At 43.5% G+C, this 142174-nt stretch overlaps 7 protein-coding genes across 18 annotated transcripts; 3 read left to right on the top strand and 4 right to left on the bottom strand.

The window, feature by feature from the left end:
• Nucleotides 1–2051: 2051 nt before the first annotated feature.
• On the bottom strand, nt 2052–22410 carry LOC109875853 (vacuolar protein sorting-associated protein 45-like). The gene is made up of 15 exons (XM_020468278.2): nt 22126–22410; nt 21554–21688; nt 20942–21002; nt 18778–18857; nt 18436–18504; nt 18112–18249; nt 17927–18037; nt 17188–17322; nt 12572–12685; nt 12170–12337; nt 9765–9923; nt 9287–9394; nt 9047–9168; nt 8705–8836; nt 2052–2785 (listed from the first exon to the last, which is right to left on the bottom strand). Exons 1-15 carry the CDS (start codon nt 22216–22218, stop codon nt 2701–2703), a joined length of 1710 nt encoding a protein of 569 aa, XP_020323867.1. The 5' UTR covers nt 22219–22410; the 3' UTR covers nt 2052–2700.
• A 1767-nt stretch (nt 22411–24177) lies between these two features.
• Nucleotides 24178–31802, bottom strand: LOC109875839 (retinol dehydrogenase 11). Of its 2 annotated transcripts, none has more exons than XM_031788636.1 (7): nt 31700–31802; nt 29928–30062; nt 29464–29655; nt 28901–29062; nt 28690–28809; nt 24840–25044; nt 24178–24584 (listed from the first exon to the last, which is right to left on the bottom strand). In XM_031788636.1, the coding sequence occupies exons 2-7, from the start codon at nt 29938–29940 to the stop codon at nt 24479–24481; spliced, it is 798 nt and encodes a 265-aa protein (XP_031644496.1). In that variant the 5' UTR covers nt 29941–30062; nt 31700–31802; the 3' UTR covers nt 24178–24478. The 2 variants fall into 2 exon arrangements, with proteins under 2 accessions (XP_031644496.1, XP_020323845.1); XM_020468256.2 differs by lacking the exon at nt 31700–31802 and adding an exon at nt 31070–31573.
• Nucleotides 31803–58672: 26870 nt separating this feature from the next.
• Nucleotides 58673–65435, bottom strand: LOC109875803 (proteasome subunit beta type-4-like). The gene is made up of 8 exons (XM_020468213.2): nt 65299–65435; nt 62230–62390; nt 61540–61746; nt 60145–60291; nt 59788–59869; nt 59269–59385; nt 59050–59138; nt 58673–58818 (listed from the first exon to the last, which is right to left on the bottom strand). Exons 1-8 carry the CDS (start codon nt 65305–65307, stop codon nt 58806–58808), a joined length of 825 nt encoding a protein of 274 aa, XP_020323802.1. The 5' UTR covers nt 65308–65435; the 3' UTR covers nt 58673–58805.
• LOC109875802 (DNA-binding protein RFX5-like) lies at nt 63414–75714 on the top strand. Of its 7 annotated transcripts, XM_020468209.2 has the most exons (12): nt 63414–63483; nt 65169–65260; nt 66630–66779; nt 66969–67002; nt 67101–67183; nt 67707–67790; nt 69432–69572; nt 69756–69872; nt 70205–70283; nt 70402–70600; nt 70724–70818; nt 70947–75714. In XM_020468209.2, the coding sequence occupies exons 3-12, from the start codon at nt 66670–66672 to the stop codon at nt 71865–71867; spliced, it is 1863 nt and encodes a 620-aa protein (XP_020323798.1). In that variant the 5' UTR covers nt 63414–63483; nt 65169–65260; nt 66630–66669; the 3' UTR covers nt 71868–75714. The 7 variants fall into 7 exon arrangements, with proteins under 7 accessions (XP_020323798.1, XP_020323801.1, XP_020323800.1 ...); XM_020468212.2 differs by lacking the exon at nt 67707–67790; XM_020468211.2 differs by lacking the exon at nt 67707–67790 and having other exon boundaries at nt 69429–69572.
• A 1185-nt stretch (nt 75715–76899) lies between these two features.
• On the top strand, nt 76900–99999 carry LOC109875840 (phosphatidylinositol 4-kinase beta-like). Its single transcript, XM_020468257.2, has 12 exons — nt 76900–77357; nt 84456–85717; nt 94348–94575; nt 94835–95068; nt 95185–95294; nt 95369–95473; nt 95748–95871; nt 95979–96092; nt 96328–96479; nt 96752–96884; nt 97121–97241; nt 97381–99999. The coding sequence occupies exons 2-12, from the start codon at nt 84470–84472 to the stop codon at nt 97560–97562; spliced, it is 2751 nt and encodes a 916-aa protein (XP_020323846.1). The 5' UTR covers nt 76900–77357; nt 84456–84469; the 3' UTR covers nt 97563–99999.
• A 1009-nt stretch (nt 100000–101008) lies between these two features.
• LOC109875835 (ubiquitin carboxyl-terminal hydrolase MINDY-1) lies at nt 101009–109859 on the bottom strand. 2 transcript variants are annotated; one of them, XM_020468254.2, is made up of 10 exons: nt 109640–109859; nt 107726–109343; nt 106640–106697; nt 106213–106277; nt 104885–105043; nt 104677–104779; nt 104250–104392; nt 103831–104028; nt 103359–103514; nt 101009–102667 (listed from the first exon to the last, which is right to left on the bottom strand). In XM_020468254.2, exons 2-10 carry the CDS (start codon nt 108440–108442, stop codon nt 102587–102589), a joined length of 1680 nt encoding a protein of 559 aa, XP_020323843.1. In that variant the 5' UTR covers nt 108443–109343; nt 109640–109859; the 3' UTR covers nt 101009–102586. The 2 variants fall into 2 exon arrangements, with proteins under 2 accessions (XP_020323843.1, XP_031644491.1); XM_031788631.1 differs by lacking the exon at nt 109640–109859 and adding an exon at nt 109506–109617.
• Nucleotides 109860–110561: 702 nt separating this feature from the next.
• On the top strand, nt 110562–141939 carry LOC109875845 (exopolyphosphatase PRUNE1). Of its 4 annotated transcripts, none has more exons than XM_031788630.1 (9): nt 110562–111293; nt 112475–112544; nt 130405–130509; nt 131464–131669; nt 131951–132135; nt 132381–132539; nt 134295–134389; nt 137717–137875; nt 138435–141939. In XM_031788630.1, exons 2-9 carry the CDS (start codon nt 112506–112508, stop codon nt 138918–138920), a joined length of 1434 nt encoding a protein of 477 aa, XP_031644490.1. In that variant the 5' UTR covers nt 110562–111293; nt 112475–112505; the 3' UTR covers nt 138921–141939. The 4 variants fall into 4 exon arrangements, with proteins under 4 accessions (XP_031644490.1, XP_031644489.1, XP_020323856.1 ...); XM_031788629.1 differs by having other exon boundaries at nt 112444–112544; XM_020468267.2 differs by lacking the exon at nt 110562–111293 and having other exon boundaries at nt 112301–112544; nt 131464–131630.
• The last annotated feature ends 235 nt before the right edge of the window (nt 141940–142174 follow it).

Genomic DNA, 142174 nt, shown 5'->3' with positions numbered 1-142174 from the left:
TCATAGAAATATAATCTATTCTTTCTATTCTATTTCTATGGTGAGTATTTGGGGACCAACATAGAAATATAATCTATTCTTTCTATTATATTTCTAGGAGACCACAAAGTTTTATCTCATGTTGGAGATGTTTAAATGACTGTTGGAATCATTGTTCTTCCTCTGTCAATCATGGTTACCTGCAAGGAAACACGTGCCGTCATCATTCCTTTGCACAAAAAGGGCTTCACAGGCAAAGATATCGCTGCCAGTAAGATTGCACCTAAATCAACCAAGGGAGTGGGCTCACTCACAATTTTGCCTAAGAACACAGCAATGAATAAAGAATGGTACCAACACACCCTCAGAGAGCAACTTCTCTCAACCATCCAGGAATAGTTTGGTGACAAACAATGCCATTTCCAGCATGTTGGAACACCATGCCATAAGGCAAAAGTGATAACTAAGTGGCTCGGGGAACAAAATATCGATATTTTGGGTCCATGGCCAGGAAACTCCCCAGACCTTAATCCCATTGAGAACTTGTGTTCAATCCTCAAGAGGCGGGTGGATAAACAAAAACCCACATATTCTGACTAACTCCAAGCATTGACTATGCAAGAATGGGCTGCCATCAGTCAGGACGTGGCCCAGAAGTTAAATGACAGCATGCCAGGGCAGATTGCAGAGGTCTTGAAAAAGAATGATCAACACTGCAAATATTGACTCTTAACATCAACTTCATGTAATTGTCAATAAAAGCCTTTGCCACTTATGAAATGCTTGTAATTATACTTCAGCATTCCATAGTAACATCTGACAAAAATATCTAGACACTGAAGCAGCAAACTTTGTGAAAATTAATAGAAGTGTCATTCTCAAAACTTTTGGCCACGAATGTAGTTGTTGTCTATTTCTTGACTATTTTCAGCTGTGCCTGTTCCCTCTCCCCTCCTCAATATACAGATACACAAATGAGAAGAGACAAATGCTGTACATATCTGAGTCAGACTGACTCCATCACATTCACCTTAGTCATTACAAACACAAATTGGGTAAATTATCCTGTCGTACGACTCATGTCTCTTGGGTTCAGATGGAAGTTGTTGGCAAATTAGAGACATCCTGGGGCGACTTTCCTAGTAGTCATATTCCCATCTACTTAGCCTCTAAATAAACTGAAACTGAACAATTTTTTTTAAACCTCAAATAAGAAAAAGCAGTGTTGTGTAAGTATTCTGAATTAAGCTGCTCAGAGCACACACTCTGAGCCTTTTCCTGATCCCCAGATCTCTCCGAATACACAGTCAGAATCTCCAGGCGATGCACCCGGACTGTGCAGTTGCTACTGTGTTATGGTGAACAGGCTCTGGTTTATTTGGTATTAAAATGAATGAATGGATTCAAACAGGGAGAGTACAATAAGAAATGCACATTTCCGTTCCCCGTTGAAAACGCTTTCTGCTGTATTGCTTATGAACATAACCCAAGTAATGCTGGTTGTTGTTGTGGAGGATTAGAGGATCTGATTTGGGGATGGTGATGGGGGGGGGGGGGGGGGGTTGGAGAGGTTTTATAGTGAGGCAGGCTGAATATCTGTGGCCCATGTGGCTGGCAGTGGAGGTAGGCACTTGGAAAGGAACAACTGCCAAACATTGGCTGCCAAACATGTTTGGGTTGTTTGTTGTGGGGGAGGGGGGGTGTTGAACCAGAGCAATCATACTAACCCACAATCAAAGACCAAACACAGCCAACAGTAGATACAGTTTACAATCTGTACTTTCATGTCATAGCGGAAACACGGTGCAGGAAATACTGTAAAAACGAAAAGTACAACAGAGGGGCATTTCTCATAAGATGTTCAGAGAGCGTGTGGCTTAGCATAATGGAATTGGATGGGGGAACAGGATTATGTTATCATTATTGATCTAAGGGAGAAAGTTGTGCACGATAACACTACATATGAATGAAATCAAAACAGTCAGGGCTATTTCCATCAACTGCCACAAGAAATGGGTGATGGAAAGGAAAATCGATTACACCATAACAGGAAATTTGTACAATCCCAAAGATAAATGAGGGACACAACATTTCACTCTTTATTGGTATTTTCTTTAAAATATTCACACTAATTTCAAAATCAGTATGTTTGAACAACATGTACATAGCATGTGGAAATGTACATAGGCAAAGAAGAAAAACATACACGGTACATATTGTAATCTTAGAGAGAAATGTTTGACATTTTTGGGCCCATATATTCACTTTTAAAATAAACAAGACTCAAAGGTCGTGTCACTTCTGTTTTCAGTAATTAAATAAGGGTCTAATATAAGACTGGAGTTTTCTACTTCAATTTAAGATGGAAATGTGACATTGCAATAGGTTCAAATGTTAGACACTAACATTGAGAGTGTTCCGTTCAGTCACAAGTCAGCCACTCTGTAACCTAGTTAAGTGGGGGAACAGATCGTTTTAGTTCCCAGGGTTAAGTAACCTGACTGTCTAATTGAGTTACATGTTCATTTGGTTGGAGTTAATTGCCCCAGTTACAACACGTTTTTAAGGGGTTGATAAAGAGTCCAGCAGTGTGGTGGTGACAGCTGAACACACTGGAATGTTTTTAGTGGGACACCTTCATGAACTAAAGCATGGGCTAGTGATACCAATAAGGAACGGACACAAGATATCGTGAGAGTGTGTGTGTGGGGGGGAAAACATTCAGCGTCTGTTTGGATGACCACCCGCCCTCTGCAGCCTCTCGGCCTGGCCTGTACCCGCCGTCAATGTCACCTCCTCCAGGAAGCTGTGCGAGAGGGCAGAAAAGGAACATATCATTCTGTTAGTTCCTCACGAGCTGAGAGAAGCATGAGCAGTACATCAACATCTCTGTGACTCTCAAAATACATTTTCATCTAAAAACAGAAGCCAATATGACAGACACGATTACCTCAGTCCCAGCCCTGTGACACTGACAGACACACACACAGTGTCAGTGTGTGTCACTAGGGTTCCGGTCTGTAAAGAAAGGATATGGCTGAGACATGGACCAAAAAACACACAAAAAAGACCCCCTAGAGAAATGTCAAAATACCTATTTCTTTTAGCTGATCAAGCCAAGACATTTTAAGGTGTGATTGCAAACGACACGAGAGACATTTAGGCTTCTTCTCACTCTGAAAGGCAAGGCTCTAAAGAGCAGCCGTCTTGTCTCTCTTTACAGTCCTCTGCCAATGAAAAACCGTCATTTTGACTTTTGACAGAGCAGTAATTTCAAAGTATTGCAGTGATATATCAGGGATACCAGCGTGACATTTGCCAATATTCATCTGTTCTCAGTGGGTTTCCATTAACACAGCCTGCTCTGGGCAACTAGCCTATATCAACGAGTGACTAAACACATGGTCTAGGTCTAGGACCTAGGTCAGATAACCTACTATCCACCCATCTACACATTTAAAAAACATTTTTATCCTGAGGTTAAAGTTCAAACGGCACAAGAGTGCAACGTGGTATCATTCAATCAGCCATATTATAATTCAATACCAGTCCTGGTTTCAAAGGGAGATACTGACCCCTGCAGTGACAATGGTACTGGTCCTTTATTGGTAGGCATATATCTCCAGCTTTTGGCCCAGTGGGGCAGCACACAGCAGTACAGGGTGGCCTGGACAAATCCCCCAAATGTGTTTATTGTGTCTTTGTGTGGCTGGTTGCAGGGAGCATTATCATGAAACAGCTCGAGTACCTATGGGCAGCGAGTGACTCATGCAGTACAAAAGGGGGGGGGAAGAAGCTTAAGACACACATTTAAGAGCCCCATTCATATTGGCTTACAGTGCCTCTGGGTGAAGGGGTAGATCATGGTTCAAATGTACCATACACTGCGGCTATGAGCTAAAAAAAAAGCATGGGAGGTGCCGTCACAGCCAACATTAAAGGGTTATTAAATAACGTGTATGTAGATGTCAGAAGAAGACTACTTGTGGCGCAGCGGTCAAAGGTACAGTATCTCAGTGCTTGAGGTGTCACTACAGACACCCTGGTTCGAATCCAGGCTGTATCACATTGGGATACATTGATTGGGAGTCCCATAGGGCGGTGCACAAATTGGCCAAGCGTCGCCCGGGTTTGGCCGTCATTATACATAAGAATTTGTTCTTAACCGACTTGCCTAGTTAAATAAAAAATGAATAAAAGAAAAATGAATGTGCATTGCTATTTTCCGATCATGGACTTCAGATCATAGACTTTTTTTCCACTTGAACCAAACCTCCCAAGCAACACACAAACACACAGAAGAGTTAGAAGCCAGGGCCAGCCAGGCAGGAGGGCAACAACTTGCCTTGACCCCCTCTGCAACCTATGGATTAAGTGCCTTACTCAATGTCACATCGGCAGGAGACGGTATCTAGATGGCATCTATCTTGCATCTATCTTGCATACCTAGAATCTGCAGTGACTGCTGCAGTACAACACGAAACGCCTCAGGACCAGAGAAAGACAGTTGGAAGTTGAACTCCCAGAAGTGGAAAGTTTAAGATGGTGTTACATAAACCGGTGTGGGAGACACTTCACCTGAGGGGCATCAGCAAGCGCTCCGCGATAAAATGTGAAAAACGGGGCCAAGGAGCATCATCACTCAGCACATACAGTAGGTGCTGCTTAGCAACCCGGGTGATGTAATAGCACTGCAAACAGGGAGCGTTGGTCTCTCTTGGCTAAATCACTTCTCAGGTAACACCTGGTCAATCTCACCCTGCTCGAGTTGGAATTTCATCAACAGTTGACGAGGACCACTAAGTTGTCATATAACCGGGAGAAAAATGTATGGTTTGACATCTGTGTGTGTGTGTCTCCAGACCCCGTGATGAAAGAGAAGAGGGGCAATCCCACACAGGAGTGTCAGAAGGGGCATCACAAAAAGAGCACGGACGCATCTCCTGAGCACAACGGTGTTACGTAATCACACAATGTTCTATTCAGCTCAGCCTGAGAGAGAAAGATATATAGATGTATACAATTATTTATTCAGCCAACACAGCCAGTCAGACAGAGAGATAAAAAGAGAAAGATAGAGGGAGAGAGAGATGTTGCAGGAGAGGTGAAGTGCGAGGGGGAGAGGCTGAGAGAGGCTGTGTGTAGAGAGAACCTTCATTCAGCAAAAACAGTCAGAGAGAAATAGAGAGAGAGAGTCAAGAAAGAACTGCTTTTCAGAGAAAGGGCCTTGATTCTTCGCACAACAACACAAAGAACAACTAAGGTTCAAAAGAGGAATGCAAGTTGAATTACTCTTCAGGCGACTCCATTGCATGTCCACTTGGACATAGTAAACCATACAGAACACAACTAATATCCTTAGTCGTCATCTAAAAAGTTTACCCCCATTTTAATTTTATCTTTATTTAACTAGGCAAGTCAGTTAAGAACAAATTCTTATTTTCAATGACGGCTTAGGAACAGAGGGTTAACTGCCTTGTTCAGGGGCAGAAAGACAGATTTTTACCTTGTCAGCTCGGGGATTTGATCTTGCAACCTTTCGGTTACTAGTCCAATGCTCTAACCACTATGCTACCTGCCGCCCCCATGAGTAGAAAAGTTACAGAAAGGGACATTTTACTCAAAAAACAACATTTTAATGAGTGAAATGGTTATCGAGTAAAATTCCCCTTTAACATTGAAGTTATTTCAGTAAATTTAGCAAAAACCGAAATGCCGAAACTTTAACATTAGTGAAGTCATTACAAAAAATTACATTCAAATGTGGCCTACACTGTATGTACAGAACAGAACACTGACTACCAGAACACTGACTCCCAGGTGACCCCGAGTCGATATTCACGTCATAAGAAGGAATTCCCCTCAATCACAAATTGGGGAAAGCAAACATTATTTTCCAACTTCTTGTTGATTTTTTGTTATACAGAAATAAAAAAATATGTAAAGGAAAAAGATGCTGTGTTGTTCAATGTACATGTAAGTCGGAAAATCCCGACCTACGGTTCGCAATGCTCCCACGTAGGGCTTCAAGATATTCGGTGTGGGAGAGTGGGAAATGTGGGGACCTGGTGTCCAAGTAGGTTACATGTACAGTACCAGTCAAAACTTTGGACAAACCAACTCATTCAAGGTATTTTTTTATTTTTACTATTTTCAACAATGTAGAATAATAGTGAAGACATCAAAACTCAAAACCAAAAAAGTGTTTGAAGAATCTCAAATATAAAATATATTTTGAGTTGTTAAAGTAGCCACCCTTTGCCTTGATGACAGCTTTGCACACTCTTGGTATTCTCTCAACCAGCTTCAAGGAGGTAGTCACCTGGAATGCATTTCAATTAACAGGTGTGGCTTGTTAAAAGTTCATCTGTGGAATTTCCTTCCTTCTAAATGCGTTTGAGCCAATCAGTTGTGTTGTGACAAGGTCGGGGTGGTATACAGATGACAACTCTATTTGGTAAAAGACCAAGTCCATATTATGGCAAGAACAGCTCAAATAAGCAAAGAGAAACGACAGTCCATCACTCCTTTAAGACATGAAGGTCTGTCTATCCGAGAAATTTCAAGAACTTTGAAAGTTTCTTCAAGTGCAGTCGCAAAAACCATCAAGTGCTAGGATGGCTCTCATGAGGACCGCCACAGAAAAGGAAGACCCAGAGTTACCTCTACTGCAGAGGATAAGTTCATTAGAGTTAGCAGCTTCAGAAATTTCAGCCCAAGTAAATGCCTCACAGTTCAAGAAACAGATATATCTCAACATCAACTGTTCAGAAGAGACTGAGAATCAAGCCTTCATGGTCGAATTGCTGCAAATAAACCACTACTAAAGGACACCAATAAGAAGAAGAGACTTGCTTGGGCCAAGAAACACAAGCAATGGACATTAGACTGGTGGAAATATGTCCGTTGGTCTGATGAGTCCAAATTTGAGACTATCATTTGTTTTTCAACATGACAATGGCCCAACACAACTCCAGGCTGTGTAAGGGCCATTTGACCAAGACGGAGAGTGATGGAACACTGCATCAGAGTGAAGGAAAAGCAGCCAACAAGTGCTCAGTATATGTGGGAACTCCTTCAAGACTGTTGGAAAAGCATTCCTCATGAAGCTGGTTGAGAGAATGCCAAGAGTGTGCAAAGCTGTCATCAAAGCAAAGGGTGGCTACTTTGAAGAACCTAAATATATATTTTGATTTCTTTAACACTTTTTCGTTTACTACATGATTCTATATGGGTTATTTCATAGTTTTGATGTCTTAACTACTATTCTACAATGTAGAAAATAGTCAAAATAAAAAAAATAAAAAACTGGAATGAGTAGGTGTGTCCAAACCTTTGACTGGTACTGTATCTGTTGAAACACTGAATTTGGCCTTAATGCGATTAGCCCACAGAAATGCATTGAATAACAGATTCATACATGGGAAAAAAATATAGTAAAAAAATGTAATAAAAAGGAAGTTCATTTTAAATTCTCTGTCCTATATCTTAGTAAGATCAGGGAATTATTATATATATTTTTACCCGTATTTAACAAAAATATTGGCACTAAACTACTTCCATATACACTGAGTGTACAAAACATTATGCACATACTTATTTAACCTGTTTCCTCCCCTTCATCTACACTGATTGAAGTGGATTTAAGTGACATCAATAAGGGATCGTCCATGACAGACTGACCAGGTGAAAGCTATGATCCCTTATTGATGTCACTTATTAAATCCACTTCAATCAGTGTAGATGAAGGGGAGGAAACAGGTTAAAATAACTATTTTGAAGTCCTGAGACAATTGAGAAATGTATTCTGTGTGTGTGCCATTCAGAGGGTGAATGGGCAAGACGAAATTTCGAAGTGCCTTTGAATAGGGTATGGCAGTAGGTGCCAGGCGCACCGGTTTGGGTCAAGAATTGCAATGCTGCTGGGTTTTTCACGCTGAACAGATTCCCGTGTGTATCAAGAATGGTCCACCACCCAAAAGACATCCAGCAAACTTGACATTGTAGGAAGCACTGGAGTCAACACAGGCCAGCATCCCAGCGGAACACTTGACACCATGTAGAGTCCATGCTCTGACGAATTGAGGCTGTTCTGAGGGCAAAGAGGCGGTGCAACTCAATATTTTCTGTACACTCAGTTTATACTTCCATTAATATTTATCTGGTACCGGGCTACCTTCAGATTAGTCTTGTCGACGTCCTAGAACAAAGCAAAACCAAATGGACATTTATGAGAGTCTCCCCGTTCCATAGAGGGGTCATATTTGTGTGTAGCCCAAACTGTTCGGATGCTACAGACGTTAGCAGATTGGAGGTACCGACTTCAGACGAGTCCCGTGACACTTGTGGGGTCGTAGAGCAAAACTGAGAACACCATCGTATTCGGGAGAGTCTCATCTGTCCATAGAGTGGTCATATTAGTTAGGCCAAACCGTTCAGACTCTACAGAAGTATTCGTGAGAAGACCAATTTTCAGGATGTCTCATGGTCTGACAAACACCTCTGTAGCTCAGCCACCTTCCACCGCAGTTACAAAGACGTATTTTAACAGGGATGTTTTTATTATGCTAATTAGATTTCCGCAAGGCGGGAACATTGACTAAGGGGTTAAGCCATTTTTATCATATGTGTTGACCTGGTATCAAATAATGGATGTCTAATGGCTATGTCTGGATGTAATTTGACTGAGGCGAAACGGTCACGAGGTGTGGTTGATGATTCTGACCTCTTGGTGTTGTGGATGGTGGTGCCGCCCAGTACGATCCGAACCCCAGGCACGGTGCGGTTCAGGTTATAGATCGCCAGTGCCTCCTCATAGGTGGCCCCTCCGATGACAAAGACTATGATATCCTGTGGCCTGAAGAGGAAATACATGGTTACCCCTGGTAGGCTATCATCTGGTTGGAGTAATCCAATAATGGTGATGAACCGTAAGCCTATCCGTGCTCATACACACAGAATATGTGTTTTTACATATCAGTAACACACGCATCAGTAACAGTGTGTGTGTTTGGCTATACAGGTGTAGGGTCTGAGGTTGTGTCTAAGTGTGTGTGTGTCACTCTACCGGTCTCTAAGGGAGCTGGGTCCTAAGTAGGGGAAATGACTGTCCTTCAGCCGCCCCTTAATCAGCTGGTCCAAGGTCTCCTGCAGTAACGGTGCATGCTGCGTGTACACATTCTCAACTCCCTGGAGACACGCACACACACAAAACAAAGGTGTTTTATTAGAAACTGGTTGAGGATGGATAGATGGACACACACAACTCCAGCTAGTATCTGTCTAAATTGTGGAGAGAACGGTGTACCTTCAGCCCCTTGAAGAACTGTTTGGTGATGGCGACTGCATCTTGGGGGTTGACGAGGTCACTTCCTCTCACCCTCTTCCCTCCATACTCCACCATGGACGTTACCATCTGAGGTAAAAGATTAAACAGGATAAACAGGATAAACAGGCATACGTTGATTCTTCTAACCTGGTTTTCACCTAGATTGGTGAAACAGATACATTAAACATACTGTATTGTACATTGTTGAGTTGAACGTATATTTATTTATCCTCAGAGGCATTGACAAATCCCAAAATAATAACATCCTCCACATAATATATAGACAGGTACAACAACAGTATACAGTCCTCATATTGCCAAGGGCCAGGTAGTATACAGTCCTCATATTGCCAAGGGCCAGGTAGTATACAGTCCTCATATTGCCAAGGGCCAGGTAGTATACAGTCCTCATATTGCCAAGGGCCAGGTAGTGGTACAGTATAGAATGTTCCCTTACCCTGCAATGCTTCTCTGACACGCCCTTCCTGTTGAGCTCCTCCATGAGGCCCGGCAGGATGCTGCTACTGTGTCTCTCGTAGCGCAGTGCGTACAGCATCACCAGGCGAACCGCGTCCATCTCGCTCACCCGCGGGTTCTGCAGCAGCCGACGCACGTTCTGCAGAACAACAGGGACTATAATTTCCATAGCCTTTAATACAGACTTAAATTATTTATTTTCAATGACACTTCACTCTGATTTCTATGTGCAGTGTTTTATTGTTTTCTGAAAGTCACATATTATTACAAGTGGCCAAGTCAATATACAATACAGCAGTAGGCTGTATTCTTCTTCAACAAACAGGGAAAATTGTGTATTTTTTAATGCTTTTATGTGAACTGTGTGTGTTATGGTATACTAAAGCATTGAGCTGTAAGCCCCCTCCAGAAAAAAACATGTGATGTCACATGTTCATTGTTGACAGTGATAGGACCCCTACATTTACATACTGGGCAGTTCGGTCTGGTGCCTGCTCTTTGTCTACCGGTCTACCACATGTCATGTCTATTTCAGGCCTGTGTCTGGTCAGTGTCTAGTCTCTGCCTGGTTCATATTTGACATGCGTTTCATCTACATACAGAATCTAGTAGTGTGATTCTAGTCAGTCTCTGGCACCAAGTCAGTGCAGAGCAGGGTTGTAGTGTTGATTCATTTCAACAGCCAATTCAGGAAACTCAATTGGTAATAACAGAAATGTTTCCTACAGGTAAATTGAAAAATAAAATACAGTGCATTCGGAAAGTATTCAGACCCCTTGACTTTTTCCACATTTTGTTACGTTATAGCCTTATTCTAAAATGATTGTTTTTCCTCATCTATACCCCATAATGACAAAGCAAAAACAGGTTTTTAGAAATGTTAGCAAATTTATTAAAAATGAAAAACAGAAATACCTTATTTACATAGGTATTCAGACCCATTTCTACGAGTCTCGAAATTGAGCTCAGGTGCATCCTGTTTCCATTTATCATCCTTGAGATATTTCTACAACTTGATTGGAGTCCACCTGTGGTAAATTCAATTGATTGGACATGATTTGGAAAGGAACACACCTGTCTATATTAGGTCCCACAGTTGACAGTGCATGTCAGAGCAAAAACCCAGCCATGAGGTCGAAGGAATTGTCAATAATGCTCCGAGACAGGATTGTGTCGATGCATAGATCTAGGGAAGGGTACCAAAACATTTCTGCAACATTGAAGGTCCCCAAGAACACAGTTGCCTCATTCATTTTTAAATTGAATAAGTTTGGAATCACCAAGACTCTTCATTGAGCTGGCCGCCAAACCAAACTGAACAATCGGGTGAGAAGGGCCTTGGTCAGGGAGGTCACTCTGACAGAGCTCACATGATAGCCCGCTTGGAGTTTGCCAAAAGGCACCTAAAGACTCTCAGACCATGAGAAACAAGATTTTCTGGTCTGATGAATCCAAGATTGAACTCTTTGGCCGGAATGCCAAGCATCACGTCTGGAGGAAACTAGGCACAGGTTGGGGTGAAGGTTCACCTTACAAAAGGACATCAGCCGAGACAACGCGGGAGTGGCTTTGGGATAAGTCTCTGAATGTCCTTGAGTGGCCCAGCCAGAGCCCGGACATGAACCCGATCTAACATCTCTGGAGACCTGAAAATAGCTGTGCAGAGACGCTCCCCATCCAACCTGACAGAGCTTGAGAGGATCTGCAGAGAAGAATGGAAAAAAACTCCCCAAATACAGGTGTGCCAAGCTTGTAGTGTCATACCCAAGAAGACTGTAATCGCTGCCAAAGGTGCTTCAACAAAGTCTGAATAAATATGGAAATGTCATATCAATGTTGAATTTTTAAAACATTTCTAAAAACCTGGTGTTGCTTTGTCATTACTGGGTGTTGTGTGTAGATTGATGAGTAAAAAAAACAATTTCATCCATTTTAAAATAAGGCTGTAACGTAACAAAGTCAAGGGATCTGAATACTTTCCGAATGCACTGTCATTTGAAATAAAAGGCAAATCCACAATTCCTAAATGGTGATTAAAGTCAATACCTGAATCAAATGTAATTTTACTGTATGAATTGTAGAAATTGGCCTGAAAGGGATACTTCAGGATTTTGTCAATGAGGCCCTTTATCCACTCAGAGTCAGATGAACTTGTGGATACCATTTTTGTCTCTGTGTCCATTATGAATGAAGTTAGAGGTAGTTTCTCAAGCCAACGCTAACTAGCATTAGTGCAATGACTAGAAGTCTATGGGTATCTGCTAGCATGCAAACCTAACTCTAACTTCCTTCATACTAGACACAGAGAAATAACTGAGGAAGTAAATGAAGGACCTCATTGCCAAAATCCCAAAGTATCCTTTTAACTCCAGAGCAGAGTCTTACCTGTGATGCGCTTGAGTGGTCATTCTGGCAGGCCAGCTCCTGCTCCAGCTCTGACACCTCCATCAGGTGCCTCTCGCTCACCAGGCGAGACAGCTCGCCCACCACAGTCACGTGCTTCGACACTGTACCCGACATCTTTTTGAACTGGGGGTAGTTGTCTACAAACGCCTGCATAGAAAAACAGAGGGAATGATTAAAAAGAAGAAAACAGAAAGATTTCTTAAACTTGCAGCAATTATTATTTGTAGTTTGTATCATTATTGGAATTAAGACATAATTTATCTAATTCCGAGTGGTTATTAACCAATGTGGCTGAGACGTATTAGTGGTTCTAAATGAGCAACTGCTACAGGACATGCTGGGAAATTGAGTTCTTGTGGGACAACAGTGCCCAGGTCTCACCTTCATATCAGAGATGGACTCCAGCTTCTGTTGCTCCTTGGGCTTCTTCTTCTGAAAGTCCTCCATCAGGTTCTTGATGTTTGTGCCAATCTCTCCAAAGTTCAGGTACAGATTCTGAATAAGAGAATGTGAGAGTGAATTGGAAGTTGTTAGCCAACATCCGGCCCTGTCGGAATTCTTTAACCTTCCCCATTGACCGGCCGCTACACATTCCGCCCTTTTTTTCATTCAGTCTTCTTAAAGAGGTTTGCTGGCTAGCGTTCCTAACCTTTAGGCAAGGGATCATCAGCTAGATTAAGCCAGAGCAGACGCTACTAACTTTAAACACCGTGTCGCTTGCGTAGTGGGGCTGCCCTGTTCCATCTACTGCTGCCCCCTGGACACTATGATCACTTGGCTACATAGCTGATGCCTCCTGGACTGTCCATTAATCACGGTACTCCATTCTGTTTATTTATTTTTTATCTGTCGGCCCCAGCCGCGAACTCAGGTTCTGTGTGTAGTTAATCCGACCCTCTCTGCCTAGTCATCGCCATTTTACCTGCGGTTGTTGTGTTAGCTGTTGTTGTCTAACCTGTTGTTTTAGCTAGCTATCTCAATCAACACCTGTGATTACTTTATGCCTCACTGTATGTCTCTCTCAAATGTCAATATGCCTTGTATACTATTGTTCAGGTTAGTTATCATTGTTTTAGTTTACAATGGACCCCCTAGTTCCACTCTTCATACCTCTGATACCTCCTTTGTCCCATCTCCCACACGTGGTGACCTCACCCATTACAACCAGCATGTCCAGAGATACAACCTCTCTTATCATCACCCAGTGCCTGGGCTTACCTCCGCTGTACCCGCACCCCACCATACCCCTGTCTGCGCATTATACCCTGAATATATTCTACCACGCCCAGAAATCTGCTCCTTTTATTCTTTGTCCCCAACGCTCTAGGCAACCAGTTTTGATAGCCTTTAGCCGCACCCCCATTCTACTCCTCCTCTGTTCCGCAGGTGATGTAGAGGTAAACCCAGGCCCTGCATGTCCCCAGGCACCCTCATTTGTTGACTTCTGTGATTGAAAAAGCTTTGGTTTCACGCATGTCAACATCAGAAGCCTCCTCCCTAAGTTTGTTTTACTCACTGCTTTAGCACACTCTGCCAACCCTGATGTCCTTGCTGTGTCTGAATCCTGGCTTAGGAAGGCCACCAAAAATTCTGCGATTTCCATATCCAACTGTAACATTTTCCGTCAAGATAGAACTGCCAAAGGGGGAGTTGCAGTCTACTGCAGAGATAGCCTGCAAAGTAACATCATACTTTCCAGGTCCATACCCAAACAGTTCGAACTTCTAATTTTTAAAATTAATCTCTCCAGAAATAAGTCTCTCACTGTTGCCGCCTGCTACTGACCCCCCTCAGCTCCCAGCTGTGCCCTGGACACCATTTGTGAATTGATCGCCCCCCCATCTAGCTTCAGAGTTTGTTCTGTTAGGTGACTTAAACTGGGATATGCTTAACACGCCAGCAGTCCTACAATCTAAGCTAGATGCCCTCAATCTCACACAAATCATCAAGGAACCCACCAGGTACAACCTTAAATCTGTAACCAAGGGCACCCTCATAGACGTTATCCTGACCAACTGGCCCTCCAAATACACCTCTGCTGTCTTCAATCAGGATCTCAGCGATCACTGCCTCATTGCCTATATCCGCTACGGGGCCGCAGTCAAACGACCACCCCTAATCACTGTCAAACTCTCCCTAAAACACTTCTAAGAGCAGGCCTTTCTAATCGACCTGGCCCGGGTATCCTGGAAGGATATTGACCTCATCCCGTCAGTTGAGGATGCCTGGTGATTCTTTAAAAGTAACTTCCTCACCATCTTAGATAAGCATGCTCCGTTCAAAAAATGCAGAACTAAGAACAGATATAGCCCCTGGTTCACTCCAGACCTGACTGCCCTCGACCAGCACAAAAAACATTCTGTGGCGGACCGCAATAGCATTGAATAGTCCCTGCAATATGCAACTGTTCAGGGAAGTCAGGAACCAATACACGCAGTCAGTCAGGAAAGCAAAGGCCAGCTTTTTCAAGCAGAAATATGCATCATGTAGCTCTAACTCCAAATGGTTATGGGACACTGTAAAGTCCATGGAGAACAAGAGCACCTCCTCCCAGCTGCCCACTGCACTGAGGCTAGGTAACACGGTCACCACCGATAAATCCATGATAATCGAAGACTTCAACAAGCATTTCTCAACGGCTGGCCATGTCTTCCTCCTGGCTACTCCAGCCTCGGCCAACAGCTCCACCCCCCGCAGCTACTCGCCCAAGCCTCCCCAAATCCAGATAGCAGATGTTCTGAAAAAGCTGCAAAACCTGGACCCGTACAAATCAGCTGGGCTTGACAATCTGGACCCTCTATTTCTGAAACTATCCGACGCCATTGTGCAACCCCTATTACCATCCTGTTCAACCTCTCTTTCATATCGTCTGAGATCCCCAAGGACTGAAAAGCTGCCGCGGTCATCCCCCTCTTCAAAGGGGGAGACACCCTGGACCCAAACTGTTACAGGCCTATATCCATCCTGCCCTGCCTATCTAAGGTCTTCGAAAGCCACGTCAACAAACAGATCACTGACCATCTCGAATCCCACCGTACCTTCTCTGCTGTGCAATCTGGTTTCCGAGACGGTCACGGGTGCACCTCAGCCACGCTAAAGGTACTAAACGATATCATAACTGCCATCGATAAAAGACAGTACTGTGCAGCCGTCTTCATCGACCTGGCCAAGGCTTTCGACTCTGTCAATCACCATATTCTTATCGGCAGACTCAGTAGCCTCGGTAGCCTCGGTTTTTCTAATGACTGCCTTGCCTGGTTCTCCAACTACTTTGCAGACAGAGTTCAGTGTGTCAAATCGGAGGGCATGTTGTCCGGTCCTCTGGCAGTCTCTATGGGGGTGCCACAGGGTTCAATTCTCGGGCCGACTCTTTTCTCTGTATATATCAATGATGTTTCTCTTGCTGCGGGCGATTCCCTGATCCACCTCTACGCAGATGACACCATTCTGTATACTTCTGGCCCTTCCTTGGACACTGTGCTATCTAACCTCCAAACGAGCTTCAATGCCATACAACACTCCTTCTGTGGCCTCCAACTGCTCTTAAACGCTAGTAAAACCAAATGTATGCTTTTCAACCGTTCCCTGCCTGCACCCGCACGCCCGACTAGCATCACCACCCTGGATGGTTCCGACCTAGAATATGTGGACATCTATAAGTACCTAGGTGTCTGGCTAGACTGTAAACTCTCCTTCCAGACTCATATCAAACATCTCCAATCCAAAATCAAATCTAGAATCGGCTTTCTAGTTCGCAACAAAGCCTCCTTCACTCATGCCGCCAAACTTACCCTAGTAAAACTGACTATCTTACCGATCCTCGACTTCGGGGATGTCATCTACAAAATGGCTCCCAATACTCTACTCAGCAAATTGGATGCAGTTTATCACAGTGCCATCCGTTTTGTTACTAAAGCACCTTATACCACCCACCACTGCGACCTGTATGCTCTAGTCGGCTGGCCCTCGCTACATATTCATCGCCAGACCCACTGGCTCCAGGTCATCTACAAGTCCATGCTAGGTAAAGCTCCGCCTTATCTCAGTTCACTGGTCATGATGGCAAGACCCACCCGTAGCACGCGCTCCAGCAGGTGTATCTTACTGATCATCCCTGTTTTGGCTGCCTTTCCTTCCAGTTCTCTGCTGCCTATGACTGGAATGAATTGCAAAAATCGTTGAAGTTGGAGACTTTTATCTCCCTCACCAACTTTAAACATCTGCTATCTGAGCAGCTAACCAATCGCTGCAGCTGTACATAGTCCATCGGTAAATAGCCCACCCAATTTACCTACCTCATCCCCATACTGTTTTTATTTATTTACTTTTCTGCTCTTTTGCACGCCAGTATCTCAACCTGCACATGACCATCTGATCATTTATCACTCCAGTGTTAATCTGCTAAATTGTAATTATTTGCCTACCTCCTCATGCCTTTTGCACACAATGTATATAGACTTTTTAAAAATATATATATTAAAAAAAAATCTACTGTGTTATTGACTTGTTTATTGTTTACTCCATTTGTAACTCTGTGTTGCTGTCTGTTCACACTGCTATGCTTTATCTTGGCCAGGTCGCAGTTGTAAATGAGAACTTGTTCTCAACTAGCCTACCTGGTTAAATAAAGGTTAAATAAAAAATAAAAAGCCACAGACGATTTGTTCTTGAGTGGATGGTCAGGGGGCCGGAACATAATTACAAAAAATGTGCATACTGCAAATTGACCTGCAAGAAGCCCAAATAGATATAACATTTGAAGGAAACATAATCATTTCAAATCTTGCTTACATTTGTACATGATCACATATCTATCTGTTATGCATGGGAATAGTTTGGAACAGATTTCAAAAATTAAAATCGCTTGGTGCTATAATACGGGTGTTTTTACAATCATTTATGTCCTGCTCTAGGCTACCAGCCAGCCGGCCCAATGGGACCATTTCAAAGCCAAAGGGCACATTTGTGCAGAATTGGAACCAGGCCTAGAGACTCACATTGGCATAGAACTCATCATTCTCTGCAGACAGCACCACCTCCTTCAGGTCCTTGCTGATCCCTGGGACTCTGGACAGGTCAATGCGGTTGTTGTTGAGGCCAAGCAGCTCGTGCACCATGGCCTGGTACGTCCACTAGATGGAGCAGGGATACAAACAATGAAACCAAAACAATGAAACCTACAATTAAATAAAGTTAATGTCATCTCTAAATTCCTTCAGCGATGAAGAGTATATGTAGTTTCACCAATTGATTAGCTTGTCTAATGAGCTAAAGATTGGTTCATTAGCTGTGACACAAAGGGCCTTGAGTACATGACCTAGTTTACAGTGCAGGTTGCAGGCTTGGTAAATGTAAGTACAAGACTCTGCTGCCCCCAAGTGATCAGAGGCTGCAGTACACGTCAGAATGATGTGAATATACTGTCTGTACATAGTATGAATATAATGACCTGGTCATTGCCTATCTTTTGTAATAATGTAGCCTGGGTTCCCGACTGATAAAACGCTCAGTCTGGTCCCTGGCTAGAAAACATGTATACCAAACATATATTATCTAAGTAGATTATCTTAGAAATGATTTTCTATTAGTTCCCCCAAAAATTCAGATAACACTTAGTTTCACTTAGTTTTGGAGCATTTACTTCTGTTGTGCATATTGAATACAACCATGACTCTTAATTGTGACCTGGTTGAGTCGTGGGGTGATGGAGTCATCACTCTAACTCTTAGTTCTGACCTGGTTGAGTAGTGGGGTGATGGCGTCATCGCTGCGGTCCAAGATGAGCAGGAGAGGAGGCACCTCTGTCTTCCTGAAGTCAAACAGCTCATACTCCTTGGTGATTATTTGCTGGGGGAGGAGATGGGTAGTGAGATTGCGTGTGTGTATATGCGTGTGATAGGTGTGCATGTGATATTAGTCACCTTCACGCTCTCTCCCAGTCGCTTGGCCATGTCTGAGGACAGCTGGTAGCGGATCATGGGACATTTTTTCAGGGCCAGCAGCACCGAGGTCAGACCCTGGGTGGTACGTGGCAGGAGAGTTGGCTCCCAGCTACGACCCTGCAATACACACATCACACACACGAGATATGAATGCACTCTGTAAATAGATCAAAAATACAGAGGAAATATGACATACGCAGAGACAAATAGAAAACGTTAATCTCAAATCAATGCAGATGAATAATGGTTCACTTTATAAACTGTCACATAACTAAAGCGTCATGGCCTATTTGCATGTCTTACCCTTGCCACACCACTGAGGTTGAGGGAGAAAAGGTGTGGGTTCACAGCAATGAAGTCTCCATAGAACTCCTGCAGTCATATGAGAGAACTTATTAATTTCCAGTTTAAAATGTCAAAGGATATCTCATACTCATTTCTACTATTACAAAACTACATGTAGCGTAAAGGGGTTCTAACTAGAAATGATGCAACATTTAGATTTAGGACAAGTAGGATAAACCTATGGAGCATCATTCTACCAAAAAAACTATACAAATAAAAGTCCAGAATAGTAAAAAAAGAAAAGTTGGGTACCTAAAGCATGGTTCCTGTCCTACAGTACTGCCCTTAGTGTTAACTTACCTGCACTTCTGCGACCACCTCCTGTTCATCCGCCTCGGCCAGGGCTTTTATCTCACTCTTACTGATGACGTTGCTGAAGTCTAAAAAGGATTATGAGGAGGATGTCACCCCATACGGAAAAATATATTCAAATATATTTCAATAAAATCTGAATATATTTCAATATATTTGGGAAATGTATTGATCAAATATATAAATAAATAAAATATATGCACATATATTTGAAAAAAATACACATTCACACCTCACAACCTTCTCTACCTCAATGATAATGTTGTGAGTATCTATTGACCTCTGGGAACCTAATGCTAAAGTACCAAAAATGGCGTTTTGCATGCAAAAGTTGGATCATTGAGTTGTAGTTGAAAATAAATTCTGCAGCTTTTGAGGTATAGCCTACCTGCCACTTATGAAACATAGTAAAAAATAATTGAGGTGTTTCGAAATGACACTTGAATGTAGAATGTATGTAAATCTATTTTCCCGAGCTGTCAATCACAATTTGAAACTTTCCATCATTTTTATCAAAATTGCTCAGGCTCAGTAAATTTGGTTAAGGATCATTTATGGACATCTTCTAACGTATTAAATATAAAGAACATAAATACCTTATTTACATAAGTATTCAGACCCTTTGCTATAAGACTCAAAATTGAGCTCAGGTGCATCCTGTTTCCATTGATCATCCTTGAGATGTTTTGGATTTGGAAAGGCACACACCTGTCTATATAAGGTCCCACAGTTGACAGTGCACGTCACAGCAAAAACCAAGCCTTGAGGTAGAAGGAATTGTCCGTAGAGCCTCGAGAGAGGATTGTATCGAGGCACAGATCTGGGGAAGGGTACCAAAAATGTCTGCAGCATTGAAGGTCCCCAAGAACACAGTGGCCCATTCCTAAGTGGAAGTTTGGAACCACCAAGACTTTTCCCAGAGCTGGCCGCCCAGCCAAACTGAGCAGTCGGGGGAGAAGGGCCTTGGTCAGGGAGGTGACCAAGAACCCATAGGTCACTCTGACATAACTCTAGAGTTCCTCAGTGGGGATGGAAGAACCTTACAGAAGGACAACCATCTCTGCAGCACTCCACCAATCAGGCCTTTATGTTAGTGACCAGACAGAAGCCACTCCTCAGTAAAACGCACATGACAGTCCGCTTGGAGTTTGCCAAAAGGCACCTAAAGGACTCTCAGACCATGAGAAACAAGATACTCTGATCTAATGAAACCAAGATTGAACTCTTTGGCCCCAATGCCAAGCGTCACGTCTGGAAGAAACCTAGCACCATACCTACGGTCAAGCATGGTGCTGGCAGCATCATACTGTGGGGATGGTTTTCAGCGGCAGGGATTGGGAAACTAGTCAGGATCAAAGCAAAAATGAACTGAGCAAAGTACAGAGAGATCCTTGATGAAAATCTGCTCCAGAGCTCTCAAGACCTCAGACTGGGGCGAAGGTTCACCTTCCAACAGGACAACGACTCTAAGCACACAGCCAAGACAACGCAGGAGTGGCTTCAGAACAAGTCTCTGAATGTCCTTGAGTGACCCAGCCAGAGCCCGGACTTGAACCCAACCAAACATCTCTGGAGAGACCTGAAAATAGCTTTGCAGCAACGATCCCCATCCAACCTGACAGAGCTTGAGAGGATCTGCAGAGAAGAAATGGGATAAAGTCCCCAAATACAGGTGTGCCGAGCCTGTAGCGTCATACCCAAGAAGACTAAAGGCTGTGTGAATGTAATATATATATATATATATTTTTTTTTACACATTTGCAAAAATGTATAAAGCCTGTATTTGCTTTGTCATTATGGTGTATTGTTTGTAGATTGATGAGGGGGAAAAATAAGGCTGTAACCTAACAAAATGTGGAAAAGGTCAAGGGGTCTGAATACTTTCCAAAAAGGCACTGTACATGTTGTTAAAACACGTGTCAATATATTATTTTTTCTGTATGGGCAATTGCCGTCACCATGAAATTACTGAGTTGTCATAATTCGCTGTTGATGCATGGGCAATCAATTTTGAGTCTATAGTTCTAAACCATATAAATGATCGAGACATAAGATCTTAGATCAAATACAGATAATAAGGACTATCTAAAAACATTCACAAGAATCAGAACATTGAACCATATGATTTGAACAACAGTGCAGAAATCCTTACAGATGAAGTAGACACTGTACTTGGGTCGCCGGAGCTCCTGTATCAGATTTTCCACATTCTCCTGTAAAGAGGGCAGAGAGAAAGTCAGGGGTGTCAATACAAATCCAAAATTGAGCACGACTAAAGTATTTTGCCTGCAAATAGTGCACAGTGTATGGATGCAATGCAATATGGAGTGTACATTCGGTATAGGTACAATGAAGCAGTTGAAATATGCATTCATACAGTTATGGATGGACACAATCCAGTAGATACAGAATGTGTAAGCTAAAGTCTTAAAGGCCTGGTGCAGTCAAAAACATGATTTTTCCCCCTGTGTTTAATATATATTTCCACACTGAGGTTGGAATAATACTGTGAATTTGTGAAAAATATTATCCCTTTTAGTGTAAGAGCTGTTTGAAAAGACCGCCCGAGTCTGTTTTGGCCATTCATGGTGAAATTGCCAAGAAGCTATTTGTTTATTTTTTAATATTTTTTAAATGAAAACAATCATAGAAAGTTACTTAGTTGTTTCTCAGATATGATTTGATATGGAGATAAAAACAGATTAATTGGACCTTTAATGCCGAGCAAAGGCTGGCTACAATGTGTATACAGTGACTGGGGCACCTTGGTTGGCCTGAGGAAGCAGATGGCTTTGAGGTGCTTCATGTTGTCTCGATTCTGTGAGTCGATTCTTTCGAACAGGTAGACCTCCTTCTGTAGTATCTCAGATTGAGTGTAGACCACACTGACGATGCTGGTCTGATGAGACAAACACAAACAAATAGGCATGTGGTGCAGTACATTCCTTTTTACCTGAGCCAGAGATTTTGCTGAGAGATTAATGAGATTCATTATTTTCCTTCCATCACTGGTTGTGACAGCTGAAAGGTTACAGTCCTGAATATGGTCTTGAGTCCAAATGATGCAGGCCTATCCACCTCTCTGATCTTTTTCCTATGCAACTTCCAATGGGAATAGCTGCAGACAGTATGACATTATCAAAAAATCTTGGTTCTCCTATCTATATTATTCCTATTTCCCAGGAATTGTTGAATAATTCAAGGTTCTGTCCCTTCAATGAGTCTGTCTCTGATAGACAATGGATATCAACAAAAGTAACCTGATACATTGTAACCACTGTAACGTTACATCGTTAGAACTACTACATTGTAACCATTCTAGCTACAATTACTTACCGTCTCTTTATCCATGAGCAGAACCTTCATCCCTGGTCCGCTGTTTTCTATCATTTTGGAGATATACTGCTTGACAGCAAGTGTCACATTCATTTTGACAATGTTCTAAAATGCTAATGGTGGCAGCTTGAAAAATACACAAAGGCCGAATTATATTCGGTAATGGTCTCTTATACCAGGTAACGCTTCAATTCGTTTGGTCAAATTAAACTATTGTTGACAAATGTTCAGCTCAGCTGAGGTTGGTTACAGCTGTCTGCTTCGAAATGAACCTCGAGATACATTTCCGGGTGAAGAATTGGTTAACTGATCCAGGACCAGTTTGTAGAGCAAACGCACAGGCAAACGTATTAACTGAGCATGCATTTCACTGATCCGAAGTCAGCATATGTTTGTTATATCCCACAATGCACCGCCAATTGTTTAAGACGAGGACGCCTTTTTGGTAAGGGCAAACCATTCAAATGAAAGAGATTTTGTTATTACTTCTGACAACATTGCTAAATATTGAGATGTACAAATAGCATATAATTTATTACAGTCTTTAAAGTAAGTAACCATTTTTAAAGGTAGTTTAACTAAACAAAATAACTGTGGTGTAAAAATGTTAAACATGAAAAATACTGAATTTTATTACATTCGTCAGTCTATTCAACAGCATGAAGACCATTGTAACAATAATAAACTGCAATGCAATTCAATACAGTAAAAAAAATTGATCAAAACATACAGTATTATAATAAAACATGATACAAGCATTGATGCATTTGTATTTTCCCATAATATAAACTCAGCAAAAAAAGAGAGTCCCTTTTTCAGGACCCAGTCTTTGAAAAATAATTCTGAAAAACCAAATAACTTCACAGATCTTCATTGTAAAGGGTTTAAACACTGTTTCCCATGCTTGTTCAATGAACCATAAACAATTGATGAACATACACCAGTGGAACAGTCGTTAAGACACGAACAGCTTACAGAAGGTAGGAAATTAAGGTCACAGTTATGAAAACTTAGGACACTAAAGAGGCCTTTCTACTGACTCTGAAAAACACCAAAATAAAGATTCACAGGGTCCCTGCTCATCTGCTTGAAAGTGCCTTAGACATGCTGCAAGGAGGCATGAGGACTGCAAATGTGGCCTGGGCAATAAATTGCAATGTCCATACTGTGAGACCCCTAAGACAGCGCTACAGGGAGACAGGATGGACAGCTGATCGTCCTCGCAGTGGCAGACCACGTGTAACAACACCTGCATAGGATCGGTACATCCAAACATCACACCTGCAGGACAGGTAAAGGATGGTAACAACAACTGCCCAAGTTACACCAGGAACGCACAATCCCTCCAACAGTGCTCAGACTGTCCGCAATAGACAGGACAGGACTGGCAAAAAGTGCTCTTCACTGACAAGTCTCGGTTTTGTCTCACCAGGGGTGATGGTCAGATTCACATTTATCGTTGAAGGAATGAGCGTTACACCGAGGTCTGTACTCTGGAGCGGGATCGATTTGGAGGTGGAGGGTCCGTCATGGTCTGGGGCGGTGTGTCACAGCATCATCGGACTGAGCTTGTTGTCATGACAGGCAATCTCAACACTGTGTGTTACAGGGAAGACATCCTCCTCCCTCATCCTGACATGACCCTCCAGCATGACAATGCCACCAGCCATACTGCTCGTTCTGTGCGTGATTTCCTGCAAGACAGGAATGTCAGTGTTCTGCCATGGCCAGCGAAGAGCCTGGATCTCAACCCCATTGAGCACGTCTGGGACCTGTTAGATTGGAGGGTGAGGGCTAGGTCCATTCCCCCCAGAGATGTCCGGGAACTTGCAGGTGCCTTGGTGGAAGAGTGGGGTAACATCTCACAGCAATAACTGGCAAATCTGGTGCAGTCCATGAGGACAAGATGCACTGCAGTACTTAATGCAGCTGGTGGCCACACCAGATACTGACTGTTACTTTTGATTTTGACCCCCCCATTGTTCAGGGACACATTATTCCATTTATGTTAGTCACATGTCTGGGGAACTTGTTCAGTTTATGTCTCAGTTGTTGAATCTTGTTATGTTCATACAAATATTTACATATGTTAAATTTGCTGAAAATAACCGCAGTTGACAGTGATAGGACGTTTCTTTTTTTGCTGAGGTTATAGTACAGAAAATGTGTATTTTCCCACAATGTATAATATAGAAAATTTGTATTTTCCCACAATATATATATAGAATACAGGATATCTTACAATTACCCTTCTGATATGAAAGTTAAGAGCCAACATGGAAAAAATATGTCAGTATCCGGGGGGCCCTGGCAGGTGGGGTTGTGAGTGTCACCTTGTTGCAAGGCGAGTTGTTCAGTTGTTCTTAATGAGTCCTACTAGCCCGGCGCTAACACCCCATAGTCTCAGTGCTGCAAGATCATCTCTTCCCTCAGGAGCTGGCTCCTTTACCTGACAGTCACTGAGAAACAAACACACGTTAACTTAAAGCTCACCTAAACGCCTAGTTATTTATATTGTCTACACTCAGAATAAACACCACATTGTACAACCATACACTTGATGGGATACTTAACCATCACATACACACACAAAATACACTCCTCTTGTAAATGTAAATCATCCAACTCCAATTAACACCCAAACACACAGACACAGAGTGACTGATTCAGGTTAATCCACTATACATACAGGGATGCTAAAGTCAAAGTGGTACCTGAAGTAGCAGCCACTCTTCTCCTCCAGCCCTTCATTGACGGCGCAGTAGATGGTGGTCTGGGCACCCTCCCTGGGGGTCTTCATCAGGAGCCAGGCGGGGGCTGACAGCATGGCACTCAACGTGGGGTACTTTGACTGCGAGTGGCGCCACAGCTCTGTCCGGATAACTCCGGGGTGCAGGGAATACGACGTCACTCCAGTACCTGATGGGGTGAGTGTAGGCATAGGTCCACTAACCTTAGAATGTGGACATTCAGAGACATCATGTGGCAGGGTAGCACTGCACTGTACACCAGTTATAACCTGATTTTGAAGCAACATTATTTGTTTGTATCATTTTTGTTGTGCATACTAAGACGGCTACTGACAGGGGTGGGGGGGGGGGGGGGGGGGGGGGCGTTAATAGAATCCTGAAATACAGTAATTGCAAAGGTCATGATACTTGATGAGTATTCTTTGACAAAGGCCTCAAATGTATGGGCTTTAGCCCACTAGTAAACATTAGTTACCTTATCTTTAGCAATGCATTGCTAAACCATAATAGTATACAGTAAAATCCATCCATAACTATGGTAAAATACATCTAAATGTAGACCTAAATGTACATCTAAATGTTGGAGCATCTATTTTCTGACCCCGCACAAAGTTATGGCCCATTGGTAATGTATTTCCATGTAAAGAGCTGGGGTCCACAACCCCTTTTTTATGCTGCTGCTACTCTCTGTTTATCATACAGTCACTTTAACTATACATGCATGTACAGTTGAAGTCAGACATTTACATACACTTAGGTTGGAGTCATTAAAACTCATTTTTCAACCACTCCACAAATTTCTTGTTAACAAACTATAGTTTTGGCAGGTCGGTTAGGACATCTACTGTGTGCATGACACAAGTAATTTTTCCAACAATTGTTTACAGACAGATTATTTCACTTATAATTCACTGTATCACAATTCCAGTGGGTCAGAAGTTAACATACACTAGGTTGACTGTGTCTTTAAACAGTGTGATGGATGAATCAGAATTAGTTGGGTAACATAAGTAATTAAGATGTCTTATCTGCATAATATGCTTATGTGATATACTTGTCTATTAGAATGTATTTCTTTGGACTCTAGTGTTGGCAGTTGCACTTCTTCCCTCAGCTGGGGCTCAGTCACCTGGGGCCCAGAGAGGGGAGAGGTCAGGCTTGTCTTTCACATATCCCTGGTGCTATGCAGAATATCAGAAAGTAGACAGGATGGAACATTGTCTTCATATGTGAATGTGTCTTTACCTATTCTTAAACCATGTGAAGGGATGGCGTGATTAATGTGGAACCAATTACTTGTCTCCACAATGTCTGTGCACTAGTCACTCCCTCTTTTGGCATTGGGGGGAGGTGTATGGCAGTGTCTGGAACCATTGTATGTCCTCTCTGATGTTGCATTTATCCTGGGATAGTGTATGACCTAGAGGCTCACTCCCCTCAGTGAGCTTGTCCAAGAGTGGGGTCGAGAAGGGGCTTTACTTGAGTTGGGAGTATCAAGAGTTGACAATTGAGTTATGCCATTGGATGAGTTGGTGTTTTTGTGCTATACCGTACCAGGGTGAGACAGTTCCAGTTTGGAGTAGGAGGACCAGACACTGGTCTATACAATGAAAACTGTTGACACAGCAGTAACTGTCTGCTATGTATTATAGATACCTTTCATACTAATCTTAACTTTGTGACCATTCTATGTATCTGTTGTTTGTCATGTAGGTTGAGAGGGGTGTATCATGGCTATAAAAGACATTTGTATTTTTGTGTTGTCACTTTCAATGGTTCATTAGAGATGGTGCATCATTGAAAGTCAGTGCTATTGGAAAGCTCTTATTATTAAAGATGTAGTTTAAGTATAACTCTGACTGGTGTGTGAAGTTTGTCTCTCCTCATTTGGTAATACAGAAATTAAACCACCACAACAGCTTGAAAAATTCCAGAAAATTATGTCATGGCTTTAGAAGCTTCTGATAGGCTAATTGACATCAATTGAGTCCATTGGAGGTGTACCTGTGGATGTATTTCAAGGCCTACCTTCAAACTCAGTGCCCATTTGCTTGAAATCATGAGAAAATCAAAAGAAATCAGCCAAGACCTCAGAGAAAAATGGGAGACTTCCACAAGTCTGGTTCATCCTTGTTAGCAATTTCCCAACACCTGAAGGTACCATGTTCATCTGTACAAACAATAGTACGCAAGTATAAACACCATGGGACAACACAGCCGTCATACCGCTCAGGAAGGAGACGCGTTCTGTCTCCTAGAGATGAACGTACTTTGGTGTGAAAAGTGCAAATCAATCCCAGAAGGACCTTGTGAAGATGCTGGAGGAAACAGGTACAAAAGTATCTTAATTCACTGTAAAATGAGTCCTATATCAACATAACCTGAAAGGCTGCTCAGCAAGGAAGAGGCCACTGCTCCAAAACCGCCATAAAAAAGCCAGACTACGGTTTGCAACTGCACATGGGGACAAAGATCATACTTTTAGGAGAAATATCATCTGGTCTGATAAAACAAAAATATAACTATTTGGCCATAATGACCATCGTTATGTTTGGAGGAAAAAGGGGGAGGCTTGCAAGCCAAAGAACGCCACCCCGCAGCATCATCTTGTGGGGGTGCTTTGCTGCAGGAGGGACTGGTGCTCTTCACAAAATAGATGGCATCATGAGGCTGGAAAATGATGTGGCTATATTGAAGCAACATCTCAAGACATCAGTCAGGAAGTTAAAGCTTGGTCACAAATGGGTCTTCCAAATGGACAATGACCCCAAGCATACTTCCAAAGGTGTGGCAAAATGGCTTAAGGACAACAAAGTGAAGGTATTGGAGTGGCCATCACAAAGCCCTGACCTCAATCCAATAGAAAATTTGTGGGCAGAACTGAAAAATCGGTGTGAGCAAGGAGGCCTACATACCTGCCTCAGTTACACCAGCTCTGTCAGGAGTAATGGGCCAAAATTCACCCAAATTATTGTGGGAAGCTTGTGGAAGGCTACCCGAAACATTTGATCCAAGTTAAACAATCTAAAGGCAATGCTACCAAATACTAATTGAGTGTATGTAAACTTCTGACCCACTGGGAATGTGATGAAAGAAATAAAAGCTGAATTAAATCATTCTCTCTACTATTTTTCTGACATTTCACATTCTTAAAATAATGTGGTTATCCTAACTGATCTAAGACAGGGAATTTTTACTAGGATTAAATGTCAGGAATTGTGAAAAACTGAGTTTAAATGTATTTGGCTAAGGTGTATGTAAACTTCCGACTTCAACTGTACATACTACCTCAATTAGCCTGACTAACCTGTGCCCCCGCACATTGGCTACCCGGACTATCTGCATTGTGTCCCGCCACCCGCCACCCACCACCCGCCAACCCCTCTTTTACTCTACTGCTACTCTGTTTATCATATATGCATCGTCACTTTAACCATACCTACATGTTCATACTACCTCAATTAGCCCGACTAACCGGTGCCTGTATATAGCCTCGCTACTTTTATTTTTCACTGGCTTTTTTAAAACTTTACTTATCTATTGTTCACCTAATACCTATTTTTTACTTAGAAATTGAACTGTTGGTAAGGTCTACACACCTGTTGTATTTGGCGCACGTGACAAATACATTTTGATTTGATTTGATTACTGCACATTTAGCCATTGAACATGATATGCAGTGGAAATGTAAAAATCCCCTAGATACATTAATACATTTCCTACACATAACTAGGTTAATTCATTTTTGAATTTGTCTAATTTCTAACTACATGTATATGAGTAGTAATAGAGCTGTAATAAGGCAACCCCTCACCTTTGGTCCTTCGTGCCAGCTCCCTAGAGAAGAGGAGGTTGGCCAGTTTACTCTGCTTATAGGCGATTACTGAGTTGTAACCTTTCTTATCAAAATTAAGGTCTTCAAAGTGGATTTTCCCTGAAAGAAGATGAGGTAGAGCCAGATAAAAATATAACTCAATTGATTATATTTATTTTATTACAAAAATATCTGAACAGGATGGGCTTACCGCCTTGATGAGCGATGCTAGACACATTGATGACACGGCTGGGGGTGGAGGCTTTCAGCATGTCCAGGAGCAGATTGGTCAATAGGAAGTGACCTAGGTGATTGACGGCAAATTGACTCTCAAAACCTTCCACTGTGAGGCTTTTGGGACACAGCATTATACCTGTGAGGAGTAGAGGGAGAGTATTTATAGGATGGTTCAAAAAGCTCAAGCCCACAACTTTGACAATAAAAAACATGCTCTATGTCAAAGCAAATCCAGAGTAAGAAGGATCTTCAATGACAACACCAACACAATTCAGGCTCTCAAAGCATGTTGGGTAAAATCATTTTTTTTGTATATATATTTTTTTTAACCTTTATTTAACTAGGCAAGTCAGTTAAGAACAAATTCTTATTTTCAATGACGGCCTAGGAACAGTGGGTTAACTGCCTTGTTCAGGAGCAGAACGACAGATTTGTACCTTGTCAGCTCGGGGATTCAGTCTTGCAACCTTTCGGTTACTAGTCCAACGCTCTAACCACTAGGCAACCTGTCACCCCAGTCTGCTGCATCAGTCTCACCTGCGTTGTTGATAAGTATGTCCAGACGGGTCTCTGTGGCAATGAATTCCCGAGCAAACTGACGTACTGAACCGAGGGAGGACAGGTCTAGTTGTTGCACCACCACGTTAGTATTTCCTGTGGAACTGCGGATCTCTGCTGCAGCTGCTTCTCCCCTGGTGAGATCTCGGCAAGCCATGATGACCCGAGCTCCTGAGAACATGCAGTACCGTCAGTCTGAGAACACCCTCATCACTTTCCCCTCCAATAGAATATATAGGATCAGCCCTATCATCAGCTGAACAACATCCACTATCTATCACACCCCATCACTAAGCCTCCTACACTCAGGCCTTCCATTGAAAAGCCCCCACAGTTGCCCTTAAATCCACATTTAAGGGCAACTGGGACCCCATGAAAGGTAATGTAAATCACAACACAGTTAGAGTACAGTCCAATAGAGAAGTGCCATAGGCCTTCTGTACCTCTCATGGCCATATCCCAGGCCGTCTCCTTGCCGATGCCAGTGTTGGCACCAGTGATCACCACAGTCCTTCCATGCAGTTTGGCACGGCTGCGGCATATCCCACCGGCGATCCACTTTCGCAGTAAAACATAGCCTGGTTTGGAGACAAACGGCACTGAGCCAAAATATCACTCTTACTTCTTCTTATGTTGACCTATGAACCTTCCACTAGAGGCACCCTATCTGTTGATTGTGTAAGTACTGACAGGTTGGCCACCTCTCTCATGGGAATAGAAAGCATGTTCATTGGTCACATTGGCCCACAATACTTTTGTTACTCATCGCTTTTAATCCTGGGACTATATGTGTAACATGTGGAAGAGTAAACATCCTTATTTTAGAGCACCAATGTGATCAATCCATGGACAGGGAAAGACAGAGCAACTGAGGGCACAACCTTTATTACTGGCATTGTGTAAACGTCTATGGTCCATACAGGGACAGTGAACAGTTACAGTCCAATAGAGAAGTGCTGTTAAGACAACAGTTCAAAAGGCACTGGACTGGTTCCATATGGGAGGAATTTCACAAGCCCTAATCTACCACAATTAAAATCTCTCAACCAAACAAGATTTAATCCTGGCTTAACATTTTTCAAGTCTGCGAAAAAGATAATTTCTTGTGGAAATAGGAATTGTTAACATAGCATATACTGTATGTGCAATTGCAAAGCCTTTACACACATAACAGTATATGTTGGGATCTTGGAGCTACAGGGAGTGAACACGTTACAAATCACAAACCTTAAATAGACACTACAATCAAGCATTACCACATACCACGGTCAGTCATGCTTCAGTGATTCTGTGGATTGTCATGTAAGTCAAGAAAAATTTACAATCTGAAGACTTTTACATCCTGTATGTTACAACATGGCACAACATACTTCATACAGTCAGTTTTGATATACACTACACTTTGTTGGTGATTTAGTAGTGTTAACTTTTGTTGAAATTAGGCTACTATTCCCCTAGCATATATTTCCATGTAGAAATGTTAGAACAATATTACCATTATAGCAAACTGTAAAAGTAATTGAAAGGAGATCTGAGACCCACAATACATCAAGATAACTTGCATAGCAGTAGAGCTGTGACTTACTGATGGTTGTCACTGTGGTCACAGCGCCGTACTTGACTAGCTGGTTTTTCTTCAACTCTTTCCACATCTTATCAACTCTTGTTGCCAGAACAGTTTGACTACCCCAGACCAGACAACTTAGCCTAGTAAATCCCGAGCTTAGCGAGTCTGGCTATTCTTCTTGAACTGTGTTGCTTTGAATGTTGTTACAGCACGACCAGTGATACAGATCGAGTGGCTATGAATAGGTCTAAGTATCTTACATAGGAGGTTTAGTCTTATAGCCAGATTAAACCAGAACTACTTCCTTAAACAGTCAATGGTGCACCACAAGTATGGCACACTAGTATGGTTCTCCTCCTTGAAAATTCCTTAAAGTAGGATTGTGTGGTGTCTTTAAACACTGACTATACCAAACATTAGGAACACATTCCTAATTTTGAGTTGCACCTTAAAAATCGTTCTTTAACCTGTCTCCTCCCCTTCATCTACACTGATTGAAGTGGATTTAATAAGTGACATCAGTAAGGTATCATAGCTTTCACCTGGATTCACCTAGTCAGTCTATGTCATGAAAAAACAGGTGTTCTTAAGGTTTTGTATACTCAGTGTATTTGTCAAGAGAACACCTTAAAGACAGATCTTGTCTACCTCTGGTCCAGTGAGATTGTCCAAGCCCTGGTCCAGCTGCTCCCCCTCAATTTCGACATTGGTAGCAGTAGTGGCATAGTCCCTGTCTCTCAGGGGAACAGCATGCTCTCTGTGTATTTGAGTGTACTAATACTTCAACTTTTGTTATGATGACACATGAAAGGACCTAGTCTATGGGTAGGACCCACTGAGGTATGGGTAGGACCCAAAGTGCCACCTACTGGCCTATTGTAGGGCTACCATTTTAAAATAGTAATAGTGAAGGAAAATAGGACAAAAAGATATAGCTAGATTTTGCATTGGCTAATTATTCATAATGAATGGAAGTTATTTTACTACAAAAAATATGGTAATCATATTGTTGATGTTGTCAAACACTTTGATTGATTGGTTATATTAGCATGTAAATATAGGTGGGGCAAACTCCAGCAAAGCCAATACACAACCCAACAGAACACTAAACAATGCATTAATTGGACTATAACGGTGACAAACTGTGCCCACAAACTTATGGGCCTACATAAAACTGTCCCAACAGCAGAGTCCCAACACCTTACCACTACTGCACCTGGCTATCAGCGGAGCCTTGTCTGGCAGCGAAACAGTTCATTCAGCCTAATTTACTGCCTTTAAAAAAACATAGCTGATATGGCTAACTTGTGTAAACAAATGTGGTTTATACTGACAATTGAGATGTACAATATGACATCTATGGCATAAGGGAACGACGAGTGGATAAGAGGCAATTCGAAATTGCGATTAAGACATTCATGAGCGAGCTAGGATGGACATAATCAATATAACTATTTGTTCAGCACTTTTGAAATGTACAGGGACAGAATTCAGAGCATAGGCCATTCTTACAGTATTCTCCCTGTACACCAAGTCAGAACCGTAGGATAAATAAAAGGGGGAATATAAACACACAATGAAAGCTCTTACAATATTCGATGATGACATTTCTTAAAAACAGACTTTGGACTACATGAAGGGAAAAGGAACCAAATGTTTAGGTTTAGGCACATGGGCTACTAACAGCTTACTACACAACATACACTTAGTATTGCTTTCTTAACTACAGTATACATATCTCCCTGGCATATTACATAATTTATGCAGCAGCATACAAGACATTTTTGGACTCATCTTGTTGTACTGTGCTCACTTGAACATGAAGGTGGCAAGGAGGTCCTTTGTGGGCAAATTCTTTCATCAAAGTCTGGCATTCTCTGGATTTATGATGCTTTCAAGAGAACTGAGAACTTTAAAAAAAACACGGTTGAATCATCTTCAGGTCAGAGCTCCCGACTTTAAAATCAGAGTTGAATTACCGTTCAAAATGTATTTTCCCAGTCGGAGCTCGTTTCTTTCTGAGTTCCCAGTTGTCTTGAACTCACTTTAGTCTGAGATTTCCCAGTTCCAAGTTGTTTTGAAAGCGGGAGAAGTCATGAAGGATTGACAGCATGGCCAATGTTGAATGTTTATCCTTTTAAGCTTGGAAAAGAGACCCTTAAACCCAGACTTGGACCACACATCCACTCCAATGAATAGCAGGCTAGTGATTGCTTTGCAATTCTTGCAGTTAGCCACTTATTCCTTCCAAACCACTCATTGTTGAATTTGCGATTTCCAACTTGTTCTGTAATGTTTATGTCCAACACTTATACATTTTATCTATAATTTCTCTTCATATGACAAGGATTTGCCTGTAGATTGTCGACTTGATTAATGATGATGACCATTTTGAAAGTATGATGTTGACATGATCAGTCCAATCAAAGCTACTGTAGATATAACGTGATTTGACGTCCTTTTATCTGTGGCCAATGACCTTGAGCCGCCTTGGATGGGCACTTCTAATGTATCTCAAAAGCAGTATTCAAGGTTTTGAATTTTTGAGCTCTCCTCGTAGATTTTGCTAGAGAACATTTTCCGCTGGCTGCCCCACCACTATAGAAAGTACTGAGCTGGGCTGAAACACCTGAATTTTGGAACTGCCTTACTCCAGAAAGCAAAAAAAGAGACCATCTTTGTATGCATCTTTATTAACTCAATGATTTGTTATTATATGTATTTATTTACATTGTTTGCAAACTGATATGTGACAAGTATTAATGCCAAAATAACATGCTAAACACCCCCCTGCCCTCAATGACTGGTCGCCTCTACAGGCTGCACTCGAATCAATATTGAGTTAGTAACTAGTGAATTTGGAAAAAATCAAATAAAAAATATATGCGCATGTGAATTTTGTCATTTAGCTAGCTGAGCTAGACCCATCATCTACCAGTGGGGACGCTCCTGTATGTATAGCGGCGCCGCCGGTTACAGCGAAATACTCTTAATACTCTGCTTACCGGTACCTAGCTACTAGCTAGCTAACGTTAGTTAATAGTTACAGTAACGTTAGGTAGCTAGACGTTTTTTTAACCAGCTTTGTCAGTTTGTTAGCCACTGCTAATACCCCCAGTTGTCACTCGACCCTGGCCTCCTCCGGTAGCTGGACTGGTGCGCAGGGATACATACAGATTAGTAGCTAGTTATATTAGTTAACACCAGCTACGTTAGCTAGCTAGCAAGAGATTCCGATCGGAAACGGGAGGGGCAACGGTCGGATGATAGGATAGGTAGCTAGTAGCTATCTAGCCAACACCTATACTCCCACGCACGCACGAGCTAGCTAATGTTTGTTTAATGGTTTGGCCTAGGTCAAATCAAATGTTATTGGTTGCTTACATTATATACATTTTGCAGATGTTAATCGCAGGCGTAGCGAAATGCTTATGTTTCTAGCTCCAACAGTGAAGTAATACCTAACAATACACACAACCCCCCCCCCCCAAAAAAAATTAAGAAAGAAATGCAGAAATATCAACTTGCTATGTAGTTCGGTTGTGGACCTTACATAGCGGGTTGGCGTTTGAGAGCAACGTCTGTGTTACTTGCACATGATCGTGCAGTTTACAGACACTTCTTCAAAACATGTAGAAATGGCAGATTGACAAAATGAATGTTAGCTATATGGTATATTAGCATACTACTATTGCTTCTGGTAATCGCAGTTAGGTAAATAGAGCTACAGATAAAACGACTCTTTGAAAGCAAAAGTGGTGAGACTTTTACATTGGATTATTATGACATTCACATGCATGGCTGCAACATTATAACAAAATGCCTTGTACCATGGAGAAATGTATCGAATTTGAATATGCATGATGTGGAGATAGTCATACAACATCCACAAATTTATCAAAATATATCTGCGCGTATATTAGGAGTTGAACAAAGTATATTTTTGGAAGATGGAAACATTATGAAACTTGTAATCGTGTGCTTTTCATGATGGAGATGGTCACCCCGCCCTTGTTTTAAGATCGTAGCCAATCAGAGCGTCAACATCAAAACTGGAAGTGACGTGGTGATTTTCTTGCGCCTTCCTACGCGAGCCAAAAAGTGAAAAACGATAGCAGTCACCATTCTACATATCTTTGTTTTCCACTTCACGTCTCCGCGGTTTGTTGTACTTTTTATTAAACTTCGGCAAAAGAGTGAACAAGGTAAGTCATTTGCATGCTTCGTGAATAGATGTAGATGTTGCCAGTTGTTGAACTCAGTTCGCTTGCTAGCTAGTTAGCACTGGTGCTAGCTCAAGTCTTACTGTTTGCATGGAGTCGTTGCAGAGTGGGCTGCAGGAAGCCATGCACACTGCACTATCCGAATGTCACTACTGATCCAGGACAAGTTCGTTTGTATTGCTAGTTGTAGGGAATGTGAAGATTAGAAGACTGGAAACTGATCTTGGACCAATGTTCATGAACAGCATTTTCTCTTCACACCTTTTTGGGCGACCAGACCAAATTGACATAGAAATGTGTTTTATAGATCTGTCATTCGCTTTGAAAGCATGTCTATGTTTCCGTTCTTAAGTTTCGTTTTTGCATCTTTTACTTTCAGTTTTGTACACCGCTGAAAATAAAATATTGTTGGTTATGGAAAATATATTTCATAGCGGTTTAGATGGTACAATGATTCTCTACACTATACTTGTTTTGTCACATAAAACTGAAATTAAGCTAACTATTAGAATTTTAGCATCCAGGAAATGGAAGAGTGATTTCTGTATAGTGCATCTTTAATGGAATTTATACACACAGTTCATGCACAAAACTTGGTAAAGACAATAAAAATAAAATGTTCTCTTCCTCTAACTACAACCACACCAGCTTCCCCCTTAACTGGACAACACATATGCAGCGAATAAAATACACAAGGAGCAAGAGCTGATGCTCCACTTTCTGACTTTGCATGATTGCCACACTGCCTTGTCCATGTCATGTGCCAATATTCTAAAACATGATCATAGATATCATCATAACATCCATATTATATCAACTAATCTACAGTTATGAGCATGGCGGACTCAGACGTCAATATGACAGACTCTGAGGTCAACGCCACAGACTCTGAGCTCCACATGGAGTGTGTGGAGGAGGATCTGACGCCGTGGCAACAGCAACCAGATGAGGAAATGGAAGACACAAGCAAGGGACCCAGTAAAGGTGAGCGTGCTGTGTGCAGACTCGGTGTAACCTGCTTCCCTCGGTCATGTCATTCTGTATGTTTTGGGACTCAATTCTCAATAGCAACAGTTTCAGCATGATACATTTACAGGTGCACCTTGTGCTGGAGACAATAAAAGGCTACTCTAAAATATGCAGTTTTGTCATACAATACCATAGATGTCTCAAGTTTTGAGGGAGCGTGCAATTAGCATGCTGACTGCAGGAATGTTAATTTCTCTACCATAAGCTGCCTCCAATGTTTTTTTTTGAGAATATGGCAGTATGTCCAACCAGTCTCAAAACAGCAGACTGTGTGGAATCACGCCAGCTCAGGACCTCCACATCGAACTTCTTCACCTGTGGGATTGTCTGAGGGGGTGCTGAGGAATATTTCTGTCTGTAATAAAGCCCTTTTGTTGGGAAAAACTCAATCTGAATGGCTGGTTTTTGTCTTCCAGTAGATGGGCCTGGCCCCCCCATGGCTGCGCCCTTGCCTAGTCATGTGAAATCCATAGATTAGGGCCTAATGAATTTATTTCAAACAACTAATTTCCTTATATAAACTAACTCAGTCGAATCTTTGAAATTTTGCATGTTGCGTTTTATATTTTTTTAACAGTATACTCTGTATCCCTCAGTTACTCAAGTGTTTCCATTATTTTGGCAGTTACACATATACGCTTGGCAACTGTTTTGACTTAATTTATTTTTTTGACTTACTGACCTGTAGCATAAAACATGTTTCAATGGACACATGCAACCAACATGTTTAAGCCTCATAGGGAGTATATTGACTTTTGCCCATCTCTGCAGCACCATTACTACCCAAACCAGTGGCCCTGACTCAAGTGCTGCAGCCTCTTCCGACCTCCATGCCTCAGGTGCTGCAGATGCCGGCCACTATGCTGCCTAGCACCAGCAGCACCACTGGGAAGAACATCATATTCACCACACAGGTACACAGACATGATTCTGAATGTCAGGGAAGCATGTTTGTTCTACATCAAAAATGTGTATATATGAACTAGTGATGGAGGGATTGTTCTTAGTAGATTGCTGATGAGCAGCAGCACGTTTCTGGTTGACAACAGTGGACGCTGCAGTGCTTCATGGACTTGTTTTTCTATAGGATGATTGAGCCTCAGTGAGTACAGTTACATCCACACAATAATATGATTATGGATAGTCAACTTAATATAGTTGAATTTAAATGTTTACATGCTTTGTAAGAACAATTTCCCTAATAATCCTGTTTATATGGACACATCTGAAATCAGGGTTCGGGATAGGACTTTGATAAATGCAGAAAATGTCAGATTTTGCCCATTCATCCTCAATGGCACACATACACAATCCATTTCTCAATTGTCTCACAGCTAAAAATTCCTTCTTTAACTGTCTTCGCCCCTTCATCTACACCAGGTATTCCCAAACTGGGGTAAGGGGGTAAGCGCAATGCTGTCGCGGTACGCCAAATTAAAATGTTTCTTCACATTTTCAAACAGTCCATTTATGTTTTCTAACGGGGCTATACATTTGGGTGAGTTTTTTTTTTTTTTTTGTGAGGGGGGGGCTCATTTCACTGCCAAAAATAAAATGAAACCATCTAGTGTTCAGCGAAATAACAACACAATGTCAAATACAGGTAGCCTATTCAAATAATTACCATCCAATCACATTAACCGTTACCCTCTCACAGGAATTCCACTAATGGTCCGTATGTAACCAAACGTAGCTGCTGCTCATGTTGGTATCTGTACTGATGGCGCAAAAGCCATGACAGGGAGACATAGTGGAGTGGTAATGTGCATGAAAGCAGTTGCTCCCGACGCCACTTGGGTACACTGCAGCATCCATGAGAGGCTCTTGCCAAGGGAATGCCTGACAGCTTGAAAGACGTTTTGGACAGTACAGTGAAAATGGTTCACTTTGTTAAAGCAAGGCCCCTGAACTCTTGTGTATTTTCTCCACTATGCAATGATATGGCCATGTAACACTTCTACAACATACAGAAGTGTGCTGGTTATCAAGGGGCAAAGTATTGACACGTTTCTTAAAATTGAGAGATGAGCTTAGTTCTTTACTGACCATCATTTTCACTTGTCAGACTGCGTGCATGATAAGTTTCTCACATGACTGGCCTATCTGGGTGATGTTTTTTCTCGCCTGAATGATCTGAATCTAGGATTTACAGGGACTCTCAGCAACTATATTCAACGTGTGGGGAAAAAACTGAGGCTATGATTAAGAATTTGGAGCTCTTCTCTGTCTGCATTAACAAGGATAACACACAAGGTCTTTCCATCATTGTATGATTGTTTTGTTTGTTGTGCAAATGAACTCAAGCTTACGGACAATGTCAAATGTTAGATAGCGAAGCACCTGAGTCAGTTTGGTGCGTAATTACGCAGGTACATTCCCGAAACGGATGACACAAACAACTGGATTCGTTATCCCTTTTCATGCCTTGCCTCCAGTCCACTTACCAATATCTGAACAAGATAGCCTCATTGAAATTGCAACAAGCGGTTCTGTGAAAATTTAATCAGAAGCCACAGCCAGATTTCTGGATTGGGCTGCGCTCTGAGCATCCTGCTTTGGCAAATCGCTCTGTTAAGACTCTAATGCCCCTTTCAGCCACGTACCTAAGTGAGAGTGGATTCTCAGCCCTCACTAGCATGAAAACTAAATACAGGCACAGACTGTGTGTGGAAAATGATTAAAGACTGAGACTCTCTCCAATACAACCCAACACTGCAGAGTTATGTGTATTCTTTCAAGCACACACTTGTCATTAACATGTGGTGAGTTATCATTTTTTGATGAACAAATAAGGTTTTATATGTAAGATGGCTAAATAAAGAGCAACATTATTATTTGTGCCCTGGTCCTATAAGTGCTCTTTGTCACTTCCCACGAGCCGGGTTGTGACGACAACTCACACTCATTCTTATGTTTAATAAATGTATCATATAGTGTGTGTGGCAGGCTTACAATGATGGCAAAAAACAACATTTGAGAGTGCGCTGACCCTGGTGCTGGAGGGAGTACGCAGCTGGAGGTTGAATGTTTGAAGGGGTACAGGACTATTAAAAAGTTTGGGAACCACTGATTGAAGTGAAGGTGTCATCAATAAAGGATCACAGCTTTCACCTGGATACACCTGGTCAGTCTGTCGTGTTCCTAATGCTTTGTACAGTCAGTGTATTTCAAAGATACACATTTAGTTTTTCTGAACTAACTTCACTCGCGTAAAAGAAGGAAGCTCATTGTCACGATCGTTATAATGAGTGGACCAAAGCACAGCGTGATCTGGGTTCCACATATTACTAGGTGAAACTAACAGCAAAACAATAATTCTCAAAACGAAACGTGAAGCTAACAGGCAACTATACATAGTCAAGAACCCACAAAGGGGAAATGGCTGCCTAAATATGATCCCCCCCAATCAAAGACAACAATAAACAGCTGCCTCTGATTGGGAACCATACCAGACCAACAGAAATATAATCACCTAGATGACCCACCCTAGTCACACCCCGACCTAACCAACATAGAGAATAAAAAGCTCTCTATGGTCAGGGCGTGACACTCATGCAAGCCTATGTGCAGATCAAATACAAATCTAGAATGCTGATTAAGGCGTTTGCTTGTCCTAAAATTTCAAAAGATTGCTCAGTAAACCAGTTGTTTTAATCAGCGTATGCTTACTTTGATTATGACCGTACATCGACTGATTTCAAGTTTTCATAACGATCGGTAATCGGCATTTTTGGACGCCGATTACATTGCACTCCACGAGGAGACTGCGTGGCAGGCTGACTGACCACTTGTTACGCGAGTGCAGCAAGGAGCCAAGTTTGCTAGCATTAAACTTATCTTATAAAAACCAATCAATCTTAATAACATAATCACTAGTTAAACTAGTAATATCATCAACCATGTGTAGTTACCTTGATTGTCCTGCGGTGCATGTTAATTTAACATCGAATCACAGCCTACCTCGTCAAACGGGTGATGATTTAACAAGCGCATTCGCGAAAAAAGCGCTGTCGTTGCACCAGTGTACCTAACCATAAACATGAATGCCTTTCTTAAAATCAATACACAAGTATATATTTTTAAACCTGCCTATTTAGTTAATATTGCCTGCAAACATGAATTTATTTTAACTAGGGAAATTCTGTCACTTCTCTTACGTTCTGTGCAAGCAGAGTCAGGGTATATGCAGCAGTTTGGGCTGCCTGGCTCGTTGCGAACTGTGTGAAGACCATTTCTTCCTAACAAAGACCGTAATTAATTTGCCAGAATTTTTCATAATTATGACATAACATTGAAGGTTGTGCAATGTAACAGCAATATTTAGACTTAGGGATGCCACTCGTTAGATAAAATACGGAGCAGTTCTGTATATCCCTGAAAGAATAAACGTTTTGTTTTCTAAATGATAGTTTCCGGATTTGACCATATTAATGACCTAAGGCTCGTACTTCTGTGTGTTTATTATATTATAATTAAGTATATGATTTGATAGAGCAGTCTGACTGAGCGGTAGTAGGTAGCAGCAGGCCCGTAAGCATTCATTCAAACAGCACTTTCCTGCATTTGCCAGCAGCTCTTCGCTGTGCTTCAAGCATTGTGCTGTTTATGACTTCAAGCCTATAAACTCCCGAGATTAGGCTGGCAATACTATTATGCCTATAAGAACATCCAATAGTCAAATGTATATGAAATACAAATGGTATAGAGAGAAATAGTCCTATAATTCCTACAATCTAAATATTCTTAACTGGGAATATTGAAGTTCATGTTAAAAGGAACCACCAGCTTTCATATGTTCTGAGCAAGGAACTTAAACGTTAGCTTTTTACATGGCACATATTGCACTTTCTTCTCCAACACTTTGTTTTTGCATTATTTAAACCAAATTGAACAAGTTTGATTCTTTTATTTGAGACTAAATATATTTTATTTATGTATTATATTAAGTTAAAAAGTGTTCATTGTCATTATTACAAATATATATATTATTTGTAATAATGACAATTTATATATAAGAAAATATATATATAAAAATCGGCCGATTTAATCGGTATCAGGTTTTTTTTTGGTCCTCCAATAATCGGTACCAGCTTTTTTTTCATCCTCCAATAATCAAATCAAATCAATCAAATTTATTTATATAGCCCTTCGTACATCAGCTGATATCTCAAAGTGCTGTACAGAAACCCAGCCTAAAACCCCAAACAGCAAGCAATGCAGGTGTAGAAGCACGGTGGCTAGGAAAAACTCCCTAGAAAGGCCAATACCTAGGAAGAAACCTAGAGAGGAACCAGGCTATGTGGGGTGGCCAGTCCTCTTCTGGCTGTGCCGGGTGGAGATTATAACAGAACATGGCCAAGATGTTCAAATGTTCATAAATGACCAGCATGGTCGAATAATAATAAGGCAGAACAGTTGAAACTAGAGCAGCAGCACAGTCAGGTGGAAGTTGAAACTGAAGCAGCAGCATGGCCAGGTGGACTGGGGACAGCAAGGAGTCATCATGTCAGGTAGTCCTGGGGCATGGTCCTAGGGCTCAGGTCCTCCGAGAGAGAGAAAGAAAGAGAGAAGGAGAGAATTAGAGAACGCACACTTAGATTCACACAGGACACCGAATAGGACAGGAGAAGTACTCCAGATATAACAAACTGACCCCAGCCCCCCGACACATAAACTACTGCAGCATAAATACTGGAGGCTGAGACAGGAGGGGTCAGGAGACACTGTGGCCCCATCCGAGGACACCCCCGGACAGGGCCAAACAGGAAGGATATAACCCCACCCACTTTGCCAAAGCACAGCCCCCACACCACTAGAGGGATATCTTCAACCACCAACTTACCATCCTGAGACAAGGCTGAGTATAGCCCACAAAGTATAGCGCCAACCCAGACAGGATGACCACAACAGTGAATCAACCCACTCAGGTGACGCACCCCCTCCAGGGACGGCATGAGAGAGCCCCAGCAAGCCAATCGGTATCGGCGTTGCAAAATCATAATCGATCGACCTCTAATGCAGAGTAAGGTGTTTACATGACTAATGTCATATTCGGCCTATTTCCATAATCAGTTTAATATTGAATTATTAGTGTGCATGTAAACGTACTGATTGCGGTGTCATTTCTGTGGCGTAGAACAGTCAAGTGGCCACACGGACCATAAGTGTCAAACCAGCGGGGTATATCCTGAATCGAGCAGACGTGATTGCTTCTTCTGAATTTCAGAGAGAAACGTGTTTGTTCTATATCATATATTTCTAACTGAAGCCTGCCCTGATTGTTCTCAATTAGATTACTGCTGAGCAGCGAACGTTTAGGTTGATGACAGTGGGCCAGGCTGCGCTTCACGGACTTGTTTTTCTATAGGAATAATGAGGTTAAGTCATTGCTAGGATCTTTTGTCTTTCTGTGGTGCAGAACATTCAAGGGGGGACACAGACCATAAGTGCCAAACCGGTAGGATATATCCTGAATGGCCAGCCCATCACCGTGCTGCCTGGTGGTAAGTAGCTAACCATTAGACATGTCTGTTCTTGTTATCTTATCAATGTCCTGATAGATAACCCAAGTATTTCACTGCCCACCGGAAACCTAGAAGTAACCACCTTTTTAGTGGGATCCAGAGAAATGTGACAGGGAGTGTTTTGTGTTCTGTAATTGTGTCATGCAAACTTTGGGTCATAAAAGAAAGGATATATTTCTTCCAGTGGGAAGTGATTTGTAAAGTGCAAATAGACAATAGCTATGTTTCCATTATTATTCCAGTGATTAAATGTTTTTGTCTACATTTAGAAAGTTTGCATAGAAATAGATGCAACAATTGCCTGCTACAGTGCATTTCCATTAAACTGTCTTGTGTCGATTTAAATGTAACAATGTCACAATGTAACAATGTCACACCTCGCAAAAACCTTGTGTCAAATAGAAATGTAAGTGGTTCATAAATTGGCAACCGGCTGCATGCCCTCCCACCTATCCGTTTCATGTCTTAGGTAGGCTGCAAAAGCCAGCATGGGTAGAATGCAAGAATTGACTAATATTGCCATATTCTAATAATTGTTACATGCCAACATATCCTAACGGTCCGCGCCATGGTGAGACTTGCACTCCTGTAGATCTGACATAATTTGATGGTGAAACTTGCATCCAGCCAAGCAGAAAAACAGAGCGTAGCAATTTTAGGCATTCTTGAAAGTCAGGACAATCCTTGTCCTGCAAACAGTCAGCATTTCAAATTAAATGTGGAGTAGAGCTTTATAGATAACATCACATACCCCCGCATGCCATCAAAATTATTTGGCAATAATAATTTATTCAGTTTGACAAAAGTAAAAATCCACCTCTGTCGCACAGATAAAAATGTTGTGGATCATTTAGAACATTTCTCCTGTAGCTTCCGTCGCAATGTTATGTTTTATGTTTATTCGACTTTTGTCGAATAAACCTTCCTATTGTGAGCGACTCACTACTGTTTTTCCTCCAGGCCAGGGAACCCAGCTGCAGCTAGCGCCCCAGCAGGTCCCGTCTCAGCCCAGGGGCAGACCGTCCGCCAGCGGCTTCACCACAGTGCGGATCCCCGTCAACCTCACCATCCGCACCACTAATGGAGTCCAGACCATCAGCACTGTGGCCTCCAGCAAGGTCAACCTCTCATCCTCCCCCACGACCCTCCACACCACCGCTCCATCTGTCACAGGTAAGGAAGGCTCTATTCCTTGTGGGCCATCAGTCTCTCCACAAGTTGAACACAGGGATTGTAAGTTAAATTACAGTCTTAGCAAACCAATTATTGTCCGTATGAATTTAAGTCTAATCTCAAAGGGTTGAATTTAATGTTAAAAAAAAGCCACCTTCTGATTTCTGTTATGGATCATTGTCTTGGACACTAATCCTGGTGTGTGTGTGTGTATTGTTTCAGCCAGTTTTTCAGGTGCAGCAGGAAGCCATGCTGTGAGACCCCTCACAATCTCACCCAGAGCACAACAGCATCCGAACCCGCAACCAGCTCCCAGCACTAACAGGTCCCCTGCTACCAGTGGTCCGAGCACGGCTCCCTCGCCTAGTGCACCCCTCAGAGGTTAGTAGTCTCCAGGAACACACAGCTTTCCTGTAACAGCTAACAGAAATAGGATGGTGTACTGCATACATCGTTCAGATATTACTACTGTGTAGCCTGTTGCTGTTTCACCACTCCAAACAAGAAATTGTCTATACTAATAGAATATCCTATTGAAGTCAAAGGTAATTTACTACTGACCAAGCCCCCCGTTGTGTACTGTGATTTGGCACATGAAATAGTTTTCATACCCAGTGTACTGGTGTTTGTTTTGCAGTGAGTGCACCAGCCCCTGCCAGCCCCAAGATGTGCAAGCGCTGTGGATCAGAGTACAAATTGGTCAACGCCCTCCGGGGCTTCATGTGTGTAAGTGTGCCTTAGGTAGACTTTGTACTCTCTTTGGGAAATGGATATAACTTTTTAGTGGATGTTGACGTTCATATAGATATTATTAGCCCAGGCCCGACCGTGAAGGACTGTTGTGGAAAGCTCGTCCTTATGTGGCAAAATCCTCTGCTATTATGTCATCTTCTCTAGAAGCGTCCTGTGAAGTGTTAAACACTGTTAATGGTAATAGATAGAGATGTATGAATATTGATATTTACCATACTGGTCCCTCTTCTAGCTCTGCAGCAAGCAGATCGCCCTGAGCCTGGATGCTATCAATGCCACACTTTCCTCCAAATCTTCCAAGTCCTCCCAATCCACCGCCTCCTCTCCCTCCTCCTCCTCTTTGTCCTTCTCCAAGACCGCCAAGGAGCCAATCACCACGCCGGTACGACCGGTGTGTGTGCCCGAGGGTGGCAGCTCCGTTGTGGAGACCGACCAGCAGGGCAAGCTCATCATGCTGGTGGAAGACTTCTACTACGGCGTGGACAAGGGCCGCAACCTGAGTGGTGCACCAGTGGAGGAGCCGCCGGGCATCTTCAAGTGCATCCACTGCGAAAAGACCCTGAAGACTAACATCAAGTGAGTGGATGTAGTGTGGGGAAACAGGAATTCATGTTCACGTTTTACTGAATTGACTGAAATCTTACCCTCTCACCCGCTTTGTCCTCCATCTTCCACTCCTCACTCTCTTCCAGGCTGATGAACCACATGCGTCACCACGTGGAGATGACGGCGCAGCAGAAAGGCGAGGTGGACACGCACACCGCCTGCCAGCACTGCTTCCGCAACTTGGCCACGCCCTTCCGCTTGCAGTGCCACGTGGAGAGCGTCCACAGCCAGTTGGAGTCCACCAGTAAGGACTAGCTAGCTCCCCACTCGCCCACCAACCATTCAGTCATACCACATACAGTCACTGTCGCTAAAACAAAGTGAATCTATCGGCACTTGCCGTCCCACCAAAATTCTCCCACGTAGTCAGAGCACATTATCAGCACTAGATGCTGATATTGCCTTTTTGGGAATTGGGTGAATGTAACCCTTTGCCTATGATGGTCACGCCCACTGCGGAAATCAAATGAACATAATCCCCATCAAAATCCGTCTGTTGAAACTCGAAATATCCAGTTTCTGATATATCTGCGGTGAATGTCAGACCATGAGACATCCCGATAATCTGTCTTGTTACGAAATCGTATGTAGCGTCCGAATGATTTTGGCTACACACTAATATGACCCCTCTGTTGAAAGCTGAGACTCTCGTGAACATGCTCCAGGTCGCTCACAAGACTTGTCTGAAGGTTCCCGGTTAAATGAATGGAAGTGTATATGGAGATAGTTTAGTGCCTAAAATACATGTAAAAAAAGAAACAATTGTTTCCTGATCTTTCTTATCTCTCAGATATTAGGACAGTCACTTCAGAACAAACTTCCTTTAGATTTTTTGTTGGACTATCTATTCTTCCATGTAGTGAATCTGTTATTCAATACGTTTCTATTGGTTAATAGCAGTAATGCAAATTCAATGTTTCATGTTCTTTTTTGATACCTTAAGGGGTCTTAAAATTCAAAACCAAATAGTTAAATGATCCTTGGCATGACCATCTTAAAACAAGTTCATGTAATAGTTTAGAATTTCATTGCCACTCTAGTAAGCAGTCACTCTTATTCAGTGACTTTCAATACGTGCATACAACAAGAGGACTGAGCACTTACTCTCGGGCCTTTTTTCTGTTTATCACAGCTAAGTGTAAGATCTGCGAGTGGTCATACGAGAGCGAGGTTGCCTTCCTGCAGCACATGAAGAACACCCACAAACCGGGAGAGATGCCCTACATTTGCCAGGTAAACTGCCCACTTGGGGCCCGATTCAGACTTAGGAAATCTGTTCCTTTTTTGCGCATTTTGATTGAAGCACTTTTCAGTAGTTGGTATTCAGACCATATGCAGGTGTGTAACGGGCTTTGTTGGTTGTGGCTTAAATTTGATTAAACTGCTAAAAACACTCCCATGCTGGCCAATCATTTTTCATTCAATAGGGATTTCAGTACATTTATGGAAAGCCATCCCTTTAAATAAAATTAGAATTCTCTGCAGACTCAATATAATATATATGTCAAGTGAAATGGAGCAAAATGCGTTATACCGGGTTATTTCTGTATTTTGCAAGTTATAGATCTTCAAAATGTGATTGCTGACATGCAAGACATTTTGGGACTATATCAAAAATGGTCTACTGAAACAAATAAAAATGTAAAATTGGTAGAGTTTTGCGTTCCATTTAAGCGCACTTAACTCGGATCGGAATCGGCCCCTTGTTCATTATTTATACTGTCTCTAAGTCCATATACACTCTCCGACCAGTTCATTAGGTACACCCATGTAGTACTAGGTCAGACCCCCATTTGCCTCCAGAACAGCCTGAACTTTTTGGATAATTATGCAAGGTGTCGGAAATGTTCCACAGGGATGTTGGTCCATGCTGACGAGATGGCATCACTGCAGATTGGACAGCGGTATATTCATGCTGCAAGCAGCCCATTCCATCCATCTCACCCCAAAGATGCTCTATTGGGTTGAGGTCCAAGGACTGACCAGGCCACTCAAGTAAACTAAACTTGCTGTCTTAGCATAGTTACAAATAGAAATCAAACTAGATGGACATCAGAAATAGAGGAAGGACTAAGAACAAACAAGAGAGAACTATTGTAAAGTAGACTGTGTCTGTAGAATGTGTATAAGATGTATGGATTGAAGGTAGAAGAAGTGTTTATTAGTTTACTTCAATTGGGGGATTGGCGGTAGAGTTTGCGGGGAATAATAATAAAGGTATATTCTTTAAAAAACGATGTATGTCTATATAGGTACAGTGGGGCAAAAAAGTATTTAGTCAGCCACCAATTGTGCAAGTTCTCCCACTTAAAAAGATGAGAGGCCTGTAATTTTCATCATAGGTACACTTCAACTATGACAGACAAAATGAGTTTTTTTTTTCCTCCAGAAAATCACATTTGTAGGATTTTTAATGAATTTATTTGCAAATTATGGTGGAAAATAAGTATTTGGTCAATAACAAATGTTTATCTCAATACTTTGTTATATACCCTTTGTTGGCAATGTCAAAGGTCAAACGTTTTCTGTAAGTCTTCACAAGGTTCTCACACACTGTTGCTGGTATTTTGGCCCATTCCTCCATGCAGATCTCCTCTAGAGCAGTGATGTTTTGGGGCTGTTGCTGGGCAACATGGACTTTCAACTCCCTCCAAAGATTTTCTATGGGGTTGAGATCTGGAGACTGGCTAGGCCACTCCAGGACCTTGAAATGCTTCTTACGAAGCCACTCCTTCGTTGCACGGGCGGTGTGTTTGGGATCATTGTCATGCTGAAAGACCCAGCCATGTTTCATCTTCAATGCCCTTGCTGATGGAAGGAGGTTTTCACTCAAAATCTCATGATACATGGCCCCATTCATTCTTTCCTTTACACGGATCAGTCGTCCTGGTCCCAAAGCATGATGTTTCCACCCCCATGCTTCACAGTAGGTATGGTGTTCTTTGGATGCAACTCAGCATTCTTTGTCCTCCAAACACGACGAGTTGAGTTTTTACCAAAAAGTTATATTTTGGTTTCATCTGACCATATGACATTCTCCCAATCTTCTTCTGGATCATCCAAATGCTCTCTAGCAAACTTCAGACGGGCCTGGACATGTACTGGCTTAAGCAGGGGGACACGTCTGGCACTGCAAGATTTGAGTCCCTGGCGGCGTAGTGTGTTACTGATGGTAGGCTTTGTTACTTTGGTCCCAGCTCTCTGCAGGTCATTCACTAGGTCCCCCCATGTGGTTCTGGGATTTTTGCTCACCGTTCTTGTGATCATTTTGACCCCGCGGGGTAGGATCTTGCGTGGAGCCCCAGATCGAGGGAGATTATCAGTGGTCTTGTATGTCTTCCATTTCCTAATAATTGCTCCCACAGTTGATTTCTTCAAACCAAGCTGCTTACCTATTGCAGATTCAGTCTTCCCAGCCTGGTGCAGGTCTACAATTTTGTTTCTGGTGTCCTTTGACAGCTCTTTGGTCTTGGCCATAGTGGAGTTTGGAGTGTGACTGTTTGAGGTTGTGGACAGTTCAAACAGGTGCCATTAATACAGGTAACGAGTGGAGTACAGAGAAGCCTCTTAAAGCAGAAGTTACAGGTCTGTGAGAGCCTATATTGCTTGTTTGTAGGTGACCAAATACTCATTTTCCACTGTAATTTGCAAATAAATTCATAAAAAATCCTACAATGTGATTTTCTGGATTTCTTTCTTCTAATTTTGTCTGTCATGGTTGAAGTGTACCTATGATGAAAATTACAGGCCTCATCTTTTTAAGTGGGAGAACTTGCACAATTGGTGGCTGACTAAACACATTATTTGCCGGTTTGTGGTCTGCCTGTTAGCTTACACAAAAGCCCCGGATGGCCGCCATTTCTGAGATATTGGATCCTGTGCACCTGGCACCGATGGTAAAACCACGCTCCGTCGCTTCGGTCACTCGTTTTGCCCATTCCAAAGTAAAACTGAACAATAAAGGAATGCCCTGATATTTGTCTGCTTGCCACGTGACTCACTGTCTCTTTGAGCGATCCATTTTCATGAACGGGGGGGTCGAATAAACTGTCCGGTCAGTGCATTTCTACGCAATGTCCTGTCTAGGGGAAAAGGTCAGTATATCAACATGTAATGTCTCCTAATGCAATTCACCCTCCCTCTTCTCTCTTTGTGAAGGTGTGCGACTACCGCTCGTCCCTGTATGTGGACGTTTTTGCCCACTTCCGTGAGTTCCACAATGGCACGGCCAATCTGCTGTGCCCCTACTGCCTCAGGGTGTTCCGCTCCAGCAGCAACTACCAGAACCACTACAGCCGCCACCAGGTAAACCCAATGAGGCTATATGCCACATCAGATACATGTGGTACATCTATGGCCATTGGCAGCCAGTCTATTCCACTCCACCCATTTTCCTATGTGTTTGTGTGCAGAAAAAAAAAGTGTTTAAATGCGACCGGTGCCGGCTTCAATTCCTCTTTGCCAAGGACCGGGCAGAGCACAAGGTGCAGTACCACAAGACCCACCTCAAGCCACGGCAGCTGGAGGGCCTGAAGCCTGGTACCAAGGTTTGTCTGTGTGTGTGTGCGATATTTTGAAATATATACACATATATACACTGCTCAAAAAAATTAAGGGAACACTTAGACAACACAATGTAACTCCAAGTCAATCACACTTCTATGAAATCAAACTGTCCACTTAGGAAGCAACACTGATTGACAATACATTTCACATGCTGTTGTGCAAATGGAATAGACAACAGGTGGAAATTATAGGCAATTAGCAAGACACCCCCAATAAAGGAGTGGTTCTGCAGGTGGGGACCGCAGACCACTTCTCAGTTCCTATGCTTCCTGGCTGATGTTTTGGTCACTTTTGAATGCAGGCGGTGCTTTCACTCTAGTGGTAGCATGAGATGGAGTCTACAACCCACACAAGTGGCTCAGGTAGTGCAGCTCATCCAGGATGGCAGATCAATGCGAGCTGTGGCATGAAGGTTTGCTGTGTCTGTCAGCGTAGTGTCCAGAGCATGGAGGAGGGCAACAACCCAGCAGCAGGACCGCTACCTCCTTTGTGCAAGGAGGAGCAGGAGGAGCACTGCCAGAGCCCTGCAAAATGACCTCCAGCAGGCCACAAATGTGCATGTGTCTGCTCAAACGATCAGAAACAGACTCCATGAGGGTGGTATGAGGGCCCGATGTCCACAGGTGGGGGTTGTGCTTACAGCCCAACACTGTGCAGGACGTTTGGCATTTGCCAGAGAACACCAAGATTGGCAAATTCGCCACTGGCGCCCTGTGCTCTTCACAGATGAAAGCAGGTTCACACTGAGCACATGTGACAGTCTGGAGACGCTGTGGAGAACATTCTGCTGCCTGCAACATTCTCCAGCATGACCGGTTTGGCAGTGGGTCAGTCATGGTGTGGGGTGGCATTTCTTTGGGGGGCCGCACAGCCCTCCATGTGCTCGCCAGAGGTAGCCTGACTGCCATTAGGTACCGAGATGAGATCCTCAGACCCCTTGTGAGACCATATGCTAGTGCGGTTGGCCCTGGGTTCCTCCTAATGCAAGACAATGCTAGACCTCATGTGGCTGGAGTGTGTCAGCAGTTCCTGCAAGAGGAAGGCATTGATGCTATGGACTGGCCCGCTCGTTCCCCAGACCTGAATCCAATTGAGCACATCTGGGACATCATGTCTCGCTCCATCCACCAACGCCACGTTGCACCACAGACTGTCCAGGAGTTGGCGGATGCTTTAGTCCAGGTCTGGGAGGAGATCCCTGAGGAGACCATCCGCCACCTCATCAGGAGCATGCCCAGGCGTTGTAGGGAGGTCACTTCAGAAGGTGTATTTTCTTCTGTTGAAGACATTCCGTTGTTGATTTGCTTCTGGGTCCTTTGTACTGTTACATCACCCAACTTCTGTTGAGCTTCAATTGGTGGACAGAGCCTAACATTCTCCTGCAGAATGTCTTGATAAACTTGGGAATTCATTTTTCAGTCGATGATAGCAAGCTGTCCAGACCCTTAGGCAGCAAAGCAGCCCCAAACCATGATGCTCCCTCCACCATATTTACAGTTGGGATGAGGTTTTGATGTTGGTGTGCTGTGCCTTTTTGTCTCCACACATAGTGTTGTGTGTTCCTTCCAAACAACTCAACTGTAGTTTCATCTGTCCACAGAATATTTTGCCAGTAGCGCTGTGGAACATCCAGGTGCACTTTTGCAAACTTCAGACATGCAGCAATGTTTTTTTTGGACAGCAGTGGCTTCTTCTGTGGTGTCCTCCCATTAACACCATTCTTGTTTAGTGTTTTACGTATCGTAGACAACCGAGATGTTAGCTGACACTATAGGATTCTTCTTAACCTCAATGAGCATTCTGCACTGTGCTCTTGCAGTCATCTTTGCAGGACGGCTACTCCTAGGGAGAGTAGCAACATTGCTGAACTTTCTTCATTTATAGACAATTTGTCTTTCCGTGGACTGATGCATATCAGTGGAATGATGCATAAGCTGAAAACTGTAGTGTTTATTAAAGAAGCAATACAACTGGCCTTCTTTAGACTAGTTGAGTATCTGGAGCATCAGCATTTATGGGTTCAATTACAGGCTCAAAATGTCCAGAAACAAAGCACTTTCTTCTGAAACTTGTCAGGCTATTCCATGCGAGAAATTGCCAAAAAACTGAAGATCTCGTACAACCCTGTGTATTACTCCCTTCACAGAATAGCGCAAACTGGTTCTAACCACAGTATAAAGAGTGGGAGGCCCTGGTGCACAACTGAGCAAGAGGACATGTACATTAGCATCTAATTTGAGAAACAGACGCCTCACAAGTCCTCAACTGGCAGCTTTATTAAATAGTACCCGCAAAACACCAGTCTCAATGTCAACCTTGAAGTGGCGACTCGGGATGCTGGCCTTCTAGGCAGAGTTCCTCTGTCCGGTGTCTGTTATTTTTCCCATCTTATTCTTTTTTTTTTTATTGGCCAGTCAGATATGGCTTGGATGGGCAAAATAACACACAGATGACTTGTGAGGCGTCTGTTTCTCAAACTAGACACTGTAATGTACTTGTCCTCTTGCTCAGCTGTGCACTGGGACCTCCCACTCCACTTTCTATTCTGGTTAGGGCCTGTTTGCGCTGATCTGTGAAGGGAGTAGTACACAGCGTGGAATAGCCTTCATTTCTCAGAACAAGAATAGACTGATGAGTTTCAGAAGAAAGTGCTTTGTTTCTGGACATTTTGAGCCTGTAATCAAACTCACAAATTCTGATGCTCCAGATACTCAACTAGTCTAAAGAAGGCCAGTTTTATCGCTTCTTTAATCAAGAGAACAGTTTTCAGCTGTGCTAACATAATTGCAAAAGGGTTTTCTAATGATCAATTAGCCTTTTAAAATTATACATTTGGATTAGCTAACACAACATGCCATTGGAACACAGGAGTGATGGTTGCTGATAATGGACCTCTGTACGCCTATGTAGATATTCCATAAAGAATCTGCCGTTTCCAGCTACAATAGTCAATTACAACATTAACACTGTATTTCTGATCAGTTTGATGTTGTTTTAATGGAACAGGGACATTTCTAATTTTTTTATTTTTTATTTATTTCACCTTTGTTTAACCAGGTAGGCTAGTTGAGAACAAGTTCTCATTTGCAACTGCGACCTGGCCAAGATAAAGCATAGCAGTGTGAACAGACAACACAGAGTTACACATGGAGTAAACAATTAACAAGTCAATAACACAGTAGGAAAAAAAGGGGAGTTTATATACATTGTGTGCAAAAGGCATGAGGAGGTAGGCGAATAATTACAATTTTGCAGATTAATAACACGAGTGAGAAATGATCAGATGGTCATGTACAGGTAGAGATATTGGTGTGCAAAAGAGCAGAAAAGTAAATAAATAAAAACAGTATGGGTGACCCCAAACCTTTGAATGGGGGAGTAACACACACACATGCGTGTTAGGGTGTGATATTCAGATTTTTTTGTGTGTGATATTTTTGTCTCTTCTCCGTGATTCGAAAGTATATACCGTAATTTCCGGACTATAAACCGCTACTTTATTCCCACGCTTTGAACCTCGCGGTTTATACAATGACGGGGCTAATTTGTGGATTTTTCCCGCTTTCACAAGATTCATGCCGCCAAAAAACTGAGCACCGTCACATAATGTGACGTAAAATCGAGCGCGCTCAAACTTCCCATCATTCTGATTACGGTAGTAATTTTGTCACCCTCATCATGGCAAAGACACGGAGAAATGCATATGATGCAGCTTTCAAGTTGAAGGCGATCGATCTGGCTGTTGGAAAAGGAAAGAGAGCTGCTGCACGGGAGCTTGGCCTTAATGAGTCGATGATAAGACGTTGGAAGCAGCAGCGTGAGGAACTGACTCAGTGCAAAAAGACAACAAAAGCTTTCAGAGGGAAGAAAAGCAGATGGCCCAAAGTATTTGCAGCCACTCGACATCAGTGTAAATCGTGCATTTAAGGTGGCACTCCGTGTTCAGTGGGAGTCTTGGATGACAAGTGGGGAGAAATCCTTCACTAAAACGGGCTGCATGCGAAGAGCTACTTATGGTCAAGTCTGCCAGTGGGTCCTGACAGCGTGGAGCATTGTCAAAAAATCCACTATCAACGGGTTTCGAAAGGCTGGACTGCTGCGTGTTGAAGGGGCAGCATGAGCTGAGTGGAGTATTTGCCTCCGGGTGAAAGTGACGAGAGCGACAATGAAAACGATCCAACATCGGATGAAGCAATTCTGAGGCTATTCAACACCGAAGGAGATGACTTCAGTGGTTTCAGTGCACAGGAGGAGGAAGATGGTGACCAAGTTCATTTGTTTCAATGTACCGGTAGGCACCTGCAGCTTATAGACATGTGCGGCGTATTTATGTACAAAATACATATTTTTTAATAATTCAGTGGGTGCGGTTTATATTCAGGTGTGCTTAATAGTCCAGCAATTACGGTAGTGGTGTGAATGTTATGCATTTCCCTGTGCATTATGGGAATATTAGTCATGTATATTAAGTGGTCTAAGAATATTTCTGTGTTCCAGGTGACTATCCGGGCCTACGCGCTACAGGGCAAGCAGTACTACTATCAGGAGTCTTCGGGCCGAGGAGACCCCCGACCCTCCAAAGTGATTGATGTTCCGTCTGCTCCCCAAAAACCAGAGCCCAAGAAGAAGCCTGTTGAGAGACTGATGAAGCTGCTCACTAAGTTCCAGATGAGGTAGAGGGTTGATGTTATTCCCCCTGATTGTATTGGCACGAATTCAGATTCGATTGAGTTTAGCGTTTAGCTTTGCCGTATAGCAAAATTGTTGACCATTTTATCATTTGGAGCAGTTGTCTAGGATGATGCGGCTAGAAATTGAATATCAAAAATGGATACGCTTGACATTCCATCGCTGTGCACCATGGATAACCTGTCTCTGCCTTCCTTCCCCACAGTGCATCGCTGGCCCAACAGAACTGCATGGAGTGCACCTTTAAGATTCCCGACTTTGCCAACCACTTCCCCAGCTACGTCCACTGCTCCTTGTGTCGCTACTGCACCTGCTGCTCCCGAGCTTACGCCAACCACATGATCAAGTGAGTGACATTGTTCAACTGAAGATTCCCGAAATGTTGGTTTGGAGAAAGGTGTATGACACATGTTTTCTGTCTCTCTTCGCAGTAACCACGTGACTCACAAGAGCACCACCCAATATCTGGCCATGTACGAGTCATACTCAAGGTAACAATCATTTCCTCAATTTTTGGGGGGCAGTGTTTAATTTAATGTAGTGTTTTTTAAAATCCTGATTGCTCAAAACCCTCTTGGTCCCATTTCAGAATGGATGAGATGAGGTGCACGTCATGTAACTACAGAACCAAGGTGGGTGATATGATGGCCAACCACCTGGTGGATCACCCAGACCATGATGCTGCAAGCTTCAGCAAGCTGGAGGTGGAAGGTTATTAAGTTTTGAGTTCCACCTTCTGATATTTAACTATCTTTGTAAAAGGTCAATCCTTTCTATATGGCAACCTTTTTGTTGATTTGTTTTCTCTCATTCAGATGTGTCCGAGAAGGCTTCTCAAAGGTATTTAATATCCTCTTTATATATTGAGTGAAATAACTTAGTAGGACAGAATTGAGCTGGCTCTCAAGTTGAAGCCTAGTTACACTTTGGTTGCACTGTGACACTCCATTGCTTCTTCATCAAATGTGTGTGTCATTGACTGAGCTTCCTGAAAACGAACATGTTTTTCTTTTCCCCCTGTAGCATTGTTGTTCCAGAAATCAACCCAGGTCAAGGGGGGTATTTTGTGCCTATCCATCTGCTACCAGCTGGCAATAGTTCCACCCTGCTCTCTATCAGACCGCTCCTATCCTCCAAACCCAGCATGACCATCACGGTCCTTGGTCCCAATAAAACCATGCACTCCACTGCCCCTGCTGCATCCAATGGTGTCTGGACAACCCCCAAGGTTGGTGGCTTGGGCCAAGGGATGGAGCCCCAGGCAGTGGGGTCCGAGGGGCTGAGCCACAGAGAGCTTTTCCATGGAGGAGAGGCCAGGATGGACAAATCCAGGAAAGAAGGGTCAACCAAAATAACGGTGCACCAGCTGAAGGTGATGCTCTATGCCCTGTGCAATGGCTTCTCCCAGGCATCCCTGCACTTTGGCACCCAGCCAGAGCTCATCCAGGCCTGGATGCTGCAGCAGGAGATCCGGCTCCTCCAGAAGGACTGGATCTGGAACACGGACCGCATCGCAGAGTGGGTGATGTGCCAGCGGGAGCAGCAGCTGCCAGTCACAGAGGAAAACCTGCTCCAGACAGCCATGCAGGCCTTGGAGGAGTCGCACGAGATCGGTGACTTCTACGAGTGGGCTGTGGACTTCATGCTCCACCACAACCTCAGCCTGCAGGCCACCTGCTCGGCCAAGCGCCCGCTGCCACGCAACGTCTACGAGAGCGTCCGCATCTTCACTCGCTTTGTCTGCAAGCAAGTCAAAGATGTCGGTTTCCGGCTACCCTCCATCGGATGCATTGACGAGCTCTCTGTGTTCGTGGACCTGGATAAGCTCAAGACAGACCCCGAGGCGTTTCAGTTGATCGGCACCGGGGAGCCCCTGATAGAGGTGGTCCTAGCAGGGCTGGCCGACGGCACCATGCTGCCCACCATGGTGTTCCTCAAAGGCAACCCCCCACACCTCCCGAAGGCCATCCCGGACTCTGTCTTCCTGGAGGCGCGCCCGCAAGGCTTTACGGACAACGAGCGGCTCCAGCTGTGGCTCTCTAAGGTGTGGCAGAAGCATGTGAACCCCCAGGCAGGGGGAAAAGGTCTGCTGATCATGGACACCCACCATGGCCACCTGGCTGACGACTTCCTGGCTGCCCTCAACAGCAGCAACACCCTGCCGGCGGTGATCCCCATCGGCTGCTCATGCCGCCTGCAGCCCCTGGAGCTGTGCGTGGCGCCTGTTACGAAGGAGTTTCTACAGGCCCGCTGGTGTGCCATGCACACCCATAATGAAGGAGCTGTGACTCTGGGGCCAGGTGATCTGGCCCTACTGCTGGTGGAATGTCTAGGTGACGTGGTCTCGTGCTTGGCAACGCAGCCCCAGATCTTCCAGCAGTCCTTCATGATGGTTAGCACACCGCATGAGGAAGGAGAGAAAGGTCCGGCAGAACTGGTGCAGAGCCTGACCGAGGCTCTTGTCATGTTTTCTCCAGCAAGGTCGAAGAGCGCTGAAGTGCTAATGAAGGACAATGGGGTGAGCTCGGACATTATGTCGGCGTACACCTTGCCCTCGCCGCCACCCAACCCGCAAGCACGTGTTTGAGAAGGACAGCGATCTGGAGTCTTTTCACGGTTTTGAGGAAACTGATTGTTGATCATTGGCGGACCGACACCTCAGACTTGGATCTTTTGACACTTTCAAACCAAGGGAATTGTGACATTTGAAGCAGAGATGGGATAGCTCTGGAGAATGTACCGGACTCGTTAAACTGTGCACATGCTTGTTCCTTTCACTTGGGAAGGTGATGCAACTTTCAAATGTTTTTGTACATTTTCTATGACAAGCTGCTGTGTCTTACGTGTAACCCTATAAGGTTCAATAATGACTAATACAACCTGTCTGTTATGAATTAAATTCCTCTGTTCATTAACCAATTCACTTGTGACAAGCAAAATACTTTGTCCACTTAAGAATTTGTAAGGTTCTTGTTTTTTATAAAATTAGTTTATATACCACACATGTCATGTCTTACAAAAATGTCCCTCCTCCTCCTGGATCATGACAAAGCTGCTTTTCAATTCAATTCCAACACATACACATTGCGTATCTTCTGCTACCATGTTACAGAATCTACTGCACGCCCAACGGTTTCTCCCCTCCCTGGTTGGAGACCAGACATCTTTACTGTTAGTTTCACTGTGATCACGAGTTGTCTGTTGACCCTTCCTCTTGGCCTATGTACCAACATATTCTTTAACAGACCACTCCGTGAATTATAACTCGACGCCAAATGTATACATTATTTAGTCATTATTGATAAAAATCCTTCAACACTGTCTTATGCAATTAAAGTCTCTTCCTGTCAACACTAGACTACACGCTTTGTAAATAACTTGTACTCTAATTTCTTATCAGTGAGATCAGAATTTCACTTCTAGTAGGGAATGTTTGATATTCTATTAACTCAAATGTATGACTGTGGATGTAGAAATGGTGCCAAAGCTCTTGACACATCTTCCGATCTACTTTAATTATAAAGCTGTGATGGATTTAGCTAAGACAAACAGCCCATCCCTTATCAATTGGCCATTGTTTAAATTGATTGAAAGCAATGTAGCTATGTCTAATGAGAAATTACCTCAGACCAACCACACCGTTCACAGGAAATCTCAGATCATGCCATAGGATGGAATCCAAGAGATGGCAGTCTACCTCAGGTTTGTCTTTTATTTTCTTCACCTGAACGATTAACTATTTTTTAAATATGAAATAAAGTGTTGGGTCTGCTTTAATAGTGGGTTTCCCTTTGTGGTATTAACAGCATATAGTCTGGTGCAGTTCTGTATGGTTGAACCAAAAATGTGTTTAACATGGAACAGACTAGATTTGTTCTTGACACGGTCCTCTTACCGCTGATGTGGATAAATCTGGGTATTACAGAAGTCCCATGAATGTTTGCCCGCAGCTCTGCTTGTGTGGACCTTTCCAATTACAGTATATTAATATAATCTCAATTTCACCAGATTTAATTTAAGCCTGACTGTCATTCAAGTTTAAATAACTCACCCATTCAGAAGTTTACAACATTTATTTTTCATATTACAAAAGGGGGGGGGTAAATTTGTTACATAGCAGTCCTATCAAAGCGGTAACATTGTAGAATGGACAGACCAATAGTGTGGCTTAACGTACAGTCCTTATCGTCATCATTCAAACCCACTGCAAAAGAAAATGTACATTATTACATTGTCATTAAATATAACAGGCACATGCTGTGTGAAATATTCCACAAGTTCTACGTAGTTGTTCAAATAAAATGCTATGATCAATTTAGGACAAAGAAATGACAACTTTAAACAATTTTCCTGAAGTGATAATACAATGCCAACTCTATGGACCTTTGACACTTCTGACTGGACAGTCGAAACAAGTTATGTGGCTATAACTTACCTGACCATGTGGGCAATTTCCCAGTTGGTCTCACAGGACATGGGGCCAACAATCTCCACGCCTTCTTTTGTCACAATGGCAATTTCATGCTATAAATAGACAAACTAACGTCACAAATAGCTACGAGACTGGTAGCTTCTAAAGAGAAACATTGACATTGCCAATGTGCTGTAGAAAATAACATTAAATTCTGGACAGTTCCGGAGACTAATGACTCACCCTGTTGTACGAGCGAGCGTCGCGATAGTATAGCACCTTGAGGCAGCGCTCAATCAGAGCCCGGGCCTCATCCTTCGTGATCTCTACCTTGTTCTCTACCACCTCCCTCATCAGGGGCTGCATGGACACAAAGAATAACTGTACACTAAACAAACCCAGACATACTGCAAGGTTCTGTGTAGAACTTCCAACTGTGGAACATCCATTTTTACATACAGTATCAACATGAGGTAACATCTTAATTTTATGCAGAAGCATCATGCAGTATAGATTACTTCCAATTATATTCATACAATTTCTTGTCCCAGAAAGGGTTGCCACTATTTCATTATGAACTAGTGTAGCTCAGCTCTACAACTTGGAAAAGGAATTACAACTTTAGCCAATCTTTCAAATAGAAACTATGGCATCTTATCTTTCAATTGCTAAAGATAAGTTATAAACTATGAAACGTATAGAAGTTAATACTGCCACACAGTAGCAGTCCCCTCATGTTTATTAGCTCATTTGTCCTCTCACCTGGGCCAGGTAAGCACCAAACCCTGTAGCCACTGTAGGTGCCTCATAGGCCACACCCAGCTTGTCCACGTAGCCCAGGAAGCTAGAGAAAAATACAAGTTATTAATATATTTTGTTGTAGCTAGCTACTATAATTATTTATAGCTGCAGATCCCCAGTCAGTTTGATGTTAACTTCGAGACCAGGGTAGGAGGTTTGTTAAAGGCAAAAACTAACCAGGATCATGGTTAAAATAGTCTAACATGACAACGGGCACTCCCACATTTCTAAGCAATTTTAAGAGCTCCACCTCTTGGCATGAACTCTGATAAGGACAACAAAAAATGACTAGTTGAAGATGCTGAAAACTCAAGCCACCTCTCGTCATTGTAGAATCCACCGATGACCACAGTGTTCCACAGTGGGTTCATCTTGCTGCGGCGGTTGTACATTACCCGCGTCAACCAGGAGTGGATGGCTTTTGGGCTGTAGCTGTGGCCGTCACCTAGGAGCTCCTCATCGATCCTGGGACACAACCAGAGAGATCTGATCACTGGTGGTACTCAGGGAGATAACCAAGCAAAGGAAACAATGCCAGAAATCATTCAAACAAAGCAGCCCCTCCAGAATATTTCTCAGTCTCTTCCCCACCTTTAAGATATCTTTAATGCTTCTAGAAAAATTGCAGGACACAAGATCAATTAGTGGAAGTCTGCATTACTACCACTGAACAATAACCCAGTCGTCTCTTCCTATATATCCCCCAGTAGTCCAATGTTTTATACATTGTCTGAATGTATCCTTCCTTGCTAAATATTGTACTGACATTTTAATAAAAAGTATTTAGAAAATGTAGAAACAGATGGACTACATCTTACAATCACATTTCAGTGGTTGAACATTTAATATATATTTTTCCCCCAGTTTCAACACCACTTGGAGATTGAAATAAAATGTACTCCTTAAACTCCATGTATCTGGAGGAACAAAAAAAAAAATCCATATTACAGAGACAAAAGACCTCCGGTGGAATAAGCCTCCCAAACTTCCAGGGGTACCATTGGTCATTTGCTCTGCATTCACTTGCTACTTGGCTAAATACAGAAGCTTCCTTGTCATGGCATGAAATTGTCAAGTTGACCTGCACAGATTACAAATGTTCCTCTGAAACAATCTAAATCTAAATAAATTCAGATTTGGCCCTATTATTTCTCTCTCCATTTGCAGAATCACACCAAACTCCAACCGGTACCTCCAATTGCACCATCCCTACGGTGAAGTGTGGTGGCAACGTCATGCTGTGGGGATGTTTTTCGGTGGCAGGGACTGGGAGACTAGTCAGGATCAAGGGAAAGATGAACGGAACAAAGTACAGAGAGATCCTTGATAAAAAAATACCTGCTCCGGAGCACTCAGGACCTGACTGGGACAAAGTTTCACCTTCCAATAGGACAACGACCCTACGCACACAGCCAAGACAGGAGTGGCTTCAGGACAAGTCTCTGAATATCCTTGAGTGGCCCAGCCAGAGCCCGGACTTGAACCCGGGGTGGCAGCGTAGCCTAGTGGTTAGAGCGTTGTACTAGTAACCGAAAGGTTGCAAGTTCAAATCCCTGAGCTGACATGGTACAAATAGTTCAGCCCCTGAACAAGGCAGTTAACCCACTGTTCCTAGGCCGTAATTGAAAATAAGAATTTGTTCTTAACTGACTTGCCTAGTTAAATAAAGGAATAAAAAAATATTTAGGTTTCTGAAAGAAACCTTAAACTTACACCATCTGTTCGATGATCTGCTTCATGTACTGGTAGTCTGCGTAGTCGCCGGAGGCACCCAGGATGGTGCTGTCGTTCACTTTCATGAGTCGAGAGATGTTACGGAACCGTGCTAGGGAACCATAGGAGCCCAGCATATCAGCTGCGATTATGACGCCACCTGTAAACTTCACTCCCAGTACTGATGTTCCCGTCACCATGGGGTTTCTTGAGTTCAGGGTGGGAAAAATTTGAAAGTTTGTCATGAGTAAGTCTTATTCGCTAACGTTACACTACAATGCAATACAGAGCGATGCATGCTGAACTGCTGGACGTTTATTTAGACTCATGCATATATAATGAAACCATGCCGGGAGTAGGACTAGTTAAATAATATGCTTCAATAGTGTCCTTTATTGTGGTGAGTTTTGTTAGCTAGCATTAACTACCATAAGTGCACTATGATTAGGTAGCCAACTAGCGAGGCATAGATGGGCAATTTATCATCAGCCAATTTGTTGGAAATAGAATAAGAAATCCCGAGAGCATATCAAGTTTAGTTTGATAACGTTACCTAGCTAGCGTTAGTAGCCCAACATAACTAGCTAGAGTAGCTCCATCGGCTTGCTCCACCATGATGATGCAGCTTACCGAGGAAATCGAAAGCGTGAGGACATTATTAGGGATCTCTACTCAAAATGATTCGCTTACAGCGTGTGTTTGATAGGTCCGCATCCTGGGGTTAGACTACTGCCTGGAAATGAATAAAATTGTCCGGGTTTTGGTCCATTCTCCCAGAAATTGAGTTTCAACCCGCTTGGATCCATGTTGCAAATTTGCGGATGTGACGACAAACCTTGTTTTGTGTTCTGCTGCAAAGAATATGGAATTGTGGGAAACAGGAGGCAGACAATTTTAACTGAAGCACAAAATTACATCTCTTATTTCTAACCACATGTAAACGTTTACCAGTAGCATAATCAATACAACAAGAAACTCAACAATAGCTGTATTGGTTTTATTATAAATGTTCGATGATTTAAGTCCAAATGAAAGGAGTAGAAACAGAGTGGAGTTCAATTGTACTGAATGCTGGTCGAAGGTCAAGTTTACATATGGTGCGTTCGTAAATTCATTCTGGAGTGCAAGATCGCACTGAAAGTGTGGTCTGGGCGTTCGTAAATTCTGAGCATTCAGCTCTCGGAGCATTTAGAGCGCACGTGAAACGTGAAGTAGAGTTGATCCGAGTGTTTTGACCTCACAACAGCTGTCAAGCACCCAAGCTAAAGTTAGCTAGCTTGCTATCTACTTCCAGACATAAATGAGAGAACACCTCACTCTGACCATTTTCCTCGACCTAGCAGAGCTATTTAGACAGTGCTCATGTTATCCAGAGCGTTGGTGACTGTAACTGTGCAACAATTTCATTACGCTTTTTTCCCGACATTTACTGACACCGGCCATTTTCAACGGGTGTTGGGTGTTCGTAAATTCATCAGTGCGCTCTGGCAAAAATAATAATTTGTTCTTAACTGACTTGCCTAGTTAAATAAAGGTTAAATAAAATAAATAAACCCTCAGTCGAGAGTGCTTTTAAAACGGATAACCAGAGCGAATTTACGAACGCACCCGTAGTAAACTGATTCTGAAAATCCGCCCAATAGGAAATAACATATTCACAGACGTGTAAACCAATCAAGTTTCTGTCACTAGGCAGAATATTGCCAGACGATTCATCAGCTCAGTTACTGGGCAGACCAGTCATAACGCCTCCTATCAGAATAATCTTTAGCAAGAAAATAAAGCAATTGAACCAATAGAATTTAAGTTGCACTTGGTATCTGAGTAGAATTAGAACAATCCACCAATTGGAATTGACGTTTGCTTTGTAGTCAGGCAGACATAACATAGTTGTCCAATCACAAAAAATTCAGAAAGGGGATTTTTGCTGTAGCTTTGGCTCAGGTACTTTCTTTTTCTTTTATAAAATAAATACTTAAATAGGTTTTTATCATATATATCACAGAATAGTATGTGCAATTTAAAGATTACTTTGATATATTGTTGAAAAAGTTTGAATTCTGTTACAATTCATGTTTCAAAAGATGTTTCAATGCTTGCTAATGTTAGCATTTAAAGCTAGCTAGCTATTAAGCTTAGCTAACGTTAGTCACTTGCTAAGATTAAATAACAGCATTCAGTGAATCTACAAGTGTTAAATGCCTGTCGAATTTGTTTTATTATCTTTGTTATATGTGCATTTAAATCCCCAGAAAACTGACAACCAGTGTGTTGCAAGCTAGCCACAGTGAATTGAAACATGTTGTGTCGATAAACCCAAAAAGCGGGAAGTATGCAAATTGTGGAATTGCATATGCCGAGACATGAAAAATACATTGTTTACGGTCTCAAATAATTAAAGTTGGTCGCTAGCTAAGAAGGCGAAGCGAATAGCTTCCAACGCTAGTGAGATAAAGACCCGTCATGGCTGGTAGTGTTACTCCAAAACCATGCCTCTTATAGTATTTCGGCACCGTGCTACTGTAGTGACAGCCTGGTGAGCCAGCTTCACAGCGGCTGCACTCTGTCATTGCTCAATGCGCCATTGCATTATGCCTGTCAAGCTTTATAATAATGAACACTTCTGTTTTAATTCTCCTACTTAATCGCCCTATTGTCATGATTTGGAAACGCAGACAGCATCGTGCATGTTTTACTCCCATTTGTTATTATTATTCCAGACACTGATAGTGCCGTAGTGGGAGTGTCCCTGGCTGTTCAATTGACTGATGTGTTTTCTATTTTGGTGAAAGCCTTGTAGCTGTTGCACGCTTCATTGTACTAGATCTTGGCTATACAGTACACACCAGACTTTATCATATATATATTTTTTTTAAATGCAAATATTGATAGTACATTGAAAATATTGACAGGAAAAAAATATTCTATTTCACTTTTGCAGTACAATCCATTATAAATAATCCTGAATTAATAGTGAATAACGATGAGAGAGAAAGTTACAGAGGGTCAAAGATCATACCCCCAGCCAAGACATGCTAACCTTTCCCCATTACCAATAACAGGAGAGGAGTACGATCTTTTGCCCTTTGTAACTTTCTCACTCATCGTTATTCACTATTAATTCGAGATTATCCGTAATCATGGTAGAATCCACATTAGGTTAATGTAGAAGTGTTTAGAAACATATTATATTCCAATTTACAATATAGTGACTCCAAAATGACACTACATTATTTACCATTAATTTATATTGGGCACAAAAGTATCTGAAACAGAACCAAAACGAAGTAGAAATGCATCCAACAAGTTTGTAGTCACAAGCTTGATGTAGTCATTGCGTGCTATGAATATGGGACAAAATTCTAATCTTTTGACTACTTTATTTATAAGAATCTTTAGACGTGTCAGTAATTTTGACCCCTATCTTTTTGAGAAAAAAAGTATTACTTGTTAAACAAAATCAAATCATATCAAATCAAATTTTATTAGTCACATATCTCTCTATTATGCTTGGGAATACTTTGGAACAGATTATTTGATCCATTGGTCAGAATATGCGGTTTTGATTGAACACCCTACTTCATTGCATTCCATTAAATCTTATAATTGAACCTGGCTGACAACTCCAGGGTGAAGAAAGTTTCTGATGAACTCCACCAACGGAGCGGAGCAGAGAACAGGCTTTGTGGAATTCAGCTCCAACTACATCGATTCGCCCAAGGTCAATACTTCAAAACATTTCAATTATGAAATGCTTACCTTGTACATATGTTTGTCCTCTGTAATTGCGTGTCTTTCTTTGTTTACTGAAATCCATACTTTTTCAATATACGTTCATCAAAAACCGCCGACTTGTTCCTTGTTGAGATTCAATTGACACATGCACACTTGCTCTGAGTTGCCATCTTAGTGCAACAGCGATGAGCAAACAGTCTGTGGTTGTATTTGACTAACATTTATTGAAAAAGTATGGATTTAAGCTGTTGGGTTCTAACTTGAAATATCCTTATTCATGTTACCATATTAGAACTGGGTGTATGGAAATCTACTGAGTGAGAAATGGGAGTGCAAAAAGTTTACATTCTATCAGAACATGTTATTGTTAAATCTCATGTATCCTTTGGAGAGGAGAAAGGCAACAGCCTGGTTTCAGTCACTGATAAGGTAGGACAGCCATGAGTTAGGGAGGAGTGAAGAATGTGGGCCGAGATGCATTGGCTATCCAGATGTGCAAGGAGGAGCCTCCACCTAGAAGGAGGGTATAAATATATGGGCCTGTGTAAACATGTCTTTTCAGCTGTTTGACCCAATGGGTGAATAAACTTGGTTTGAGCTTTGTCTGGTTGTCTGTTAGTTTTTCACTCTGTTTGTCAGAACCTAACAAAGCAAACAAAGGCACGCAACTCCAGAGGATAAACATAGGTAAATGGAAGCGTTGCATAATATTTTTACTTTTTCTATTGACTGTGGGCATGTTGTCTGAGCTGAATTCCACAAAGCATTGTCTCTGCTCCACACCGTTGGTGGAATTTATCAGAAACTTCCTTCACCATGGAGTTGAGTTTAGTCAGCTACATTGAACCCTGCCAACTCATATCAGTACTACCATCATAGTCAGGTATGATCCTCAAGTTTTACCTTCCTAAACAGCTGCTATTGTCAGTTTGCATTTAGATTGAAGGCTTCTTCTTTTAAACCTTTATTTAACTAGGCAAGTCAGTTAAGAACACATTCTTATTTTCAATGACAGCCTAGGAACAGTGGGTTAACTGCCTTGTTCAGGGGCAGAAGAACAGATTTTTACATTGTCAGCTCGGGGATTTGATCTTGCAACCTCTTGGTTACTAGTCCAACGCTCTAACCACTAGGCTACCTGCTGCCCTAGGCAGCATGGCTGTTCTTGGGCAGCTTATCAGATGAAAAATCACTAACATTGTGCATGTCCAATAACCAGCATTGTTGGATGTGGAGGGATATATTTTCCATCCTCAACTAAAATGTAATTTTAAAATGTAAAATGACAGCCCCCAGCCAAATGCCATAGTGCTTTGAACAGTTTTATCACATTTACCCTCCTCTCCTGATTTCAGAGGCCTCAGGGTGCGTTTGCCACCGCTGTGTGAGCAAACAATGACGGAGGACAGGTTGAAGGCAGACCCCTCCAAGCGGGAGGGTCTGGACTCAGGAGAGGGAGACACAGAGCCTAGCCTGCTGCTGCAGAAACTAAAGAGCAACATCTCGTAAGTCCCACCCCTCTGTCCACACAGCCACCGCTTAAATGATCAAAATGGACAATAAAGTATTGTGTCATATCAGCACCCTCTCCAACATTACCTGCTATTTATCTCATACTGCTAATCCATCAGTGTCATTAGAAAGTCTTCAGAAATGTGTTTGTGTATAACTGTAATTGTTGTTTCTTTTCGTAGTAAGAATATACAGGGGAAAGTGGATGTTATCCTGGTGAGTGCCGAAACATCTTTGGTACTGTATTGTGTATGAATGGCCTTGTCTATGAATGGTTTAAGACCCAGATTTTCCTATGTCTCTCCTACCCACAGCAAGATGTGCAGCGCTTCTCTGACAACGACAAACTCTACCTTTACCTCCAGCTGCCTTCTGGCCCCAGTCCAGGGGAGAAAAGGTGAGCATCATTATCATCAGCAATCACTCTGGGTCTATCACTCTATGATTGTCCTCCTGGTGGGACATATTTGTGTCTCTTCAGATGACTGAAGAGGCTGATGTATGACCCACAAATCCCACTAAAGAGGCCAGTGTATGTGGCGGTAGTGGTTGATAGTGGTTGATGTTTAGCCTCTCCTTTTGTTGTTGCCGCTTGTCCTCAGTGGCATGGTTGAGGTCTTTTTCATGTTGTGCAGCCCCACTGTGGATGGCCTTCCCCCATTTGTTTTATTTCTGTTCAGTCTGTTAGAGATGCAATAGGTGTCATGCAATCAAGCATTGAAGCAGTGCTCCATCCAGAGGGGGTGTACTGTACCTACCTACTGGTGGTTTAAGGTTTGTAGAGAGGGAGTTTTGATCTGGATGTTATTGTGTGCTTTTGAGATGCAAAGATTCTGCACAGATCAACAGATTTCAACCATGCAGATCTATGTATCTCGAACATGCACACATCTCCAAATTCCACAAACTCTTTTTCTCAGTCTGGCAATGGCCCCGCTGGCACAACTTAGGCGGTGGTGTATTTCTGCATCGATGTCAGCTTTGGAGGACAGAACACTGCCAAGGTAAGGGAAGAGGTCCACGTTTTCAAGGGTGTTATTGTCAACATGTACACACAGAAACTCAAGGAGCATACAAAGCTCAATAAAGGTCAGAGATGTACTACATCTGTTTGATAACCAGTGACCCAGTCACATAGACTTTTTCCCCAGTAACACTTAAAAAATATTTATAAATGCTGTTATAAGTAGTTTATAAACTCTTAATTATTTAGTTAATAGTTTATCAATCGGTTAAAAACAGTTATGACACAATGATTGAAATTGTGTGATTGTTATTTTGGTGCATGTCAAAATGTGAGTGCACATTGATTATTATTATTGTCAGTTCCACAGTGCATGTTTGAGCTGGAATAAAACAGCAGCAACATGAACCGTGTGCTGGCTTTTCATCTTATTATTTGTTAACATGTTCTGGGGTTCTGAGAAGTTTGGGATGTGCATATCTTCTTACATTTAAAAAAAAAAAATTTCACCACCTTAACTATACTGAACAAAAATATAAAGGCAACACGTAAAGTCTTGGTCCCATGCTTCATGAGCTGAAATAAAAGATCCAAGAAATGTTCCCACGTGCAAATGCCACCAAGTTTTAGGCGGAGAGTGCAATGGGCATGCTGACTGCAGGAATGTCCACCAGAGCTGTTGCCAGATAATTTAATGTTCATTTTATAAGCTGCCTCCAACGTCATTTTAGAACATTTGGAAGTACGTCCAACCGGCCTCACAACCGCAGACCAGGTGTAACCACGCCAGCCCAGGACCTCGTCTGAGACCAGCAACCCTGACGGCTGATGAAACTGTAGGGTTTGCACAACCGCAGACCAGGTGTAACCACGCCAGCCCAGGACCTCGTCTGAGACCAGCAACCCTGACGGCTGATGAAACTGTAGGGTTTGCACAACCGCAGACCAGGTGTAACCACGCCAGCCCAGGACCTCGTCTGAGACCAGCAACCCTGACGGCTGATGAAACTGTAGGGTTTGCACAACCGCAGACCAGGTGTAACCACGCCAGCCCAGGACCTCGTCTGAGACCAGCAACCCTGACGGCTGATAAAACTGTAGGGTTTGCACAACCGCAGAATATCTGAACAAACTGTCAGAAACCATCTCAGGGAAGCTCATCTGCGTGTTCGTCGTCCTCACCAGGTTCTTGACCTGACAGAAGTTCGGTGTCGTATCCGACTTCAGTGGACAAATGCTCACTTTCAATGGTCATTGGCACGCTGGAGAAGTGTGCTCTTCACGGAAGAATCCCGGTTTCGACAATATTCCACAAGCCACAATCAACAGCCTGATTAACTCTATGTGAAGGAGATCAGCAGCATCAGACAAATGGTCACGCAGCATCAGACAAATGGTGGTCACACCAGATACTTTTTTTAAATTGTATTCCCAGTCATGTGAAATTCATAAATTAGGGCCCAATGAATTTATTTAAATTGACTGATTTCCTTATATGAACTGTAACTCAGTAAAATCTCTGAAATTGTTGCATGTTGTGTTTATATTTTTGTTCAGTGTAGTTTCAAAATGTCGACATTGAACTGTCACTTTTTTCCTCCACAAGAAAAATATATTGTTTTATCAGCAAAAGCTGGCTGCTGAGATATACTGATAGTTTGGTTATGTTTGTCCTGAGCAGCAGCAGCAGCAGCAGCAGCAGCAGTGACCCCAGTTCCTTCAACACAGCTGACCAGCTGCACACCTGCAACTGGATCCGCAGCCACCTGGAGGAGCATGTAGACACCTGCCTTCCCAAGCAAGACGTCTACGAGACATACAAGTAAGTTATTGTAATGAGGCACAGCTGTGACTGTGAATTAGAAATGTACTTGTGAACCCGGACTACCTGGACATCAATAAGAAATACAACTTTTTTGTTTTCCATTGCAAATGCTTTGCTACGGTGTGCCGTAATGAAAACGACACAGCTAATGTTATGATCTATTGCCCCGTAATAACCCAGGAGATACTGTGAAAACCTGCAGCACCGGCCTCTGAGTGCTGCCAACTTTGGGAAGATCATCCGTGACATCTTCCCCAACATCAAAGCCCGGAGGCTCGGTGGCAGGGGACAGTCCAAATATCCTTTTAGTCTGTCAGGAGGTTGTTTTGGGAGGCCCTTTAAGTATTTTAACACAATTTTACTTTTGCTTGCCACAACTGCATTGACACCTGCAAATTAAGTATTCAAGCGTCTCCCTGAATGCTAGATGGAATTCAGGGATTCACCTATACTTCAATGCATCCTATTTACATCCTATTTTTATATTGTTGCACAATGTGGGAAATGTGGATAGAATGATGCCACCGAGTACGAAGGATCAAACAAGTGTTACCATACCCTCTCCACTTATCAATAGGTTGCGGTTCCCCTTTCTGTTTACAGTTCATCCTTAACTCCTCCGCTGACACGTATTGTTATAGTGGAATCCGTAGGAAGACAGTGCTAAACATGCCACTGTTGCCAAACCTGGACCTGAAAAATGACCCAGTACGTATGACTAGTCAACTGCACTTCCTGTTTATATGATAGGACACAACCATTGCTTTTGCTATAGTTGTGTGCAAAAATGACAGTCAATGGTGATTAAGACTATTCTTCCATATAGTCGGAGCTGACGGAGCTGGTGCAGACCTACAAGCAAGAGGTCACGGAGGCGGCTTGTGAGCTCATCTGTGATTGGGCCCAGAAGATCCTCAAACGTTCCTTTGACACAGTGGTCGAGATCGCCCGTTTTCTTGTGCAGGAGCACATCGTCAACCCACGCTGCAGCCAGGCTGAACTCGTCACTTCTGCCGCGATGGCAGGTGAGTCTCAGTTTTCCTCATCTCCATTACACTGTGTTCAGTCATCTCCAATACCATCCGCAACCATCTCATGATTGGAATTTCTTGTAACCAACAGTCATTTTTTTTCTTTGTGTCTCACAGGAGGACCTGCAAAGCCCCACAAGGTGATCAAGAAGAACCCAGTACCGTCAAAAGGAGGTGGGCCGGAGACAGAAGGGAGCAGCTCTGATGCTAAGGTAGAGCATCAACAATACCCTTTCAAAGACTAAATGCAAAGTACAGAAACATACTTCTCGAAGTTGTAATAATGAGACATATCTACTCATATCGACTTTATGTAACACAATGATGTTGTTTCTCTCAGAGGGATAAAGAAGTTGGTGATCAGTCGTCGCCGGGGACACTGCAGTCCAGTGACAAGCCAACCAAAGGGGCGGAGTCAGTACGCCCAGGGGGTCGTGACCTGCAGGTGGAGGCTCTGATGAAGCACCTGCCCAGAATCCTGCCTCGCAGCTCCGTCCCGGATAAGTCCCAAGGCGGCGCCCTCCCCGTCATGATCCTCCCCCACACCGTCAGCCTATCCTACCCCGAAAAAGCCCTGCCGGTTACCATGGTGCCCGTGGCACCGACGTCGGTGGTGCAGAGGGCCCGTGCCGTGACCAAACGGGCCCTCGAGGCTCCGACTGCAACCAGCGGGGGCCCCGAGCCGGGAGGCACGCCGGCCAAACGGAAACGAGGACGACCCAGGAAGCCACGGCCAGAGGACACCACCTCTCCGCAACCGCCCCCTCCGTCCCTACCTTCGGTCAACCAAGCCCACATCATGAAGTCCCTCACTGGAGGGGTGATCCAGAAAGCCTGCTCGTCCTCCTCCTCTTCCCAGGTGGTGGAGGTCGTGTTCCAGGACCAGCATGCCGTGGTGCTCGGCCAGCTACATTCGGTAGCGGACTCTGGCAACCCAGAGCACCGGGGTATGGTGCTCGAGACTGACCCACGGCCCCTGCTGCTGCTGCCAGGGACCAGCAACGCAAACTGGGACATGGGCAGGGCCATGGTAGAGGTCATCCAGAGGGCACCGAGACCCCCCACCACCGAAAACAACAACAACTCCCAGTCTATCCCCCAGCACCGCCTGCCCCTGCCCACTTTGCTGGAGGATCGAGGTGAGGTGGAGATCACCCTCACCCCCATGGAGCCTTCGGAAGATCTGCCGACCCCCACCACCCAGGCTAGCTCGAAGGGCCGCCCTGCGCCTGATGACAGCACTAAGGTTGAAAGACCCTAGCACTGGCCCTCTCAGTCCCGAACCTCACCCTCCTTGTCCCAGAGACTAGGGAGCACTAAGGGACTTTATACTACCCTCAGCATGAAGATAACCACCCCCAATTCCTCAATCATCTTCTCCCAGGTAGCAAGCTCCATCTGGCTCCACACAGTCCCTCTCCCATATTACCGATTGGTGGAAATCCAAGATTGGCGGCACAGAGACCCAAGAAGGGTTGATGAAGCCAAACCGCTACATACCCATGTTGACCTTCCATTAGCCCTTGCATTTGACAATGTAAAAAGGGCCGTTTATAACTCTTTGCTATATGACTCTAACTGCATGTTTTTCTTTGTAATTGTGAGCAAAGATATAGACAAATGCGGCTCCATACTCCTGAGATTGGATTTCTTGTAGTTCTGATGACGAGGAGGGGCTATTTACGGGTTCGGACCATTCGAGGTTCTAAGTGCTACTCTCCCCGAGAGGAACTCCCCTCAAAGCGTTATTTTTTTATATCTTTGGTTGTGTTATGTTGATGTTTGTAGTTGTGCTTTCAAATAGACTTCCAGAGTAAAGGCGTCCGCATGCTTCCCAGACTAAACAGTTCGGAAGGGTTTGTGCATATATTATGATGACATTTTGTGACGTTTCTGTTCATTTTGGACTTCGGTAAGGATTTTTCCGCTGTTCGGGAACACCCCAAAAAATTCTAGAGGCAAGCCAAAGTCGGTAGCCGAAGTCTACGCCCCTTCGTCAGTAATTGGTCAACAGTCGGGATTCTTCAATAAAGTCTTTGTTGTCATTTAACGAGAGACGACTCATTTTCATGCACATTACTTCATTGAGAAATACTGCAACAAACATCTTAGTTAGATGTAAAATTGCGCAACTAAGATCTTTGTAAAAACGTCTAAATTAATGACAGATTTCTTGAGTTATCTTAGATTAATTCTGTCTATTTAGAGGAAGTGTATACTGGCTACGGCATCTCAAAATGGACAAACCGTACTCGTTGGGTTTGCCAAGCCAAGTGCGGCTAGTCGCCAACCAAACTGAAGCATGCTGACGCCTTAAGAAAGGAGAAGGCATGACACTGCTGGTGGAACTACATTTAAATGATGCCCCTGTCAGGCATCGGAACTGGATCTGCGACTGTATTCTAAAACATTGTGTGACAAGATTGTGAGTTTGCCCCCCTTCCCCAAAACCCCTAAGCTGGAGTATGACGGAAAAGCAAGCACTTACCTGGGCGTAATTCCAATATTATAGCACTTCCTGTTAGCGACTTAGTGTAAATGACAAAACATTATAGACACCATATAGGCAAGACTATGACAAACAGTCGTTTAGGTTTGCCTTTGCATTTTGAATTTACAGCACCTCAGACGAAAGCATTAAAGCACAAACCTGTGAGCCTAGTGTAAAACCTTGAGCGTGGCAAAGAGACTTAATGGATTATTAGAGCTGATTTAGTAAATAATTTAGCCTAATGCTAATGTAGGTTGCCAAACCCTTTTTTATAAGTACCTGTATACACTCTAGTACTATAATATCATTTTCACAAATTCAAACTGTCTTACAGAGACAACTGTTGTTTAGCCACCATTGCCAAACGTTCAAACTCTGGCTTTGCCTAGGGGTGCATACATCTTATATGCATTACGTAGCAGTACATGATAATGTAAGATACTGATACCCTTCTCTCCAAATCCAGCATATCATCCAAAGTATGATCAACCTTAAATAGGTTGGTTATGTGTTTTATTTACACCTTTTGGAATTAAATTGAAACAGATGTCAAGAATATTTGCACTGATATGAAGAAAGCAAAACGGGAAGAGCCTGTTAGTTAATAATAGTAATGATTACTAGAAATTATAAACTGGGTGGTTCGTGCACTGAATGCTGATTGGCTGAAAGCTGTGGTATATCAGACTGTATACGACAGGAATGACAAAACATTACGTTGGTAACCAGTTTATAATTTCAATAAGGCACATCGGGGGTTTATGTTTAAAGGCTGTGTTTAGGCACTCCCCGTTGTGTCATGACTAAGAATGGCCCTTAGCCCGTGGTATTTTGGCCATACACCACATCCCCTCTGGCCTTATTTCTTAATTAAATGATGATTAAAAACATGATTGTTATGCTTGAGGTAGTTTTGGAACAAGCAATGTTAGCTTTATTTTTCAATGGAGTTGATGGTCAAATTTGACTGAATTGAGAATAAGCACAACAGAATTATACTTTATTATTAGTTTATGCCACATTATTGTCCTTCTGTAAACTATGGGCTTATGAAGAGACAAACTGGATGTAAATTCATGGTGCATGCATTTGGTGCTGTAATGGTGATGACTCAAGATTGTCTACACACTACGCTAGTTTCCCGGGAAAACAGGGATTCCCTATGTCTGTCTTCAAACCCTGTCGATTTTCTTCCCTGCCTGTATGTAGTACAGGGGTGACCAACCATAGACATACATGTGGCCAACCTTGTAGGCAGGCTTTTCTCCCTGCTCTGTTCTTACACACCTGATTCTATTCTACTAATCAACTGCTCATTATTAGTTAAATCAGTTGTGTTAAAGCAGAGCTAGAACGAAATCCTGCACACTTTGTAACTCCCCGGTGAGGACGGTGTGCCGCCCCTGATCTAGTATATTCTATTGGTCTGTTAATTGTGTAATTACATGTACATGGTTATAGTAACTCACCTTATCCTCATTCATGACATTGGACTATGAGCTAGCAATGATCTCCTGAGTTGTATTAGTCAATCGACAGATCAAGTTAATATCAGTAAAAGAGGTAGGTTTGAATGATGACTACAGATTAACTGCAGGCCCAGGGGACTTACATGGGGAACCTCTTCCATAAATAAGTACATGTCCTTTAGTGTGCATTTAAATGAGTATTGCAGTAAGTGAATGAGTGAGTGGGAGAACTTTCACTGTGGAGCCACGGTGCTCAAAAGAAACGGGTCAGAGAATCAAAGATAAGGATCGGGATACGGGTAGCAGTGCCTTGACCTTAACTGCCGGTTAAACCACACATGACCGACCACGGTCAAGCTTTGCAGATGCTCTGTTGATGGTGGTAACACTCTAAACTAGCCCGGCTAGCTATGTAGGGGTTAAGTAGCTTCATAGCTTTGCTTTGCGGTTTGTTTGAGTTCATGCAAATAAAAAGATTGCAAATGAGTAATTTTGTTAATATTGTTGTTTTATCAAATCTCCGAAAACACTTTATCATATGTGCTTTTGTTGATATACGTCTGTGAAGTTTCATGTATTGTACAGGTCACTTGATGTGCAGTTTTAACATGAATGTCTTTGAATTTCAAAGACACTTACAGTTCAAAGAAACCTATCCATGCATGGTTTTATGTGACAGTGATTCTATTACTCTAAAATAAAAAATAAAAACACTGTTACTCCTAGCTTAGAAACATGTCAAAACATAAAATGTATTGACTAGGGGGTTTATTAAAAATGGGATGTATTATCTGTTTTAGTTTACATGTATAATCCCCCAGGTTGTGTTTTGCACTTTATTCATACCGGAAGATTAAGTCATTTATAATTGGTGTACACATAAAAAACAGAATCCTGATTTGATAATTAAGTGTCACACCTTACATGTTCGTAATTTTATACATGCGACTCTGAATGCCCTTGTTTGAAATTGTTTCCAATTTGTTTTTTTGTAAATCATCGTCTCAGAGATTTTGTGACATTTACATCTATGCTTCCTTTAAAAAAACACAACTAAACAAAATGATGCCAACGACTAATGTGAATATATTTTCCTATGCTGACTGTAATAAATGTTAAAGGTAACTGGAGATGTTACAGTAGGTGTTGATCGTTTCTGTGTCATTTTTTAACTCTTCTCTTGAAGTGGCAATAAGCAGTTGAAACAATAAGAAAGTGTCCTCTGTTTTGCTAAAAAGCTGAGGGATGGGGCTATAGAGAAATGTAACCACTTCATAGACAGAGCTATGGATGCAAGGACTGACAATCCATGATATCACAATTATAGTTTTAGTCATGTTTTGAGGCTATACAGTGTATATTTACTTTGGGAGTAAAACAAGCTTATATTTTGGGTTCTGAGGGGGTATGCGAGTTGAACTAAGCTCATGAGGCATTTATAACCCACTGGGCACAAATTGGTTGAATCAATGTTGTTTCCACTTCATTTAAATGACGTTGAACCAACGTGGAATAGACGTTGATTTGACGTCTGTGCCCAGTGGGAAGCTATATTCTTCCAAGAATTAATGGGTACGTATAATTCATGTTCAAGAGGCCTTTGCTTTGAGCTCTTCCTAATCTCAGAACCCATATTAAGCTCTTCCAGACCAGATGCTATCACTGGAGAGTAAGGAGATTCTACAGTCATATGAATCAAATTCAGTCAATGATTGCCAAGAGGTAAATCAATGATTGAATTGAAGTTTGCTCTGCCTGGCCACAGTGGCTAAGGGTCCCAAAATGTTGTTTTTTTTCCTGCCAAAGTATTTTCAGAATTGCAGCCCTGAATTATGAAAGGTATGTTATGTATTGTCTATTCATTTCCTTGTAGTTTGGGTAGTGTACCACAATGCCCTTTCTGGTCCCAATGGTCAACCAATTTACAGAAATTCACCCGTTTTACTGGTACCAGTGATTTTACTGTACCACAGTGGAGTAAAAGGGAAATGAGGGTTCAGGCCAAGGACTGGTGTCTCTTCCCACATTGGCCACCGGGTGGCATACTATGCACAGACCAGTGGAGGCTGGTGGGAAGAGGTATAGGAGGACAGGCTTTTTGTAATGGCTGGAATTGAATTAGTGGAACTGAATCAAAAATGTGGTTTCCATATATTTGATGTGTTTGATACGGTTCCATTTATTCCAATCCAGCCATTACAATGAGCACATCCTCCTATAGCTCCTCCCACCAGACTCCACTGCCACGGACATATGCAAATTAACGCAGTGAGTGCACAAGACAAATATAAAGTCTTCCTGATACGCAGAGAGAAGTCACACAACTCATTTGGGAAGATTCCAAAGACTCGTGATTTTATTCTAGGTTGAGTTTTGGAGAAAGTTGTGACATAGCAAGTCGATATTCCAATGTTATTTATTTCCAACATTGGTTATTCTGAGATTTTCTTTTCAAATCACACAATGTAAAGTAGAGACCATAAACCATCATTTGTGTTTATGTATGTATGACTTTGGTACTGAACAGATAGGACCAATGACGCATCAAACGTTGGTTTCATGCCAAGGGATGTGTTCGCTCAGATTCTCTGCCCATTGATGTGATAACGCTGGCGTCAACAGTTCTTTTAAATATTTTGAGGCGGATCCGTCAGCTGGAGGAAGGCATTTCTTTCGGAATTTGCGCAGCATTAGATTGAGATTCGACCTGGGGAGCTAGAGTCGTTCCAAATGGAATTACAAATCCAATGGATTGATTGAGACCCTAAAATCGACATTGTTTGTCGAGAAGGTAAGTTTGTTTTAATGTATTTAATTTACTTACCCAACGTTAGTGTTTCAACAACTAATATTTGTTGCTTCAGCTGGTCTGTTTAGCAAAGAATGTTTTCTCTTCCTGGGCGACGCAGTAACGTTAGCGAGCAAATCAGTCAGAGAAGCAAGCCTTTATTTGCTCTTTTTGAGTTGAGCAATATGAATGGATTTGTCTCTTAAAATTTTTTTTTTTACGACGGGAGGTTGAAGCCAGTGATTTTGAAGAATCTAGCCTACTATTTATAGCATTCAGGATATTTTAAGTGGTAGCTAGTTAACAGAAGTGCTGGGCTATGGGGGCGGCTAGCCTGGTTCTCTCACGCAGCTAGCTAACGTTAGCTAGATATTGTGAGATATTGTTGAACTGGCCTTCTGTGAACATTAGCCGAACAATGGACGCTAGTCATGCTCAGGTGTGCATTGGGCAGTGACGTGGATTTTGATTGTTTGATAGGTAACGTTAGCTACTTAGCTGCTGTGACTAATGACGATGGCGTTGTGGCACGCCTTGATAGCTAGTAAACCAGATTATTGCCTAAATTACATCTCCATAGTAAATATATTATAGTTGATTGGTTTCGCCTATTCCTCTCTGGCTATAGCCAACAACTGACTTTAAAGCGTAACCAGTTAGCTATCGTCTATGTACTTTAAACATTTTTAAAAATATATAATGCCGGTTTAGGAGTCTAACATGACGGATGGTTACCTTAGTGCACTGTTTTGAACTGCACGTGCCTCTTGACACTTTGCCCAGGACGAGACGTCACACCAGTCCATCATTAACGCTCGAGAATTGACCCCTCTATCAGTTTCATGGAGATGTCATCATTCCTCCTAGTTAGGTAAATGGATTATTTGCCTGGTCATTTGTAACTGAAGAATATAGAATCATGCACTTTGTTCCCTTGGTTATGTCCAAGCAAACAGATTCACTTTCAGGTGGTTTATCTTACAGTGCACCAAGCATTTGCAATACCAACCAGAGTATGTGAACGGAGCGTGCCCCAATTGACTGGAGCGCTGATTTCGTTCCAGTAGCGCTCACTTCAGGGCATGCCCGGGTAGCATGCATTTGTAGTCTGCTTGTATACTTCTATAGCCCCTTGCTTATGTTACTCGTCATGGAGTTCACTAAATATTTTCATAAAGAAACTGATGAAACACACAGGTCCAAAATCAAGGTGACTTAAAAAGATAAGGACCAAGATGGAGAGCAGTGATGTAGTGTCCACAACGAAACAATCATTGTGGGATCAGAAAATGCACATATCCCGAAAGCATGATGGTGTACTTGCTACTTGCACATGCTAAAATAAATAAATTAGGTGGGTAGATGCCTAAGTGTGTCATTGTATCAAAGTATTTATAAACAAATCAGACCTCTTAAAAGTTTACTTCATTTTTGTTATATTATCTATACATTTATTTTGGCCCAATAGCCATGGCATATTCCCGCTTTCTGTTTTGATTAGGTTATTTTGCCTAAACAAAACGTGTATGTATAGCTCTCTCTTTCTCTGCTCACCTGGCAAGAATGTGGACAGGATATTCTCCGCTGCTGGCCTGCTGCCACCATCGCTTGAGCCTGACCTAACTTGTGTTTCAAAATAATTAATGCAACGACACTGTAGACAGCCTAATAAGGCATTCTTCATTTAATTTGTATTTAATTCGAAGTCACAGCATATATGTACATTTTATAGACTAATAAGGATTTAATACAACTAAATGTCCCTACCAGCCCAGTGTCGCAAATGCTTCACAATGTATTTCTTTGTAGGCTATAGCCTTGAAGAAAATAGCCTAAATAATAATTCCTTTTCGTTCCTCCTTAGGCTTCCTGGCTCCTAACCAATTTAGTGTTTATTCTTTTTAATACGACATGTAGCCTATTTGAAATGACTGCTTCTTACATTCACCCTTTCATATTTATTAAAATAATTTTCATTCAAATCATATAGTTTGGTTTCATTATTTCAAAACCAAATGGTATGTCCAGGTAGATGGGTGGGTGTTGGTTAAATTGTGATTTTCTTTTCTTTTTATGAATGGAGCGGCAGTTATTTTTTTCTCCATTTGCTCTAGGAACGTTTATTTATTTTTTTGCGGAGTGGTGGAACGCTGGAGCGGTGTGTAAGTACTGCTCCATGAGCGATGAACGTGATTTCCGACCACTCAACTCACTTACTCTGATACCAACCCATGTCCCCTAAAAGAAACACCAAAATGGTGTATAATCAGGATTGTGTTTTATCCAGACAAGATAGACCAAGTTCACTGCAAACATTACTTGTATTTTTGGTGACAATGTGACATTTAGTTCAGGCATTGTATACCTACCTGCCCATCTGTGTTCAATCGAACACTGAATTTCAAGAGCACAAGTTTTAATGTCACATGCACAAGTAGAGTGAAATACCGTTCTTGTAAACTCTAAACCGAACAATGCAGTGATCAATAACAATGTAATAGAACAAAAACACAAGAGAAATACAAAAAAGGACCGTCTGTCTACCGGCATATGGACATGGAAGAGTAATTTAAAAGAATAAGCCAGCCAGTTCTCTTCCTGTTTGGTTGCTCGCTTCTATTGAATAAAATTTTACTAGGCTAGCGCTATATGGACAAGCTGCCTACTGGAGATGTATGTTGGAGGGTTTTTGTTGATTTATTGACGACACAACCACACATTCCCACTCTAAAATGGCATGTAAATATCATTCAGTTTATTCAATGTAGGTCTTCTAATAGCCAGGGGATTTTCTTGGTGAAGTCCTAATGTATGAGAGATCATGATTTGAACCGGTGCCAGATTACTCACTCCCCTGCTATAGCAGAGGAACTTTACCATCTGTGCTGTGATGGAAAGACTGAAGTAACTGATCCTCCTGGTCACGGTTTCGGAGCGCAAGCGAGACCCCAATCAGTGTTTTCTGCCTGGGTGTGCCAGTGTGCCACTACCTCATTAAATAATAAACAGAGACATGAGAGATGTAGGGCTTTGTGCGCTTGATATAACTGCCCTTCCTGTTATTTTGACTGTCCAGTGTCCACACTATATACATGAAAACAAATTTAAAGATAGTAAATACAGGCTGAAATTCTATTTCTCCTACATTTGAGTAATTTAGCAGATCCTCTTATCCATAGCAACTTACTAAGTAGTGAGTGCATACGTTTTCATACGGGTCCCCCACGGGAATCGAGCCCACGACCCCGACATTGCAAGCACCATCCTCTACCAACTGAGCTACACAGGACCACCTGTCACACTCATTTTCACCTTCTCTAAATGCCTTAATTTGTGGCAGTGAAAATGCTCTAGACATACAAGCTTTTGTATGTTACGGGGTCAGTGGAATGGTCGTTTTCCAAAAAGTTTTTACATGCTGTTTAAGGGGTGATAATTCTGTCTTCAGCCAGTGTACAACTAGATTCCCGATAACTGAGGTTGGCATTCAGGAGGGAAGGACAGCAGATGGGCTCCTCCTCCTACATCGCTGGTTGGTCAGTCCAACTAGGTTAGATGTTGTTTGTGTTTGGAGTGAGATTGGTAACAGTGAACACCCTGCATTTCACTCCAGCCTTTACCACCCAACCACAATAAAGGTGCAAGTGCAAATCTGCCTCAAACCTTTGGTCTGGTAAATAACTTTCTCACTGCCTCTGACATGCTCACACCCACACTTGTTGATGCTCTCTTCTTGTTGGAGGCTCTCTTGCCTGTACTGTATTTGACTTGCTCTGTGGCGCAGCAGACCAATTTCCTGCAGAGTGCAGCAGCTGTGTGGAGGAAGAAAGGAGGCAGACGCCCACTCTTACATCCTCCAAACCCCACATCTGGAAGCCATCGTCCCATACACTGCCTGGAGGAGCCGGCACGGGCTCCATTATTTCATAATGCTTGTTTAATCATGATCTGTGCTGTATTATACAGTTGGCCGAGTGTGCAACCATTACAACCACAGAGCCTCGCATGGCCTTCACTTGTCAAAGTGCACATTTTAAAATATATATATTTTTAATTGCTGTAAATATTTACTTCCAGAAATTCCACATAAAGAATTTCTGATGGTGTCAACTGACACATCACTCATGAAATCGGAACATCAAGCACGTCCCACAAGAATGAGTCGTGGCCTAGGTTACAGCTTGTAAAGTCGGTTAAACATTTATCTTAATAACTATTAGGCAGGTCTATCCATATCTCTGAGCAATACATTTTTTTGAAAGAGCTTTCTGTGCTGTAGTAACATTTGTGGGAATGTCATTGGAGGTCAATGTGTAATCTTATCAGTACCAAATCAGAGCTTTCGGCACGTGTCACTGTTAATTGATACTCTAGGCCTATAGGCACGGGAAAGTCAATCTCCATTGTGTGCTAATCTCAGATCGGCTTCTAAAACAACATTGGTTGGCTGAATTAATTAGGCTTGGCCTAGCTTATACCTTTTGACTCTAAAGCTGTAGTAATAAGAACAGGCTTAGGCTAATAGCACAATGTGTTCTTGGCACCTGAAATAAGTGTCAGAATATTGTATTGTGGTCTGTGCTTAACATGTAGGCTAAGTGTTAAAATGCAGGCATTGAGGGGGAGGTAGATTACTTGTGTTCTTTCAAAGTTGAGGCTGGAATGGCAATGTGTATGCCACATACTGTTCAGCTTAGCTGTGGCGTATCAGTGCCCTCTGATTCTCTGAAACTGCAGGGATGGACGGGACCTTTGAACAGACATCGCTGGAGAGAACAACCTCTACACAACATTGTGTGTGTGGACACCCCTTCAAATGAATAGATTTGGCTATTTCATCCACACCCGTTGCTGACCGACGTAAACAATTGAGTACACAGCCATGCAATCTCCCTAGACAAACATTTGCAATAGAATGGCCTTACTGAAGAGCTCAGTGACATTCAACGTGGCACTGTCATAGGATGCCACCTTTCCAACAAAAGGTTTGTCAAATTTCTGCCCTGCTAGAGCTGCCCCGGTCAACTGTAAGTGCTGTTATTGTGACATGGAAACGTCTAGGAGAAACAACGGCTCAGCCGCAAAGTGGTAGGCCACATAAGCTCACGGAACGGGACCACTGAGTGCTGAAGTGCGTAGTGCATAACAATTTCTGTCCTCAGTTGCAACACTCACTATCGAGTTTCAAACTGCCTCTGGAAGCAACGTCAGCACAAGAACTGCTCGGCTGGAGCTTCATGAAATGGGTTTCCATGGCCGAGCAGGCACACACAAGCCTAAGATCAGCCTATACAATGCCAAGCGTGGTGTAAAGCTCACTGCCATTGGACTCTGGAGCAGTGTCAACGTGTTCTCTGAAGTGATGAATTTACACGTCACCATCTGGCAGTCGGACGGACTAATCTGGGTTTGGCGGATGCTTTGAGAACGCTACCTCCCCAACTGCATAGTGCCAACTAAACTTTGGTGGAGGAATAATGGTCTGGGTCTGTTTCATGATTTGGGCAAGGCCCCTTAGTTCCAGTGAAGGGAAATCTTAACGCTACAGCATACAATGACATTCTAGTCAATTCTGTACTTCCAACTTTGTGGCAACAGTTTGGGGAAGGCCCTTTTCTTGTTTCAGCATAACAATGCCCCTGTATACAAAGGGAGGTCCATACAATGCTCCTGTGGCTGAATGCTGCGGGGACTTGCTTCCAATGTTCCAACATGTAGTGGAAAGTTTTCCCAGAAGAGTGGAAGCTGTAATAGCAGCAAAGGGGGATGATGTGGAAGCCATAGGTCCACTTTCAGTCGGTTATAAGTGTCAAACTTTGAAGGTACAGATAAAAGAAGTGATTTATCATCTTTTTCACTGTTATTGGTCAGACCTGTGGTATAAATAGGTGACATTTGCACACAGTTTCCAGCCCCGTACTTGACTGCATGTGATTCTCATTAAACCAGTTTTAACAATGGCAGTAGCAAATTCCGTTAGAATACCATTATGTATTTGCAACAAACCACTATAATTCTGAAGACTGATGCCTAGTTTATGGCACAGTGTCTTATTTTGAATACATTTTACATTTTTTCCAGAATTGAGTACATTTCACCCCAAATTCTCATTATAGAAATCTATCCATCCAAAAAGGCCTGGTTTTAGCCTCCATCGTTTAGCCCCCCCTTGAATTCCTATTAAATACTACATAATAGTATTTTAAGGCAAAACCCTAGCTTTAGCAGAGATTTTATGAAAAGTGCCCATCTCCCTGTTTGCTGAAAATGACTAGCATTTTGTTCTCCTGACATTTCTATTTATGAATGATGGACACACAATGGATGTGAAATCTTGAGCTTACTTTCCCAGACATTTTGACTGGAAATGCTGTCATGGACACTCACATAAGTACCATCCTCTCCCCTTAAAGAAATTAGGTGAATCTGCCTGGTTGCGTAATGCTCTAATCCTTTCCGTTCCCCCAGGAATTGGAAAGGGCCTCAAGCACATCTGTGAGGCTTTTGATTCATTGGCTCAGACCCATTCTGGGGGAACTTGGCCGTGCAGCCGTGGGGTCATGGGGGTGGAAACATCATATCCAATTGCATGCTCCCTCAACTTGAGACATCTGTGGTGTTGTGTGACAAATTGCAAAAATATTTGGTGGCCTATTTATTGTCCCCAGTAAAAAGTGCCCTGTGTAATAATTGTGCTGTTAATCAGCTTCTTGATATGCCACGCCTGTTAGGTGGCTGGATTACCTTGGCATAGGAGAAATGCTCACTAACAGAAATGTGAGAAATAAGCTTTTGTGCGTATTGAACATTTCTGGGATCTTTTGTTTCAGCTCGTGATAAAAGGGACCAACACTTTACATGTTGCATTTTTAAAATATTTTTGTTCAGTATACTTGGTCATGGAGAAAGGCACCCATCTTATATTCCAGATAATGAAAATTTTTCAAATGGCGAAAAACTGACTTGTTCAGTAAAATTATAGAATGTATGTATGACTTCAAGAGCAAGCATAACTTAACAAATCTATGTGATGTCATTTCCCCCCACCCCCTGTTTGTACACTGGTCTCTTGGTTCACTGACTCATCTCTCCTTCTTCCAGATTTGACTGCCGCCATGGCTGACATGGAAGTGTCTCTCTCCCCTGCCCAGATCGAGGCACTTTACCTCAGCCCCTCGCTGTCCTCCACCTCCACATTTTCCTGCCCTTCCTCACCTGGATCCTCTTCTTCCTCGTTCTCCTGCTCAGACTGCTCCTCGGACTGCCCCAACCAGCACCAGTCATCTTCCAGTCCCAGAAGCTCCAGCCCTAGTGGCTGCAGCAGCAGCGACAGCGATGGCATGCGGGGCTGCAGCCCTCCTCTGGACATCATATCTGAGGACGCTGTGGTGCTGGACCTGGTCATCAATCCCGAAGTGGCCTTGAAGGCTTGCCAGGAGGTCCTGCAGAAGGTCAAACTCCTGAAGGTTGAGGAAGAACCGGAGTTGTTGCAAAAGTGCAGCCCACAATGGCGGCTGCCCAAAGAGACCGTATACATGGAGCCTTGCAACACGGGTTCCACTAAAGAGGAAGAACTATGTTATTCTCCTCAACAAATAACGCAGAAATGCCCTCCGTCACAACAGCCTTGTGACACAGGTTCGATTAAAGAGGAGGAGGAAGAAGAAAAGCGTGACCCTCCCCGACAAATTACGCAGACATGCCCTCAGTCGCAACAACAGAATGGCGACCAGTCCTCTGCGGCGGCCAAGCAGTCCTTGCTTTTGCGGCTCTTTGAATCTAAGCTCTTCGACGTCTCCATGGCCATGTCCTACCTGTACAAGTCCAAAGAGCCCGGTGTCCAGGCCTACATTGGCAACCGCCTCTTCAGCTTCTCGGACGAAGACGTGGACTTCCACCTGCCCCAGCTGCTCAACATGTACGTCCACATGGACGAGGATATGGGCGACGCCATCCGACCCTATGTGGTGCACCGCTGCCGCCAGAGCATTGCCTTCTCCCTGCAGACGGCATGGCTGCTCGGCGCCTACTCCTCCGACATGCACATCTCTACCCAGCGCCACTCTCGCGGCACCAAGCTGCGCAAGCTAATCCTCTCAGATGAACTAAAGCCCCATGCAGTTTCTAAAGGTGTGGATGCCAGGCCTGGCCTGCGGGTCGGTGCCCGCATTCACCACCACCAGCGGCACACCATGAAGCCGTCCCTGGCCCCCGACAGCCAAATCATCCCTGCCGATGCCTACCTCTCGCCTTCCAAGCGGACACACCAGCGGTCCAAGTCAGACGCCACGCATTGCACGAGCCTGGGGACTAGCCTCAAGAGAACAGCCAGCAACCCCAAGGTGGAAAGCGGCTACGATGAGGTGAGTGCCTTAACATATTTTGCCATGCTGAGAGGGACGGGAGAGTGGTGTCAGTTGTTGAGTATAGAATGTCTTTGTTTTGTTTTTAATAATGTCTTTTAATAGTAGGCCTGTTGCATACATGTTCTCTTTTTATAGTCCCTATGTATGATAAAGCACAGTAAACCCTGTGTGGATTTTAGTTGAGGAATTTGAACCCCTACCCTGAATCCCAAGTTTTTCTCCATCTGTGTCAGTAGGAAGTAGTTGTCCTACATAACACTGTGGGAAACTTGGTTCAACCATTCTGGATTGTGCTGTGCCAGCAATACTTTTATTATTCGCAGGTGCGGCCTCTTCCATATGGAAAAACTGTTCTGTCAAAATGGAACATTCTCTGGGAGCCCGGGATTACAAGTGTTGGACCTTGAGGAGCTCTATTCCAGATCTTTCATATGGTCTAGCCAGACTACCCTCAGCCTAACTAATAAAGGGTTTGGGGTTAGGTAGCATCTGTCCCACATCTCCAGAGTTCCCTCCCTATTGTTTTGGGCGTGCAGTCTCCTCCCTCTCCATTTTGGCTGGACTTCTCAGCCAGATTGCTCTGCAGCTGGTGTCAGAGTGAGGTTGAGGGTGGGTCCCTCTTGAATGGAGAGATGGTGAAAAAATTGGTCACTTTCTATCATTGCAGACATTGGATTGTTTTAGCAGATGCTTTTGTGAGCATGTTTGTGTGTTGGCAGGATTTGTCAGTGTTGACGAGTGATATAGTCCTTGTGGTAAATCGTATAAAAGCCATGCCTCTTGGTTGGAAGAGACACTTTCAGACTAGTTTCCCTATGATTGCTTTGAGTGCACAGGGAAAGAATCATGGAGAGTTTGTGTGCTTCCCCTTGTCTGGCCTTTCTCTCAGTCTCACTGTTTCTCTGGCTTGCAGCCTTCTGCCAGTCCTCTCTCTCATCAGGGATCAGTTATTTTATGAGAAATAAAATGGGGTAGTTTTAGATGGGACAATGTCCTGAACCAGAGCAGAGTGATGGTCCCGCTCCCCTCTTTGATATATTTTACTGTCCTCACAGTTACACGCCTTAAAAAAAATAAAAAATGATAGACTTTCTGGGCAAGTGGACTCCAAGACATCTTGCTGCGTTATGCATTATCTCGCTACTACTAATGTTTCCCCTCCCACCTCTCTGTTTTTGTCATCCTTTTTAATATCCTCTACCAATCCCTCTCTCAGCTAATATCCTCTTTCACTCTCCCTCTCTCTTTTCCTCCCCTCCCTTCCCCACTTCTGCCTGCATCAAACCTCCCTGCTGACGTTGTGGCCAGTGATCCCTGTTTAATCTGTGTCGGTGCTGTGAAGAATCCTGTAGGGCACAATAACAATCCACAGAAGGCAACCAACAGCCCAAAGGAGTTCAAGGGCGCTTCATTTAATTGACTTTGCTCTTTAGGATTTATTAGCAAAGATGGGTAGAAACTGCTTCTCCAATAGAAATACCCGATCACCCTAGTAGGTGATGTCATGGCAACGTTAGGTAGCAAAGACCCAATGTGTTTCTGCACAGGACCTAACGGTCGTGCAAGCTGTCAAATCAAAGGCACTCCTTTTGATATAAAGTTGGTTTTGTTGGAAATAAAAACGTGTCACTTTCGAGGTTGTAGTAATTACAGTTTCTGCTACTTAAGCTCGGCTCGAATCTATGTTTTGGATTTTTTTGTAAAAAATGTATTTATTTATTTTACCTTTATTTAACCAGGTAGGCAAGTTGAGAACAAGTTCTCATTTACAATTGCGACCTGGCAAATTAACAACAAAGTTTATATTTGTCACTTCTCCCATTGACTTGCCAAACCCCGGTCTGGTCGGCAGAGTCTGCTTCGCAAGCGTTATGGGAAGTCTCATTGTTTGGGCCTCTGTTTAGAAACTAGTGATCACTAGTTGGATGGCAAGCAGTCCATTTTGCTTTGTAATAATACATACTGTACTGATAGTCCTTTTTGCTAAGGCTTCACTTGCCATCTTGTTAGTCCTGGTTATTTGCCTAAGAACTGACTAGTTTTGTTTTGATCTTTTTACTTGGCCTCTGGCTGGATTGCAATAGTGAGGGAAAAACCAAGAGGCACCAATCACAGTGAAGAGGAAGAAGAATGCTGTGAAATATGTCCACCATTTTGAGCCGCACTGTAATGTGAGTGGAACCGCCCCCACAGTGCAGGTTGGGTTGTGTGTTGCATAACGGCCCTTTTGTTTACAGTCTGGGCTAAGCTGTCAGTGCCCAGCATGCCTTCTCTGCCTCACTACTTCCCTCTTCCTGCCCCCTCATGTTGTCTTGGCAACAGCCACTGGGCTGGGGCACTGGTGGATTCAGATGGCTCCCTTTTTCCCCAGAGTGGGTTTCAATGTAAACATACACTACCGGTCAAAAGTTTTAGAACACCTACTCATTCAAGGGTTTTCTTTATTTTTACTATTTTCTATATTGTAGAAAGTGGAGACATCAACTATGAAATAACACATATGGAATCATGTAGTAACCCAAAAAGTGTTAAACAAATCAAAATGTATCTTTATATTTGAAATTCTTCAAATAGCCACCCTTTGCCTTGATGGCAGCTTTGCACATTTGGCATTCTCTCAACCAGCTTCACCTGAAATGCTTTTCCAACAGTCTTGAAGGAGTTCCCACATGCTGAGCCCTTGTTGGCTGCTTTTCTTTCACACTACGGTCTGACTCATCCCAAACCATCTCAATTTGGTTGGGGAATTGTGGAGGACAGGTCATCTGATGCAGCACTCCGTCAATCTCCTTCTTGGTCAAATAGCCCTTACACTGCCTGGACGTGTGTTGGGTCATTGTCCTGTTCAAAAACAAATGATAGTCCCACTAAGACCAAACTAGATGGGGATGGCGTATCGCTGCAGAATGCTATGGTAGACATTCTGGTTAAGTGTGCCTTGAATTCTAAATAAATCAGTGTCACCAGCAAAGCACCATCACACCACCACCTCCATGCTTCACTGTGGAAATACACATGCGGAGATAATCCGTTCACCCACACCGCGTCTCACAAAGACACCGGGTTTGGAACCAAAAATAAAAAAACATTTGGTTTCTTGGCCCAAGCAAGTTTATTTTCCTTCTTGCTGTCCTTTTAGTAGTGGTTTCTTTGTAGCAATTTGACCATGAAGGCCTGCTTCACGCAGTCTCCTCTGAATTCTTGATGTGTCTGTTACTTGAACTCTGTGAAGCATTTATTTGGGCTGCAATTTCTTAGGCTGGTGAATCTAATCTTATCCTCTGCAGCAGAGGTAACTCTGGGTCTTCCTTTCCTGTGGCGACCCTCATGAGAGCCAGTTTCATTATAGAGCTTGACGTTTTTTTTAAAGAAACTTTCAAAGTTCTTGATCTGTATTGACTGACCTTAATTTCTTACAGTAATGATGGACTCTTTGCTTATTTGAGCGGTTCTTGCCATAATATGAACTTGGTATTTTACCAAATAGGGCTATCTTCTGTGTAATTAACTTTTAGGGCTATCTTCCACAAATGTAACTTTTAATGAGGCACACCTGTTAATTGAAATGCATTCCAGGTGACATCCTCATGAAGCTGGTTGAGAGAATGGCAAGAGTGTGCAAAGCCGCCATCAGTGCAAAGGGTGGCTATTTGAAGAATCTCAAATATAAAATATATTTTAATTGGTTTAACACTTTCTTTTTTTTTTTAGTTACTACATGATTCCATGTGTTAATTCCTAGTTTTGTCTTTGCTATTATTCTACAATGTAGAAAATAGTACAAATAAAAATCCTTGAATGAGTAGGTGTTCTAAAACTTTTGACTGGTTTTGTATGTGTTTTTATATAAATGTTTTACTTATCCGTTCGGAACAAGTGTTAATGTCGAGCCCTGCATTGTTGACTTGGACATCAAGACATTCGGTGGAAGGCAAATGCCTCAACATTGATTTGACTGCTGTGAAATCAGTTGTAAGTCTTTAGACTGACTTCCTTATCAGACAGGCTAGTACAGAGGAGCTATCTGTTGTCTCCAGATTAGCTCCACCCTTAGAATACCGCGTTAAACACTGGGCAACGTGTTACAAAAATCACCTGGACTGCAGGTTCAAAGGACATGTGCTCTACTGCTGACGTATATGCACAGACAATGTATTTCTGCCACACCTTGTTGCGTTCTGCAGGTAACCCAAGCCTCGGGCTCTGTCTCCCTGTCGACTCTATCCCCAATGTAGTTGTCATCAGCAACATGTACTTTGGTTACATGTCTATTGGGGGTGCAGCTAATTGCTCATTTTGGCTAGACTCCTGAAATGCGTCACAAGAGGGCGACACGAGTAGCTCAACCTATTTTTGTGTCCTTAAGCACCAAAAGTATAATCGGGCACACAGCCATGCAATCTCCATAGAGAAACATTGGCATTAGAATGGCCTTACTGAGCTCAGCGACTTTCAACATGGCACCGTCATAAGAGGCCACCTTTCCAACAAGTCAGTTGGTCAAATTTCTGCCCTGCTAGAGCTGGTCAATTGTAAGCTCTGTTATTGTGAAGTAGAGATATCTAGGAGCAACAACGGGTGCGCCGCGAAGTGGTAGGCGCCACAAGCTCACAGAACAGAAGTGGTAGGCGCCACAAGCTCACAGAACAGAAGTGGCGGGTGCTGAAGTGCGTAGCAAATCGTATGTCCTCTCTTGCAGCACTCGCTACCGAGTTCCAAACTGTATCTGGAAGCAACGTCAGCACAATAACTTTGTCGGGCGCTTCATAAAATGGGTTTCCATGGCAGAGCAGCCGCAAACAAGCCTAAGATCGCGATGCCAAGCGTCGGCTGGAGTGGTGTGAAGCTCATCGCCATTGGAAACGCGTTCGCTGGAGTGATCCATTACATTTCACTTTTTTTTATTTAACTAGGCAAGTCAGTTAAGAACAAATTCTTATTTACAATAACCCGCTGTCCTCCGGTAGGCCGTCAACTGCCTTGTTCAGGGGCACAACAGATTTGTACCCTGTCAGCTCTGGGATTTGATCCAGCAACCTTTTGTTTACTGGCCCAACGCTCTAACCACTAGGCTACCCACCATCTGGCAGTCGGACGGACGAATCTGGGTTTGACGGATGCCAGGTGAACACTACCTGCCCAAATGCATAGTGCCGACTGTAAAGTTTGGTGGTGGAATAATGGTCTGGAGCTGTTTTTCATGATTCAGGCTAGGCACCTTAGTTCTGGTGAAGGGAAATGTTAACGCTACAGGATACATTCTAGACAATTCTGTGCTTCCAACTTTGTGGCAACAGTTTGGGGAAGGATCTTTTCATGTTTCATCATGTCAATGCTCCCATGCACAAAGCGAGGTTCATACAAAATTGTCAATCGGTGTGGAAGAAATTGACTGGCCTGCACAGAGCCCCGACCTCAACCCCATCGAACACCTTTGGGATGAATTAGAACGCTGACTGCAAGCCAGGCCTAATCTCGACTCTATGATAGAGCAGGTATCCACTCAACCTTTTCAAATCTATGAATTTCATTTAGGGAAGTATTACCCAGCCACTTTATTTGTTTGTAAAACAAATAATTTTGCCTCGTTAAGCACTGGTCCAGAATCAGTTTAGTTATTTTTCTGTTTAGAACAGTTGATTGGTTTGAAAAGGGGAATCGGGTCCCAGGAACACTCAGGGACCCTTCCTCAACAGGACATCCTGTCCACTGGAAATAATGTTCAGGCAGTTTGCCGTTTGGTCATGATCCAGAAAAATACATCTTCACAGGAAAGGCAGTAGAACGCAAAGGAAGCTGCTTGGTTTGCCTGTCAACACAAAAATACCAAGGAAATCCTATGAAATACGGGTTCCTCATTCTGGAAAATCAGTGCTTATGAATATGCCTAACTAGGGCTGTGGCGGTCATGAAATTGTCAGGCGGTAATAGTCATGCAAATGACTGCCGTTCTCACGGTAATTGACCTTTTTAACATAAACATGTTTAGTGTGCCTTTTTGGGACATCTAGATTTTAGAAAGTCTAATACATTTTATATAGCCATCACAATAAAATCCATTATTTAGTTGTGATAGGCCTATAAACCTGGGAGTGTCTTAAAATTCAAAATGGGATGCAGCTCTGTATCTTGATTTGTAAGAGGGGGAGATCTAATCAATGGAAGATGGAATTAAAAGGGAAATGAGAAGGGTTACAACGACCAAAAGCCAACCGGTATGCTGCCATTTATGCTATAATCGGAGTGGAGTTAGCCTACATATAACTGTAGGACAGTGAATTTTATGGCTAGCCTCAATTAGCCTAGTTCGCTTGCTTCTCTGGGTTTGATGCAGTCAAGACAGGTACTGTGTAATCGGATGGGAGGATAAATAACTAGCAAGAAGTTAAGGGGTTGCGGTCTCTACCTCCTGTGCCTCTAGGCTCATAGTGCTCCGAGCCTCCCATGTCTTACTTACATGTTCTCACACACACCGACCGACAGACCGAACTTTCTCCACTCACTAACAGCCTACAGCTTCTGTCTCTATGGCTCCGGTTGAATAAAGTAGCAAAACAATTGTCTTTTCTGCTGCTTCCCTCACTCTGCTCGAACCAGTTGTCTTTTTGGGAAGATGTTTTAAAAATATGCATATTGGGTCTGGTCCATTTCGGGACCAGGAACTTTAACTCCAGTCACTATTTGTCCTCATCATTTAGATTATTGCAAATTCAATCATGATGTGATTAGAGGGACAATAGAGTGCTGAGTTCCGGGCCATTAGCAAGTTTGGTAGGCAATCCATCAGTGCCATTCATTTGTGCAGTTTTGGATTGGGATTACCATTCCCAACTGTCATGGAATTTAACTGCGGTCATGACCCGTGACTGCCGGTGTGGCGGTAATACAGCCCAAAAGGCCTAACCCATGTATGTCAACGCCACCTTTTAAGGCTCTGTTTCAATGTCCACACCAACTAAAAAATGCATGCATTGGGCATGATTTCTCTGTAGGATACTAATATGGACATTGGCATGTAGTTCAATGGTCTCTAACCCCTTGCGTTTTCGCTCTATAATCGGATAACTTGCGTCATGTTTTTTTAAATACTCCTGGGATTTTTGGAATCGGGAGACTCTGCTAAATGTAAAGACACCTGGAGTAACCTGTACTAAACGAAAGATTGGTCACATGCAGATGTTAATGCAAGTGTAGCGAAATGCTTATGCGTCTAGTTCCAACAGTGCAGTAATATCTAACAAATTCACAATGACTACCTTCTATACACACACACACACACACACACACACACACACACACACACACACGTAAAGGGATGATTAAGAGTATGTACATATATGGATGAGCAATGGCTGTAGGCAAGATGCAGTAGATGGTATAAAATACAGTATATACATATGAGATGAGTAATGTAGGGTATGTAAACATTTATTCAAGTGGTATTTAAAGTGACCAGTGATACTTTTTAAAATGAAGTAATCTTATTAAAGTGGTAAGAGATTTGAGTCTGTATGTTGGCAGCAGCCACTGTTAGTGATGGCTGTTTAACAGTCCGATGGCCTTGAGATAGAAGCTGTTTTTCAGTGTCCCAGCTTTGCTGCACCTGTACTGACCTCGCCTTCTGGTGGATAGCGGGGTGAACAGGCAGTGGCTCGTGTGGTTGTTGTCCTTGATCCTGTGTCACATGCAATGTTGACACACAATGTTTACACATTTTACATGGTAGTCCTAAGCCACAATCATGCCACTGGCAGTAGTTCATGCTGCAAAAATTGTCCTACCTGGTATTAAAGGTAACTCAGCGGTATAACGTAGATGCAGAAAGTAAACCGCATTGTGGGTGAATTTCTGCAACAACGAGGAGAAGCGCGAGGCTCAACTTCTTCGTTGTTTTGGTCACCTGGCTACCATGCTGTAGCAGTGCGACTGTGTGAGCGCAAAGTCTTGAATCTCGCTCATCTCAATATCTGCAGTGCTGCTCGTGGCAACACATTTAATTGAGTCTACCTTTTTTCTTTCTTGTGTGTTAAGTATTTTAACAATGTTAACCGTCCCATATGTTAGCCTACTTGGATCTTGATTCAATGTTTCCATTAATTTTTTTATATTTTTTAAGCGTTTTTAAATGGTAACATCTCAATCATAAGGTTATCTAATTTCAAAGTAGCCTTAATGGTGGACTGTAGAATAATAACTTCCTCTGTCGTTTTACCTATTATAATGGTATTGAATATTGCTCATACTTTAGATATGAATATTGGACACCATAAGTTGACTAAACATCTCCAAGGTATCTGGGTGTCGCTCAACTCTATCATTTTAACTATTGTGGTACTGCAATGGTTTGACAGAATTTATTTGCTTCCTTCTTCCTGTGCCCATGCATTCTTAGTCTTATACCTCCCTTGGTTCTCTTCTGATTCCGCTCCTAAAACATCCTCCATTCAATTCCCATCATACCCATCTTCCTCCCTCCTTTCTCAGCCTTTTAATTTGTTTTTGTAGTCATTCAGGAAAGGACCTGAAAGTTGTGCCACTTGTTATTTGCTGTAACTCATTGTACATTTCTTCAGAACACAAAAAGACATCGGTCTTGATCGAGATTCTAACTCTCCTCCTCTCTGTAGCCGCTGCGCCTGACGCCGCAGAGGGCGTTCATCAAGTCTCTGATAAGCATCGGAAAGCAGCTGGCCACACTGCCCACCAAGGAGCAGAAGACCTGGCAGCTCATCTCAGAGCTGTCACAGCTCAACTACAAGCTGCCCGCCCGCGTCTGGCTGCCCACTGCAGCCTTCGACCACCACGTGGTGCGCATGCCCCACACACAGGCCGTGGTGCTCAACTCCAAAGACAAGGTGAGGCGACTTGTTGTAATATATATGTATGAGGTAAACACATACTACAGGCTCCAAAAACAAGGTGACCAGAAGACCTAGTAGTTTGACACGTTAGTTTTTGTTATTAATTTCCTGAGGAGCCTTGAGTGTAAATGGAGTGGGCCCCAATGCTCTTTGTCAATGGAACTTCCTGCTTAAATGTGTCTTAGAAAAATAGGTCTAGAACTCCAGTCCCTAAGTATGCCTTCTGACCTCTTCTTTCTCCCCTTCCTCTCAGGCCCCATACATCATCTACGTGGAGGTGCTGGAGTGCGAGAGATTCGAGACATCCGGCATTCCCCTGCGCATACCAGAGACGCGCATCCGCAGTGCCCGCTCTGCGGACAACCTCCTCCCGGAGTGCATTGGCATCACAGCCGAGCAGCGCGCCGTCAGCTTCTCCACTGTGCCCAACTACGACAACGACGACGAGGCCTGGTCCGTGGATGACATTGGCGAGCTGGAAGTGGAGGTACCGTGTGGCACAATGTGACTTCTTCAAGTAACATTTTGATGACTAGGCTGTAAGGGAAGGAGGGAGTGAATCAGATTTGAATGTACTTTAACCCTGGGGTCCTATGGTTCCAGCTCCCAGAAGGCCACACCAGTAGCAGTGACAACATTTCCCAGTTCTCTGTGGACAGCATCACCAGCACGGAGAGCAAGGAGCCTGTCTTCATCGCCGCCGGCGACATCAGGTATAGTGTCACTGTCAGACAGAATTAAGACATTCTTGTTATAGTTTTACAACCACGTGTTTCTTTTGTCTTAGGCGACGTCTGTCAGAGAACCTGGCCCACACCCCCACAACGTTCCGGAAAGATCCAGAGGACCCGTCCGCTGTGGCGCTCAAGGAGCCCTGGAAGGAGAAAGTCAGGTGGGTGATTGGTACATAGAAATGGAATTACTAGAAGATACAGAAAATTGGTGGGCATACACAATCCCCCACTGAGGATGCATGTCTATCCCACTTTTTTATTTAACCTTAATTTAACTAGGCAAGTCAGTTAAAACATTCTTATTTACAATGACGGCCTATCCTGGACGACACTGGGCCAATTGTGCACCTCTCTTAGTTCAGCGAAGAACAATGCATTGTCAAGTCATTTGCTGTTTCCTTACTATTTCCTTCCTCTCTCTCCATCCCTCAGGCGGATAAGGGAGGGCTCCCCTTACGGTCACCTGCCAAACTGGCGGCTGCTGTCAGTCATCGTGAAGTGTGGGGACGACCTGAGGCAAGAGCTACTGGCCTTCCAGGTGCTCAGCCAGCTACAGGTACTTGACTCGCCACAGTAGAGTCCCATTCCACAGAAAAGTCCTCTGTGGTAGTATTATTAGTGTTCACTCACTAATTCACTCCACTTCTCCTCTATCCTCTCCAGTCCATCTGGGAGCAGGAGCGCGTCCCCCTGTGGATCAAGCCCTATAAGATCCTGGTGATGTCATCAGACAGCGGGATGATTGAGCCTGTGCTGAACGCTGTGTCTCTGCACCAGGTGAGCAGAGAAAATGAAATGGACCCAATTGGGCACTTGATCTCATGACAAAGTTGCCTAACAATAACTTCAGGCTGAGTTGTTTAGCTTTGTAGTCCAGTTCCTCTTGGGATGACAGATTTTGGGAATATTAGTAATGGTTTGATCACACACTGGAATGCCGTGTCGGTAGCTTTTTCTAACGGACTACGGTGTCTGTTGCTATTTTATGCCAAATGCTATCTCTGTGCTCCAGGTGAGGAAGCAGAGTCAGCTGTCTCTGCTGGATTACTTCCTGCAGGAGCATGGCAGTTACACCAACGAGGCCTTCCTCACCGCCCGGCGCAACTTTGTGCAGAGCTGCGCCGGCTACAGTCTCATCTGCTACCTGCTGCAGGTTAAAGACAGGTGGGCAGCCCTCCCTTCTCACCCCTCTTCAGTTTCACTAGTTATATTACTCATGTTCCATTTCCCCTCTTCCTTTGTCTTTGAGCCTGTTTGGCTGTGTTTACACAGGCTGCACAATTCTGATCTTTTTCCAATAATTAGGCAGAAGTGTCAGAATTGGGCTGCCTGTGTAAACTGTTTTTGTGGTCTGATCTCAACTACCACATCCCACCCTCTCCTGTATTCCTAAACTGTTTATTCAGTCCCCCTATCCCCTATCTCCATTTTTCCAGACACAATGGAAACATCCTCCTCGACTCGGAGGGCCATATCATCCACATTGACTTTGGCTTCATCCTGTCCAGCTCTCCCAGGAACCTGGGCTTTGAGACCTCTGCTTTTAAGCTCACCAGTGAATTTGTGGATGTGAGTCAAATAAATCCTACTGCATGCAAAATTGCATTGTCATATAAAAGTGTAAACCGGAAAACACTGTGGAATTGATCATACAACTAGCTCCCTAACAATCTGCGTAAATACATCTGTCAGTGTTCGAAGACGCTATTGGCGACAATGAGTTTGCTGGTTAGCTGCAGTAGCCTGCATAACCTGTTGGTTTTGTATGTGTAAAGACTAACCTCTTGTCTGTGGTTATCTCTCAGGTGATGGGAGGCCTGGATGGAGACATGTTCAACTACTACAAGGTGCTGATGCTCCAGGGCCTGATAGCTGCTCGCAAACACATGGAGAAAGTGGTCCAAATAGTGGAGATCATGCAGCAAGGTACTGTTAGCTAAAACCGTATATTCGCATGAGCAGTGTGTTGTGTTGGTTTTCCATAAACATGATCTATCTTTTTCTGTGGTCTTGGTATTGCAACTCCTCTGACTCCCTCTCCCTGGGTCCCCCCCCACCCCACCAGGCTCTCACCTGCCCTGCTTCCATGGCTCCAGCACCATCCGCCACCTGAAGGAGCGTTTCCACATGAGCCTGACGGAGGAGCAGCTACAGGTGCTGGTGGAGCAGATGGTGGATGGCTCCATGCGCTCCATCACCACCAAGCTTTACGACGGCTTCCAGTACTTCACCAACGGCATCATGTGAACAGTTCCACACCAAACTCTACCACATGGGACAACCACATGTGCGAGCAAGCGAACATGCATATAAAGATGGTGGTAACCTGTGCATATGGACTCACGCATGTGTGCTTGCCATAGCAGCACATTTAGGAAAATGGACTCTTGTATAGACAAGTGCAACAAGGTCCTGTTTGCGAACTATGTATGTTCTTTGTCTTAGACGGACCTCTGTTTTCCCCCTCCTTGTTTTGGCCTTGTGGAGGGGGGGGGGTCCGCACCTTCTCTCCCTCTTGTCCTCCTATCCATAGGACTTTTAGCGCATTGACTGTTCTAAAACGAGGCATAACGCACAGTTCAAATCACACACACGAAAAGGATTAAGTATCAATATCAGAGGAGGTACTTCATTGAAAAGGGGGAGGGGCAACACTGGAGAGGGAGTGGTCTATATTCAGAGGAGCCAAGAAGACTTATCAGAATGGATGGAAGACGAAAAACTGTGGACCAATTGTGCAAGAGCGTCACAAAGCAGTGCATATTGAATATATTGACTTATTTTTGTTCTTAGAGAGCAAAATGGACTTTGAGAAGCCACTGTGTAACGACAAAGAAAGCACAAGACATATCATTTGCGGAGGTTTTCTAATGGACATTTTCTTTGTTCTCTGAAAATGTCTATGGTTCTCAAGAATGAGCCAGCCCGAAGAGAGGGGGGAAAAAGGACTATTAAAAACCATTGGTGTATGAGTGTTATCTGTCAGGGAAAACAACTCCTTAATCCAAGGTTTAATACATTTTGAACAATGTTTAAACTGGAAAGTTGTGAACTAGGACCAACTCATCTCTTATTAGGGGTCCAAGCATATGCAGCAAAGCTGCTGGTTGTATGTGTTTTTGTTCCCATCCTTGATAACAGGTGCAGTTTCATTTCAATCTGGGTTTTGGACAACTGAGGCTCGTTCAGTAGAGCACATCTGTAACACATTTAGTGTTATAGATAGAAATACCATGAAATAGAAAGTTCTTTATCTCAGTTCTCCATGGACTCTTGTCCTTACTGAATAAGCATCACAGACTATCAGGAAAGGGCAGAATGTTTTACCATTTAATATGCCGACTGTGTTATACCAACATGCATCATGTAGAACTTTGCTTTGCTTGTTTCACTCTTTAAACCACCATACTTGAAGGAACGCTAGCATAGTGATGAGCACTTGAGTTATGTTGAACCAAAATGGCTACCTGTGGTTAAATTTATGCAAACACTCAACATTGATGTTCCACTAATCTCTAACGAAATGTGATTATTAATGCATTATTGTTGTATGGTTTGTTAACTTAGGTTGCATATTTAAAGAATGCTCAACACTTTCCTCTCTGGTTGGCTCCGATGCATTCCTGTGAATAACTCGGGCCAATTTAGAGCGAGGGTTGTCCTTGAGCAGATTATGTAAATAATGGGAGTGATTTCTCATTCCTGTCCGTTTGTCTTGGTCTGTTTTATTTCTCCTTTTGTTTTGAACAGTATGAGCTCACAATCACAAGTCAACTTCCTTTATGTGACTTTTTTTTCCCCTTGTGGTCTCAAACACACATGTATTGAAGAGAGTGGTTTCAAGAGCTACATGCTTAGCCTATAACTTATATTACCTGCTCATGTCTCATGTTTGAAAGCTGAGTCGTTGGTGGGGGGGCTTTTGTGTGTAGCAAAAGTGACAACTTTTCTCTCATGCAGTCATTCCTGTGAGAGAACCGATGCCTTGACGTACGAGAGGTACAACTTTTATCAATGCAACAGTTGGGACAAGGGCATGCAGGTCATGTACCCAGGAAGTGCTTTTATCAGAAGTTTAACACTCCCGCTTACTCTTCTCTAAACACTACTACTGCATTGCTTTTCCCTTCATTAATTCCAACCCTAACCTTATTCTATAAAGTGCATTTTATCTTTGCTGGAGCGGGTGCTGTCTGTCAAACCTTTTGTGTTGATTTTGTTTCCCCATTTGAGAAGCAGAATTTTGTCCTTGTCCAGTGTCACACCAGGTACATGCTTGTCCATTCAGATGACACTGAGGCCAAGGGCTAAATTCAGTGCAGAACGATGTTCAGACTGCTCCAGATAGAAATGTATTGTATAGATCACTTGTTTTCAAATAGAAAGTGATGTCTGCCTTCTAAGTTCTGAACATTGTGCCCTCCTGAAAGAGACATGGGTTTTATACAGAATTGGTCCACACCAAGCAAAGCATTTTTTCCAGTAATTAACTATGGTTGATATGGAGTGCCTTTGTCCTTGATACTAAAGACATTTAGAATGTACAGGGGAAGCAATTGTCCACTTTACATTGTATCAAAACACAACACTTAAGCTTCCTGATTGTTTAACTTTTCATTTGTGGTTGAAACTAAATGCATGACTCATTCAATAAATCAAATTGTTTTTTAATGTGTGATAATTACATATTCAGACTAGTAATTTGTGTTGCAGTAGGTTTCTAGTTTCCCAATTAAATGACATTCCACTCTTCACATTTATGCAAAATTCATCAAATGAGAGAAACACTGAGTATACTAAACATTAGGAACACCTTTAATATTGCATTGCCCTCACAACAGCCTCAATTTGTCAGGGCATGGACCCTACAAGGTGTCGAAAGTGTTCCACAGGGATGCTGGCTCCAATGCTTCCCACAGTTGTATCAAGTTGGCTGGGTGTCCTTGGACCATTCTTGATCCACACGGGGACTGTTAGTGAGAAAAACCCAGCAGCATTGCAGTTGACACTCAAACCGGTGCGTCTGTCCCCTACCATAACCCGTTCAAAGGTACCTTTCTTGCCCAATCACACACAATGTCTTAAAGCTTAATACTTCTTTAACCTGTCTTCTCCCCTTCGTCTACTGATTGAAGTGGATTTAACAAGTGACCGCAAAGGGATGATAGGATTCATCTGGTCATGAAGAGGTTAATGCCTTTCTTGGACTCCCATCCAAAGATGGAAACGAAAGAGGGGCAGAGAAGAAGTTGAGAGGTTTTTCAATAAAAAAATTTTTTATAAAAGGGTCAAGGAGTCGAAGGAGCTGGCTGCTTTTGAGAGAACGAGTGGGACAAACTTACACGAACGGGTTCAAGTGGACAAGAAACAGGAGGACCTCAAAAGGAAGAAACTAAAAACAAAGCCAGAAAGGGCTACAAGAGCAGAAGCTAAAACAAGAAAAACCTATGATTGATTTTGAAAAAATGCAATGGTCCTGCAACAAGTGGAAGTGTTTGTATGCGTGTGATTAACTTCCATTTTAGTGTCCAGTTCCACTGTACCACTTTAACATTGATAAACTATTCCACAAGTATTAGAAAATGAAGCTTTGCAGGTGAAAACAGCAGATAATGATACTGAGCTGGTTTTATGACTCGATTATGTGAAATAATGACATTCACCAGACAATAAATGAGTCATTGGACACCATGACAGTTTGTTTAGATTTTCCTTTACTGACATGAAAAATTAAATACAAATGAAGAAGTGGCAAAGATTAAGACTTGGCGTCAAGGTGTGGTCTAGTACTGTAGCGTTGCTAAAAGCCCCTCCACCCTGAAGCTACTTCAAAAGGGCTTGTATATCTGACCTTTGCAAAACTGCAGCAACCGCCTGAACTGGCCTTTGTTCCTAAGTACTGTAAATCAAATGTAGACTTCTTATAGTTGGTTCAAGTGCCAGGTTTGCTTAATCTAGTGCAGTCAACGTGCTTTTCCTGTGTTATATTTCCACACTGAGGTTGGAATAATATTGTGAAATTCTGAAAGATTATAACGCCGTTTTAGTAATAAGGGGTATTTGAAAAGACCGCCTGAAATGTCATTCTGTGATGAGAAAGTTTTGGCTTGCCTGGTGACATCAAACCTCCAAACCGCTCTGTCAATAACAGCTAGTTTTCCCCTCCCCACTCAAGACAGTCCTAACAAAATTCTTGCTTGAGAAATGGCTCTTTGCTAAGAAGCTATTTGTTTCTTTTTGACCATTTGAATTGAAAACAAATCACAGTAAGGTACTTCAATTGTTACCCAGAAACTATTTTAAATGGAGATTAAAAAAACAGCTGCATTGGACCTTTAATGGGACTTCTCTTACTCCCATATAATTATCTTTAACACCGCCCCCTACTGGTCTTAAGTCGTCCATAACAGATGCTCCAGAAGAACACCTTCACTGTCCTTATCCATTCACCTTTTGCATAATTCCTCCCTGCTACTAACTACAGCACAGTACACTATCGGACAGGGAAAGTAAGGCCAATGCTTAGTCTAGCAGATAGGACCTTTGGGAACTCAGCCCTCAAAGCCATATCTTTGTTTGGGCTCGCAGAATCCTCGTCTCGGGCCCTCGAGCCAGGCATAACTGTGCACCGTTCTGTATAGGACAGGAATGTACTCGAGTTTCCATCATGGCGTAAATGCAGATGGCGACTTCCCCAGAGTTCACTTAAAAACCGGGCTTTCTAAGGCTGTGAGGATGGCAAAAGAGTGTAGCAGAGAAGGGGAGGGGGGGGGGGTCGTCTTTGTGCATTTTTGCATCTCCGATACACAATTTAAAAAGCTGCATTATCCATTTTAAGATACATCATCTGGTCTGAGCTGTAGTGACTGTCCTTTAATTTAGATCTTAGCTTTCTTTACACATTTGTTACAGATGTGTTTCATGACTCTACCTGGGTTGTAATGGGTCTTGGACAACTCAGCTGCTGCAACCCACCAACTGCAAAGGATTTCCTGTCTGGTGCCTCAATTGACATTTCTATTCTATTCTATGGTTTTGCGAAGCGTGACTAGTACTGCCACCTTCTGGCCTGGATGTTCAAAGGAAACCGTGTGAGGGGTGGGTTTGGCATTGAGGTGGCAGGGGCACAATCCCCTAACTCTCTGTGTGTGTGTGTGTTATATATATATATGTATGTGTGTGTGTGTGTGTGTTAGGGGTTGGCTTAATGCAAAGAAGGGCAGGCTAAAATCATAGGGAGATCATGGAGACTAGGGTAAGGTTAGATGCCGCTATAATATGGCACAGTCCGAATCATCCTTTTTCTCCCGTCTCCTCGAACCTCCCGGCTGGGCCGCCGCTTGACCTCTCACCTTGAAGCAAAACAAACAGTCATAGAGTAAGGAAGTGGAGAAGCTTCTATGTAGGTAGTTTGTGATGATCAATGGGACTTTTTCAGCAGATGTGAATCAAAGATAACAGAAACCCAGTACCAGAAAAGTACAATAATGCTTTGTGGTGAGAGAATGTGTTTTCTGCTCAAATAAATTGTAGTGTAATTGAAAAAGCACCAGTGGGCACTGTTTCTTTACCAATCGCCTATACCAGTGGTCAAACTTTTTACAGCAGGGACCCCACTTTTTCCACCAGAATTTCTGGGGACCCCATTTTTTACCACAATAATTTCTCGCGACCCCACCCTAAATCTAAAGACAAATCTTCAAAATCTGAACATGTAGATTTTTACATCAAGAAATAACCTTCAATTCATTACATTTTCATTGCTTATCCAAATTAAAACAAATAAATACATTTACTCAGTTACATTTTTCAAATCTTTCTCAAAAACATTTGTATATCTTTACTTTTTTCTTTACTTTTACATTTTAGTTCTTAAAGTTTGTACAAAAATAAATATGGCGACCCCACTGCAGTTCAACTTTGCATACCACTGGTCTATACTGGTGTATTGTATTTATCTTTCATACTGTTGAAGTATTGAATTAAAGCCTAAAGAGGAGTCTCTTTCCTTCTAGTATATGCCCAGACAGTGTGGTTGGTTACCTGCTGTGCTGGGGCCTGGGAGGGACCTCCTTCTTGTTGTTGTTGCTGCTGCTGCTGGTACTCCTCCTCCTGCAGCTGTCTGGCCAGGTCCAGGTCACTGAGGGGCCCCGGGGCCACCCCCTGCTGCTGCTGCAGAGACATGGCCACCAGGTAGTCCTGGCAACCAAGCATACACCACAGGGTGAGTGAACGTGTAGTCATGGAAATGTGCAGAGAGGCTTAAATCCTTAATATCAATGCATGATTTCCTGTACATAGAGATCTCAAGTTAGGATCAAGTTAGACACAGACAGCGTGGCAGTTCTACCCGTAAAAAACCTTAATAAGTATCTAGATGCAGCTTAAGATATGGAGATTGTCTCAGTAGTGCATTAGATACTGCATCTGGGTGCTTCTCAAATAACAGGTATCCTCAAACTGAAACCGGTGAGGCTGTGTGGTGGAGTGGGGGGGGGGGGGGGGGGTTACTGACCTGGTCGATCTGTCTCTGCTGCTGCTGGGGCGTGAGGTCTTCGGGCTGTGTCACGGGGACGCTCCTCTGGGGCGGGTGGCACAGGCGGAAGTCTGAGTCGCAGAAGTTGCCGTCACCCTCCACATTGTGCAGGCTCTCCCACACCAGCCCCCCCTCCTGCAGGAAGCCCTGGTCTGTCACCAGCAGGTACAGGTGGCCCTGTGGGGTCAAAAGTCATTCACTGGAAGGGAGTGAGCAGCGTTTTAGAGAATGTTGTGCTACCGCAGGGCACCTGAGGAGGGAACGTTACAGAACGTGCTACGTGCCTCATGTAGAATAGTCTGTTCTATATATTACATTTCTATCTCCAAGATTCTATATGTTACATCCTATAGATTGATAAACACACACACTATAGATTGGTAAACAAACACACGCACCTTGTGCTTTATCATAGTGCTAAAGTGGTTGTTTCTGAAAAACACAGACAGCTCGCCCTCCTTGACTGTAGTGTTGAGTTCACAAAGTCCATGATACGACAGCTGGGTCGCTGTGGACTCCAGAAACTGCTCTGCCACCAAACCTGACAGCACGGAGATGGAGAAGTAGAGGCATTATAAAGCAAGGGGAATGGTTGTATTACAGAGGAAATGGCCAAGTGAACATGTATGCTTGTGAGAAAGAGGGGGGAGAGAGTACAGAATGCAATTGGGATTAAATGATCAACTTCCCATCAAGACCCTCGTAAATAAAACCAGTTTATTAGAGCTGGGCTTGAATTGAAGTCTGAACCACGTGTAGCTCACCAGGACAAGAGTTAGTGACAACTCAAATGTATGTGAAGTAAGGATTTGGAAAGTCCTGTACCTTCACTGACACGGCTGCTGTTGGCCGAATGCTTGTAGTCAATAATCTTCTCTACCAGCTGGTTGTAACTTAGCTTTCCCACCGCTGCCACCATCTCAGGGCTCTGGAGAAAGAAAATATTTTGAAACTGATGCCCAAAACAAGGGATTTGGGGCATTCATTGTGAAAGGAGGGCTTTTATCTTCACATGTTCTACAATGTCGCTTACCTGAGGGTCCACCAGCCAGCCATGGTAGAGTGGGATGTCCAGCAGGTCAAAGGCGATACACTCTGGAGTGTACTCAAAGTCTGACACGCCCGTGAAGCGCACGTTGACATCAAGGCCCGTGGACAGCTTTGGCAGGACTGCCATGGCATCGCTCATGTTCTGCGGAATCAAAGATAAAAATACATATCATATAACTATACAGAGGTTGGAAACTGAGTTGGAAACCAGGGTCAGGGGGTTACTTCCGTTTCGATTACAGTCGATTCAGAGACTGAACGAAGGTTAACTTGGTGAATTGGAGATCAGACCATTTTGAATTCATATTTTGAGCTGGAATGGAATCATACATGCATGAAACGTAGAGTTGGTTGCACAGAAGGCCAGTATCAGCTGTTCCTAGATTGATTTCTCATATGGTTAACACCACGGTTCCAGTGACATGTACGGTATGGAAATTAGATTGATGTGCGATGAGGCAAAGTGGATATGCAGGTTAATCTTGTAGTACAAAATTCACAAGGGCTTGTAAGAGACCGGCACTCAATCATACCTGTCCACATCGGTTTTGCCTATAGTTTCTTTATCACTGTCGAGCAGCGAATGACCATCCTCTGAGCTCAGCCATGAATAATGAACCAGATTGTGGTTATACACACCCACAGCTCTGATGTCAGAAAACAAAAGCTGTCCAGTCGAAACAGCACATCTAATTGAGCTTCAAGTGTCACAGTCACAGTTGGATCATGGTGCTTACAACACCAAGGACAATGGGTTTGATTCCTGCAATCCGCCACACATACTGAATAAAATGGGCTGACTGTAAGTCACTTTGTATTAAAAAGCTGCTAATGACCACATCATTAAATTAATTGGCTGCATCCACACAGGCACCATCTTGCCACCTTGGTACAGTATAGTATGTTTTAATCCTTGTTCCCTAAGCTCCTTATTCTTGTACTCTAGTGGCAGCTGGTGAGGCTTAGCATCGATGACACAGCTGATTTTACTGTGAGAACAGCCCCTGTGTGGCTTCTGCCTCTGCAGTGAACTCCACTTCCCCTTAAAAATGACTCAGTCTCAACCACAAACGATTTTGTGCCACACAGCTACAAAATAGATAAGACAGCACCTGCAGAAAAACACGCATGCGCACAGCTTCAGAAAAATGTTCTGACAACACACATAAGTGAGTGTCAAGTAAGTGGACAGACACCGGCCTGAGTTTGTGTGTTAAATACAGAGGTGAGTTTACCTGCTGTGTTTGTGTGTTAAATACAGAGGTGAGTTTACCTGCTGTGTTTGTGTGTTAAATACAGAGGTGAGTTTACCTGCTGAAAGTTGAGCTCCATTCCCTCAGCCTTCTCCCTGGGTTTGATGGACAATACACACTCTCCTGTGGCAGAAACATCAGACAGACAAATTGTGGGAGTTTAACGATAATGTGGTTCTCAGACAGTCAGAGACCAAACAGGAATGTGTGTTATAATTTATTTCCCCTATGGTAATGGTCAGATTGATAAAATCTGCTAGATATTTCAATGACTTAAGCCCTTGGCTCCTGGAGCACAGGGCCAGTGATGAGCTTTTGTTTACGGCCTGATAATATGCAACCTCTTTAGTTGCTTGTACTTTCATGCATTGGTTGCATTTTCATGTGCCAGTGACAACCTCAGTGTATAAATGTGTGAAAAATACAATAGCTTCAGTGTTAAAGTCTGTATGGAAGTGCAGATAATACACTCCCATGTTTCTTACCAAGGTGAGCCATCAGGTCCTCTGTGGTGATAACTTCTGTCTGGGCAGGTAGCTTGGCCTGGGGACAAATCACACACACGATTTTCATTCATAAGCCCTTTCCTTGATCCATGTTTGTTTATCAACAGATTCTGTGAAGTTGGATACAGATATTATTGGAAGTTATAACATTAGAATGAATGGTGCTGGTCAAGGAACAATCGAGGCCTGGACAAATATACTTGACTCTGAAGAACGATCTCAGCTAAAGCCTAACACACATAGAAACAAACTATAAAGCCCAACATGTACACACACACACACACATACATACATATATATACATATATATATATATATATATACCTATTTGTATCTTTTTACTTTCAGGCCCACGGGAATGGGGAGGGCTTTTTCTCTTCTGAGTGAAATAAATATATGTGGAAGAAATGTAATATGAAGGGAATATGAAATTATATATGAATTGGAATACTGTACCTCTAACCCCCCCAACAAAATAAATGTCAAAATAAATTGAAATTGTCACAAAAAAATGCATTCTCTGACACAGACATGCAGCCCTTCATAAACTTTAATTCTGCGTTGCTTGATTTTAAAAGCTAAAAGTGACAGACTGCTTTCATGTTGATAGTACAAACAAGATTATAGGATTCAGAAGTCCTCTGTCCTCTCTTAATACAACTCCCCAACATGAACCTGTAATTCCTGCCTCTAGAAACTTCCCTCCCTCCGGTGTCATATCACTAATTCTGGCCTGCCTACACACCTCGGCTGTGTCATCCTCAGAGTGTGTCAATCTCATCCTTATTCTCAGTCACCTTAAGAAGGCCACTGAAGTCCCTCAACAGAAAAAGTGCATCTCAATAGCCTAAAGTGGCTTCCTCTCTTGGCTCATTTCTTTGATCTGCACCGATCTGGACCAGTAAATGCAAAATCCCCCAATAGTCCTCCAATATAGTGCTTTCTCCTATCATATGGTTTGACATCAGTGCAGATGAAGTATGCCTAAAGCCACTTAAGACGATTGAGATGCATAGTCACGGACCCCATTAGTCCCAGCTAGCTGGTTCTACAGTCCGACTTTACCTTCCAGCGCAGAAACAGGGTGTTCATGATGGCGAGCAGGGGACAGGGCCCGTTCTCACTCTGTGTGATGATGGGGGTCTTCTTCTCTTTCCAGGTGATCCACTTCACAAAGTAGTAGGCCGGCATCATGGGCTCTAGGTCCGCGGCGGTGGCCCCTCCTGTGGCTGCGGCAGCAGCGACGCCAGCCAGGACATCGTCGGCCAGGCAGGGGACGTCGGCAGACAGGGAGCTGCCCTCGACGCCCAGGGCAGAGTAGGAGGACAATGGCTCGTCGTTCCCGTTGTTGCCCTCGAAGAACTCTAGGCTGGGGATGGAGAAGGAGGCAGAGTCGGTGGTTGCTGACTGGCTATACTCGTCCGACCTTCCAAATGTGGCCTCTGAGCTCTCCCCGTTCCCTTCTGTCAGAGTTTGGCTCTGCAGGGTGGATCGAGCGTCTTCTGTCGTGCCGTTTTCAGACATGGCCGCACACGTGGTGGTTGGTGTGAGTGAGGTTTCCCTGTATCCGTCAAAACCTTCTGCTTCCATAATTGGAGTCTTAACTGATGGGTCTTTGGTGGAGTCTTCATGGTCCAAGGGCTCTGCTTCGTGGATTTCTTTAGCCGCAGACGATCCTGCTGTAAGGCCGCCCTCTTTAGAAATGGCCTCTGTCAGAGAGCAGTCATCTTTGACAACGCTCAGGAGATCTCCTCCAACTATCTCTGTGCCAGAATCCGCCATAACTGGGCAATGTTCAATGTAGCACTTAATCAACTGAAAATAAGGCCAAGTCGTCGGTAAAGACTACTTCAGGCTTAGGTTATATACGAATAGAAAAACAAACTCAGCCCTTTACATTAAGTATATTCACAGATTTAAAAGTTGGCAGTGACCTTATAGGTGAACCTTGAAGGAAATCTTGATGATCAGTTCCCTGGCATTCCTGAGTAACAGTGTCCTTAGTTTGCAAGACGGGGTTGATGGATGGCTACAGCAGAATCCACAGTCACTCTGTCTGTTTTATGTCATACAGACTAAGAGAGAGTCGATTTCATACGGCCTTAAATATCTACTTGCACATTTTCTTTCAGTTCAAGTGTGGATGTCATAACAAATAGGCTATCTTTTCGACATTGCACATGGGCTTCTGGTAAATTTAGTGCAAGTGTAAAACTACAAGCTTTCCTCCAACAAAAAATAAATAATGATCTTTACACAAAATATATATACACACATTTAAACTTTAACAACAAATATCTTATAGATCATTTTCAGCACTGCCGCTGTCCATTAACGTTATAGAGTAAGATACCTGCAGCTCCCTGTCAAATAGGTTTGGTTTGATAGCTTCTGGCAAGCTACAGCTGCAAACTAGAGCAAAGTTATCTTTGGGGGGATGCAAAACTTATCTAACTAGTTATAAAAGTTGTGCTCTTCCTGACGATACAAGGGAATATACCAATTGAAGACTGACAGAAAAGCTACAGCGAAAACAAGTGAAGAGCGGGATGGCGCTAGTCAAGCTTGCCCCTTGTCTTGTGACATGAATGACTCGTAGGTTTTTAGGATATTAACGCGGCATGGTTGTCATCTTAACGTTGTCCCAGAATGCGAGTAACCATACTCTTAAATTGTACCAGACCTGCAAGAAAAAGATCAGTGATCAGTCCGTGAAATAATACGCTATTCTCCAACAACACATCTCCTTCCTGACCCTGGGTTTGACAAAATACTGAGAACGGAACTATAAATCCGTGGTAGAAAATATTGCATCTGTCAAGTGACACCAGAACTGGCTACTGACCATAGATTGCTAACGTTATACCCTCGTGCTGACGCTCAGAAGTTGGTAGCGCCCATCACTACCATGCAACAAATATCTTGATGGTGGCAGCTTGTTAGCTTGCTAGCTGACCAGCAGAAAATAAAACAACTTACCATCAAAGCCAGTTGACAGCGTAAATTGGCAAAAACGTCGTGAAATTTAGACAGGTGTTGGTCCAATCAAGAGCAAATCGAGATTTTTACGAAAAGATACTGACCGACTTGTCCACATTAACGAGCTTCGCTGGCTGACAACGGGCATGATATTTACATTCCACGGTCTCTTCGCAATCTTGACTTCGCTTACTCCACTTCCTCTACCACAGTCTGTAAACAATGATGTCACGAGCTGTATTAGCCACAGGGGGGAAACTATTTTTTAGATGTCAAGCACCAAGTTACATACATAAAATACATGTCGTATAATATGCCAACCAAAGATATTTCAGAAAAACTGAAGAAAAAAACATAGCAAATATGCGAATTAATTTTAAAAACAGCTACCTTAAATTATTTTGAAGTTTATCTTCATGGGGACACAAGTGGTTGGAGTACTGAACTGCAGGTGTTAATATACTGGTAGTGTTCATAAGCATCATGTATTCTTCTTGCTGCGTATTGCGCAGTATTGCAGAGACAAAAGTCTCAAATTTGTGTGTATTATGGATTATAAACTGGCTGGTTCAAGCCCTGAATGCTGTGTGGCTGACAGGTGGAATATATCGGTAGCGTAGCCTAGTGGTTAGATCGTTGGGCCAGTAACCGGAAGGTTGCAAGATCGAATCCCCGAGCTGACGAGGTACAAATCTGTCTTTCTGCCCCTGAACAAGGCAGTTCCTAGGCCGTCATTGAAAATGTTAATTTGTTCTTAACTGATTTGCCTAGTTAAATAAAGGTAAAAAATACATATCAGACCGTATGACAAAATATCTATTTTTACTGCTCTAATTACGTTGGTAACTAGTTTATAATAGCAATAATGCACCTTGGGGGGTTTGTGGTATATGGCTAGTATCCAGGCACTTCGTGCTTAAGAACAGCCCTTATCCGTGGTATGTTAGCATATACCACACCCCCTCGGGCCTTATTGCTTAATTATGTGTCACATACTGTGTGTGTATAAAGACTATAAACACCTGCTCTCACTAATGTAGGAAGTGAATAAAATAGTATAATTGTCAAATTCTCACACAGCTTAATTTTTCCATTTATTGTCTTGACCATCAATGTGATTCTAATAATAGGATTTGTGTTGGCAAAATGTAGAATACATAGCAAAGTTCTGGAAATATTTTCTGTTGATGTTGTCATGAGGCAAAAAGCAAGGGACACATAAATAGCCATAGGAGCTCTGAATAAATATATTATAATTATTTTTAAGCGTATTTTTGTTTTGTTTTTCGGGCTGCTCTAGAGTTTAATCACTATATCCTACCTTGACGCTCAGAGACGCAGGATCGTGATTAAAAGTATACATTTTGACTTGATAGCTAGCTAGGTAGCTGGCTGTTTGAATTCAAATCATGTGGCATTTTGTTTAATCTGTTTGGAACTATTACACCATGGACAGCATGCTGTGTCCAGAGGTAGCAGAGGAAGTTCAGGGACTTGTCAGGGAATGCTCCTAACCACTTCCAAATTGTGGTATCTTTTCGTGAGCTTTTTAGCAGCCGTGGCATCACCCAGGCGAGTGCTACATTCCTGGCAATTGAGGACCAGTACCAGAGGAGTGGCTCTAATGGAACGACTGACCATTCCCGAGAAGCAGGTGTGGGTTGTTAACCTGGTTTTTGTTGTTGTCAGATTGTCATTGTTTATCCTTGCCGGGACAGGCAAGGATAAACAATGACAATCAATGCCCTCTCTATTGAACCTACGATGAACCTAGACTGCCTTTCCAGCCCCAAATGCATCAACTTCATCCGAAGCCGACTGACTTTCAATCTCCATCATTAACATGTTTTGTTTGTTTGCTTTTTAATTTTTTTTTTTGAAAATCGCAATATAAGTTAAAAATGTTATTCATCAATATACCTAAGTATGCCTAGTACGCAGGATCTACTGCGTAGCCTAGGCCTACGATGTTATTTGTTTGTAAATGTTTTGAGACATTTTTTAAGAGGACCACAATTCAAACTTTTTTAAATGTAATTCTCGATCATTTTACATGCATGTGTGGTTGTATTATGTTTTAACTTATCAAATAAATATATCTATATATCTACCACACAGTTCTGTAGTGGATTGCTTTTTGGCACAACTCCGTTTGTGACATCACGAATTTAGTGGAATATTTACCCGCGTTCCGAGTCTTTTCAGTGAACCGGCTCATTGCCTCCGTTAAGCTAAAAGAGCCGCTCTTTTGGCGCCTAAACGGCTCTTCGTTCAGTAGCGCTTAAAAAAAAAAAACATAAAACCATGAAAACCATGCAAATATCACATTTAAGCCAACAAAGTTACCTCCCATTGTGTCAGATCGTGACATGTGTATTCAAATACATTTTTTTACCGGAGCATATTATTAGATGACCTGCAAAAAAATGAATGTACAGCTAAATGCGTGTGGACTTGAAAACTTATCTCACCTCACTATTTATTCTTCCTGCAGTGAGGAATTACACTCTTCATACAATGTTTTTATAACTTATCTGCAGATAATCGTTGTCTGTAGCTGAAAAAGCAGTAACAATATGCAAATCAGGGAGCTAAATGAACGGCTCTTTCACAGATGCAATTCGGATCCGCCAAAAGAGCGGCTCTTTTAGCTTAACGGAGGCAATGAGCCGGTTCACCAAAAAGAGCCGTTCATTCGCGAAGGACCCACCACTGCCACTTTCTACATTATAGCCGCTACACTTCAGGAGCTGCTGTTTTTCAAAACGTGGTGTTGAAATATTTGTCAACTTGTCTTTGCACAGGACCCAGGTCTGTAAACATTCTGTTTTACAGAATATCCCGGGCGTGCTCTACGCTGGCGAAAATGGAGGGGTTTCTACAGAGATGTAGTGCTGCAATAAAGGTAGGCAAACACACGAACACGTTTACTATGCATTGCATGTTTTACAAATGTCTCAGTTGCTCTGCTCAATGACTAGCCCTGTCCATCGCGTGCTCTCTCTGCTGTCTGTCATGCCATATTTGTTTTTTTCCTATTGAATTAGCTAGCGTATTACTAATATATTACTCATCATGTACTATTCTATTACTAAACCATTACAACGTTTCTGCAACTACCTCCCCCTAACAAGTAACGTTTGAAATGTATTCTACCCTGTTGTGGCTTTGAGTCAGTTACACTTGTCACGGAGTGAAATGTAAAAGTTTAGTCTTGACAGCCAACTGTCAACTAAAATTGAGAGTTTATTGATTGAACAGAGTCAAATGCAGTTTGGTTCAAGATTCAAAACATTTTTTTTGCATCTTCCTGTTGTAAAAGGTCTAACATACACAAACCACAGAGCGCCATGACTAATGAGGGGGTGATGTGTGGATGAGTTGTCAGAGAGCAAGAGGTAGAATATTGCCCACCGTAACTTCCATTACAGTCATTGTCGAATATTGCATGATGCAGTTCTTGCACAGCAAACCCTACACCCAGGCCTCGTTGGTATGTTTTCAATATATTTAGCAAAGTGTTGTCACAGTAGAGTCAGATAACCGATGCCGTGAGGGTTAATCATTTGTGTGACTTTTAGTCAAGTGCAAAGAGGAAATGGAAAACAATCTCTTAAGCAATTCCCTATCTGCCCCATTCCTGGCATTTACTGACCATGTATTCTCTCAGTGTGTGCCCAATCAAGACGAAAGCTGCCATGTGTGGTGGGTTCGCCTGTCTATATACAGTGCAATCGGAAAGTATTCAGACCCCTTGACTTTTTCCACATTTTGTCACGTTACAGCCTTATTCTAAAATGTATTCAATAGTTTTTTCCCCCTCATCAATTTACACACAATTGCCCACAATGACACAGTTAAAACAGGTTTTTAGAAATGTGTGTAAATTCATAATAAAAATAACGGAAATATAATATTTACATAAGTGTTCAGACCCTTTTCTCATTACTTTGTTGAAGCACCTTTGGCAGCGATTACAGCCTTGAGTCTTCTTGGGTATGATGCTACAAGCTTGGCACACCTGTATTTGAGGTGTTTCTCCCATTCCTCTCTGCAGATCCTCTCAAGCTCTGTCAGGTTGAATGGGGAGCGTTGCTGCACAGCTGTTTTCAGGTCTCTCCAGAGATGTTAGATCGGGTTCAAGTCCGGGCTCTGGCTGGGCCACTCAAGGACATTGAGACTTGTCCCAAAGCCACTCCTGTGTTGTCTTGGTTGTGTGCTTAGGGTCGTTGTCCTGTTGGAAGGTGAACCTTCACCCCAGTCTGAGGTCCTGAGTGCTCTGGAGCAGGTTTTCATCAAGGATCTCTCTCTGTACTTTGCTCCATTCATCTTTGCCTCGATCCTGACTAGTCTCCCAGTCCCTGCCGCTGAAAAACATCCCCACAGCATGATGCGTCCAACACCATGCTTCACCGTAGGTTTCCTCCAGACGTGATGCCAGGTTTCCTCCAGATGTGACGCTTGACATTCAGACCAAATAATTCAATCTTGGTTTCATCAGACCAGATAATGTTGTTTCTCATGGTCTGAGAGTCTTTAGGTGCCTTTTGGCAAACTCCAAGTGGGCTGTCATGTTTTTTTTTTACTGATGAATAGCTTCCTTCTGGCCTCTCTACCATAAAGGCCTGATTGGTGGCATGCTGCAGATATGGTTGTCCTTCTGGAAGGTTTCCCCATCTCCACAGAGGAACTCTAGAGCTCTGTCAGAGTGACTATCGGGTTTTTGGTCACCTCCCTGACCAAGACCCTTCTCCCCTGATTGCTCAGTTTGGCCAGGCAGCCAGCTCTAGGAGGTCTTGGTGGTTCCAAACTTCTTCTATACATTTTTGGGGGTATTTTACCCTCTTTTTCTCCCAATTTCAATTACGATCATGTCTCATCGCTGCAACTCACCAACAGGCTCGGGAGAGGCAAAGGTCGAGTCATGCGTCCCCCGAAACATGACCCACCACCGCACTCCTTAACATCCGCCCGCTTAACCTGGAAGCCAGCCTCGTCAAGGTGTCGGAGGAAACACCGTTCAACTAACGACGAGGTAAACATGCAGGAGCCTGGCTGCCATAAAGAGTCACTAGAGCATAATGTGCCAAGTAAAGCCCCCCCAGCTAAACCCTCCCCTTACCCAGACGGTGCTGGGCCAATTGTGCGCCAACCTATGGGACTCCCAGTTACGGACAGTTGTGACACAGCCTGGGATCGAATGCGGGTCTGTAATGATGCCTCAAGCACTGAGATGCAGTGCCCTAGAACGCTGCTCCACTCGGGAGGCCCCCAAAACTTCTTCCATTTAAGAATTATGGAGGCCACTGTGGTCTTGTGGACCTTCAATGCTGCAGAACGGACAATTCCTTCGACCTCATGGCTTGTTTTTTGCTCTGACATGCACCGTCAACTGTGAGAACTTATTTAGACAGGTGTGTACCTTTCCAAATCATGTCCAATCAAATCAATTTAGCACAGGTGGACTCTAATCAAGTTGTAGAAACATCTCAAGGATGATCAATGGAAACAGGATGCACCTGAGCTCAATTTCGAGTGTCATAGCAAAGGTTCTGAATAATTATGTAAATAAGGTATTTCTGTGTTTTATTTTTAATACATTTTCAAAAATCATAGCCCATCATTATGGGCTATTGTGTGTCGATTGCTAAGGAATTTAAAAAATATATGAATCCCTTTTAGAATATGTAATGTAACTAAATGTGAAAAAAGTCAAGCGGTCTGAATACTTTCTGTAGTCTAGGTGGGCGTAGTCTGGGCTAAAGCTCTCGCATCCAAATTCCTGTGGCCCAACTGCTTTACTGTTGTGCATGTGACATTAATAGTGACATTAGGTGGCACCTCTGTCACTATGCCTGGATGGCAGACATCTCATCCCCCCCTTCCTTCCACTGTCTTTGGCTGTCAGGCACAGCAAAGGTTTAAAGGGTAGGTGTCTAATTTCAAGGGGTCGGCCATTTCTTTTTAGTAGTCACCATTAACGCTCTTCACTTTAGTTTTTTTCTTTCCGTTAGAGAACAGCTGTGGTGGGAGAACACATTTGAGACATGACGTAACACAAATTAAAACATGAAATGGGCTGAATTGAATTCCCTTCTTAAAACCCTCCTTGTATGACACTGTAGTACAGTATGGACTGTAGTAGCCCAGGTTGTAGTTTATAGTGCCTATTTTCTTTTTGAAGTGCAGCGAGCAAGGGGCAAGCATTCCTTAACCCACCATTACTCCCAAGCCAATGGGCTATGATCTATTCACTTAAAAGTTCTTCACTCCTGGCATCCTCCAAGTATGATTTACCATTTTATGTGGGCGTAATCAAAACTACGTGGCATACTTCCTGGCTCTTGTCGCCTGTTAGATGCTTCTGTTTGGTTTATATTAGAGGTCGACCGATTAATCGGAATGGCCGATTAATTAGGGACGATTTCAAGTTTTCATAACAATCGAAAATCGGTATTTTTGGGCGCCGATTTGCTGATTAAAAAAATAAATATATATGTTTTTATACCTTTATTTAACTAGGCAAGTCAGTTAAGAACACATTCTTATTTTCAATGACGGACTAGGAACGGTGGGTTAACTGCCTTGTTCAGGGTCAGAACGACAGATTTTCATCTTGTCAGCTCGGGGGATCAAATCTTGCAACCTTACAGTTAACTAGTCCAATGCAACAACGACCTGCTTCTCTCTCGTTGCACTCCACAAGGAGACTGCCTGTTACGCGAATGCAGTAAGCCAAGGTAAATTGCTAGCTAGCATTAAACTTATCTTATAAAAACAATCAATCATAGTCACTAGTTAACTACACATGGTTGATGATATTACTAGATATTATCTAGCATGTCCTGCGTTGCATATAATCTGACTGAGCATACAAGCATACAAGTATCTGACTGAGCGGTGGTAGGCAGAAGCAGGCGTGTAAACATTCATTCAAACAGCACTTTCGTGCGTTTTGCCAGCAGCTCTTCGTTGTGCGTCAAGCATTGCGCTGTTTATGACTTCAAGCCTATCAACTCCCGAGATGAGGCTGGTGTAACCGATGTGAAATGGCTAGCTAGTTAGCGCGCGCTAACTAGAGGGACGGAAGCTATACTGTTACACTGGCAATACTAAAGTGCCTATAAGAACATCCAATAGTCAAAGGTTAATGAAATACAAATGGTATAGAGGGAAATAGTCCTATAATTCCTATAATAACTACAACCTAAAACTTCTTACTTGGGAATATTGAAGACTCATGTTAAAAGGAACCACCAGCTTTCATATGTTCTCATTGTCACGCCTTGGTCTTAGTATTTTGTGTTTTCTTTAATTATTTGTTCAGGCCAGGGTGTGACATGGGTTTGTGTGTTGTGTTTCGTATTGGGGTTTGTAGTATTTGGGATCGCGGCTGATTAGGGGTGTTGTATAGGCTTGGCTGCCTGAGGCGGTTCTCAATCAGCAGTCAGGTGCTTCTCGTTGCCTCTGATTGAGAACCGTATTTAGGTAGCCTGAGTTTCGCTTTGTCTTTCGTGGGTGATTGTTCCTGTCTCTGTGTTTGTTTGCACCAGAATAGGCTCAGTCACTTTGGATTTTCTTTTTTCATTGTTTTGGAAGAGAAGAGAACGAGCGCCATTCTCCTTGCGGAGATGGTGCTAAATACATCAACACGGTCGGTCCCTGGGATTGGGCTGGCCAACACGATTCGTTTTGCTTGGAAGGAAAAGGAGTTGGAGCCTTTAGGACGGGAAACTTTTGGAAGGATAATATTGATGGGGATTCTAAAGCTGACGGTGAAGGACGTGTTTTGTTTCCAAGGCAACTCGTTGGAGGGAGCATACGATGTGGCACTATATACAGAGGAGAAACACGATGATATCCTGAGAAGGGCAAGAGCAGTGGGAGGCGAGAGGCCGATGAGCCACTATGAAATAACAAGCCTGGCGAAGAATAACTTTAGGGTTGTAACTGTCAACATTTACAACCCATACGTTAAGGATGAAGAGGTGAGGGCCTTTCTGGGGAGATACATGGATAACGTCTCCTCAGCAAGGCACCTCAAAGACTCCCTTGGGTTTTGGAATGGGAGGAGAGGCTTCCAGGCCCTCCTCAGAGAGGACCCAAAGGGACATGGTGGCTACCTCCATCCTCCTGCTATGTTCTCCCTAGGGGCTGACAGGGGGACGTTGTTTTATACACGTCAGCCCCCATTTTGCAGGCGCTGTATGGCCTACGGCCACATATTCGCCTCGTGCAGCACAAGAAAATGCAGATTTTGTGGATCTGAGGAACACGAGGCGAAGGATTGTGACAAGCCTAAGGCGTGCCACGGGTGTGGCTCGTCAGCACACCTGTGGCGGGGGTGCCCGGCTCGTCAGAGGTCATATGCGTCTGCGGCTGGGGGGGGAGCAGGAGCGGGGGATGGGGGAAGAAGAGGGGGGGAAGGAAGCAAGCCTCATGACCAGAGTACAGGTCCAGAGGGGAAGGCCGCAAGGAAGGAGGAGGAGCAAGAAGCGGCGGATGGAAGAGAGAAGGAAACGGAAGGCACGGGAGTAGGAGAACCAGGAAAAGCGGCAGAAGAAGGCAACCGAGTGGAGGAGCATGAGAGAGAAGAAAGCGAGGGAGGAGTGTTGGAGAAGGAGACGGTGGAAGAGCAAGTGGACTGGGGGGAAAGTGCCCTGGTGGAAGAGATGAGGGGTATGGTGGAGGAGCTGGTGGGGGGGGAGGGTGGTATCTCTCCACTACCGCCAACACCAAAGAAGAGAATGAAGAGGAGGGTGCGATTGGCCGACAGTGAGAGGGAGGGGATGGCCAAGAGAGTGATGGGGGTGGGAGAAACCTCTGGGTTGCTGCTGGTTTCCCCAGGCCCTCAACTTCTGTTGGGTGGGGACACACCTAACAAGACTCAGGACTGGGTACAGGAGGAGGTGGGGAGTTTTTTGTTTGGGGACTCAGCCTCCCCGATTTTCTTCCAATCCAGCTGCAGCACTGGGGAGGGGGAGGATTGTGGGGGTAGACCCAGGGTGCAGGGCACCCCGGAGCCAAACACTATTCCTGCATCCTGGGTTGGTGAGATGGAGGAAGTGGGGGGGATGTCGGGAGTACGGATGGTGTTTTCACCGGTAGATATGGAGCAGGGGAGCATCGGGTGAGTCTCCTGTTTTTGTTTTTTTCTGTCTGGGTTTAGAATTTGAGTGTATTACATGATTTTATTTGATTCTTTCATGGGGTCTAATTTTACTTTTGTTACTTTAAATGTAAGGGGTTTAAGGGATTTTGTTAAGAGGAGGGCGGTTTTTAGTTATTTGGAGGGTGTGGGGTTTGATTTTTGTTTTTTACAGGAGGTTCACCTGAGGGATGGAGGGGATGTTAGTAGGTTTAAGAGGGAGTGGGACAAGGGGGAGTCGGTTTGGGGTATTGGGGGGGTGCACTCATCGGGGGTAGGGATTTTGTGTGGGCACAGGGAGGTAAAAGTGGAGGATTCTTTTGTGGTAATGCAGGGGAGGGTTATAGGGGTGGATGTCACGATAAGGGATTGTAAATTTAGATTAGTGGTGGTGTATGGGCCACAGGTGGTGGCAGACAGGAGGGAGATGGTGGACTGTCTGACGCCCCTGTGTGTCACAAATAGGAAATTAGTGATAGGGGGGGATTTTAATACAGATTTAGGAATAGGGGGGGATAGCAGTGCAGGCGCCATTACCAGGCTAATGGCTTGCCATGGTCTGGTTGATGGTGGTCTGCACACTACTCCGAAAATGGCCGGTCCTACATGGCGCAACTCCAGGGGGGTTGAGCGGAGGCTCGACTATATTTTTGTACCCAGGTCTTTGGGTAAGTTGTCTGGGCGGCTGTTGCCTGTTTTCTTTTCGGATCACGACGGGGTGCTCCTGCAGGTGGGGTCTCCAGTCTGCCTCTTTGGTAGGGGGTACTGGAAGTTAGATCGGGATGTGCTGGAGGAGCAGGCTTTTGTTGACAGGTTTTATGATTTCTTTTGGAGGCTTGAAGGCCTCCGGTCCATGTGCGAGGGGGTGTTAGAGTGGTGGGAATTAGTTAAGGTGAGGATTAGGGCTTTTATAATAGGGTATTGCAAGAGGAAAAAAAGGGAGGAGAGGAGGGAGGTGGATCGTATCCAAAGGTTAATTGAACTCGAGTATGAGGCAGGCAACCTCGGCGGGTCGTTTGACTGGGAGAGATCCGCTACCCTAAAGGCGCAGCTCAGGGAGTTGCAGGAGCGGAAGGCTCGAGCTTTCCTGGAGCGTGCGCATAGTGGCTTTCTAGAACACAATGAGACTTGTTCCGCTATGTTCTTTAAGTCGGTTAGGGCCAGACAGAGTAGGAAGGTAATGCATGGCATTAGGGAAGAAAATGGTAGTATAGTTAGAGAACCAGAGGATATGGTCAGGGTGACAACTGATCATTTCCAAGGTTTATTTAAGGAAAGGGAAATAGATGTAGAGCAGGGAAATGTGTTTTTAGAACACTTGTCCAGGCGGTTGCCGGAGGACATTAGAGAAGTGATGGAGGCCCAGATTTCACTAGAAGAGGTTGAGAGCGCTCTTAGGAGGATGGGAAAAGGGAAGGTGCCTGGGATGGATGGGCTGCCGGCTGAGTTTTATCTCAAGTTTTGGGGTATACTTGGACCAGTGGTCCTCGAAGTCTTGAAGGCCATCCTTGAGACGGGGGTCCCGGGGGGATCAATGGCTGTTGGTGTGCTGTCACTTTTATATAAGAAGGGGGAAGTAACAGACCTTGGCAACTGGCGGCCATTGACCATGCTGTGCGTAGATTACAAGCTACTTGCAAAGGTTTTAGCAGACCGGTTGCGCACAGCCCTTCCCTACGTCGTTCATGAGGATCAGACGTGCGGGGTAGAGGGCCGCTCTATTAGATGGAACCTACAGTTAATCAGGGACTCCATCGCTTGGGTTGAAGATAGAGGACTGCCTTTAATGGTAGCAGCGCTAGATCAGGCGAAAGCCTTTGATCGCGTGAATAGATCCTTTTTATTCAGAGTGTTAGGTCGATTAGGATTTGGGGAGAAGTTCATAGGATGGATTCGTACATTATATGTCGGAGCGGGGTGCCGAGTTAGTGTAAATAGTCACTTGGGTGACGTTTTTGACCTCTCGTCTGGGGTCAGGCAGGGGTGCCCACTCTCGGCTCTCCTCTTCGTTCTGTACATGGAGCCTCTGGGGGCTGCCATTAGGGCAGACACAGGGGTGGAAGGCTTGTTGATCCCTGGAAGTGGTGGGCTGCGTGTTAAGATGACGCAGTACGCCGACGACACTTCCTTGCTGCTGTGCAAGGACTCGTGCCTGACAAGGTCCCTTGCCATCTTTGGGGATTTCACCCGAGCGTCGGGAGCGGTTCTGAACCATGCAAAGTCTTCCGTCAAGTTTTTCGGTAGATGGCGCGGTAGAACGGATGTGCCCGGGGGGTTATCTCTCTGTGAGGGGGCCCTGAGGATTCTCGGGGTCCATTTTGAGACCTCCGGCTCAGCGACGCTGAACTGGAACATGCGTATCGCAGTGGTACAGAGGAAGCTAGCAATGTGGAAGGCTAGGTATTTGTCTTTTATGGGCAAAGTCCTGGTCCTAAAGGTGGATGTGTTGCCGTCTCTTTTGTATTTGGCGTACATCTACCCATTGCCGGCTTGTCTGAGGAGGCCTCTAGTGAGGCTTGTGTTTCAGTTCATGTGGAGTGGCAGGTGCGAGTGGGTCGCCAGGGCGCGCATGATCTGTCCCATCGGGGAGGGAGGTAGGGGGGTACCACATTTCCCCCTCAAGCTGGACACAATTTTTGTTTCTTTCTTGTTAACGGAGCTTGCTCATCCAGTGATACACCCATCCGGTTACCTCCTGCGGGTGTTCTTCTCATATCAGGCGAGAAGCATAATGGTGTGGTCTAACACGGGTCCTCGGGCAGAACAGCTGCCGTGGCACTTTGGTCATGCGGCCAAGTGGCTGCGTGCGCACCCTGAGGTTGAAGTTGCCCGAGTAGGTTTAGATCACAGGCACCTGTACGAGGAGGCCAGAAAGGCAGGGAGTCCGTTGCCTGTAGTGGGCATCTCGGAAGTGGTCTGGGAGGGAGTGCAGACGCGGGGTCTGGACAACAGGCTCAAGGACCTGAATTGGTTGAGCCTCCATAGGTGCTTGCCGGTACGTTCCATCATGTACCGGTATAGTTTGGTGCAATCCCCCACCTGTCCAAGATCCTCTTGTGGCAGGGAGGAGACTGTGCGCCATGTCTTTTGGGACTGTGCCTTTGCCGGAGTAGTATGGTCTAGGGCACGGGTGTTGTTAGGTTTGGTAAGGGGGGATTTTGTATTGACGTGGGCCAGGTTAGAGAGAGGTGTAGGGAGAGCGAGAGGGACGGATAGGGACAGGTTTCTGCTCTGGCTTCTCATGAGTCTCTTTAAACGGGGGCTGTGGGAAGCCAGGCAGAACATGGTGAAGACAGGGAGAGATTGGGGGGTGGAAGGGATAGTGAGGAGGGTGGAAGGAGATTTGAGGGGGAGGATGAAGAGGGAGGAGAGGAAGTGGGGGCAGCATGCTGCTCGGGAGAGGTGGAAGGGGGGTTTAGGGCTGGGTGTCATTTAGATTTGTAAGGGGATAGATTAGGGATGGGGAGATAGGGAAAGGTATTTTGTAGGGTGACGGGAGGGAAGATGCTCCCCTGAGGTTTTGTTTGGGGTTTATGTTTAGTTAAATTAGTTAAATTAAAATACCATTATTTGAGTATGTATGAAAATTATGAGTTGTAAAGAATGAATGGTATTGAAGATAATAAATTATTTTTTATTAAAAAAAAGATAGGCTGTAATTAGGTTTCACGTTCCGTTTGTTGTTTTTGTATTTATTAGTTATTTCATGTATCGTCACCATTTCCTCATTAAAGATCATGATTAACCACCACGCTGCATTTCGGTCCGACTCTCTTTCGACAAACGAAGAACGCCGTTACAGAATCACCCACCACACACGGACCGAGCGGCGTGGTTACAGGCAGCGACCGCAGGAAAAGCGAAAGGAGGAATGGACATGGGAGGACGTTATGGACAGCAATGGCATGGAGTATACGACGTGGGAAGAAATCGACAGGTGGGCGGCCGACCCAGAGAGAGTGCAGGAGCCCGCATGGGATTCGCTTGAGCAGTGCGAAGAAGGCTATAGGCGAATGGAGTCGAAAAGGAAAACACGGCGGCGCAGAGCGAAACCCGAAAGTCACCCCAAAAAATTTATTGGGGGTGGGCTCAGGGAGAGAGTGGCAGAGTCAGGAGTCAGACCTGAGCCAACTCTCCCTGTTAATCATGAGGAGCAGCGATATAAGGACTTCTGGTCTTGGGAGATGATATTAGACGGAAGAGGACCCTGGGCTCAGCCTGGTGAATATCGCCGCCCCAAGGAGGAAGCAGAGGCAGCAGGAGATAGGAGCCGGCGATACGAGGGAACACGGTTGGCAAGGAAGCCCGAGAAGCAACCCCAAAAAATTATTGGGGGGGGCTTACAGGGAGTATGGCTATGCCAGGTAGGAGACCTGCGCAAACTCCCTGTGCTTTCCGGTGGGCTAGAGAGACCGGGCAGACACCGTGTTATGCTATGGAGCGCACGGTGTCTCCAGTGCGGGTGCATAGCCCGGTACGGTTCATACCAGCCCTTCGTATTTGCCGGGCTAGAGTGGGCATCGAGCCAGGTAAGCTTGGGCAGGCTCGGTGCTCAAGAGCTCCAGTGCGCCTTCACGGTCCGGTCTATCCAGAGCCACCTCCACACACCAGTCCTCCGGTAGCAGCTCCCCGCACCAGGCTTCCTGTGCGTGTCCTCGCTCCAGTATCACCAGTGCCCGCACCACGCATCAGGCCTACAGTGCGCCTCACCTCTCCTGCTCTGTCGGAGTCTCCCGCCTGTTCAGCACAGCCAGAGCCTTCCTTCCCTCCTGCGCTGTCGGAGTCTCCCGCCTGTTCAGCGCAGCCAGCGTTTTCCTCCTCTCCTGCGCTGTCGGAGTCTCCCGCCTGTTCAGCGCTATCAGAGCCTTCCTTCTCTACAGCGCTGCCGGAGCCTCCTGCCTGTTTGAAGCAGCCTGAGCTGCCAGTCTGCAGGGTGCTGTCAGCCTGCTTGGAGCAGTCAGAGCTGTCAGTCTGCAAGGAGCTGACAGTCTGCAAGGAGCTGTCAGTCTGCAAGGAGCTGTCAGTCTGCAAGGAGCTGTCAGTCTGCAAGGAGCTGTCAGCCTGCATGGAGCAGTCAGAGCTGTCAGTCTGCAAGGAGCTGCCAGTCTGCAAGGAGCTGTCAGCCTGCATGGAGCAGTCAGAGCTGTCAGTCTGCATGAAGCAGCCAGAGCTGTCAGTCTGCAAGGAGCTGCCAGTCTGCAAGGAGCTGCCAGTCTGCAGGGAGCTGCCAGTCTGCAGGGAGCTGTCAGTCTGCAAGGAGCTGCCAGTCTGCAAGGAGCTGCCAGTCTGCAAGGAGCTGCCAGTCTGCAAGGAGCTGTCAGTCTGCAAGGAGCTGTCAGCCTGCATGGAGCAGTCAGAGCTGTCAGTCTGCAAGGAGCGGTCAGTCTGCAAGGAGCTGTCAGTCTGCAAGGAGCTGTCAGCCTGCATGGAGCAGTCAGAGCTGTCAGTCTGCAAAGAGCTGCCAGTCTGCAAGGAGCTGTCAGCCTGCATGGAGCAGTCAGAGCTGTCAGTCTGCATAGAGCAGCTAGATCCGCCAGTCAACCAGAATCTTCCAGATCTGCTAGTCAACCAGAATCTTCCAGATCCAGCCAGCCAGGATCTACCGGAGCCTACTACCTACCTGAGCTTCATCTCAGTACTGGGCTTCCTCTCAGTACTGGGCTTCCCCTCTGTTCCGGGCTGCCCCTCAGTTCCGGGCTGCCCCTCAGTTCCGGGCTGCCCCTCAGTCCCGAGCTGCCCCTCAGTCCCGAGCTGCCTCAGTCCCGAGCTGCCTCAGTCCCGAGCTGCCCCTCAGTCCCAAGCTGCCCCTCAGTCCCGAGCTGCCCCTCAGTCCCGAGCTGCCCCTTAGTCCCGAGCTGCCCCTTAGTCCCGAGCTGTCCCTCAGTCCCGAGATGCCCCTCAGTCATGAGCTGCTCCTCAGTTCTGTGGGGTTCTGGGTGAGGACTATTCGGCCATGGTCGGCGGCGAGGGTGGATTATCCCAGGACGCGAAGAGGAGGAACTATGACATTTATGGAGTGGGGTCCACGTCCCGAGCCGGAGCCGCCACCATGGACAGACGCCCACCCGGACCCTCCCTATGGTTTTGAGGTGCGTCCGGGAGTCCGCACCTTGGGGGGGGGGGTTCTGTCACGCCTTGGTCTTAGTATTTTGTGTTTTCTTTAATTATTTGTTCAGGCCAGGGTGTGACATGGGTTTGTGTGTTGTGTTTCGTATTGGGGTTTGTAGTATTTGGGATCGCGGCTGATTAGGGGTGTTGTATAGGCTTGGCTGCCTGAGGCGGTTCTCAATCAGCAGTCAGGTGCTTCTCGTTGCCTCTGATTGGGAACCGTATTTAGGTAGCCTGAGTTTCGCTTTGTCTTTCGTGGGTGATTGTTCCTGTCTCTGTGTAGTTTCACCAGATAGGCTGTAATTAGGTTTCACGTTCCGTTTGTTGTTTTTGTATTTATTAGTTATTTCATGTATCGTCACCATTTCCTCATTAAAGATCATGATTAACCACCACGCTGCATTTCGGTCCGACTCTCTTTCGACAAACGAAGAACGCCGTTACACTCATGTTCTGAGCAAGGAACTGAAACGTTAGCTCGTCTTACATAGCACATATTGCACTTTTACTTTCTTCTCCAACACTTTGTTTTTGCATTATTTAAACCAAATTGAACATGTTTCATTATTTACTTGAGGCTAAATTGATTTTATTAATGTATTATATTAAGTTAAAATAAGAGTTCATTCAGTATTGTTGTAATTGTCATTATTACAAATAAATAAATAAAATCGGCCGATTTATCGTATCCTCCAATAATCGGTATCGGCGTTAAAAAATCATAATCGGTCGACCTCTAGTTCATATCAACCACTTAGGTCAGGTTATGTCTGGATACTGCCATACTGGAGGTCTTTGTATTCTGGTGGGCACTGGGCAACCTTAGTTTAGCCACTGTCACTTCACATTATTGCTTCCTCACATGGCTGGAGACTAAGGGCTGGTTTGAGCCAGGAGCATACCACCCTGCATCCCACTGCTGGCTTGCCTCTGAAGCTTAGCAATGTTGGTCCTGGTCAGTCTCTGGATGGGAGACCAGAAGCTGCTGGAAGTGGTGTTGGAGAGCCAATAGGAGGCACTCTTTCCTCTGGTCTAAAATAATTATCCCAATACCCCAGGACAGTGATTGGGGACATTGCCCTGTGTAGGGTGCTGTCTTTCAGATGGGATGTTAAATGAGTGTCCTGACTCTTGGTGGTCACTAAAAATCTAATGGCACTTATCTTAAGAGTAGGGCTGGCTAAATTCCCAGTCTTTCCCTCATACCTCATGGTGTAAGGGAATGGTCTCATTCATCCAGGTTGTTGCTGTAAATGAGAATGTGTTCTCGGTCAACTTACCTGGTAAAATAAGGGTTAAATAAAAATCAATAAATACACATTTCTGGACATGGATTAAGCCTAGTCCTGGACTGAAAGTCTATATCAATGGAGATTCTTAATTAAATGGGATTTTTAGTTGTAGGACTAGACTAATCGGTGTTTGGGAAACCAGCCCTATGTGTTAATGTTTATGTCTGGGGTCATCCCTGACTACTCTGCCTACTGTGGAGCTAGTATAAGAGAACTAGCCTAACGTTTTGTATGCCTGTCCTGTCTCATGCCCTCACACTGGGGTTGGGGAGCCCACAACATGCTCATCCACATGTTCATCAACATGCTCACCTTTCCCATAATCAAACACTTAGAGTCAATATAAGGTTATTGGCTGCAGCAGTCTTTCTTTTCAGTGATGGGGCAAGACTACGGGTATGTTCAATAGATCGAGACAGTAGAGATCTGTAGATTTCAGACATTTCCTTCCTTGACTATGTGTGCCATAATTCTGTTGTTATGACATTGTAATTACCGGCAGGATATATTGGTATTGGGAAATTCTGACATTGTTGAAATGGTCCATTTCTTTTCCTAAGATTTGATTTGATCTTTTATAAACAATACAAACACAATATTAAAACATACAAACATCAACTACATCACACCTGCCCAGACCCAGGAGCACACACCCCCATCTCCAGCGCCCGCATCACTTTCCGCCACATGGCCTCAAACTGCACCATTTTTGTTTCTCTCCGTAGCCCACACACTTCCGTTAACGACGGACGATTGGTTCATTTCCAGTTTTTAAGTATACGTTTTTTTAAATATGATTGACGAGAAAAGTATCGTCCAACCTGTCGGGTATCTCACTGCACCCTCATATGTCATGTCTTGAAATATGCCGACAGACAGATTAAAATACATGTTTGCCTATCTAAGGTATTTCCAACTACCGAAGTTCATAACCGTTACCTAAAATTACACCATTACCTACATAAAATAACACTATTCCCAACAAAAGGGGACTCAAATTGGAATATGTATTTAACTGAAATGTTATACTGATGATGAGGATGAGAAAGAAATGTAGAATGAGGGAGAATAGGGCTTGTCTCTCCTCCCTCTCTCCACACGCCTTGCGACTCTGTCCACCAATTCCACCGTTTAGCAGGGTGTTAGCCTTACCTCTCCAAATCCCTGAGGCCTGTTCTAAGTGGATTGGAGAGAGAATGCCTCAGTGTAGTGTGGTTTTACATTAACCAGATGGAATGAGAGCTATGATAGGTCACTCTGAAAGGGAGACAAGTGAGAGTAGCCAGTGTGCGTTGCTGCATTTGATTTGTGCTTGAGTAATAATGGAACACTGTTGACTCATCAATATCAACTCAATGAAGCTGACAAAGTGTCTCAGTGATCCTTGCCCAGAACGCTGCACTCAAATGCAGGCCTACATGGATTGTTCTGTTAAAGTGGTAGCATTCACAATAGCGTGGGATATGAGGATAACTGTTAGAAAACAGCAGTGCCCTGCCCTGTTATAAAACAGTAATTGACATTTCTCAGTAATAGAGTGAGCTACATATGAAGCCCGTTGCAAAACAGTTAGCATTTCCCATTAACGCCATTATCTACAATTGATGGCGAACAAAACAGTCGCACAGGGACATGCATGAAGTTCAGAGCGCTGCGTGAATCAGAGCATCCTATCATGATCATTTTACTATCATAACATTCCCCCTCTGCACTTCCATATTTGTGTCACAGGCCTACATTTTCCCACCAACCAAGTTGTTCATCTCTTATCTAACCCTTGTTTATATTTCTGGCCTTGTCCTTGAATGGATACTGCAATACTGGATTACTATAGCTGTAGTAGAGGTGGCCCTGAATCGTTCTATTTGCCATGGAACAGTCGTGGAGTCACTGTTGGAGAGCTCTGCTGCACACACACTCTGTGGTTAAATATAGCCTCCTTTTGGTTCCTGCTTGCCTGCCCGGGTCTGACCACTACTACGGCTTATAGGAGGTGACAGGCACGCTGGGAAGAGGGAGATGCGAGGGAAGGGGAGGCTGGGCGGCCATGACACCATGTCGTAGTACACGCACACTGGCTGCCCGTTACCGTCACCCTTGGGGCCCTTAACATGGGGCGGAATGGCTCTCTCCACCCAGTTAGCGACACCCCATACTGATGGTGAGAAAAACCAGTCTAGGAGGCAGACCTGGCTATATTTCTTGATTTACCATTGAAGTCAATAGGATGCACATCAACTCCCAATATGTTGAGATCAACAGGAGAGATCCTATCCTTGTTACGCTGGTTCACAAAGTACAATCGTGGACCCACCTTATAGATTCATTGTTAAATCTATGGTGGCCTGAAGGGGCAAAGTAGTTGTTAGCATATAATACCTGCTAAATAGTTTGTGTTTGGGCCTTTTCTCCTAATTTACAGATAAATACAGGTTGAGAAACTAACTGAACTAGCTCATTCAAGTGTTCACAATGCAGAGGATAGGGGGTCAGAAGAACTTTGCTGAATCCAGATGGCTGGTTTTTCTTTTTTGTGTTTATACTGAATGCTGCCACACACACTGGTAATTAGTGCTTTCACTGCTTTTGAATCATCACATCACAGCAAGGCCATCTCCCCCCCCCGTTGTCAGTAATAACACTGTTTCTTACATCATGTCACAGATAAAGCGAGACTAATCACACTCATTATCACAGTGGGTCTATCAACCGACAGCTAAATGATCCAAATGAAAATATCCCGCTGAGTCCAATAAGGCTATATCACAGTTTCAGCTGCACATTCACTCACTGTTATTAAACTTAAGGTAGTTGATGTTCGTTGATACGCCTAATTAGATTATAATCAGCAGTCCAACAATGTTAGCATAGGCTAGATGCTAACTAACTACTGTGAGCCTGACTGGCAACCATTTCAGGCTGTCAAAATAGGATTTGTTTCAGTAGGCTAAATTTTGGCTAATCAATAACTGACTGCAGGTAGGTATCAAACATTCTGACGACTGTTTGGGTCTCCAACAGGTTGATCGCGAGCTACCAGAAGCTTGCAGCCCACCTATAAGTAACTCACTAAACAATTCTGAAAGTGCATGTATTTTTCACGTGTTCCACCGCAAACTGTCATAAACAAATCTCACAAGTATCAGACACCTTAAGTTCATTATCCCGCCCCTAGTTAGCCACAAGTGGCTTAAAAAGACAAACATAACACTATATCTGCCAATTAATTCCAAGCTATATTGACCCTGTATGTCTTGTGTGGTGCACGCGTTTGTCTCTACCATTCACTTCGTGTAGCTAGTTAGCAATCATGATAACTGTCTTCTTAATGAAATATTAACTGAAAAGTAGGCTTAATTTCACGCCCTGACCGTAGAGATCTTTTTATTCTTTATGTTTGGTTGGTCAGGGTGTGACTCGGGTGGGGAACTCTATGTTCTTTATTTCTGTTTTGGCCGGATATGGTTCTCAATCAGGGACAGCTGTCTGTCGTTGTCTCTGATTGGGAATCATACTTAGGCAGCCTGTTTTGCCACCTTAGTTTTGTGGGATGTTGTTTTTGTACAGCTCTTGTAGCCTACCGAACGTTATGTTCGTTTTCCTTTTGTTGTTTTTAGGTGTTTATTTTTAATAAAAACAAAATGTACGCCTACCACGCTGCACCTTGGTCTGATCATATCGACGAGCATAACACCTGGCAGAATTATGGCATGATTATTTCTATCAATCGGGTTGGCTTTTGTTTATCAAACTCTGTCATGACATGACATATGCAGCAGCAAAAAAATTGTTAGACAAGCACAGGACTTTTTAGCAAAATGCCCTCAAAAATGGTCTTCTGATGTGATTTAAGCATTGACATGGGCTCAGAACATCCAATTCCATTGTTTCTCTATGAACAATTGTAATTTTGAGAGTGTAAAACCAAGAAAAATGAATTTGGAAAAGTATAATGTGTGCCTATTTGAAAGCTAGAGAAAATGTATGAGTTGCTCGCAACGTTTCATAATTTTGTAGCTCTCATTTCATGAAGAAACTCTCATGCTATAAAAGGTTGGAAACCCTTGGTTTAGATGATACTAGTACTTTTTACATTTTGACTAGCCTTGGCTGTGTTAAAACAAACTGTTTACAAATCTGCAAAGTATAAAGCTGACAGAATTTTACCACCCTCTTGCTCTTTTTCTTCCTCCTTTATTTTTTCATAACCTCCTTAGGGCAGTGCGGAGGGAAGCTCTGGGATCCACGTCATCCTTGGCAACGAGGCCTGTGACCTCGACTCCATGGTGTCGTCCCTTGCCTTTGCCTACTTTCTGTCCAAAGTGAGTCCAAAGCTAGCTTCTAGCCTGTACCGCCTCTCATTAGGGAATCCCTCAGCCCAGGTCGGAAATAAGTTAGCATACCTGAATTATTCATTCCCCTCATATGTTTAGGTTTTTATACGGTAATAAATATTGACACTACTTCAGGGCTGCCGAAATTGGGGCCCGCAGGCCCTTGACAACATTTTAGGCTCTCCAGAGGCTTCTAGAATGAGCTTATGTAATTATGAACAATATATATTTTTAAGTTCTATATCTTCAAAACTTGATTGCTGGCATGCAATACATTTTGGGACTGTATCAAAAGTGGACAAATACCAAAAGATACTTTTTGACTGGAATTTTCCTTTTAAGTCCCATACAAGCAAAATGACAACTCTATAGTGCAGTTGTTTGAAAGCAAATTGGTGGACGAATACGTCCTGCTATGCGGTAATGAATAAGTATCTTCTCTTTGACTTGTGAACAGAGTTGAGAGAGCTGGGCCAAAGTCCTGAAGCACCGCAGGCGCGGAATTTGCGCTGAGTGACTCATTTGTAAGTCTGAGGGCCATGAATAGCTTGACCAAGCGTAATCAAAATGCACAGCATTTTCCAAAATAGGAGCAGACAACCCTCAGAGTCACTCAAGCATAAAAACAGTGTCGGTGCCCTAGCCATCGGGCACCAGTCTCTTCTTATCTTTCATTACTGCATTGATCCATCCGTCCTCCCTAACCCCTGGTTTAAGCTGCTCGCTAGCCTATACGCCCCCGCTACTCATGAAATATTCACACAACCTCAGATACTCAAGATCCCCCAAGGCCTGTGAAGATGGACAAAAACATTGCAGAGGAATCCCAGCTAGCCTCAGCAGGAAGGTGAGTTGGTGTCAGATATCTGTTTTGATCTGGTCTCCCTCTTCTATCCTTCCCTCCTTTTCTCCTCCTCTTCTTTCATCCCCCTTTGTTCCCAGACGTCTGGCAGCTCAGGTAAGACTGTGGTGCCGGTGCTGAACATCCCGAGGGCTGAGTTCCCCCTGCGGTCCGACAACGTGTTCCTACTGAAGGAGAGCGGTGTTCCACCTGAGGCTCTGGTGTTCCGTGACGAGGTGGACCTGGCAGGGCTCCATAGAGCCAAGAGGTTGATGCTCACCCTGGTGGACCACAACGTGCTTCCTAGGTCATCGGTTGCAACATTACTCTTTCTATTTATTTATTTATAACTCGCATTCTCTTTCTCTCGTTCTCTCCGTTGCCATCGCATTGCCTTTCTCTCACTCAGATTTTCTTGCACTGATACCTACAGTATCAAGTAGTATTGACAACACAGATCAAAGTTATGGGAAGTGCCTGATTTGTGGAGGGCCAGTTTCCTGGACCAAGATTGAGGAAACACATAGTTAAAGATGTATGACACAACGTATTTCACAACATTCACTCAACCCTGACTTTTCCCTGTAGTGCCGACATCGACTTGGAGGATGCAGTTGTGGAAGTCATTGACCACCACCACCTCGAGAGGACACCCTCCATGTCCTGTTCCGTCACCGTGGAAACCGTGGGTTCCTGTGCTACCTTGGTGACAGAGCGCATTCACCACAAGGCACCTGAAGTGCTAGACAGACAGGTGGCTCAATTATTATACGGTAAGGTTGCCACAGCAATAATTCTCTTACATCCAGCATTCTCTATAACGTGTCAAACTCCAGTCCTCGAGGGCCACAATGTCTCTGGGTCTTTAATCAATGTATACCTCAGAACTAGGCAGTGGGGAATATGTCAGGATGAATTATCACTGAATCCGACAACTCTCTTGTAGTTGCACTTGTTTGTCAATGCCAGCAGTAACCATTGGCTCAGTTCACCTATACTTGGCAGTGTGCCCACACAGGGGCCATCGTGCTGGATTGTGTCAACATGGCCCCTGAGGCGGGCAAGGTCACACCCAAGGACAGCCAACTGTCCTGCCTGCTGGAGTCGCGTTTCCCTGACCTGCCGCCCAGGGGCGCCCTCTTCCAGTCCCTACAAAGCGCCAAGTTTGACATCTCAGGTAAAAAGGTGGGAAAAACATGCCATGGGAGAGGTGTTGAGAGGTGCACAAAATGAATCTGCCTTGTCACTTGACATAAGATGTCATGACAATATGACATTATTATGTCAGTATTATGACACTGTTATGACATGTCATTCAAATAAAGAGGTACCATTATTTAAAGAGAATGTTGTAGAGTAAGTTTGAGATTTCACACAACCTCAAAAGAATGTTGTGGAGTGACCATCTAGAAGTAAACAAAATAAGATGTCAAACCCCTTAGGTGGGAACCCCTGCTCTGTTGACCCAATGACTGGAAAAAGACATTGATCACATGACACCATTAATTCCTATGTAAAACTCAAAAGCACATTGAAGCCACATAAAGTCTGTTAAGATGGCATCTCATAGAGACATAACATGCACAGTTTGAGCTACTCCAGGAAGTGTTGCAGGCTAGCTCAGTGCTGCCCCCTCTCATTGAGTAACTCAAGTTGAAGGCCGACCGGGGTACCATGATATTGGTACCACTATTGTCTTCTTTAAAAAATGTATTCACACAAAGATTGCAATCCTGTTTTCTGCTAATAATGCCTGCAGTAACGCGGTCGGCCTTGAACTTACATAACTTACATACCCGAGGTGATGTTCATTCTGCCTTGTTTTGACCAAATTCCAGGGTTGTGTTATGTTATACAGTGCCCTTGACTTTTTCAAAATGTTGTTGTGTTACAGCCTGATTTTAAAATGGATGAAATTTAGATTTTTGGTCAATTGGCCTACACACAAAATCCCATAATGTCAAAGTGGAATTATGTTTTTTAATTTTTTTACAAATTAATTAAAAATTAAAAGCTGAAATGTCTTTTGAGTCAATACGTATTCAACCCCTTTGTTATGGAAAGCCTATATAGGTTCAGGAGTACACATTTGCTAAACAAGTCACATCATAGATCGCCTTCAGAAACTATTCACACTCATTGACTTGTTCCACATTTTGTTGTGTTACAGCCTGAATTTAAAATGTATTAAATTGAGATTTGTTTGTCACACTCTGTGTGCAATAACAGTGTTTAACATGATTTTTAAATGATTACCTCATCTCTGTACCCTACACATGTAATTATCTGTAAGCTCCCTCAGTCGAGCAGTGAATTTCAAACACAGTTTCAACCACAAAGACCAGGGAGGTTTTCCAATGCCTGGCAAAGGGCACCTACTGGTAGATGGGTCAAATCTTTGTTAAAAAAGCTGTCGTGGAATATCCGTTTGGGCAAAATTAAGTTATCAGTTACACTTTGGATGGTGAATGTATCAATACACCCAGTCAATACAAATATACAGGTGTCTTTACTAACTCAGTTGCTGGAGAGGAAGGAAACCGTTCAGGGATTTTACGATGAGGCCAATGGTAACTTTAAATATAATTAATTTGTAAGTAAAAACGTTTATGTAGCAACTACTTATTGCCCATTTTAAAGCTTTTTCATCAAACTGCCCTGTTTTCTTTTTATTTCAGATGGTCCCGCCTTCATGTCCTCAGACAATTGCTATAATTTTTGGTCTAACTCTCATTTCTGGAAAAGGCTTAAAATAAAGGTTAATATCCAGGTCCTGTGCCATGATTAACCAAAACACAGGGCCCTGTATATATGATCTACATGGTAACTTATGATATGCTGTAGTGTTTGTCATGTAGTGTTTGTAGTGTCTATACCCAATTCCATTGTAATGCCATTGTAATACTGCTTGTCCCATTGGTTTGTGTTACAGGTCTTTCTACAGAGCAGATCCTGCTAAAGGACATGAAGGCTGTCTCTGGGGGCGACCTGAGACTGGCAGTCTGCACTGTCTATATGACACTAGATGTACGTACTGTCTAGCCATGCTGTTACTTCACTTAATCCACTCTGCCGCCACCATGCTTTAAACTGAGACTCAATGATATTAATCATCACAAGAGCAGTGCAGCAAGAGAGTGAAAAAGAAAGTGTCTGCACTCGTCAGCACCAACACATACACTGTTAAACATCTGCACAGGAGTTTGCATCTCTCTAATGCATTGTGACAGCTGCCTGACAACAAATGCTGACGAGTGCAGCCTCCTGCTTCACGCGGTCTTTGTGTCGGAAGTTGCCCTGCTCCTTGTGGTTAAGGAATATGGCTGAGTCTACCTTTCACAGCACCCTCTCAGGATCACACTGGGTGTATGTGAACATTTACTCTTCCCCATTAACAACAATGCATTAGAATTGCCTAATTTGCCTTTGAATGACCAACCAACTCTTTAACAAATTTGGGTTTGCAGATGATTCACCAAGTCATATTTCCTACTCCTTTGAGAGAATTGTATTCCACTATTATAATCTTAAGTCTTCATTAATGCAACAATGTTACCAATTTGTCTATAATCTTGGGAGAATATAAATGTTCTAATTCATTTTGGCAATGGAGCCTCTGCCTCAGGGAGGTGCAACTACGCTCTATAGACAAAGGTATGTGGACATCGCTTCAAATTAGCGGATTCGGCTATTTCAGCCACACCCATTGCTGAGAGGTGTTTAAAAACAAGCACACCGCCATGCAATCTCCATAGACAAACATTGGTAGTAGAATGACCTTTCAACCTGGCACCGTCATAGGATACCATCTTTCCCACAAGTCAGTTTGTCAAATTTCTGCCCTGCTAGAGCTGCCCCAGTCAACTAAGTGCTGTTATTGTGAAGTGGAAACGTCTAGGAGCAACATCGGCTCAGCCGAGAAGTGGTAGGCCACACAAGCACACAGAACGGGACCGCAGAGTTCTGAAGCGTCTATCCTCGGTTGCAACACTCGCTACCAAGTTCCAAACTGCCTCTGGAAGCAATGTCAGCACAAGTACTGTTTTCGTCGGGAGCTTCATGAAGTGGGTTTCCATGGCCGAGCAACCGCACACAAGCCTAAGATCACCATGCGCAATGCCAAGCGTTGGACTCTGGAGCAGTAGAAACACGTTTTCTGGAGTGATGAATAACACTTCACCATCTGGAAGTCCAACAGACAAATCTTGGTTTGGAGGATGCCAGGAGAACGCTACCTGCCCCAATGCATAGTGCCAACTGTAAAGTTTGGCGGAGGAGGAATAATGGTCTGCGGCTGTTTTTCATGGTTCGGGTTAGGCCCCTTAGTTCCAGTGAAGGGCAATCTTAACGCTACAGCAAACAATGACATTCTAGACGATTCTGTGCTTCAAACTTTGTGGCAACCGTTTGGGGAAGGCCATTTCCTGTTTCATCATGACAATGCCCCTGTGCACAAAGCGAGGTCCGTACAGAAATGGTTTGTCACAATCGGTGTGGAAGAACTTGACTGGCTTGCACAGGGCTCTAACCTCAACTCCATCGAACACCTTTGGGATGACTTGGAACACCGACTGCGAGCCAGGCCTAATTTCCCAACATCAATGCCTGACCTCACTAATGCTCTTGTAGCTGAATAGAAGCCAGTCCCTGCAGCAATGTTCTAACATCTAGTGGAATGTCTTCCCAGAAGAGTGGAAGCTGTTATAGCAGCAAAGGGGGACCACCTCCATATTAATGTCCATGATTTTGGAATGAGATGTTTGACAAGCAGGTGTCCACATACTTTTGGCAATGTAGTGTATATGCAGTGACAAGCCATCTAGGAGTGAAAGTGGCATGTGAATTTTCAATCCCAATGATAATAACTAACAATCAATAAGCTTTGACCAATCCCCGAGGTTTGTAAGACCCTGGGTTTAATAATAATTAGGCAAAGACTCAGCTTATGCAAAAGGCTCGTATAGTTTATTCACGAGAGCGCTCTGATGTCCATAATTCAAAGACATCCATTTTATAACTCACTCCCTATTTACGCACATACCTTCACACAAACCGTAGATATCCTACCTACATACATACACACGAACAGTAGATGAGTTGTATCTTTTCCCCATAGTTCTCACCACTGTTTATCACTACCAAGCCGACAGTTCCATTCCCCCGAGATTAGAGGAACCTTGAACGGATTCCCTGTCCTATCATAAGTTTCTCAGAGTTCTAGCCAGGTCGGGTCAAACACAGTTGAATTGTTCTCGGTATTTTCTTAGACACACACACACACACACACACACACATTTCTCTCCCTCACATGTCTCTACCAAACCTTATTGTACGTACGTTTGGTACTTTAATCATTCATTATACATGCTACATAAACTAATAATCACTAATAGTTACGTTTCAGGGCGGAATTTTTTAATCATTACCTTTAAGTATATAATTCCCTTATCAGAAAATGACACCTATATTAAACTAACGTCTCTGAGCGTAAAATGTAGAGTCTGATTAGCGTACTCAAAATAGATCAGTAGCTACTGTGTTGCTTCAGACCAGGTTAAACAATAGTGACAGGAGTCATGTCTGTTAGTTAAGACCACTCCCTGATATCTGAGTGGCCGTCGCTGCTGCAATTCAGTAGATCCCAGAATGTAAAAAAATGTACCGCTTTTTCTAGCTAGTCTCATCGCTGCAACTACCCAAAGGGCTCAGGAGAGGCGAAGTCACGCATCCTCCGAAACATGACCCACCTAACCGCACTCCTTAACACCCGCCAGCTTAACCCGGTAGCCAGCCGCACCAATGTGTTGGAGGAAACGCCAATGACCGGGGTCAGCCCACAGGCACCTGGTCCGCCACAAGGAGTCTCTAGAGCGCGATGAGCCAAGTAAAGCCCCACCGGCCTAACCCTCCCCTAAGCCGCGTCGTCCTATGGGACTCCAGGGTTAATTTCTGTATCCGAGAATGAACCCGGGTCTGTGGTAACGCCTCTAGCACAGCGATGCAGTACCTTAGACCGCTACGCCATTCAGGAGGCCAAATATATTATTTTTACAAATACTTTCTATTTTACTGGCTTCAGCCCCATGCCATCACATGTATCATGCGTTGACTGTACACACATGCATGACACAGTTTTGTTGCATGCCAGAATATTTCTCTATCAGACCTCAGTTGAAATACTATTTGAAATCATTTATACTGTATCTGTACTTGATTGAACTTGGTCTTTGGAACGAAACCAAGCAAACGCTCAAAGTATTTTAAAGATTTTGAATTGTGTTTGAACCAATTTCTGTTCTCTATATAATAACGTTTTTTTGTTTGCTGTTGTACGTCATCCCGTTCGTTCGACAGGTGTTCCTACAGCGGAGGAGCCTACAACAGGAGCTTTGTGAGTTCTGTCACAAACACCGTTTCGGTGCGGTGGTCGCCATGACAATCTCTTTTAACGAACGCAGTGAGCCCCATCGGCAGCTGGCGGTCTACAGTTCCAGCACCCTCTATAGGGAGGAGGTATGAACTGCACTGTCATGCCCACTCTTACAATATATTGACCCCTATGCCATATGATGTGTAATGATTTAATATTTATAGGGGTAGTAATATAATAGATTTGATAGGGGTAGTTATATCATAAGTAGTAGTTCCACGTAGCCCTCTAATAGACTTGGCTGAATTGACCCATTTTGTGCTTTCCTAAATATGCGTCACATTTGTGTTCATGATCATGAAAGGTATTTTATATGAGTTCAGTTTATTGTAAAGAAGCCATTTGAATATCGATGTGAATCTTTCCTCCCCACGGTTTAAAAATATCCTCAAAAAATGGTCTACTTTTGTGCCAACCAACCTATCTTAGTTAGTTTAATATTGGCCCTCAGAAACTATTCCTTGGTGTGAAAATAAATGGTATTGTTATGTATTATTCTTTGATATTAAGCATGTCTGTAAGTGAGATATATCAAAGTTGCCTTTTGGGCAAATGCAGGCATGACAATTTGAGAATATTAGTCAATGTTAAAAAGGCAACTATGAAATAGCAATACACTGTGTGTTTCTCATTCTGCTGTAGGTGAGCCAAGCATTAGAAAAGTCGTGCAACCCCTCTCTGAGCTTCTCTCCAATGAGCAGCCCCTTCAACAACATCAAGTCTTATCTCCAAGGCAACGCACTGGCCTCCCGCAAGAAAGTGCTGCCTATCCTCAAGAACTTCCTGAAGGAGTGGGATAAGAAGCAAGTGCATTGTGGGGAGGCGGAGGACTTTGAGGAGCTGGACGACCACGTTGACCCCACAGGGTCGCCTAGTTTCGCCGACGACGCCCGTCCCCGCTGCTTCTCAGCCTCCCGGCACCACCGCCGCCGCCTGCTGGGCACCGAGGACTCTGGGATGGAGGAGGACTTCCAGGTGCCGGCCACTCCCATGAACAGCCTGGTGGAGGGCTGTCCGCTGGACGCCGGCCTTCCCCGGATCAGCGCGGAAGCCATTTTGGAGAAGTTCAGCTGCATGGGAGGGGAAGCAGGGGAAAATAAAGATGGCAACTGGCCAGGTGAACAATAACCTTCTGTTGATGCCTTTTAATCCTAGTACCCCTGGCTGACTGTCCTCATGCACCTCAATCCAACCAACAGACTATAAGAAGGAGTGTTCAAAGTTCATATTCAGAAGCATATCAATCAATTGTATGTTTCATAAGGGACATCTCATAGCAAATTATAATGACAATCCAAAGGGGCCATGTTCAGTAACTCACTGGTTATATAGCAATCCTAGGTTTGCTATCGGCAGCTCCGTTGACATTAACTGGAAACAGGGCCCTGTTCAGGAGGAACAAAACGGAACAAAACAGGGAGGTACCATCTGAACTTAGAAATGCTTGTTTTTGTTTTCCGTTGCAACACGTTTTGTTCCGGTGTGCCCGAATGAACACAACCCTGGACTACTGTGGCTGTCAGACTGATCACCAAGCTCTTATGGTTGCTTTACTCAAGTCAGGACTAACAACACCATAGAACATTATGAAGAATAGGATATTCTTCTAAAAGACTGGCAACCGGATGAAAAAAAGGGATGACTAGTAGCACTGTATCAAGGACTCCAGATGGAGTTTGAATGAAGTGTGTGTTTTCTCTGTATCGCATCTGAGTACATGGGACTGCCTCGTTGGTTAGTTGGTGCCATCTCCAAGTGTAGGGGGAGGGGATTGGAAATGTGGAGAATACATAATGGACTAACATAATTCATCTTTGAAGGGCCTATTTCAATGTCACAGGCATTTGAGTGAACCTTTATGATGAGGGAGAATCTTGCAGTGGAGAGTGACTTCATCCATTATGACAGCATGTGTTTCAGCGGTCCTGGTCCTGGAAGACTGCTGAGTCTGCTGGTTTTTAGTGCAACCAATCTATGTACAGCTTCATATGTGCGTTATTGGGCTGATGACTGGACGCGTGATATCTCCTGACGTGTGTGTGCGAGCACATGTGTTTGTTTCGTGTGTGTGGAGTATTCATGGTTAGTGGGACGTCTTGATGACATTATCACCAGTCACAAAGTTCTCCTCATTGTCGGGATCCATCTGAAAAGGGGGAAGAATTCACATCCTCCCCACAAAGAGAGAGAGAGAGGTGGATAGATAGATACCAGATGATGGATGCAACTCTGCTGCTCATTCATGCATACGAACCTCCTGCCCCCGTTCAGAGACCTAAATATACTCAGTCACCTTTGCTCTCTCTCTCTCTCTCTCTGACTGAGATTTATATCGCAATGCTACTTCACCTGTCCAAATATACTTATCATCTAGAATCACCATTGATTATATTACCAGTGAGGAATTAGCCTGATCTGAGATCTGTTTGCATTCTTGCCAACCTCTATCATCAGAGTTGACTATACAGCACCAACAGATCTGGGACCGAGTTAGTGATGAATTGCTCTGATCTGTAATCTGTGTCGCATACCCAGAGAGCCTCGTGGCGGTTAATTTGAGTTAACATTAGTTCAGATGTCTGCTTCATTAGCTGGCTGTAGTTGGGGCTGAGGAGTAGTTTTCAACTTACTGTACCACAGAGACGTGCAAACACACCCAGGCCAACCCACATACAGATAAATGCATAGACACAAACACATTGGCTGCTATGCATGGTAATTATGTTCAGGCTGGTGCCTTGCCATGTTTTAATCGTTGTGGATGTGGAGTCATTATATGTCTGTTTGGGTAGACCTCTGTTCTCTACATACAGTACACTGCAGCTCTAATGTTATCTAGTGTGAAAATCTTCAAATTCAGTTGACCAAGTGAAACTGAGCAAAAGACAGTGACACTATTGTATTTCAGTCTCTTGTCTCTTCCTTTGGATCCTACCGTTTCAGTGTTCCCAGATCACAATGTTTCGACACGTGGAAGTAATAAGATGATGGCTTCCTCTGATAGGCTATGTGAAGCTTTCACCATACTACTCTCACCTATCTAGTCCTTTAGGATCTTGGATCAAATGCAGGGAGGATGGTAGGGACTAAAATTGTATTTTGTTATAATTTGATTTAATATATTTGACAAAAGAAAACATCTTTAAGTGTTGCCTAGCACTGTGTTGAACCATTTAATTAAGATATTAAATGAAGATAGTATAGTTGAAGATACTTGATTATATAAATCAACCATGCAGTTTCATTGATATCCTCCCTACATCACAGTGAGAAGGTATGTTCAGTCATCTCGTTCATAGTTAAACAATATATGGCGTCTAAGCTAGCATGGTATTGATAATGAGTTTGCTAATAAACATACTCTGAAATATTTCTATATTGAGCCTCAGGTATTAAGGATTTGGCAATCATTGACTTGTAGATGTTCAGCAAGCTCAGATTTGAAAAAAATAAAATAATAATAATAATTAAAAAATGTTTTGCCAGCTAAACATGCATGAGCAAATTTGTTTTTGACAATGTCAACACCAATGTACTGTATCTTGTATCCCAAATCCGTTGTTCCCAAGAGGGGTCACAAAAAAAGCAAAGCTAATTATGTTTGTGTTATTTTTTATATCTCCAGTCCACATACCTTTTGTGGAAGTGTTTCATGGGAAATGTATTTACAATGCAATGGCTCAGTGACTGCAGTTTAATATGAACCCTAAACACTAGTTTGCCTTTTCATTTGAATGCCTTTCCTATACCATTTGTCATGATTACATGTTTTTGTATGTGCTCTGTGGTGTTCTAATTTCTCCATGTGTTTAAGGTTTGAAATGTTAGCTAGCTCGACTTGTTTAGCTTCTAAACAGGTTGAACAAAGACAAGTCATTCACAATGTTTTTTTTAACCAAATTGGTTCCCCTTTTCAGTTTATCATGCCCCCCCTCAACATCCAGTTCCTTTCAGCATGGGTAGTTTTGTGAATTTTGTGCAGTACAATCAGGATTCAACTTCCCTTGTATTCAAGTATGCAATATGAAGTGTTTGCTGTGTGGTTCCTTTATTTAAGTGAGAAAAAAACAGAATGTGAAAACCACGTGTAAGAAAATATTCTAAGAGTAAAAATATGCTGTTCTATTAAAGATGGATTTGAAGAGTTTGTGTTGTAGTCCAGTTTCATTCAGGCTTCTTGCTGATTCTGGGTCATTGAGCTGATTCAAAATCATAACCTAAAGCTAACGTTTCTGCAAGGCACTATTGGAATCTTTAGTGTCCTGTCACTAACTCGCACCCCTCCAGTCAGCTGTGTCACATTGTTTAGGGTGCGCTCTCACCATTTCCCCCACCATATGCTGTGTGCTTCCACGCCCGGCCATTCCTGGTCATGTCCCAAC

This window comes from Oncorhynchus kisutch, linkage group LG14 (genome assembly GCF_002021735.2).
Source record: "Oncorhynchus kisutch isolate 150728-3 linkage group LG14, Okis_V2, whole genome shotgun sequence".
In the NCBI taxonomy this organism is placed as follows: domain Eukaryota; kingdom Metazoa; phylum Chordata; class Actinopteri; order Salmoniformes; family Salmonidae; genus Oncorhynchus; species Oncorhynchus kisutch.
The sequence above is the reverse complement of the archived record's forward strand: the minus strand, read 5'-3'. Positions and strand labels throughout refer to the sequence as shown.

What these genes read in the sequence shown, in the direction of transcription:
- LOC109875853 (XM_020468278.2), bottom strand. Translation starts at nt 22,218, where the DNA reads ATGAATGTGACACTTGCTGTCAAGCAGTATATCTCCAAAATGATAGAA. An exon ending in ACCTCAGTGGTGTGGCAAGG is followed by an intron (nt 18,250 to 18,435) that starts GTAAGACATGCA and finishes TGTGTATTGCAG; the next exon opens with GGTCGTAGCTGGGAGCCAAC. An exon ending in TGTCAGAGAAGCATTGCAGG is followed by an intron (nt 9,395 to 9,764) that starts GTAAGGGAACAT and finishes CTTTTACCTCAG; the next exon opens with ATGGTAACGTCCATGGTGGA.
- LOC109875839 (XM_020468256.2), bottom strand. Translation starts at nt 31,136, where the DNA reads ATGTGGAAAGAGTTGAAGAAAAACCAGCTAGTCAAGTACGGCGCTGTG. An exon ending in CATACTTATCAACAACGCAG is followed by an intron (nt 29,063 to 29,463) that starts GTGAGACTGATG and finishes TACTCCTCACAG; the next exon opens with GTATAATGCTGTGTCCCAAA. An exon ending in GCTGGCACGAAGGACCAAAG is followed by an intron (nt 25,045 to 28,689) that starts GTGAGGGGTTGC and finishes TCACCCCATCAG; the next exon opens with GTACTGGAGTGACGTCGTAT.
- LOC109875803 (XM_020468213.2), bottom strand. An exon ending in GGATTCTACAATGACGAGAG is followed by an intron (nt 59,870 to 60,144) that starts GTGGCTTGAGTT and finishes ATTTTTCTCTAG; the next exon opens with CTTCCTGGGCTACGTGGACA. An exon ending in TTGGTGCTTACCTGGCCCAG is followed by an intron (nt 59,386 to 59,787) that starts GTGAGAGGACAA and finishes GTGTCCATGCAG; the next exon opens with CCCCTGATGAGGGAGGTGGT.
- LOC109875802 (XM_020468209.2), top strand. Translation starts at nt 66,670, where the DNA reads ATGACGGAGGACAGGTTGAAGGCAGACCCCTCCAAGCGGGAGGGTCTG. An exon ending in TGGACCTGAAAAATGACCCA is followed by an intron (nt 70,284 to 70,401) that starts GTACGTATGACT and finishes TCTTCCATATAG; the next exon opens with TCGGAGCTGACGGAGCTGGT. An exon ending in GGAGCAGCTCTGATGCTAAG is followed by an intron (nt 70,819 to 70,946) that starts GTAGAGCATCAA and finishes TGTTTCTCTCAG; the next exon opens with AGGGATAAAGAAGTTGGTGA.
- LOC109875840 (XM_020468257.2), top strand. Translation starts at nt 84,470, where the DNA reads ATGGCTGACATGGAAGTGTCTCTCTCCCCTGCCCAGATCGAGGCACTT. An exon ending in ATCGCCGCCGGCGACATCAG is followed by an intron (nt 95,295 to 95,368) that starts GTATAGTGTCAC and finishes CTTTTGTCTTAG; the next exon opens with GCGACGTCTGTCAGAGAACC. An exon ending in CCCTGGAAGGAGAAAGTCAG is followed by an intron (nt 95,474 to 95,747) that starts GTGGGTGATTGG and finishes TCCATCCCTCAG; the next exon opens with GCGGATAAGGGAGGGCTCCC.
- LOC109875835 (XM_020468254.2), bottom strand. Translation starts at nt 108,442, where the DNA reads ATGGCGGATTCTGGCACAGAGATAGTTGGAGGAGATCTCCTGAGCGTT. An exon ending in GGACCTGATGGCTCACCTTG is followed by an intron (nt 106,278 to 106,639) that starts GTAAGAAACATG and finishes TTTCTGCCACAG; the next exon opens with GAGAGTGTGTATTGTCCATC. An exon ending in GCTGGCTGGTGGACCCTCAG is followed by an intron (nt 104,780 to 104,884) that starts GTAAGCGACATT and finishes TTCTTTCTCCAG; the next exon opens with AGCCCTGAGATGGTGGCAGC.
- LOC109875845 (XM_031788630.1), top strand. Translation starts at nt 112,506, where the DNA reads ATGGAGGGGTTTCTACAGAGATGTAGTGCTGCAATAAAG. An exon ending in TTGCCTACTTTCTGTCCAAA is followed by an intron (nt 130,510 to 131,463) that starts GTGAGTCCAAAG and finishes CTTTGTTCCCAG; the next exon opens with ACGTCTGGCAGCTCAGGTAA. An exon ending in CTGTCTATATGACACTAGAT is followed by an intron (nt 134,390 to 137,716) that starts GTACGTACTGTC and finishes TTCGTTCGACAG; the next exon opens with GTGTTCCTACAGCGGAGGAG.